Source organism: Tursiops truncatus, chromosome X (assembly GCF_011762595.2).
Source record: "Tursiops truncatus isolate mTurTru1 chromosome X, mTurTru1.mat.Y, whole genome shotgun sequence".
Taxonomy (NCBI): Eukaryota; Metazoa; Chordata; class Mammalia; order Artiodactyla; family Delphinidae; genus Tursiops; species Tursiops truncatus.
The window spans coordinates 41,418,416-41,562,594 of NC_047055.1; the positions used below are offsets into that span (position 1 = coordinate 41,418,416).

General features: G+C 41.1%; 4 protein-coding genes and 1 pseudogene across 33 annotated transcripts; 1 reads left to right on the plus strand and 4 right to left on the minus strand.

The window, feature by feature from the left end:
• The first annotated feature begins 13,502 nt into the window (after positions 1–13,502).
• Positions 13,503–97,045, plus strand: MORF4L2 (mortality factor 4 like 2). 22 transcript variants are annotated; one of them, XR_012329147.1, is made up of 10 exons: positions 14,666–14,866; positions 16,290–16,378; positions 23,032–23,135; positions 92,959–93,005; positions 93,083–93,146; positions 93,773–94,004; positions 94,185–94,420; positions 94,548–94,615; positions 95,436–95,498; positions 96,409–97,045. XR_012329147.1 is itself a non-coding variant. In XM_004330131.3 (4 exons), the coding sequence occupies exon 4, from the start codon at positions 24,513–24,515 to the stop codon at positions 25,377–25,379; it is 867 nt and encodes a 288-aa protein (XP_004330179.1). In that variant the 5' UTR covers positions 13,503–13,549; positions 16,290–16,378; positions 23,032–23,135; positions 24,489–24,512; the 3' UTR covers positions 25,380–26,042. The 22 variants fall into 22 exon arrangements, 5 of the variants coding, with proteins under 5 accessions (XP_004330179.1, XP_004330178.1, XP_019805076.1 ...); XR_012329143.1 differs by having other exon boundaries at positions 95,436–97,045; XR_012329149.1 differs by lacking the exon at positions 95,436–95,498.
• On the minus strand, positions 45,094–53,818 carry LOC117310291 (adenosylhomocysteinase pseudogene; annotated as a pseudogene).
• On the minus strand, positions 62,702–65,140 carry TCEAL1 (transcription elongation factor A like 1). Of its 6 annotated transcripts, none has more exons than XM_019949572.3 (3): positions 64,840–65,140; positions 64,107–64,180; positions 62,702–63,738 (listed from the first exon to the last, which is right to left on the minus strand). In XM_019949572.3, exons 2-3 carry the CDS (start codon positions 64,143–64,145, stop codon positions 63,247–63,249), a joined length of 531 nt encoding a protein of 176 aa, XP_019805131.1. In that variant the 5' UTR covers positions 64,146–64,180; positions 64,840–65,140; the 3' UTR covers positions 62,702–63,246. The 6 variants fall into 6 exon arrangements, with proteins under 6 accessions (XP_019805131.1, XP_019805135.1, XP_019805132.1 ...); XM_019949576.3 differs by having other exon boundaries at positions 64,113–64,180; positions 64,840–65,138; XM_019949573.3 differs by lacking the exon at positions 64,840–65,140 and adding an exon at positions 64,583–64,792.
• On the minus strand, positions 94,441–96,491 carry TCEAL3 (transcription elongation factor A like 3). Its single transcript, XM_073798860.1, is given in 4 exon segments — positions 94,441–94,480; positions 94,482–95,030; positions 95,398–95,467; positions 96,354–96,491. Coding segments are annotated over 4 exon segments (678 nt in total). The 5' UTR covers positions 96,383–96,491; the 3' UTR covers positions 94,441–94,450.
• Positions 97,046–105,175: 8,130 nt separating the features above from the next.
• TCEAL4 (transcription elongation factor A like 4) lies at positions 105,176–107,299 on the minus strand. 4 transcript variants are annotated; one of them, XM_033849167.2, is made up of 3 exons: positions 107,145–107,299; positions 106,494–106,566; positions 105,176–106,126 (listed from the first exon to the last, which is right to left on the minus strand). In XM_033849167.2, the coding sequence occupies exon 3, from the start codon at positions 106,103–106,105 to the stop codon at positions 105,461–105,463; it is 645 nt and encodes a 214-aa protein (XP_033705058.1). In that variant the 5' UTR covers positions 106,106–106,126; positions 106,494–106,566; positions 107,145–107,299; the 3' UTR covers positions 105,176–105,460. The 4 variants fall into 4 exon arrangements, with proteins under 4 accessions (XP_033705058.1, XP_033705057.1, XP_033705056.1 ...); XM_033849166.2 differs by having other exon boundaries at positions 105,176–106,131; XM_033849165.2 differs by having other exon boundaries at positions 107,069–107,260.
• Between the last annotated feature and the right edge of the window lie 36,880 nt (positions 107,300–144,179).

The window sequence follows — 144,179 nt, forward strand, 5'->3', positions numbered from 1 at the left end:
TTCATTTGCTTTCCATTAACCTGTTGACCACAGAAAAATAGACTTGGAAGGGAACTTATAAAATCAAATAAAATTTACACACACGTGTGCATGCACACACACATAACCAAGCTGGTCCTTGGGTATAACAGAACCAAAGTTCAGAAGACATCAAAACCTGGTAAATTGCATTACTGAATAAAGAATGATAGCGATCTGAATAAACATTAATAATATTCTAAATAGGAAGACCAGTATCAAGCTATATTTCAAAACCAATCACCAAATGAAAACTCTGGTAGTGACAAGAGAGTCCAGGAGCAAGGATTCTGGCAGTACAACCATCTGCCTCTCCCTGCTCCATATGCTGTCCCACCAGAGAGCCAGTCATCCCTGAAGGGATAGCAATTAGGCTGTTCTTTCCCACCTCACATTCCTTGCTTCATTATACTTCACATCTAGGATAGCGCTTATTTACAGTCTACAAACTTGGACTGGTGGCATCAGAAGAACTTGTTATCAAATCTTAGGCCAGAAGGAGGAAGGACATCTGAGCCAAGGGCTATCTTGCTCACAGAGCATTCTCTTCATGGAAGAACAAAGTACTACTGCTGTCATAAAGCCACCTGAAAAAGTCACATGAGAACTCAGCTATTGCTGCCCCACCTGAGTAGCTCTGTTTTTCTCAGCCTCTCCTTTCACCATGATGCTTTCTACAAATGCCCTGGCTGCATTATACCGTGTACATTACCAAGGAAGTACATGCTCTCGCTCTCAGCTCCCTGGAATAAGGGCAAGTTTTACTATTACTTAAGTTCAGGGAACATTTTGCCTTACAGAGCTGGATCTAGAAAAATGTGCACGTATTGTCTATTTTAATAGCTACCATTCATGACAGTGTAGTGATTAAGAGAGTGGCTTTGGCACCAGACAGAGCCTGGGCTTACATTACAACTCACTAGATATGGGTTCTTGGACAAATGGCTTCATCTCCTTCAGCATCAGTTTCCTCCTCTAAGGGTTCATTTGAAGGCTCTGAAAGATCCAGCACACAACAACTATGTGGCCTTGAATAAATCATTGAACGTTTCTCTGATTCAATTTTCACATCTGTTCAATGAAGGCGATAACAGTACCTACCTCATAGGGTTGTTGTGGGAATTATATGTGTTAATGTAGATAAAGTGCTTAACTCAGTGTCTGGCATGTAGTAACTGCTCAACGAAGATTAGCTATTATATGACCAGACCAATCATCGTAGTCTGTCAGACTTTTAGCACATGGACCTGGTTGGAACTTCAGATTGCCATTTTGTGTGTCTCATCTTGCTGAGTCCACACTCACAAAAAAGGTCAAGTGAAAATCACCTCTCTTTTATATTTTCAGTCTCTTTGCTGTAACTGGGTTCTTCCTGCTGGCATATAACATGCTTATAAACTATGTAACCACGGCAAGTGGCTGAATCTCTCTGAACCTCAGCTTTTTCAGAGAGAGAGAAGGAGAAGAAGAAGGAGGAGGAGGAGGAGGAGGAAGAGGAGAAGGAGGAGAGGGGGAGAGGGAGGAACAAAAGGGGAGGAGAGGGGAGACAGGGAAAGTCTCTCCCATTCAAAATGAAAAATAAAAGTAAAAACTACCCTCTATTTGACCCTGAAGTTCTCTCTAGCTATTGATTTATTGCCCTCCTTCCATTCATCATCAAATTTCTTAAAGGGATGTCCTTATTAGACATTTACACACCTCACAGCTACCATTTACTCCTTAACACACTGCAGTCTATCCTCTGCCTTCTTCCCCCTCATTCCATCTCATGTTCCTCCCACTGCCTTCCTATTTGCTGTGTGTCAGGTCAACATTTTTCTGTCCTAATCTTTCATAACTTCCTGTAACATCTGTCAGAGCTGTCACACCTTCTTTGAAATTTTCTTCTCCCTTGGCTTTAGTTCTCCAGTTTCCTCTCTCAGCCCTCTGAGAGGGCTGGTCATTGCTTCTTGCTGTTCTCATACTCCAGTATTTCATCTTTGGCTGTTTGCACGCCTACTGCTTGGCTGTTCTCAACTATTTCCGTGGCTGTGATAACCTGTATGCTGATGATTCTCAAATTTCTATCTTCAGTTCTGAATCTCCACAGCTCTAGTCTTATTTTCCAATTCTCTGTTGAACATTCCGACCTGGGTGCCCACAAGGACCTCAAACTCAACATGTCAAGAGCCAAGCAGCTCAGAATCTCCTTCAAGCTTCCTCCTCCATTCTTCCAAATCTTCGTGAGTGGCACTTCCACCTACCCAGTCACCTAAGCCAGAAACCTGGGAGGCAGCCTTGACAACTCCTTCTTCCACGACCCTCAGATCAAATCAATCACCAAGTCCTGTTGAGTCTACCTTTCAAATATTTCTGAAATCTGTCCCTCCTTTTCTATCCTCCCGGATCTCATTTTGTCTCAGCTTTTGATTCCAGTATGATTTCCTATCCTCCACACTAGTGCCAATTTGACCTTTCTAAAACAGAAATCTTTGGGAAACTCTTCCTTGCTTTTCATCCTTCAATAGCTCCCTATTATCTTCAGGAAAGAGGCCACATTCCTTAAACTGACCTCCAAGAGATTTTCTGCTCTGGCCCCAGCCAGCGCCTCCAGCCTCTTCTCTCGTCACTCCCTCGCCCCTCTAAATGCAAGCTGCATTTGACCAAGCTGATCCACCCACAGATCCCTGAACCCAATGACTCATCCTGTCTAATGCTCTGTGCCTTTGCACATGCTGTTCCCTAGCCCTCCTCTGACCTCTTCCACCTGAGGTACCCCTACTCATCCATCAAGACTCTAACCAGATATCACATTTTCACGCAAACTCTAGTGACAACCCCAACGTCCAGATTTGGGTTCTCCAATAATGCCTTGTACATAGCTCTATATTTGTACTTGAGAGATTATATAGAGTTTTTTTTTTCTGTTTCCCTCACACACAAATATGAGTTTTAAGTAAAGAATTAAAATGTATTTATCTTTCAATTCCTCATAACAAGCTCAGAGCATGAAATGAATTAGTTTTTGCTAGCTAATTTTTTAAGTAGTGAGCACTTAAAGTTTTAAAATTAAAAACATTTTAAAAATTTTCAACCACTCGATTTCAGCATTAGTTCTCACCAACTATACTTACTTTGCAAGGGTTGTGTCATGAGGGACTATACTATCAAGGTAAAAAGCATCCTTATAATTTTTTCCTTTTCAAAGCACTTAAGTGGCATGTCATCCTCAGAGCAAATCTTTTAGGTAAAATAACTATGTATTCTTGCAAGAGATGAGGAAATGAGGCTCAAAGATACCAAGTGACTTACCCAAGTCTCTCAACGAGTTAGTGACAAAGCCAAAACCCTATTTCTCAGTTTTCCTATTTCTCAGTTTAATGTCTTATTTACTGGGCCAGGAATTTTTAAAGTCAGCTTCAAGGAGTCCTAGAACAACAGGTAACCACCTCCTCTCCTCCCCTCACATACACACTATTTGCACATTCAGTCAGAGTAACTCTACTTTTAGCTGATATACCTACTTCACCATAATACTTCATTTGGGGTGGGAGTGGGGCAGGAAAGAGAGAGTTTACTGCTGCTTTTATAATTTTGGGGGAAAAAAACTGCATTATCTAAATACAAATTTCAGAGGTAATCCATTTAACAGTCAATGGGTGTTACAACTGTATTATTTGGATACTAGTATAGAAAGACCTTGTGTTTTAAAAATAAGCCAAAATGAAGGGCAGTCATGACAAAGGAATCTAACATTTGGGCATCTTTCTGACTCTAAGCTCCTCCTCAAATTATCAACTTACAGAAGTCCTGAATTCTTATCAGCCTCTCTCCCCTTACACTTACTAACAATGCCTTGTTGACTGATCCGTCTTATCAGTCCTCAATTTAACACTAATCATTTAACACTAATCATTAACTACTTCAGGCAGTGAGAATCACTGTTATAAAGACAGCCTTGACTATCAGGAGGGCAAGAATGCTTGGGAACTTTGGTCACAGCAGCACATTTGCTATCTTGACTGCATTTACCACTATTCCCACACAGAGAAACAAACAATTGGCTCTTTTAGAAAACTAATCTCTCATGGGATTTCCCATAAGGCAACTGGCTCAATGGATCACAATGTCTTAGAATTCTAGATGCTGGCACAATAGAGCTGGAAGGGCCTTCCCAGATCATTTTGTCTTGTCTGCTCATCAGACAACATGGGGACACTGAGGGCCTGATAGGATAAATTCCAGGCCCTAAGTGTAACTCCCTTTTTTTTTGTTTCAAATTAGTTGAAACTGTTAAGGGTAAGGATGGAATAGAAAGTGAGGGACCAAAGTGTGTCATAATTTATTAGTTTCAGAGACTCATTTCTGAGACTGCTCTGACAAGTTGACTACAGCAGATTCAAGGCCAAATGGAATCTGTAGCTGAGGAAAGTGTCCCTGTGATACCATTCAGTCCCCAACCTCTGCCATGTTAGTCTATTTGCTGATACCCACATTAGATGTCCGAAGTCCCCATAGAAAGAGGATAGCACAAATCTTGCCAACACTTAGGATGGTACAGGTGTAAAATGGTGATGCCAAGCTCCAAATTCTACAAACTCAGGGTATCCTTGTCCAAGGTTCTTTTGTGAATTTATTTGTGAAGCCCTTAGTCTTACACTTCTTTTACCCTCTCCCTAATGGAAACATACCTATTATCGCCCATTTGATTAGCCTAAGCTTCAAGCTGTCCTTTAAGGAAGGAAATAATGTGACTTTTCACTAATACATCATTATCCTTCTTTGAAAAATACTCCATTGACTTTGGAGTTAACCTTTCCTGTCCCATCTCTTAGAATTTCAAATTTCAGGTGTATGAACCCTATTCATATAAGGCCACCTAACAGAGTAGAGTAATGAGTCATGGAAATTAATCTCATTTATGTCTATCTGCTACTTATATATTCCTCTCTCTCTGATATCCTTGTGGATTCATTTTCAGGGTAAAGGATTCAAGGGAGAGAGAAAGGGTAAAAACTAATGAATATATCTTCAAAACTTCACTGGCACTATGTTTGATGTTATCTCTCAACCAAGAGATAACCAGTTAGGACTGTATCTGCAAAACAGTGTCTATTGCTTCCCTTTACTCTCCCTTGGGGTGGGGTCAGGGGCAGGAGTGCACTGCCTCTCTGACATCCCCATTTGTTATGTTCCTAACCACCTGGGAACCAAATCTAAGATGAAAAGGAACCATTCCCTGGCACTAACCTCTACCCAAGGGTGAAGGTGGGTGCTTTATGATGATCTTTGGAAGGTTTCTTGGAGCCACATTTTTGTTTCAGCTCACTTCAGGGGGAAGGCCAGGTCCTCAATTTTTATTGGGAAATCTAATGGCTTTTCCTGTGATTCCTTGAGCTCCTTCACTCTGTTTCACTCAAGGGGTGTACACTGGAGGTCCATTTGCCTTACTAGGTACAACCTCATAAGGTTAAAGAATGGCTACTGCCTGACTGCCCTTCCAGACAGTCTTCACCCTGCTACTTAGCCTCCTCCTGGAAGGGTGAAAACCTAGTGTGGATTGGCATCCATTCTTTGTGTCTCACTGAGTCCCCAGTTTCCCAGAGGACCAACGCCTGAGATTCAGCTCCTTTGCAGGCTCTTAGTGCCCTAAAAAATCTCCCAAATTGAACCCAGGTAAGGCAAAGTTCTTCAGTCAGCAATTTGAAGGTAGCGACTGAGTGATCCGTATGAGAGGTTCACTCAACTGTGAACCCCATTAAGGTAGGAATAAGGCCTTCTTCATCTGTAGCTAAGAGCACAGTGTTTGAGACAACCGAGATGGGCAATAAATACCAGCCCAATGAACAACTGCACCTGTGAAAGTAAGTGCATTTGGCCCTACTGCTAAATCTCTCCAGTTGGAAGGACCAATGAGTAAGTTTTCTTGTGTTTTTGGAGGAGGGAGTGGTGTAGGGGAGCAGGTAAGGAGGGAGTATGAGTCCACACGATAATTGGGAGGATAGGGTTCAGGGTAAGCTGAGGTTGGAGTTCTCTGGGTATTGTTAGTTTGAACTGGCTTTTTATTTGTTTTGTTTTCTTCAAAAGTCAGTGTTGGACTTCCCTGGTGGTCCAGTGTTAAGACTCCATGCTCCCAACGCCGGGGGCACAGATTCAATCCCTGGTTGGGGAACTAAGACTCTGCATGCTGCATGGTGCAGCCTTAAAAAAAAAAAGTCAGTGTTGTCTAATGATTTCTTCATCCCATAATCAAAAGCAGAGAAAGTTTTTTAAACTTTGCCCATAGATGTGAGAACAATCTCTTCAGCTGGCTTTTATCTATGAATATTGCCTCATCCCCCTTGGATTCATTCATAAATTTTTGTGGAGCACCCCACAATATGCCAGGCACTGTACTAACTACGAGGGCAACACAGTGAAGAAGAAACATAGCCCCTGCCCTCAGAGGGCTTATATTCTGGTGGAGGAGACAAACTGTAGTAAGTTAGTGGAGAATAGTAAAAGGGAAAAAGTATTATGAAAATATGTAAGAGGGAGAATTGACCTGATTATGGTAGAAGCTGGGGGAAGAGGTGTCATGGAATGCTTCCCTGAGACAGAGACATTTAAGATATGACCTGAGGGGAAAGTGAGAGGGAGGGAAGCAGGAAGGACATAAAAGGAGGGAAAAGAGAACAAAGGGAGTTTTTAAAAGGTAAAAAATGAAACAGATTTGCATTTTGCCAAGAACATTCTGAGTCACAGTGTGGGAAACAAATTGTAGGGAGACAAGAGTAGGACATTACATGAAGATGGCGATGGAAAAAGGGGAATGTAGTGGGTCCAAGGGGAACATAAAGCAAGGGCACTTCACCTGGTCCTGGAGGTCAAAGAAGGCCTCTGTGAAGAAGTGACATTTCAGGTGAGACTTGAAGGCTGGGTTAGGCATGGTGAGGAGCTGGAGGGGGTGAGGAGTTGAATAGAATCTCCATCACAATAATCTTCTGCTTTAGCCAAAGCAGTCCTCCTTTTTGCTAATGCTTTGGTCTCAACCTGGAATGCCAAGTGCCTTTTCTTTCTAGTCAAATCATGTCTATCTTTCTAGGCCCTCTCAAATCCCACCTTTTCTGATCACATCCAAATATGGCTTCTCTTGCTTCTAAACTCCTATTCCATGTTTGTCACTTAGCGTTTAAAGATACACTATTTAGTGTTGTTATTTAACTTTACACATAACCACAAACTCTGTAAGCTCCTTAAACTTATGAACTGTCTTCGATTACTTTGGCATCACCCAGGGTACCTAGGTCAGTGATGGGCACATAAGGTACTCACTGAATGAATGAATGAATGAATGAGGCACTAGAGCCCCTGCAGGCCTCCTTTAGTAATTCACTATTATCTGTGAAGCTGACAAGGAAAAGGTTTTCTTTCCCTACAAGATTTCTGCTACTTGCATCCAAAGACCTAAGATTTGAAATCAACAGCTCCTTCCCACTGGTCACTGCTTCTCACCCCCCTTCCAATCCCACCCCCTCTCCCACCACCATCTTCTATTGTTTCTTCTGTCTTCTGGTTGTCAGCCAGGATGAGAAAATGGTCTAGCTGTCCTCAGAGACTTACACCAGCCTGGACTGCTCTGCAGTGCCATGAAGGGCCAGGACTTTTGTTTACAGCTGGGACTATGGTGAGGCGGTGAGCACAGCTGACAGCCCCACGCTGGAGCAAACATCAATCTTCTTCTGTCCTCTCAGCCAAGTTTCACAGACCAGCTCTATTGAAAACTGGCTGCACCCGCCTGGGTCTCACTGACATCCCACCCACAACTCTGGCCTGGGAGCTGCTGGGTGAATCTTGGCTTTGTACCTTTTAGGCACTGCCCTTGCTCTCTTCTCTGGCCCCAGCCTCTAATCATGCTACCTCAACTTTAGGGCTTTGAAAGAACTTGTCCTCCTAGGTCCCCACACTCCAAACAGTGCCCCATCTCTCCAACCACATCTTCTGACTCCCACCAGTGTACCAAGACCCTCGTTTGCTCAGTCGAAATAAAAACACAACAACAACAACAAAGAACCAAACCACCCAGTTTTCAAAGTGTACTTTTATTGAGCCTGTCTTCCTAAGCTGAGCAGACAAGGTTCCAGGCCCTTGGACACTCGCGTGCGTATATAATCTTTGCCTTCAGACAGCTTTCCCACTTGTTTTAAAACCTGCAAATCAGATGGGGGCCTGTAGCCTTCAAAGCCTAGCCTTTGAGGTCCCAAGTGAGGGCCTCTTTGCCACATATTCTGCTCCCTGGTCTCCTCCTTCCCTAGCACCTTTGCCCTCTCCAGCACTCACCTGGGGTGAGAATGAAGCCCCTTCTCTTGCCCCCAGGTTCTCTTTGCCTGTGTTTCTCTGCCTACTGGCTAACAGTTTTCACCAATTAGCTGAGGCCTGTTTCCTGGTTTTCACCCTCTCCCCACTCCCAAAGGCCCGAGGGAGATGATTCACTTCTCTCACTTGCAGTAGCTCATTATAGCAACACTTCTTCAGGGATCCGGTAGAGAGGGACTGCAGACTGGAGGAGTCTCCCCTTCTAGGAGACCTTCTCAGGATTTCCAGCACAGAGGCTTTTTCAATCTAAAATACCCCCCTCCACATATTTTTACATGGTACCTTCCTACTAAATGTTATCACCCAAGCCCTTCGTTAATAGAAGAGAATCCCATGTGTGTTCTCCTTCCCAGGACTGATGAAGCACTTTTTCCTTTTTTTTTTTTTTGGTCTTTTTTAACTGTTTTATTATGGAAACCTTCAAAAAACACAAAAAAGTAGGAAGACTAGTATAATGAACCCCCATGTGCCCATCATTGGGAGCTGCTGGGTGAATCTTGGCTTTGTACCTTTTAGGCACTGCCCTTGCTCTCTTCTCTGGCCCCAGCCTCTAATCATGCTACCTCAACTTTAGGGCTTTGAAAGAACTTGTCCTCCTAGGTCCCCACACTCCAAACAGTGCCCCATCTCTCCAACCACATCTTCTGACTCCCACCAGTGTACCAAGACCCTCGTTTGCTCAGTCGAAATAAAAACACAACAACAACAACAAAGAACCAAACCACCCAGTTTTCAAAGTGTACTTTTATTGAGCCTGTCTTCCTGTCTTCCTAATTGTGTCTACAATTTAAAGACACAGCACTTTAAGTGCTACTGGTTTGTCCTCTTTAATACGACAGCTGAAATTTTCAAAAGGCATAGCTTTTATCATTCCCAGTAAAATGGGGACTGTGAGTGCAAGTTATAAGCACGAACATAGTTATCTCTGAAAAAGGGCTCAAGGCATCCTCTCGGAGGCAATGCTCAGATTGTAGGAGTCAGTATACACTGGGGGAAATCAGTCCTCATCTCTGTTGGTTGATGTGTACTGCAGATGAGTTGACATGATGATTCCAAGTGAGGTGTGTGGTTCACAAAGCTACACATTTTGGTGAATCGCATGCTAAACTACTGACTCAGGAAGGGGAAACCAAGGGATTGTGTGCAAGTCTGGCATCCCAAGGCCACTCAAGGACTACACTGATTAGATTCAGGTTCTCAGTCATTTGAAGTAACCTCTTTCTGCCACATGGATGGGTCAGTTGGAGCAGGGCAGGGGTTGATTACAGAAGAGGAGAGGAGCTAGAAGAGAACAAATACCCCTAAAAGGATAAAACTTTCCCATGACTAGTTCCATCGTTGGCCCTGTCTGTCATGGGCTAGCAAACTAGACTGATCCAGACTAATTTGCTGAACTGATTTTATGAAATCCCTATAGAACAAGGCAGGTACAAATAGAAAATACATCATTATTAAAGAAATACCATTTTGCTTAGCCTTGAAATATTAGGTTTTTAAAAAACTTTTAAAGTAACCAAGCATTCTTTTAAAAATCATCCAATAAACTAGTCAGAACCAAATGAAAAAATATCAAATTAACCTTAGAATGGAGCAATTTCATCTACTACCCAGAAACCATGGGAAGACACTGGTGTCCCTCTCCACCCTCCAGAAGACACTGACCACTACCTTCCAGACCTAACCACGAGGTAAGACAAGCAAGGCCAGCAGATACTGTTGGGCAGGGCAGGTTGTACCCTGCACAAGGGTACCCAACTGAGAGGGAACAAGTGGAGGCTGAAATTCATTCTTCAACTGCCCTGGTGGAGCTCCAATATCCCTGAGAAAGAAAATATTTTTCTCATTGTTCCACTAGAGTGGACACTTCTCTGCAATTTGTCTGCCCCCAGGTGGCACATGTTTCTAATTAGCACAAAGTCATCATATGAGCAAATGGTGGCCTTGAAAATTAACTTAGAGATCTTAGAGCCATCAGGTGTTCTGTGAAGGCTGCGACCATAGCCTGTTTGGCCTTGGGCCTTGAAACCAAACATTGACCAAAGGTATATTTCCCTTCCAGTTGACACAGATTGTGAAGACACTGATTCAGCTGTAAAATCAAAGGGAAGAAGAGTAACACATTTTCTGAGGATCTAATAAGAGTCAGGAATCTGCTGAAGCTTCATCCCACTAGTAAGTGGAAGGGGCAGGAGAGTATTCACATTTGAGAGGGTTCCATGGCATAATGGGAAAAAACATGGGCTCTGAAGTCACAGAGAAGTCTGAATCTTTGGTCTGTTGTTTACTAGTTGGCAACTTGAGTAAATATTTAACTTCTCTGGGCTTCACTGAGGAGTCACTAAGACAATTGATGTGAAGAGCTGAGCATAGTGCTGCCTGGCACATAGGAGGCATTCAGTTCCTACGTCTTTTTCTGCTACTACCCTGACTCCAAATTTAATTCACATTATTCACACCCGTGGCCTTAGGACCTCACTCAGTAGAGCATAAGGACAGGTCTACCAGACAGAATATTGGAGGGAGAGTCAGGAGATGTGGGTCCCAATGCCAGATATATCCCCTGTTATATAGTATATTGGGTAAGTTACTCCCCTCTCCGGACCCCATCAATAAAACAGGAGAATATACCTAGCTCTGACGTTGAAAGGCAAGAGCAGAAGAAATTACTTTTCTTGGGCACCTGCCATGAAATATACACTAAGCTAGGCCCTTTTACATACCTTATATACACTAAATCAGCACTGTCCCATAAAACTTTCTGATGGTGGGAATGTTCTATATTTGTTGATATCTAATTTGGTACTAACACTAGCCATAAGTAGCTACTGAGCCCTTGAAATGCGGTTAGTGCAACTGAAGAACTAAATTTTTAATTTTACTTAAATTTAACTAATTCAAATTTAAATACCTATGTGTCTAGTGGTTACTGTATTGGATACTGCAGCTCTAAGATTATGAAGCAGGAATATTTGTTCCCATTTACTATATGTTGAAACTGAGGCTCAGAAAAATTAAAGAACTTGCTGAAAGTCACATAAAATAGTAGATAACTAAATCAGATTCAAAACAAGGAGTAGAAAGTTTAGCAGGGTAGTACTGTCAGATACACCAGGAATTACCTAGGCTCTACTACTTACAAGTTACATAACCAAAGAGAAATAATTATAGTCTCTAGAACTCACTTTCATCATCTATAAAATAAGGATAATTATCACCTAATTTATAGGCTTATTGTTGAGACTAATGGGTTAGAGCTGTATAGAGTGTCGCTTTCAACAACTGTCTTTCCTCACCATCCTTTTTCCTCCCCCACACATAGAAGAGGTTTAGACATAAACTAAAAAAGATAACTGTAGGGTAGAGAGCACTTGGGAAATATAAAAGCAAGAAAGGAAACACTTATGAGCTTTCATGTGATATTTTATTATAGAATGGAGATGAGGGAAGGTATGAAATCATCAAAATACTTCCATTTATTTGGTTTGCTTCCCTGCCCTCTTCTTGATGCTCTAGTCAACGTTAGCCAAGGCAGGGAACAAGGTGTCTGTGATGCATTTTGAGGCCCAGAAAGACAAGCTACTGTGGCTGAACAACATAGTACTGTCAAAGGCTTGGGCTCAAAGGACAGGTAAAGTTCAATTCTGGTTCCCAAACTTTTGTATGCACTGAGAAAATAAAAGGCACCTCTTCACAATAGTTTTTAATCTGTGAAACGGGACAGATATCACGCAGGGTGTCTCAATAAAACATATACAGCATTTATTATTTTGCTTTACATTCTGTAGTACCCTCTACTGGAGTGTACAAAAATAAGCATTGTATTTCTGCCCTCCAAAGCAGTGCTTTTAACTTCAGTGTGCATTGGGATCACCATATAACAGATAGCCAAACGCTACCTACTCCTAGAATTTCTGATTAATTAGGTTGGAGGTGAGAATCTAAATTTCTGACAACTTCCCAAAAGGTGATAATGATGCTATTGGTGTGTCTGGGAAACACTTTGAGGACTTCTGCTCTAAATCCTGCCCTTTCCGGGTGTGTGCTTGTATGTGTGTGTTCATGAGCACACACATGCATGCATGCACACATGTGTAAGATCTATAACTGAAAGAGGTATAACTTTTGTTGTTTGATGTTCATTTATTAGTATGCATCTAATAAGGATTTTGTGAAGAATAAAAGAATATCCATGTGAATGATATGACACAGCATCTAAAATATAGAAAGCATGAAAAAAACTGAGGATCACAGAACATTAATCCCAGGTTCTCAGAACTAGTAAGTGTGGAATGGGGTTTAAAATTAGGCCTCTGGGCTTCCCTGGTGGCGCAGTGGTTGAGAGTCTGCCTGCCGATGCAGGGCACACGGGCTTGTGCCCCGGTCCGGGAGGATCCCACGTGCCGCGGAGTGGCTGGGCCAGTGAGCCATGGCCGCTGAGCCTGCGCGTCCGGAGCCTGTGCTCCGCAACAGGAGAGGCCACAACAGTGACAGGCCCGCGTACCGCAAAACAAATACAAAAACAAAAACAAAAAAATAAAATTAGGCCTCTGACTCCAAAAACAATAGTTTAACAGGACCGCTACAGAAAATAGGGTGAAAACACACATATCTAATCGTAATTTCAAAAGTAAAAAGATCACTTTTCAATACCAGGGTCCAAGTCCAATAAAGAGAAACATCTTTACTGACAAAACAGCCATCTATATTTTCCCTTTGTTGGGGGGCAGCATTTGAAGAGAAGATCTTAACCCCACAGAAAGGGTTAGAATCTCATCAGCATTGGTGCCTGGGGTCATTTATCACTTCTGACCACCCCCCCCCACCCGCAAAAGGCAAGTAGGAAAGAAGAGAGAGATGGGGGGAGGATTTTTTTAAGGAGGAAAGAAGGAAAGAAATGAGGTAAAACATTTGAATCAAGGGCCATAGTCCCCTGCCTTGTAGGGCTAGTAACAGAAGTTAATTTGATTTTTCCCTAGCAATGAAAGATACATACGATCTCTATAGATTGGAGAGTTCAACAAATCAGAAAAGGGGGGGATCCCATAATTCCAGGGACCAAACAGCCAATCCTTTGCTGGAATTTGGCGGCATCTAGTGGCAAACTCAAAAGGTATAAACCTCACCCAGAGAACTTTCTGGAAAATTAAGAGTGCGTACTTGCCTGAAGAGCACTCTGCGTGGAGATCAGGACAAAAAGGTAAGAGAACCTCAGCCCCCACAGAAATTCGGAGTCCCTAGTGGAGGGGAAGTCTGTCGTATATAGATATTCTCAGCAGAAAATTGTGCCAGGAGAAATGGAAGCAACTTGAAGAGGGGAGGGCGGAGGGAGCGGGGGTTGGAGGGGAAGGCTATTAGGGAACAGCAAAGAAGCTGCTTCTTGGAATTGCTAATATGAGAATGGGAGGGTTTGGCTCTTCACCGCTGGAGGGCTACGGTTTAGAACAGGATTTTCACGTGGAGAAAGACGTGGGAAGAAAGTGTATTTTTAGGGTCTAAAATTAAATCGATAGGGGACACCGAAATATTTCTAGCTAAGACCCTTTATCTCAGTTACGGTCGCCTTACCTTAATTACTTAATTTTCCTTTTCCTGAGAATAACATACACAAAAGTAGAAAACGATCCGTTGAGCGCGCGCACCTACGCGCGCACACACGCACATGCACCCGCTTCGGGACACACACCGGCCCCAACGCTAGGGGCGCACGCCTGCGCACACCAGCTACCTCCAGCGCCACGAGGCCTGGCGTTCACGCACACGGAAAGCCCAAGGCCACGTGGGCTCGCCTGCGCGCAGACGCCGACACTGCGCGCCCGCAGAGCCCCCCCGCACCCCAACTCGCACACACATCGAAACCCCCACTCTACCTTATTTTTTTTTCCTCCAAGAGTTGTGCAACAGGTTCGGGGGCGTGGCCCCAGATTTGACCTAGCGCTTCCCCACTCGCGGGAACCTTAGCTCATTTCCGCCCATCCTGTTTCCGCAGGCCACGTAGACACTTCCTTTCCCAGTGGAAAAAAAAAAACCCATAATGCCTCCCTGCAGGAAAAAAAAACAAAAAAAAACCCCTCTGGTCTGGGGAACTCTGGGTCGTGAAAGTAGGCCACGTGAACACCCTGCCCTATAGACTTATGACCCAACTCCTGTCGCGCTTTTGGAGGGCGGGCTAAGGACCTAAGAGAGCGAACGTCATTGGCCAGAGCCCGCACTAAAGGAGGAAGGTGACTGGTTTGCTTCAAGCCTTACCCGTGAAGAAGCAGGCTGCTAGCACCCGCCTTTACTGCGGCGAAGTGTCATTGTTGACGTGGTGGGCTTCGTCCAATCATTTGGTTATAGAACATTCTAAAACTTAGACAAGACGATTGTGACTGGCTGGAGGGCATAAACCCGCCTCCAGGGTGACGTGTCTGCCTATGGATATCAGTTGCCAGAGAAACCTGGCTTTACTATGGCGGTTGGAGGGTCGGCAGTGATCACACGTCGGCTGCTGGAAAGAGCTGGATTCTCGTTTCAGGTTTCGGGGTGGGGGTGGGGAGAAAGGGTTGACGATTTCCTCTTATCGTCGCGTATATAGACAAGATTAACTAATGGCTTTACAATCTGGCAGAGCTAGATTCAAATTCCTACTCGCCAACGCCCAGCTTGGGCTGGCTGCTGTTCTTTCTGCGTCTCGGTTTCCATGTTTGTAAAGTGGTGATAATAATAGTATCTACCTCAGAGACGTGTGCCTCCGAGGCGTGTGCTGTATATTAGTGCGTGTAATATACGAAAGCGAGGTAATATAGTACGTATAATAACTTAATACGAAGCCTGGCTCCGGAAGATATTAGCTATTATTGTGGAGAGAAAAACCCGGGTAATAGAATGAGAAAAACCATAAAATTATGTAAAGTCGTTCATTACAGTGCTTTTCCTGCCCATCACCCCCTTCCCTAGTAGAAATTCGAGATATAAGAGAGACGTATCAGTCTTTACCGATGAAATAATTTATTTGGGAATTACCTCAAAATAGCGGGGATTGGAATTTTCCATATTGAAAAGTTTAAAAAAAAAAGCGGCTTGGGGGTGGGGAGAGATGGAGAATGAGAGCGAGCTGGAGGTGAACCGCATGCGAGGAGTAGGCCTTGTTTGGATCCTGATTCGGACACACCAACTATAAAAAAAAAAATGTTTAACACGCATCGGGAAATTTTGAAGACGGATTCGATATTTGATGTTTTTTAAGGAATTAATGACGATGTTTTAGACGTTGTAATGGTATTGTGGTTATGTTTTCAAATTGTCTTTAGCTTGTAGAGATAATATACGAAAATATGCATTAAATAATAAAATGTCTCGGATTGGCTTCAAAATACGTTGATATCTAGGATTTGCTTCAAAATAAGATCAGCGGTAGGGGGAAGTGGGGAGGGGTATAGATGAAACAAAATTGGCCCTAAGTTAATCGTTTAAGCTGAGTGATGGCCATATGGGATTCCTTATATTATTCTGTCTACCTTGGTATATGTTTGAAAATTTCCATAATAAAATACAGAAAGTCAGCTCTTCAGTGAGCTTGAAAAAAACGGAGTGGGGGGGAGCAGTGGGTGGGGTTATAGATAAAACAAGATGGCCTTCAGTTGGTAATTGTTGAAGCTGGGTTATACATTCGCATAGGTTTATAATATTATTCCCCCTACATTTTTATCCATTTGAAATTATCCTTAATAAAAAGTACTTTAAAAAAGCAAAAACAAATTACTTTATCAAAAATCAGGGTAAATGTACAATAAGGTAAATTTGAAAATGTAACCACAAGAAAGGAAAAAAACACTTGTACATTATTTATCAGTTTTGGTGTCCTTTGTGTGTGATAAAATGCATTGATGGAAAAGAAAACGTTCATCTCATATCTTTTTATTTTATGTCCTTTCCTGTCCCCTTGTTTGACCTTCTAGGCTACCATCAGAAAAGCTAAGTTTGCTGAATAGTGAGGATCAGAAGATCTGATCCTGATTGCAGAACATCCCTAATTACAGAGTCTTGGGTAAGTGCCTCCCTTCTCCTGGCCTCAATTTGCAAACAAGATAATTCCACATAACCTTCCTAACTGTCCAGGAATATTTTGAGGATTAATAAGCGCCTGTCTAGGAAAGCACTCTACATTTATAAGAAGGGAAGGATGGAGCTAAGTCCATTTGTTCTTCCAATATAGAAAGTGCCTAAACAACAGAGGGCTGTATAATTTTACATTCCTTGATAAAAGATACTGTAATTGATCCCCTCTAGTTAGCGCCATACATCTTTTTTTTTTTTTTTTTTTTTACTTTGTGGCATCCCATATGCAGCATAATTTAGTGGTTAAGAGCAAATACTGACTTCCTGAATATAAATCCTGGCTCTGCCACTTATTGTGTGATCCTGGGCAAGATACTTACTCGCTTTGGCTCTAAATTTCCTCATATGTAAAATAAAGATAATAACAGTTCCTACTTCATCGGATTGTTGAGGGAATTACATGTAAAATACAGGACATTGTTTGGCACATATAAGTGTTTGATTTAATAATTATGACTCTTAGTCCTTCTGCTTCATCCTGTTTTATACACACGTGCACATGTGCACACACATGTTAATAAAAGCAGTGGATACCTTTTTAGAGTTGTAAAAAATAATAATACTGTTGGTTTCTCTCCTGATTTTCCAGAAGCAGCAGTTACTACTAGAACTGAATTCTGAAATTATAACTTCTGACTTACCCTAACAATCTAGAAAGATATTGAGTATGTTGATCGTATTTATTTATAAGGGAATTTCCAGGAGCTATAATTTTAACTAGCAAATCATAACCATATTCAGTCTGCTAACAACTTTTATATCATTCCTCTTTTGTCTCAGACTCAAAAAATATCTGTTAAAGGAACTGTTCCAAGATCCAGAATTGATGTAATGTAACTGACATGGTGTATATGCATTTAAAGGTTTATTCCAACAAACTGTTGGAGATATTGTTCAAACTCACTTCTGACACATTCATACACAAAAATGTCAGCATTTGGAGTCTGTATTCCTGAATGGCCCATCACTTGCATGAGGAGATGAAGGAAGGTTTTTCAGTCTCTTGACAGCTTTATTTTCCCATGGAGTCACGGTATTTTCCTTCTTACTTTTTGTTCTTCTGAAAGCTAGGTTGCAGAGAAGGGCACTTTCCTGGTGGGAAAGATGCAACAGATGGGTAGGCACAGAACCCCTTTATGGGAGGCCATTTGGAGAATGATTAAAGGTGAAAGGGAGGGAGGTGTACTGTTAGGCCAGTAGCAGCTCAGAGAAGACAAGGGTCAATGTAGCCTGAAATGGAGAAAGCCTCAAGGAGGAAAAGGACCTTGACCAGGGCCTCTGAGGATGGGCAGAACCTAGAAGGGGGTAAGGAAACCAGTTCAAATGGAATGCCTACAAAGTATACGACATACAATGATAATTAACTGAAAAGTCTAGCTGTGTGTTAGAACCATGGATAAGAATACATCAGAAAATCATTATGAATTTTAAATATGTGTATTTTAATATAAATCTTTAGTCACATAATTGATCATGTGAATCAGTCTCCTTGTAACGTAAAAAGCTAAAATATTACGGAGTAGGCCCAGGTCTCCTTTTCTCATACCTCCAATTCTCTTACTCTCCCCAGAGTTAACCACTATTATCAGTTCTATTTCCTTCGAGATCTCTAATTATGTACCTGTTTAAAAAATGTATATGGATACATATAAAATATTGTTTTGTGTTTTCTTTTACATAAATATGGTGTCACATTATAGGTATTGTTTTGCAACTTATTTTTATTCAACAAATTGTCTTGGATGTCTTCACATCCATTCACAGAGTTCTGATTCCATTCACAGTGGCATTCCTTTAACTAGCATTATAGTCCATGTAATGGATAAACCACGTTTTGTTTTGCCAAATCACTATTGATAGTCCTCTAGGTTGACTCCAGTGTTTTGCTGTTTCAAATTATACTGCATCAAACATCCTTGGAACCCATGTACAAATGTTATTCCAGGGCAATATTTATGTCTTTAAACTATGATGATTAAACCAGTGTTGATACTGGTGTGAGAACAGACATCACTGTGACAGAACAGATGACCTAGAAACAGTGATACCTTTAAAAATTGAATAATCAAAAATCATTGGGAAGAGAGTACCTTAAAAGACCCGTAGAACTCTAGGAATTTAGAATGTTATAAATAAGCAATTCAAATCAGTGGGGAAAGGATAGGCTCTAATAATTAATACTAGGAAAAATTAGCTGTATATTTGGAAGAAACTATAAAAATACTGAGAAATAATATAGGAAGTCATTTAGAATACTGATTTGGGAGCATTTTCCCCCGGCATGACATGCCAAAGTTCACAAAGGAAAAGGTTGTTGACACATTTGTGTTTCTTATACACACAGAGAGACCCACTTAGAAGAAAAATGACAATTTGGAAAAAATATTTCCAACATACCAAAAAACCTTAGTATTTAATTATTAGAAGTCAATAAAAGAGGCAAAACAACCTAGTAGAAATGAGGATAAATATTTACATAAGAAAAAGATACATATGAATGTCTGAAGGTATGCTCAGTATCACACAAATGCAAATAAAAACCTCTTACTACATACTAGATTGGACCCCCCAATTTTTTTCCCAAAAAGATGTTTATCCAGTGTTGCTGAAGGTGTGGGTGAATGAACTTTAACGTCTTTGCTGGGAGTACAAATTAAAACAGCTCTTTACAAATTAATTTGCCTCTATGTCATCAAAGTTGTAAATAAGCAGATCCTTTGCGCAGTTCCACTGCTGAGAATGTCCTGAATAATTACCTAACATGCTGATATGTCTGTACACTGATGTCTGTTACACCATTTCTATAGTAATGAAGTATTGGAAACCTAAATGTTCATTTATATGGGGCTGGTTAAATTACATTATGTGGAGATTATAGAATGATGCAGATATTAAAAAGAATGAGCTAGGTATGTGTGGATATAGATGGCCGTGATAAAGTGAGAAAAGGTGGGGAGCAATATGTATCTCACATTTGTCAAGACAAATCAAGTAAATGCATGATACATATTCACAATATGAACAGACACATTTAGTTTTAAAGGTAGGTTTTTGTGTGAATGTGTACATAAAAAGATTTGAAAGCATACACACTCATTCTGGGATTGAGGTGGGGAGGGGAGGTGGTAAGGGGAGAATGCCCACATATTTATATATTCTGGTATTTATAATTACGTAAAGGAACTATTACTCAAATACTACCACAAAATTAATTACTCGGGCGGGAGGAATATAGATTTTCAGTTCACAATTTAAATAATTTCTGGGTGGATTAAGGAATTAAAATATAAACAAATCCATTAAAATGTCATCTTAATCTTTAAGCTTAATGGAAGGAAAAACCACATATTTCATCATACAAATCTTAATCTTATCAGACACTAAACTAGGGGAAATATTTGCCCAATATGACAATTGATAAACAACTGTAAATGTTAAACTCATTAAGAACCAACTCAAAATGACTGGGTAGAGGACAAAATATAACTGGCCAGGGAACACATTTTTTAAATGTCAAAACCACTAATAAGAAATACAAGCCGAGTAGATAAACACCCATTTTCCTTGTCAGATTTACAGTGCTGGATAGCCGGTGCCGACCAGAGTTGTGAGGTTGAAAATTGGTACAACTTGTGGGGAAAGTAATTTGGCAACATATTACCTCTTAACCTACTAAATCTGCATCTGGGAATCTTAAAGGAATAATGAGGGCAAAAGATATTTTACTTACAGGATAGATTGAGAGGGAGGGTCACTTTCCAGAAAGGGGGTGGTTAAGTAAATTAAAGTATGCCCATTTGGTGGATCTCCTACAGCTCTCAAGATGTATGTATATTATAACCTTACTAACATGGGGAAATGATCCGTTGTAATAGCAAGTTTTTTTAAGTGAAAATCTGATTTAATACCAGGATGAGGTTACCTCGGAGTATTTACACAGAAATTGAAGATAGAAAACTAAGGCAAACATACGGATGTGTTTTCTCAATATCTGGCATACCCTAGAGCTGACCTGTAGGGAACAAGTGGAAAAATATTTGATGACTGTCGTCCCTAATTTGTGCTTCCATTTTCCCCATGTGTTGAATCACCTCCTCACTGATTCACTAATATATACCATACCCACCAGGGACCTAAGTGCTACTGCAAAAAGCACAAGATACATATTACACAAGACCTATGGCAAATGGAGGTTAATGATGTAGTTCCATAAGCAAAACTAACACATGAAACATTTAAATACTAAGCTGTGGAGTACTAACGGCTTCATATGATACTGGCGATGGGAGTGAAAGGTGGGCTAGAGTAGTTAGGAAATTTAAAGAGGAAATGGGACTTTCGTGATATTTAGATGAGGGAGATGAAGGGAGGAAGCATGACTGGAGTTAAGAGTGGGTATACAAAGCCAGTAAACGATGTTAATAAAGTCAAAAACTGGCAGATTTGAAGTTTAAAACAGCTCAAAGCAATATATAGTGCTAACGTTTTTAATGAATATGCACAGCACGTGTGCCATCAAGCCATGGAATAATGTAAGCTAGGAAGGGAGGTACAAAGTACAGTGGCCTAATGAAACTCCATAAATTTGTATTACAAGTAGGAGCCAGACATCAAAAGGATGGGTCTTCCCTCCGTTTGATATTTGGCTTCCTACTCCAGGTAGTAATGGTTGCTTGATCTGTAGGATACTCAGATGAAAATAAAGGTACTGAGACAATTCTCAGAAAGGCTGCTTTCCTGGCTTTATTAAGTCTGGGCAAAAATCTTGTGTGGGTATTTTTCTGTACCATGTCAGGTATTTCGTTCAACTTGGGACTTCATATGAAAAATAGAATTTGTAGAGAAAGATGAAACTCACCCACTTAATGAGAGCCAGGTAGAATTCCTTGTTGTAATTTTCTTGTGCATAAATATATGTAATCAATGCCAAGGATATACAGTAGGTTCAGGGATCATTCTCAAGTTCCTCACTAAGGAATTGCTGATGACCAGTGTGACTTCCAAAAGAGTTCCTATGCAGCCTGGCTCTACTTCTGTGTGTTTTACAGTCTGGCTGGCACTGGGTCATCCTGCTTTCTTTAGTTGCTATTTTAACTATACCCTTGTTTTGTGGAAGGTCTGCCCATTATTAGCCCCCAGGTAGGTTTTCTGGATTTCACCTATATAACTTAACTAAATTCTCTGATATCCTCACATACTGCGTCCCATCTGTCCCAGTCACAAATTTTTTTTAGAAACACTTTGTAAGCTTGGTAGCTTACAATATAATGCCATGAAACACCAGCCACTCTCTGATTCTTCACAGGATGTGTCTATATATCCCTCTCAGCCAGAAAGTTTCTGATTCCCAGAGGGTCAGTGTCTGTATTCACAGATCTTGATGCTCTCTGAGGAGCACCTTTGCTCTGATTTCTGCTGAGAGCTTTGTGTTCTGTCAGAGGATATCATTTGCTTAGTGATAGAACCCAGGCCTCTCTGCCAATAACTGGCTTCCCTGATTCACAGCTCTAGTTTTCTGGCATTTCTCACCTCATTTCCTCTTCAGGGATTCCCTGACACCAGCCCACATAATCTTAGGGGCTAGCAATTGGCAAAAGGGCTTTTTTTCTGTGGGTTAAAATTGTTACCAGAGAAACCTGGTTTAAGGCTTGCCCACCATCATATCTCGTTCTTTCCCCGAGGTTACCCTGGCTTTAATGGTGTGTTTATTCATCTAGTTACTTTCCTGTGTATTTTTTTAATATTTATTTGTTTATTTGGCTGCACTGGGTCTTAGTTGCAGCGTGCGGGATCTTTTTAGTTGCGGCCTGCAGGCTCTTAGTTGTGGTATGTGGGATCTAGTTCACTGACCAGGGATCGAACCCGGGCCCCCTGCATTGCAAGCGCGGAGTCTTAACCACTGGAGCACCAGGGAATTCCCAACTTTCCTATGTATTTTTATACATGTCAGTTTAAAACATAGAAATTGGACCTCACTGTTCATAAAAACTGTCTAAAATATTGTTATTTCTCCACTTGTGCTATCTCTGGGATCCTCTTGTACACATTATTATGCAACTTGCCTATGTACCTAATAGTGTATAATTGAACATCTTTCCATGTCAGTACATGGATCTCTGCTTAATTCATTTGAATGTTCTTCCATGGTGTGCATACATAATAATTTCTATTACCATTTCCCTGTTGAAGAATATTTGTTTCCAGTTCTTTAGTATTACAAACACCACTGCAGTGAACATCCTGTATCCATGTTCACATATGCAGGTACTCCTGCACGGTACCGTGCTAGCTTTTCAGCCACATCATATTTATGAAATTCTTAACAAGAACCTGTGAAGGCTAGGGGTAATTTGCTACATTCCATAGATGAAAAAACAGGCTAAGAGAGCTTACATATCTTTCCCAGAGCCTCACAACCCATAAATGGCAGAGCCTTACTGAAGTAGAAGTATGTCTAACAGCAGAACTCATGTGTTTTCTTTGATATCACAATTGTAAACCACATGTTTTTAAATTAGATTTTTTTTCCCCAGTGTTTCAGAAAAGTTTATCTACATTGCTGATGTCTGCTTTCCTTTCTAGGTTGTGTCTCCCACCTCATCTCTCCAGACATCCCAGAAGATCTGTAAGATTCCATCTGGGAACACACTAGGAGTTTTTGGAAGGGAAAGAAGGAAGAGGATTACGTAAGTCAAAGGACTTGTTTAATCTGTCATACCATAAGAATCACAGAACACTTTTTTCATCTTTATCTCACTAACCCTCTCTGCTGCATTTTACAGTGTAGATTATCTCTTTTCCTTCTTGAAACTCTCAACTACTTTGGCTTCCAAAATAACATTCTTCTAATTCTCATATGGCTGCTCTGACCTTTTTGTTTTATTTGTTCTCTCTCTCTCTCTCTCCTCACCCCTTAAATACCATTGTTTCTTAGGTTTTTCCAGAATTCTGTACTTGGTTCAGTTTTTCTTCTACTCCCAGCTATATGATGATTACTCTCAAATCTCCATTTCTGGTTTTGACCTCTCACCTAAGCTTTAAAGTCATTTGTTTAACTCCATACCTCACACTTACTACATCTAGTACTGAACTTCTTTCCTCTCTAATCCATTTCCTCCTCCTCTAGATGCAGTCTCATTTGGTGATAATACTATGACCTAATCACCCATTCTCAAAACCCTGGCAATCATCACTGACTTTATCCCTCACCAATTTATTATCTCCTCCAACAAGCTATTGGTGAAAGTGGTGTTCGGTAGCATTTCTTGTTTGCTCCGAAAATATTCTGTGCCTATAACTATCACTTTAGTAACCTTGTTGTTTTATAATTGTCACTTTAGATATTCGAATCCCTAGCGCCTAGCATAGTACATGTCCAGAAGCAGATAAGCAGTAATGTATGATGACTAACTGAATGGATGAATTACCCTATTTCCTATTATTTTATTGCTGATTCCAAACTAACCATTAAAAATTAGTGCTTTTATTAATTCATTAATTACTCAGGCTTAAAACTGTGGAGGCACCTTTGACTCCTCCCTCTCCTTCATTTACCAAGTTCTATATTCAGTTTCTCTTGACTCTGTCATCGGCTTAGTTCAGGCCTACTGGACTTACAGAAAAACCTTTGCTGTTACTCATTTTGCCTCCAGCCACCTAAGTTAATCTTTCTTGTTTCTTTCATCTTGTCATTTTCCTGTTCAGAAGTCTTGAGTTTCAGTTCCACTGCCTTTTGTAGTTTAATTCATTCTTTTGCTAAAATTATATTCCTGTCTTTTGAGTGGCATTGAAAAGCTAATTTATGGGCAGGTCTGATGAGTGATTGGGTGGGCTGAGAGTAGTGGGTGGGTGGTAGTGAGGATCAAAGAGAGAGAAGAGGTAGTAAGTCACTTACAGTTAATTCGTTGGCCCTGAAATAGGATTTGAAATCCAAATTCTAAGAGAGTAGCGTGTGTTGTGCTTTGATAGGTTTTTAGGAAGTACGGTGTGTTAAAGGTCACCATAGAAAACAACCAAGTAAAATACTTTATATATTACAGTGGTTGGAATAAAAACAGGGTTGAATGAGTTCCAGAAAGCAGGGTTCTCAAACTCGTGGACAACAATCTGCAGACGAAGACAACTTCAAAAAACCAACTAGAAGCAACATGCAGAGAAGTAAGATGAGAGGGGCCTCCTCGGGAAAGAAGACAGCTGGTCCCCAGCAGAAGAATCTGGAAGCAGCACTACCAGGCAGATGGGGGGGTCGCTCTGCAGAGAACCCCCCTTCAGGGTCCGTGAGGAAGACAAGAAAGAACAAACAGAAGACCCCTGGGAACGGAGATGGTGGCAGCACCAGCGAAGCACCTCAGCCACCTCGGAAGAAAAGGGCCCGGGCAGACCCCACTGTTGAAAGTGAGGAGGCATTTAAGAATAGAATGGAAGTTAAAGTGAAGATTCCAGAAGAATTAAAACCATGGCTTGTTGAGGACTGGGACTTAGTTACCAGGCAGAAGCAGCTGTTTCAACTCCCTGCTAAGAAAAATGTAGATGCCATTCTGGAAGAGTATGCTAATTGCAAGAAATCGCAGGGAAATGTTGATAATAAGGAGTATGCAGTTAATGAAGTTGTGGCAGGAATAAAAGAGTATTTCAATGTGATGTTGGGCACTCAGCTGCTCTACAAATTTGAGAGGCCCCAGTATGCCGAAATCCTCTTGGCTCACCCTGATGCACCGATGTCCCAGGTTTATGGGGCGCCACACCTACTGAGATTATTTGTAAGAATTGGAGCGATGTTGGCATACACGCCCCTTGATGAGAAGAGCCTTGCATTATTGTTGGGCTATTTGCATGATTTCCTAAAATATCTGGCAAAGAATGCTGCGTCTCTCTTTACTGCCAGTGATTATAAAGTGGCTTCTGCTGAGTACCACCGCAAAGCCCTGTGAGGGTCTACTGACCACTCACTGTTATGTCTGGTATCTGTAAACACTCTTTTTGTTCTTAGTCTTTTTCTTGTATAATTGATGTTCTTTAAAATTGTTAATGTATAACAGGGCTTATGTTTCAGTTTGTTTTCTGTTTTGTTCTAAACAGAAAATAAAAGGAGTGCAAGCTCCTTTTCTCATTTCAAAGTTGCTACCAGTGTACGCAGTAATTAGACAAAGAAGAAACATTCAGTAGAACATTTTATTGCCTAGTTGACAACATTGCTTGAATGCTGGTGGTTCTATCCCTTTGACACTACACAGTTTTCTAATATGTGTTAATGCTACGTGAAAAAAATGCCCTGATTCCTAGTGCCAAAGGTTCAACTTAATGTATATACCCGAAAACCCATGCATTTGTGCTCTTTTTTTTATGGTGCTTGAAGTAAAACAGCCCATCCTCTGCAAGTCCATCTATGTTGTTCCTTAGGCATTCTATCTTTGCTCAAATTGTTGAAGGATGGTGGTTTGTTTCATGGTTTTTGTATTTGAGTCTAATGCACGTTCTAACATGATAGAGGCAATGCATTATTGTGTAGCCACGGTTTTCTGGAGAAGTTGATATTTTAGGAATTGTATTTCAGATCTTAAATAAAATTTGTTTCTAAATTTCAAAGCAAGAAATTTGCAGTGTGCCTTTAATGTTACTGAGGCTGAGAAGTCAGCAGGCTCAGGAAAGATCTAGGTGGTATTAAAGGAGAGAGTTCTGACCCCTAGTGAAAGAATTCCTTTTATTGGGTGGGGCAGCCAGGTGTGTACCCCACCCGGCCAGTCTCCCTCATCTGCCCTCTGTGGCTTCTCAGGGTGGGATTGCTTCCTAGTGCTGCTTGTAAGAGCCACTTTTGCTCCCATGCTGCTTGCCTCTGTGAGTTGGGCTGCTATAATAGGATATTTAATGGGTACTATAACAGCCCCTTATACTTATGCAGACCTTTGCTCTTTCCCACCAGGGGGAGCATGGGCAGCCACCTTCAGTATTGTATCAGAAATGCTTGTAGATTTGGGGCCAAGGATGGCAGCTTTCCAAGCTCCAGCATTGATGCCATGTTCCCTATGCTTTTATAATCCCTTGGACATAAAGATTGAGAATCCTAGAGTAGGGTATCTGTGGAGAAGAGCAATGGTGTTGGACGCCCATGATTATAAATCCATCTTACATGAAAATTCCCTAGTCAAACCAAGTTTTGCTTCATGACAGTGTTTTTTTACTTCTTTAGTGAAAAAATATTCCATGGTTACTGCAGAAATTTTGGAAAATACACTAAGAACAAATATGAGCATAAGAATCACATAAAATGCCACTGGATCTGTCAGGGTCCCAGCAGGAAATAAATGAGACCCAAAATGGATGATTTGAGGAGTTTAGTAGAGAATTTTTTCCCAAGTTGTCAGCAGAGGAGTCACCCACAGACTGGGTGACTTAAACAACAAAAATTTATTTTCTCATAGTTTCAGAGGCCAGAAGTCTTAAGATCAGGGTGTTGGCAGGGTTGGTTTCTTCTGAGGCCTCTCTCCTTGACTTGTAGATGGCTGCCTCCTCCCTGTGACTTCACATGGTCTTTTCCTCTGTACTTATCTGTGTCCTCCTAATCTCTTCTTATAAGACCAGTCATATTGGATTAGGGCCCACCCTAATGATCTCATTTTAACTTAGTTACCTCTATAAAGACTCTATCTCCAGATACAGTCACATTCTGAGGTACTGGGGGGAAGTGGGTAGGACTTTAACATGAATTTAGAGGTGACTCAATTCAGCCTGTAACAGGGTGTTACTACATCTAGACAAGGAAGAGTAGGAGAGGAGAGAACAGGGTGAGGGAGGGAGCAGGAGGAGGGAGTGTGGGAGACTGTGGAGTAGGAGCTGGGGAGGAGTGGGAGCAGGGGTGAGAGAAGGAGCAGGGTGAGGGGAGAAAATAGGAGCAGTGGGGGGGGGGGGCGGGCAGGGGGAATGACTAGAATGGTAGACAGCTGTGTGGAAAGGGCCACCTGATAGCAGCTGGAATCTTCAGGGTGCAGTTAGCTCATAGAAACCTCAAAGACGGCAGAATCCAGGAAGAGGGGCTGGGGTGGTATACCTGACCTCACGCTTCCCTGCTTTTTATCTCCTGCTGGGTATTTCCCTTTGGCCATATTGGAAACCAAAGGGCAAAGAAGACCTATGATATATCTTTATTGGTAAGCTTGGGGGACACAGCAGGGAGGAAAAGTAGATTGGTGGGGGTAGAGCAAATGAGATTTCTAGCACACACATACCTGAAATAACCATTGTTCACACTTTGCCGTATATTCTTAGAATTATTATGTCCTCTTTGGGACCTAGGGCCTTGGCCAACTAGCGGGATTCTTAACAAGGCCATTTATCCATTGAACTGGAGGCCTAGTAAACAAATGGATGTTAGCTCACATGCTTGAACATGTTAGAAATATCACATTTTAAAACATCACATTTCTAAAAATCACATTGCCTCTAAATGAACATAAATATGACCCTGAGATCCAACCGTAGCATGTTGGTGCGATAGCCACTTCAGTTATTATTGAGGATCCCCCATCTTTATTACTTATACAAACATTTTATGGTCGCCTCAAAGCCTGAAGAGGTTCCCACTGACATCAGATGTCTGTCCACACTGGTTAGGAATGAGGTGCTCCTTTACTGAATTGGCCTGGTATCTTCAGATCCCTTGTCCCTGCTGCTTCCGTCAACCCTCTGGGTAGGGGGATCTTTAGTAAGACTAGGTGCCCAGCTTCTCTGAGCCCACCACAGAGTCTTCCTTGGGGCCTAATATGGAAAAACATGTCTCTGCTACTGGAAGGACCCATAAACCCTGACCTCTTTTCTCTTGCTGCCTTCAAATGCCCTCCATTCCCATCTAGGGAAACCATGCTTGATTTTGTCAAGGCATATAGTCCTTTTCAAAATATAAAAGGCACTGGCTTCAAGCAGCTTTCACCTCCAGCTCTGCTATAAACCTCCCTCTCATGGATCTCTGCGGAAAATGGGAGGAGAGAAAAAACATAAGAACACAATACACAAGTTAATATCTCAATGACTAATAATTCAGTATTTTCCAGTTAGGTTCGTAGGTAGTTTCTTTTTATTTTAGCTGATTTCTTCTTGTGTCATTTTTTTAAAGCAACACCTTAGGAATATTCAGGAGAGGCCTAAAGTGCTATATTAGGACCTAAACCAGGCTATCCTACTGATTAAAAAAAAGAAGGCAATTATAATAAGTATATCCAAATTATTACCCAAATCTCTGTTGATTTAGCAAGTTTCTCTATTCTTAAACTACACAGGTGATGTAGTTTCATCTAGCCATCTAAATGACTAAAGACTTCCCTTCTGAAACTGAAGGGTGGTTTTGAGAATATATTTACCACATCAGATTCAGCACCTAGCTAACATGGTGGTTCCATAATAAATGCTGTTATAATTGTTATTTATTATTTTCAGCAATATCATTAACAAGAAAAATAAGTCGTTTTCCATTCAGGAGGATGTATGTAGATTTAACAACAGAAGCAGGTTGTGAAATAACTCTCATGACACCCATAAAACACCTAGAAAGTAAAGAAGGTAGCCATTAAATATAAGCCTTATCTTGCCTAAGAAAATTTTGTGGTACAGAATAAACTTTCAAAAATGATAATTCTCTCTCCTCTTTCACTTCCCAAAAGAAAAGGGTGAATAATATATTTCTAAGATCCGTGGTTCTCAACCTGAGCTCCCCAGACTTAAGGGTTTTTAAAGATACCATTAAGAATTGAAGAGCTGTTAGGGCTGCCCTGGTGGCGCAGTGGTTGAGAGTCCGCCTGCTGATGCAGGGGACACGGGTTCATGCCCCGGTCCAGGAAAATCCCACATGCCGCGGAGCGGCTGGGCCTGTGAGCCGTGGCCACTGTGCCCCACAACGGGAGAGGCCACAACAGTGAGAGGCCCGCGTGCTGCAAAAAAAAAAAAATGAAGAGCTCTTTTCTCTTCAGGTGTTTCCTCTTCTTTCTTTTCTTCCTAATTCATTATGAAGTAACATATAGCTGAGCTTTTACTAGAATCAAAGGAGATAATATATTTTAAAATACATCATGAATTGTGAACTATAATAATAATAATGGTTAACAGTTTGCTTGCTTATAGAAATGCCAGTTATCAGAAGCTGTATATATATATTTTGAAAGACCTTTTAAAATGTAGAAGTCTAAATAAGGAGGAGCATAGAAGTTGGAGACAGTTTAGATTGTTTAAAAATATAAAGTTAGAATTCCCTGGCAGTCCAGTAGTTGGGACTCTGCACTTTCGCTGCCAAGGGCCTGGGTTCCATCCCTGGTTGGGGAAAAAAGATCCTGCAAGTCGCGCAGCACAGCCAAAATAAATAAATAAAAATTTAAAAAGATAATCAATTTAGAAAAATCTTAGGACAAGCACTAAAAGATTAAAAATGGAGGGGCTTCCCTGGTGATGCAGTGGTTAAGAATCTGCCTGCCAGTGTAGGGGACACAGGTTCGAGCCCTGGTCCGGGGAAGATCCCACATGCCGCGGAGCAACTAAGCCCATGTGCCACAACTATTGAGCCTGTGCTCTAGAGCCCATGAGCCACAACTACTGAAGCCTGTGCACCTAGAGCCCGTGCTCTGCAACAGAAGCCACCACAATGAGAAGCTCACGCACCGCAAGGAAGAGTAGCCCCAGCTCGCTGCAGCTAGAGAAAGCCCACGCGCAGTGACAAAGACCCAACGCAGCCAAAAATAAATTAATTAAAAAAAACAGAATGTGTAAATACCAAAATTCCAAAGAAAACTCCATTGGTCCAGCAGAAGGCAAGAAAGGAGAGGAGGGGAAGGATGCAAAGAACAAACATTATAGGGCTTCCCTGGTGGTGCAGTGGTTGAGAGTCCGCCTGCTGATGCAGGGCACACGGGTTCGTGCCCCAGTCCGGGAAGATCCCACATGCCACGGAGCAGCTGGGTCCGTGAGCCATGGCCGCTGAGCCTGCGCGTCCGGAGCCTGTGCTCCGCAACGGGAGAGGCCACAACAGTGAGAGGCCTGTGTACTGCAAAACAAAAACAAACAAACAAAAAAGAACAAATATTATAAACAGAAAACACAAAGTAGGAAGGTAGAAATAAGTGTAGCTACAGTATGCCAATAATCAAAATAAAGATACACGGATTAAACTTAACAGGAATAAAACCTCAGATTGGATTTATTTTCCAGGCACAGAATCCAGTTCCATGCTTTTTCTCAGAGATACTCTTAAAATTATCCAGAAAAATTCAAAATAAAAAGATGGAAAAATATATACCAGGCAAATACTAGTCAACGAAAGCTAGTGTAGCAAAAGTTTTTCCCAGGCCCCATGGCTTTGTAGCTCACTCCAAAGAGCTCTACAGTCACTTTAAATCACAACTTGAGCCTCATTTCAGTGATTAGAACCCCTAGTCCCAAATAATAAAGGAGCCTTTGAACTCGATTCAGAGTTAAATCTCTCCTCCCTTAGCTAGCACCAACTTCTGGTGGGGCTCCCACTTTGTGGGGAAGGGATGTGCTGGGTTTCTTCTCTTTCCCTATCCTCCCCATTCTCTAGCCCATCAGATTTCTTATGCTGGAGTCAGATCCCATTTCACTGTGCCTCCAAACTCCAGGAGCTACATATCAAGCTTCAAGGGGTCCAGTTAAAGCCTTGGGGTGAAGGGCAAAGCACCGGAACTCTTCCCCCTTGGAAGCCCACTCCAAAGAAATCCTCAAAATAATTCTTTCTCCATATCTCCTCTCTCTTAAACCTTTTAATCCTTTTTAGAGCTGCTTGGTTATTTCCTTTGAAAACCTGGTTTTAGAACTTCATATCTATTATATCTTGGTTGCTTATGAGAAAACTCAAATTTAACATGCTGTCATGCAAATTTAAACCAATAAATCCCCCAGTCCTGGAAGGTCACCATCTAACGTTTAAAAATTTTTAAAAGGTAGGGTATGGGCTTTGCAGTATAACAAAACCTAGGTTAGAATATAAACTCTATAATTTACTAGATTAAGGGCCTTGGAAAATACACCTAACCTCTCGGAGTTGTTTCTTCTTCATGTAAGGGAAATACTGCTACCTACCTCACAGGACTGTTATGGGGATTAAAGAGAGAATCAACCCAAAACACCAAACACTGCATCTGGCCCTTAGTGAGCACTCATGAAAATGTTAGTTCCCTTCCCACTCTGCCTCTTCCCTTCCTTGAAAAATATGCCTGTGACACACTCTACCATAAAGAGTATTTGGTAAATGTAACAACAAGAAGAGGGATCACAGTTATGGTCTTCAGTGCCATTTCTGTATTCCAGAATAAGTTGTCTGATGGATACAATACAGGCAAAGGGACAATATTATCATACCATTCTCACTTTGGGAGTTACTCACCCAATGGAGTTGAAGGTAGGAGTCACAATCATCATGCCATTTAACTGGTCCATGTGTTTTCCTAAACCTTAATTTTAGCTTCTAGGTTAAAAATCAATAAAGCATATGTACTTAGAGCTGTAGAACCTTAAGACTGAGAGTTCCAGACCCAAGCTCATCAATAGCTACAGGACCTGGTAAGATCCTTCCCCTCTTCTGCCTTCATCTACCAAAGATGGTAAAATAGCTGATATTATTTAATATGTGTGAGATACTAAGTGGTCTGTATAAAAATCATTCATATAAACCTCACAACAATCCTAACAGGAAGTAATGTGATTATCTCAGTTTTAGAAAAGGGGCACAGAGGCCAAGGACACACAGCTAAAAGTAATAGACCTGGGACTTGAACCCAGTTAGTCAGGCTCTTAACTACTATACTACTCTGCCTCTCTGAAAAACAGTACAGCTATTGAGAAATGTGAAACGTGAGCTCTCATCTGTGAAAGTACCCTGAGCCTATGTACCAGTTCAGGCCTTCCTAGAAGCAAATGCCAAGACAAGATTAGGCAACATTAGAGATTTATTGGGGGAGCACTTATGAAAAATAAAAGAGGAAGGACCTGGAAGACATGGGGAAAGCCTTCAGACTGTGATGCACATCTCACACCTGTGAAAGAAGAGAGGGAAGGAAGGCAGACTAGGCAGGAAGAGCCTCAGACTGTGGTGCAATAAGAAAGTCTGGGGACTTCTCTGGTGGCAAAGTGGTTAAGAATCTGCCCACCAATGCAGGGGACACGGGTTCGAGCCCTGATCCAGGAAGATCCCACATGCCGCAGAGCAACTAAGCCCATGTGCCACAACTACTGAGCCTGTGCTCTAGAGCCCATGAGCCACAACTACTGAGCCCACATGCCACAACTACTGAAGCCCATGAGCCTAGAGCCTGTGCTCTACAACAAGAGAAGCCACCGCAACAAGAGAAGCTACCACAATGAGAAGCCCACATGCCACAACAAATAGGCCCCATTTGCTGCAACTAGAGAAAGCCCGTGCGCAGCAAGGAAGACCCAACGCAACCATAAATAAATAAATTTATTTTTTACTGTACATGGGCCTCTCACTGTTGTGGCCTCTCCCGTTGCGGAGCACAGAGTCCGGACGCGCAGGCTCAGCGGCCATGGCTCACGGGCCCAGCCGCTCTGTGGCATGTGGGATCTTCCTGGACCAGGGCACGAACCCATGTCCCCGGCATCAGCAGGCGGACTCTCAACCACTGCGCCACCAGGGAAGCCCTTAAATTTATTTTTTAAAAAAGAATGTCTGTACCAGGCCAGTGGGGAGGACAGGCAAAGATTAAGGGAATCCAAAGAGCAGAAACGGCCTGGCTCTGGCTGCCCAACTGTGCTCAGTTAGGCTATGGGAGCAATCTGGGTAAAATGTGGCCTTAGCGTGAATGTCAGGGGAGATCCAAAGGTTCTTTTGAGGAAATATCTGAGCTATGTGACTCCATGGCCACCACAGACCCGGTGACCTTTTCCTGGCAGTCGTCCACATACCTTCTGGCACCTGAGTGTTTTGCAAGAACCCTGAACTTGATCCCTCTACCCTGCCTCACCAGAGGGGCTCCCACTCCCAGGCACTGTCTCCCAAGGGCTTGGGCATCCTGCTTAGCAGACAGCTCTCTCCAGGGTCCTGGACCCTCAACGCTTTCTGCTCTGGAGTTGGCCAGGCAAGTAGCTTCTTGGACACGTGATGGGGATATCAGCCTTCTGTGCGGGCAGGGAAGTGGTGAGGGGGCCAGAGAACCAGGCTCTGGATGTTGCTGACCCTCCAACATCAACGCCTCCAAAACATCTTCACACCAATCCACAGTCTGACTACCCTGACCTCCAAGTCGTGGGCTAGGCCTGCAGTGCATAGGGGTGTTCACACAGGAGGTGCCACCCCGTTTCTCCTGAGCTGTGAGACCACATGCCTTTGAAGCTCCCTTTACCTGGGGGTCCCCGTGCCTCTGAGCCTGGGCTGACGCAGACATCAGAAGCGCCGCACCAGGCACACACAGACCTAAAGTCACCACAGAACCACCCAAACAGGCCAGGGCACATCTGAGGCCCTTCTGGGAATCTGAGCAATGTGAGTGGGAGAGGGATGGGTGAGGTCGTGTCTGAGGTCTAACCCCATTTCAGGGGGGCTACTTCACTGGACTCTGACAGAAGGGCCAGCCCCTTCTGCTTCAGTCCCAAGTTACCTGGTCAGGCCCAGCCAGGTCAGACATCTGTTTGCTCAAAGACTGTTCAGACCAATGTTTCCACTTGGGAATCCTTGGGCTTTATCTCCTCCCCTATAAAAGGTTCCCCAAAAGAGACAGGGAAAAGAAAAGAGAGGCAAAGTGCTCTGACTTGCAATGGGACAGTCGTTGTCCTCCTGGTGTGTATGTCCAGGACAGCCTGGCCTTTAGCCTAGAAGAGTCTGGTGCCTGCTGCAAGCTGGTGCAGAGAAACCAAAGTCAGACCACCCTGGAGAGTGTGCCTTGGGGGAGCCTTTCCACATCCTGCCCCAGTGTCATGCCTCAGAGCACCCAGCGGGCTAGATTCATCCTGTCCTATAGAACTGGCAAGTGAGTTGCTGGAACCCTCATCACTCCAGCCAGAATCCAGCCCAATCAGCATCCATTAGGCTACCATAACCTTAAAGAATGGTCTGAAGATTCCCCCAAAATAACACCACTGAGAAAACAAAAAGCCAAGGGTACATTCATTCTTACTTTGCTCCATAGAAACTTAATTATACTTGTCACTTTTTCTTTACAATTTTCAATTTTTTGTTTTAGTGCTTTAAAAAGGCACTCCCCCTGGAATTTCTATGAATATTTTCTTTTAGTTTATTTTTCTCACTTTATAGTATATACTGCCTCTGCACACACAAAAAAACTATGCTTCCTAGTCCCATAGCACCCTCAGCCCCTTGCCATTAGGTGAGGCTACGTTACTAGTTTTGGCCAGTCAGCTGTGTAGAGCAGTGACTTATGTTACTTCTAGACTACAGTGACTTTAGAAGAATAAGCGATTTCTATGACACTCTCCCTTTGCCACGGTGACCAGCGATGTTCCAGGCTGTGGAGCCTCTGTCAGCTGGGGTCCCTGACAGATAGGAAGCAGAGCCCCCTCACCCCTGACCTTCACCAACACTTGTTGGGCACTTATTGCGTGCTAAAACTAAACCTTTACTATGTTAAGCCGCTGAACTTTGAGGGTTGTTACCCCAGCATAAGCTTAGCCTAACCTGACAAACAGTGATGGCTCTCAAAGTTTAGGATGCAATAGAATCACCTGTGAAACGTTAAAATACATATTTTGTGACAAAAATATATTGGGGGACAGACGGATTAGTGATGATAGGAGAGAACTACTCAATTATCAGCTGATTTGACAAATCCTTTTGAATTTTATACTTTTTAATTTTTTTAACCTTATAATAGTATTTGTTACCCAGGTGCTTGGAAAAACAGAAGACGCAAACAAAAAGGAAAAATTAAAAATCCAGAACTCCACACAGATATTGCTAAACTTCTAGTGTGGCATGTTAGGAATTTTCTTTTGAAAAAAGTCCATGTTTTCCCTACAAGAGAGGAATGGAAAAAAGAATGCACAGCACTCCTTTCGAGAGCTCCGTCAACTCCCCTAATCACACACACACACACGCACACGCACACGCACACGCACACGCACACGCACACGCACACGCACACACACGTGAGCGCGCGCGCGCGCGCGCGCGGCAGGGCAAAAGTATGGAGAATGCAGTCCCGAAAAGGATTCGCTTCCATGTCTGCCCGCCCCGGCCCCTGAGGGCTACAGGCACCAGCCACTCTCACACCCATCTGCAGGGATCCGGGGTGCTTACCTCTCTCCATCTTTCCCTCGACCCGCCCACATCCTCCGCAATAGGATGCTTGCACCCACGCAGGGTTCCCGCCCACCTCCCCAGCATTCCCATTGCCCACCATTTACTGAATCAAAATGGATAGAAGGCGTGGATGTGGGGTGAAAACTGCAATACGGGGTCCGCTTCCCACCCCAACCCCCACACCCCTTTCCTTTCCAGTGGTTTGCAGGTGGCTCCCACCTGCACTTCCACTTCCAGGGAACCCTGGTGTTTTCCTCCTCCTCCTCTTTTTCTGGGCCAGAGCCCAGCCTGCTTTCAATGCAATAGGGAGCTGGTACTCAAACATGACCGCCGCCCCCTTCCCAGATCCCTCCCCCAAGCCCACCATTTTTTTTGCCCCAAAATGGACCGGAGCAGGGGCAGGAAAGGAGCATAGGCAATGCAGTCCTGGACTCGCAATGGTGTTCGCTCTCGCCTTCGGATAGCCTCTGCTCTTTCAAACCTGCTCAGATCCCCGGCAGGTGGTAGTCACTTCCTCTGGTCTAGTGTCCAGAAGAGCGCCCGCCTGCCTCCAAGGTAAGAGGGAGATGGTGCTCAGGCGGGGGAAAGAGGACTCAGACTATACAGTGACTGAAGTTCACGTCAGCCCTTTGTCCAGCGAGGCCCATGTTAACAGTGAGTTCAGGTCCCCAATTAACTCTCCCAACAGCACTGCAGCAGGAGCCGGGTTGTTCCTCCCCGCCCCACTTGACAATCTTTTCAGCCTTGGCCAGAAACTGGAAAAGTGTATCATCTCCTTGGAATTTCTATGCGCCTTTCTCAGATTATCAGAGAGGATCAGCCTCTGGCGGTTAGTCGATCTGTGTCTCCTTCCTCCGCCCCCGCTGCTCTCTAGATTCTCCACCTCCCCTCCCCCAAGACCCGAAGGTCTACCATTTCCCTTGCAGTCCTGTCCAGGCAGTGAAATGGGGTTCAGGAAATAAGGATGGGAGAGAGAGATTTTTACTGGTTCTTTTTAACATTTGTCAGTTCTGTGCCTTGTAGTTATTATTATCATTACCGTTATTACTATCAGCCTATGTCCTGTTTACCATTAGAAAATAGAAAAGAGCTATCTATTGTCATTTGGGAAGCAAGAGGTAGATTCAAGTGTGTGGGGGAATAAGCAAACAACCCAGCCACCTGTTTTCCCTGCTCAGTGTTAATACAAATATAGATCCTTTAGGCAGCTATGTTTTTGGAAGTTTGAAATGTACAGAGCAGCTGGAGGCTCCTCTTGGAAGGGGCCCCTGTGTGTGTGTTTGGGGGGCTGGTCCATGAAGTCAGCCTCTGAGGTCACATAATTTCATAATACCAACTTGGAATTTCAGATTTTAAAAGCTGGTCACATGTCCTGGTCTTCAAGATTATTATTAATTTAACCTCCACAATTGCTCTGTTTCCTAGTTCTCTACCACATCCACATCCCTATTAACCCTTTCCAATTGCAACCAAAATTTCATACTACTTCTTACCATCTCAGGGACAGATCTAGGTTGTGAGGCCTGAAACTTAAGATTCAGGGGACCCTCTTTAAGTAAAAGGACATTAAAAATTTATGGGCAATGCAGGCAATTAGGTGCCAAAGTTAATATTTATTTATATTGAGAAATTACAAGAAATTATGAAATTTGAACAGCTGGCATATACAAAACATCCCAATTTCCATACAAACAATATTTTTATTAATTACTGCCTGGCACACCTCTATGATATTTTCCCTACAATTTTTTTTATTATAAACTCTTTGATCCTCTCTTCATATGTCTGTGTAATATTTTTCCTAGAGAAAATGTAAAGATAATTCAATCTTTCCTTTGCATGGTTAATCAATTTATTATTTTTATTATTGTTGTTGATAAAAGTTTCAGCTTTACAACTCATTATCAGTGATGGGTGAATTTTTAGTATTATCAAATTTGAGTAAACTGCTGTCTAACTCTGTCAAGTTTCTTTCTTATATGGGCTTATGATTTAAGTTTTCTTGTGCAGATTCTTATCTTAAATAGTCTTAATAATGACACTTACAAACCAGTTTGATGTCAGTGTTCTGAAGAGGAGCAGAATTTGCCACCCCAAAATATGCCTCCTGGGCATAAAGATTATTTTAGGCTGATTATTTTTAAGAAACCCAGACCTAGTGAAACAGGAGGGAAGGGGGCAGGGCACAACCTTTAAAAGAATGACATAGACACGACATAAATGGTTAGAACCAGCTAGGTCCAAGATGGCAGACGAGATTTCCACTAGACCTTGAGCCTCAGTATACGCTTATTGTAGCACATCAGCATGCTAAATGACACACCCACAGGCGCCATGACAATTCCAAGGCCAACCATAAATGTTAAAAAGTGGACAGTGGCCCAACTCCTGGAAATCCCTACCTCTTCCCCAAAATACCCGGAGTACTCCTCCCACTCATTAGTCTATGAAATTACCAACCCCTATAAAAACCAACAACCCCATACTCTGGGGCCGTTTTTGCCTCTGAGATGGCCCACACTGTCTGTGGAGTGTGTTTCTCTCTAAATAAATCCATTTCTTACTTATCACTTTGTCTCTCACTGAATTCTTTCTGCGATGAGACATCAAGAACCTGAGCTTCATTAAGTCCTGAGACCAGGTGTGTGATCTCAGTTAAAAGACCATGGGTTCAAGTTCCAATCTGGGTTTTGGCTGGGTTCAAGTCCCAATCTGGGGTTTAGCTGGGTTCAAGTCCCAGCAGGGGGATCAAGTCCCAATCTGAGATGCACGGTTTCACTAGCAGAAACTCAGAAAACCGGTAAATTACGCTTTTGTAAGAGAGATTTACATTTATAAGGGAAATCTCCATTTGTAGGGGTGTCTCCCTCTCAGTGCCTGGAAGAGAAGGATGACTGAATCTCTAGAAACTCTTATCAATGGAGAAGGCAACGACTCAAATTTGCATAACAACCTTACTCTTGTTTACTGTGCTTTTCCTGGTCACCTCCCATAACTGGCCACCCACCCACCCCCCAGCAACATCCTTTGTCTTTAGAAGAAGATGATATTTAAAGTGGTGTCTTGGGCTATTTTGGGGAGTTACTCAGTTTTGCTGGGTCTCTCCTCTGTATACATGTTATTTTTAAAAAATATATGTATTTATTTATTTGGCTGCACCCAGTCTTAGTTGCAGCACGCAGGATCTTCATTGCCGTGTGCAAGATCTTCGTTGCAGCATGCGGGATCTTTACTTGTGGCACGCGGGCTTTTAGTTACAGCACGCGGGATCTAGATCCCTGACCAGGGATCAAACCCAGGCCCCTTGCATTGGGAGTGCAGAGTCTTAACCACTGCACCACAAGGGAAGTCCCTATATGTGTTATTAAATATGTTTGTTTTTCTCTTATTAATCTGTTCTTTATTACAGGAGGGTCTCAGCCAAGAACCTAGAAGGGTAGAAGGAAAATTATTTGTCATCCCCCACAGTCCTCATTGTAGTACTGATTTTGAGTTTTAAGGTATCTTAGTCAATGTCAGTATTTCATGCCACATCACCAAGAAATTAATATGAACCTGTGTGGATGTGATTGGTCAAAACCATACATGTGGTCGGTGTAGCAAAAGTCCAGGAGTGCATTTTTGATAAATCATATCGTATGTACTTATAGGGCAGCAATGGGAGCCAAGACTAAAAGAAGTATCTTGGAATCAGGTAATGAAGTGGGAAATAGCATCAAATGCTGGCAAGTAGCTGGTGTTAAACCACCATGGTATTAATTTGAGCTGTAAAATTTGTTCATGGTTCCCTAAACATATGAAAGGCAATAGAGTGTAGCATTAGTTCATTAGCATTAGAATCAGACAACCCTAGTTTGAATCCTAGAGTTTCTACTCACTACACTGTGAAATCTTACTAGTAACTACTTAATCATACATGGAAGTGACTAAGAAACACATGAACAAATTATCCAATTAAACCCAAACTAAATGTAATTCCAAGTCAGCTTCCCCTTAGCTTGATCCCGGACATGCCCACCTCCATCTCACTGTTGCAGGAAGGGGGATGCCTTCCAGGGCCCAAGAGTGGGCTCTTATCTAACACTCGGAAAAGAATTGTCCTAGGAGACACACGTGCTGACAAAGCAAGAGACTTTTATTGGGAAGGGGCGCCTGGGTGGAGAACAGGAGGGTAAGGGAACCCAGGAGGACTTCTCTGCCACATGGCTCGCAGTCTTGGGTTTTATGGTGACGAGATTAGTTTCCCGGTTGTCTCTGGCCAATCATTCTGACTCAGGGTCCTTCCTGGTGGCGTTTGCATCGCTCAGCCAAGATGGACCCCAGGGCGAATGATTCCGGGAGAACATATGGACTGGCGTCTCCTGTCTCCTTTTGACCTTTCCCGAATTCTTCCAGTTGGTGGTGCCTTGTTAATTCCGTGCTCCTTACCAGGACCTCCTGTTTAAGATAACTCATGCAAGTGGTTATTATTGGGCCTGGCCAGAGCAGGCAGTTTCAGTCAGTGGTTCCCCTAACAACTCCCCCCTGAGAGACTTTCATACTCAAGATACTTCTTGGGAATTGGGGCAGAGGTCTCTTTCTTCTGTAACTATTTCCTGCTGAGAGTGGCCATAGTCCTGCCTAGTAGAGTAGAAGTCTCTCTTTACCTGATCTAAATCGAGGTATTCTGTGCCCAAAACCAGTATTCACCCTCATGGTAACAACAATTTAGCCTGAAACTGTTGAACCCTGTCGGAGATGAAACAGACAGGGGCCAAACAGGAGGTCTAACTGGATGGTCATCACTGGACCCAGAAAAGGAAGGCAAAATCTGCAGGATGTGTGACTTTCTTCTGATTGGTTGGTGGCAAAGTAACAGGACATTGCTCCAGGAATCTTGCACTCAGCTTGAAGTTACCATCCTCCACCTGGGTGGGGGCCTTAGTTCCTGCAGAAGAACTCAACGGTATTGCTATGCATACTCCTTAGGAGGAGCCAGAAGCCTACCCCAAGGCTGTACCAACACTTGACTCCCCTGTTTCTGTATCCCCTCCCTTCTCTGTTTAGCAACTGTTTGAATCTGCCCTTTGGAATTCAGGGATGGTCAAGGAGGCTGAATGAAGTCTAAATCCTACAAAAAAGAAACAGGAGACACAGAAAGGATTTGTACTCCAGAGCCCCACAGAGTACTGCTCAGTTTCAATTCAGGGAACTGGATGATGATGGCTCTGGCCACTTCCTGCTAAAATGGGGCATAGTCCTACCTCAATTTGGAAAATAGACACTGAATCAGAAATATTTCTGAGTTCCGAGTTCTGGATCTGAGTCTTGTATGATTAAAATCTCACTCCCTTGGTCTGCCATTTTAGTGTAACAGACCCAATTAGAAGTAGTTGGAGGAGTGACAACTGGAATTTTTTTTTTTTTTTTTTTTTTTTTGCTTTACGCGGGCCTCTCACTGTTGTGGCCTCTCCCGTTGTGGAGCGCAGGCTCAGCAGCCATGGCTCACGGGCCCAGTCACTCCGCGGCATGTGGGATCTTCCGGACCGGGAGCACAAACCTGCGTCCCCTGCATCGGCAGGCGGACTCTCAACCACTGCGCCACCAGGGAAGCCCAGACAACTGGAATTTTAATAGGAAAAATAAATCTCATTTCATTTCAGGAAAATAAGCCTGAAATCCAATCTGGACCAGCACTTTGGGGAGACTTGTAGCCAGGTAGCCAGTTGTCTAATTTTATCTAAGCAGGTTTTAACTTTTAATGTGGTATTAACACATAGATAACAGGTGCTATTGGTCATCATACATGTCTCTTCTGTTTGTTAATGTATGATCTAAAGCAATTTCATTGTCTAAAAATGTAATAGTTACAAGAGGAGACATTTAAAAAGTAAGGTTGCAGTTACCAGCTGCCAGCTGACATTGTTTTGAGAATGGCTGGTGGCATCAAATTCTGACACAGCTCAGAAAACTCAAGTTCTTAGCAATACAAGGACTTGTCTGAAAGCACACCCATAATGTTACCTAGTTATTTCATTGGGTGTCTAAACCATAGCTACTCCATTTTGACTTTTAATTGTAATATTCCCCTTAATATTCAAAGCAGATGTCATCGTTAATGATGTTAGTGTTTCTCTAGGTATGAGAAGATAAAAGAATTTGGGCTCATAAGATCTTCTCCTGAAAACATCTAACTAGCTAAAGGCCTGTTCTGCCAGGTTTTCTCAGAGCACAGAGTGCCTCATCCTGATCTACACCCTGAATTCCTTTCAGGGGATGTTGAAGGTCAGTGGCTGCAGTGGCCATTGATTTAACCCTTGCAGAGGCAGATGGCAATTTTCAGTTGGCAGAGCCCCTTCAGGGTCATAAATTTGACCATGGTTTGGGGGGCATTTCATGACCATTTCGTCCCACGGTGCTAGGAATACCTATTCCCAGGTCTGGCGAAGATTTCACTGATAGGCCACTCAGTGTCCTGCTATTATTGGACTAGGCTTCATTAACAGTGCCACTAGTCTCCAGACCACCCATCTCACTAGTCTCTTATGGTCCAGGAAAATATTCCCTCTTGTTTTCCCATATCTAGAATTACACCATTAAATCATTGATCTTATATGGAACTATATATCATCATTTTATCAGAGGCTCAGTCACACATTTGGTAATGCAAGAAACAACAATTTTGTAAAACAGGCAGTATAAAAAAACAATATAGCTAGCAGATTAGTAAGGTCATAAGCAAGAACATAAGTCAAGAACTTCCATTAGGTGCAGCCCAGTATATCCTAGGTCATCTGACTTAGTCTGTTCTGTACCAATGCTTATCTTTAAGGGAAGTTATATATTGGCATTGTCCATAAGGCACCCAGCCCAGTTTCCTAGTGTTACTAGACTGATTATCCTTAGTATGATTTAATTGTTCCCAACACATAGGAGCCTTAATTACCATAGTCTGGTGTTACATAATTACATAAATCCATCCCATAATTGTGGGAGGTCTTATTCCTTGGCTGAAATTTTGCATGTTGCTCTGATTGAGCCTGAGTAATAGATGAAAACTCATATTTATAGCCAGGGTCAGAGCAGGCATTGTTAATTGGCCAGGTGAGGGGATTCCATCTAGTAATATCAGTAGTGACCTGAACATGACTATAATTTTGCTTTTAAAGTAAACTTCCTCAGAGCCAACCAGTTAGAGCCTTGAAGTGGAGAAATTCACCAAGGTAACCCAGAAGTACTAGATACATGTAATTGGCCACAAACCCAACAATTGGATTGATTTTTAAAACTAGCATAGGATCGTGCTCATGATAGGAAAACATTTGATTCATATGCAAGGGTCCAAGAAGTCAAGAAAACATTATAAATGATCGTACAAGTCAGGTTGAGGATCTTGAGCAAGCTGTCTACTTCTGATGTGGTCTTCTTCTCACCCTAGCATGAGTGTAGTTTCTTCTCTGTTTGAGCACTGTTTCAAGGTTATTTTGAGATAAACCGTCCTCTCTACAGGCCAGTCCAGTGCGGGGGGGGCCCTTTGTGAGTGGAAATTAATCCAAGAGTCAATTCCCTTCAGTTTCACTGTGCTTGAGCTAGTTAAAGAGCACCTGATAAGGGTCCTTCTGCCCAGGGTAGAGAAAGTCCTTTAAATTATGTCTTTTCCAGCATGCATAATCCCCTAGTTGCAGGTCGTGGGGCATCTGATCTTCATCCAAAGATAGATTATTGAGATAAGCTTCAGAAACAAACTTAGCGTGTCCTTCAATTAAACTTTACCTTAATATAACGTAACAGCAAGGAACTATCTGGGAGGTGAGTCTTAGTAAATACAGACCTCCATAAACAAAACTGGAATTTAATATTCACTGAAATGTAATTTTTCTCTCTAAAATTACCCTCGTTTTTACAAAATATAGCCAAATTAAGACTAGTTAGTTTGCAAAATAACTCTGGTCTTACTCAACTTGGCCTGATGACTTATATAACTATAACTGATCATATAGGCATTTTGCTTGCTGAAACTTTTTTTTTTTTTTTTTTTTGCAGTACGTGGGCCTCTCACTCTTGTGGCCTCTCCCGTTGCGGAGCACAGGCTCTGGACGCGCAGGCTCAGCAGCCATGGCTCACGGGCCTAGCCGTTCCGCGGCATGTGGGATCTTCCCGGACCGGGGCACGAACCCGTGTCCCCTGCATCGGCAGGCGGACTCTCAACCACTGCGCCACCAGGGAAGCCCTGAAACTTTTATAAGGAGTCTCAGACTGGATTTTTAAAAGACCTCTCAGGGCTAGGAAATTCCCACCAAGAGCTTATCACAGATTTTGCCTAATAGATCTAGGTGAATTCCTCCCTTTTCAAGGTTCTCAAAATACTTTGAGATTTCTGTACCTGTTAGTGAGGTAGCCTTCCTAATTTATCTGATAAAGCTGCTGGGAACCTAAGAGTTTTCAATCTCTGGAGGAAGCAGATAGAGAGACAATATAAATGTTTCAATTCTGCTTACAAAGGTATAATTTACCAAATTATTGTAAGTCATAATTAGTTTAAGGGGAAGGTTTTCTTTATACCTGGAAAACACAGATTTAAACCAGTAATTTTTCAGATAGAAACCATAAAAATTGTAACCATATTCACCAGTTCACTCAGTCCTATGTAACTAATCCTTTTTGTTGACAGCTTTATGAAGCCATCAGGTTTCCCATTAGAATTCTTCAATTTCTTACCCAGTTCAGCATTATGGTCTGAAAGTCAGAAACTTGTATTTATCCAAAAGTCCTTTCTATAAATCTTCTTGAAGAGGAAGCATTTTTGCAAAGGCATCAGAGTGAAATCATAACTGTCTATAATGACAAAAGACTTAAGGGACGTTTAAATCTGATTACAATGCAATTGACAAAGTAACTTGGTTACTGCTGTGACATACAACACTTTCAGATAATAACTAGAGTTATGACTGATAACATTTTACCAGGACATATCAGATTTTTAGGAACTCCATATAACCTCTAGAATATCTATATTAGTAACATTTACCATACAATATAACCTAAGGTTTATTACTTATTTGATAATACTTCCCATGTAACTTAACCTACCAAATGAACCTAATTAGTTTAATATCTCTCATTAGGATGTTTCAGGGGCCCTCTGAAGCATCCCAAAGTTAGCTAGAGGTCAAAAGAACTTCATTAGAATTTGATTTAGGAAGTTTTGTCAAAAAATATCAAAAGAGTTTAGAACACTCAATCAGATAGGATCATAGGTCACTGTGAAACAACAGTTATTCACTTAGCCAAAGTAACAATAAAAGACTTCAAAGGCAAATATAGAACAGATCACTTAAAAGGTAAAGAAACTCAAAATCTGTTTTCAAAGGCAGTTCAACATCTTAAGAAAACTTGTCCTCTTAACAGAGAGAAAAGCCAAATTCAAGTTTTGTACCAGCTTACCTTTAAAATTCACTTACTTGGGACTTCCCTGGTGGCACAGTGGTTAAGAATCTGCCTGCCAATGCAGAGGACACAGGTTTGAGCCCTGGTCTGGGAAGATCCCACATGCTGCACAGCAACTAAGCCCGTGCACCACAGCTACTAAGCCTGTGCTTTAGGGTCTGCGAGCCACAACTACTGAGCCCACGTGCCACAACTACTGAAGCCTATGTGTCCTAGGGCCTGTGCTCCTCAACAAGAGAAGCCACCGCACTGAGAAGCCTGCGCACTGCAACAAAGAGTAGCCCCCGCTCACCGCAACTAGAGAAAGCCCACGTGCAGCAACGAAGACCCAACGCAGCCAAAAAAGAAAAACAGTTCATTTACTCAATCAAATTTATTTTAAACTCAGTCAGTCCTGACCATGCACAAAGCTCTTCTCAGGATCCACTTTCCACAAACCTTTTCATCACTTTCTGTATCCATCACTTTATTTTTCCATTCAGAAACAGCCAGCCCTAAGTCAAACCTACTTCCTTTTCCCTTAATAAAATGCAACTCCATTCCTCATACCTTCTTTACTGAAAACATACATCCTACTTTCCTATTGTATACTGAAATGTTGTCATTATTTCTATTATCTTTTTTTTTAGGCACCAAAATTTTTATTAACCCACCTTCTTGCTCTCTTTTAACATTATAAACCAAATTAATCTCTTTTTGACCCAGAGTTGTGATGGGAACATCAAGTTACAATGCACTTTTATGTTTCTCTGGCCCCTCTCAACCTCTGGCTGTCACTTCTCTCGTCCTTTCTTGGCTATCCCTTGACAATATATTCCAACCCCTGTAAAATAAGGACTAAAAGTACCAACCTCATTGTTCTGAGGTTTAAGAGAATGTCAAGCACTAAGCCGGGCTCTCAGGAGCATTTAAACTCCAACAGTTCCTCCACACCCTTTGACATAGCTCCTTCTCATCTTTCATGGGCTGAGGAACCAATGAACCTGTAAACCAAGAACATGGGTATAAAGTCCATAGGCCAAGTGAGGGCCTGGATGGTAAAGTGCATGGGCTTTGTGAACATCACTGCCAACTTCCAGCCTAAGGAAGGACTGACTGAGTGAGCAGTTCCAAAACCCCTGAGCTCATGGTTCCCTGTGGGTAACTCCCATGTATCTCTATCATGACCAGGGCTTGAGGAGGGACTTCTCAATTCCCCCTGCCACACTTGGAACAGTATGAGGGATGCAGCAGAGGCCAAAGACTGACTAGCCCCAGGGAGTTGACGGGGAACATTATCAAACCAGTCTCAAAGGTGGTGCCATTTGCTCTTGGGGAGGAGAGGTGGGACCCAGGCAAGGACAGCAGCTGGAAGGCAAAGGGCGGGCCTGGTTCTCAATAGCGGTAGTGATCAGGTTTGAAGGGGCCATCGCAGGACATGCCCAAGTACTGGGCCTGCTTCTCAGTCAGCTTGGTCAGCTTCACATTCAGCTTTCCCAGGTGGGCTTCAGCCACTGCTTCATCCAGCTTCTTGGGCAGGAAGTGGACCCCAATGGGATACTTGTCTGGGTGGGTCCACAGCTCAATCTGCGCCAGCACCTGGTTGGTGAAAGAGTTGCTCATCACGAAGCTGGGGTGGCCCATGGCGCAGCCCAGGTTGACCACCCGGCCCTCAGCCAGAATGATGGTGCGGCACCCATTCTTCAACAAGTAGCGGTCCACCTGGGGCTTGATGTTCACCTCCACAGTGTTCTCGTTCAGCCACTTGACATCAATCTCCATGTCAAAGTGTCCGATGTTACACACAATGGCGTCATCTTTCATCTGTTCAAAGTGCCGGCTGAGGATGATGTCAATACAGCCCGTGGTGGTGACAAAGATGTTGCCCTCCTGACAGGCCTCATCCATGATGGTCACCTCATAGCCCTCCATGGCAGCCTGAAGCGCGTTGATGGGGTCGATCTCCGTGATGATGACGCAGGCCCCAAAGCCCCTCAGGGCCTGGGCACAGCCCTTGCCCACGTCGCCGTAGCCCACTACCACCGCCACCTTGCCCGCAATCATCATGTCTGTGGCCCGCTGGATGCCATCTATGAGGGACTCCCGTCAGCCATAGAGGTTGTCAAACTTGCTCTTGGTGACGAGTCATTGACGTTGATGGCAGGCACCTTCAGGATCCCGTTGGCCATCATCTTGTACAGGTTGTGGACCCCCGTTGTGGTCTCTTCAGAGATGCCTCGGATGCCTGACAGGAGCTGTGGGTACTTGGTGTGGATGAGGTTGGTGAGGTCACCACCATCGTCCAGAATCATGTTGAGGGGCCCGTCCTTGAAGTACAGCGTCTGCTCAATGCACCACAGATATTCCTCGTCCATTTCGCCCTTCCAGGCGTACACTGGAATGCCAGCCTTGACAATGGCAGCTGCTGCATGGTCCTGGGTGGAGAAGATATTGCAGCTGGACCACTGCACCTCAGCGCCCAGGGCAGCGAGGGTCTCAGTGAGGACAGCTGTCTCCACGGTCATGTGCAGGCAGCCGGCAATGCGGGCACCCTTCGGTGGTTTGGAGGCCGAGTACATCTCCCTCATGCGCATCAGGCCCGGCATCTCATTCTCTGCGAGGTCCAGGGCCTTGTGTCCCCAGGCGGCCAGGCTGATGTCAGCGACTTTGTAAGGCAGCTTGTCCGACATGCCGGTGGCGGTTCCGCACGGAGTGATGGACACAGGCAAAGGGTCCCGAGCCGCGGGCTGGGGACAGGCGCGGGGCTGGCAGCGCCGGGGAGGGCTATTTCTGTTATCTTTAATTACATGTTTAAATTAGAATCCTCTGCTCTTAAAACCTTAATTTCTTGTGAAAACTAAGAAGCAAGCAATTATGAACTGTCTTTTACATTAGCATTCTGTAGATTGGTGAACATAAATACCAGTGATAATTTCTTTTTTTTTTTTTTTGGCTGTGTTGGGTCTTCATTGCTGACCAGTGATAATTTCTCAAAACATTTGCTTTCTTATAGAGAACATCTCAGGGTTGCACCAAACATATTCATTAATAGTCCTAAATACATTTAGTTTCTCTGTTTAGTAACTGATGTCTCAGTATCTTACTTTATTTGGGAAATACGCAGCTATTCAACAAACTCCCATCATTTAACTTAATTTAACTCAACTCTAAAATTTCACATTACCAAATATCTGGAGAGATCATCCCCAAGTAGACATTCCTAAAAGTTCACCCAAAACTCTTTTCTCATTTGCATTTTCTTTCCTTAAAAGTTTCTTCACATCGAGTTACTTTCCTTGCTGACAAATTTGTAACAGATATAACAAGATTTTATTTAGCTTATATTAAACCTAGGCACAATAAAGGTATTACACTTAATGTTGGTGACTCTAAAGACATGTTTATATTAATTAGATCAACAAACTTAAACATTAATACCAGGTATTAATTTAATACTGAATATTTCCCAGTTCACGTGAACCTGAAATTCATTTAGCTTAATCTCTCTCGTATTTAGAATTGTTTGATTTGTAAGTGCTTACTTTTCTTTAAGCCAATTAAATAGAGCTCATTTACAAATTAACCTATTATCCAAAGACAAAGACACATACTGAGACATATATATATATATAGACAGACACAACGAGACATGTCGCTTCATTTTCTAAACTTAGTCATGAATCAGATATCACAATATAAAATTCACTAGTTTATAAATAACAGTTGGAATAAGTAAAATTTTTAAAGGCTTCTTCCCATTTGTCCCTCAGTCTCAGGAATTAGAGGTAGTCTAGAGAAGTGTTCCTGCGATCCCTGGTCTTGAAGGCACAGGGAGAGAAAATCAAGTTCTCCTAGTAGGACTTGTTCCCGCAGGGTCAGAATTCTGAAAAGACGTTTGATCAAGCTTGCTTTTACTAACTGTATATGCAAAGAGAACCAGTTTTGGAACCAGTTTTCAAGAGTTTTACCTAAACCAGCTTTCTCTGGAGTCTAAACAATATGGTGGCCACACAATGTTATCCCATTTCACAAGGCAGAATGGCCATCACAAATCATAACACAGAACACAAAGTATAAAACACACACAGGCCTGGCTGTACTAATCAGACACTCCCTTAAATACAAGATTGCAGTCTCTCAGAAAAGCTCCTACAGAGACACAGAACTTCAGATCCGAGTACTAACAGAGTAATGGGAAGTATCTCAGGTCTTCAAAGATTTCAATGGTAGGAAAGGAGGCCAGGAAAGGGGGAACAAAAGGGGTGGCCTTACGGACGTCTCCTGCCAACTGCAGGCACCCAGGCATTACGGGACTTTTCCCTGTGCTTCCAGGAAGAGAGGACAGGAACTCAGCCCTAGCAGAAACCAGAGACCAGAACCAGAATTTGAGTTCTCTGCCCACCGTAGGTGATCAGGCTCCGACCCTCAGATCAGGCTGAGGCCCTTAAGCCAGACTCCTGCGTCCAGGACGGGGACAGAAGAAAAAAGAGTAGGATAGGAGGGGTTGAAAAGAGGAAAGAGAGAGAAAAGGGGAAAGAGGTCAATAACGTCTCTTGTTCCTTACCCGGTCAGGGCACTCTGGCCAGTCATCCGCATCAGGAGGAGACCAGGAAAAAAAGGGTCCCAGTTGCAGCTGCTGGGTCTGGTCCATCACTGGGCGAGCCAGTTCCCGAGTACCCCAAGTGGTGAGAATGTCAGTCGTAGTGAAGAAGAGGCCCCACCAGAGTCGCCATTTGTTGCAGGAGGGGGGACCCCTTCCAGGGCCGAGAGTGGGCTCTTGTCTAACGCTTGGAAATGAATTGCCCAAGGAGACACACGTGCTGACAAAGCAAGAGAATTTATTGGGAAGGGGCAGCTGTGTGGAGAGCAGCAGGGTAAGGGAACCCAGGAGGACTGCTGTGCCACATGTCTCGCAGTGTTGAGTTTTATGATGATGGGGTTAGTTTCCAGGTTGTCTCTGGCCAATCACTCTTCCTGAATTCAGACCAGACTGAAAATTTATAAATCTATATTTATAAATACTATATGGACACAATTTTATAAATCTGCTTTTAATCTCATTTACAGATGAAAAAATAGAGACAGAGAAAGATTAAATATATTGCTAAGTTCATCTAGCAAGCCAAGAAAGAGACTGGCCCTGGAACACACATCTGTGGACTTCCGGTTATTCTTACTAGATTCCTTGACTGGCATATATGATTCAGGAGGGACTTGCTCCCCACATCTCACCTTCTAGAGGTTTTCAGAATATGTTACAGGGATCTTCCCTTAGTGAAAGCTGCTTACAGAGAAATAGGCTCCAGCGACGTTTACATGCAGCCAGGGTGGGCAGCACAGGCCTTTTCAGGGAACAGGAGCCGAAGGTCTCAGAAGGCAGGCAGGGCAGCCATACAGGAAAAGGGGAAGGCAGTCAGCCCTGGCAGCTGCTGCCATGACAACAGTCTTCAGGGGTGTGGCCTTTCTCTGGGGGATCTGAGGAAGCCCAGGGTGGGTTTCTGGTTCAGGGATTCCTGCTCCCTGGTGAGGCTGTACTTCTGTGGCAGATACAGAGTCCCCCTGCCCTCTGAGCACCTCTCCAGCACCGCCCCCCAGACCCCATGGAGGTCTGGTTTCCCTTTGCAGGGCCCGTCTGTCTGGACTTGGAGTTGCGGAGTTCTGCCCTCTCCAGCCCAGAGGTTGCCCCTGCTGCTACTGCCTCTGCATTATTTCCTAATGACACCCATGGCAGTACTTTGGTCTCAAGACTTGCTGCCTGGGACTGCAGCAGGCTCTGTCCAGCCTGGGGCTCTCAGGCTCACCTCCCCCAACCCCACCCTGGGGGAAATAGCCAAGTGGGAAATGCAATGACAAGAGCCCCTCTTTTCTGCTTCTGGCCTCATCCTAACTGAGCCTAGACAGACAGACAGACAGACAGACAGACACACACACACACACACACACACACACACACAAATACACACACATCCTGCATATGCCCAGAGAAACAAGCAAGGGACTCTGAAGAAAGGTGGGGTGGCAACTCAGGCTTCTGGGAAACACTCAGGGACAGAGAAGCCTGGTCCAGACCTGGGCTGAAGGGAGGCAGTACCTGGCTCTGGGCTGGGCAGGACTCAGGCTGTCACTGGCTGGAGGGCTCTGGAGGCTGGGAGCCTTCTACCCCTCTCCATGCCTCTCTTTGTGTCCTCCTCCTTCGCCCTAAAAGATGGGGTCAGGGGCTGTGGTGAACGAGGTCCCTTGCAGCTCTAGGATGCTCTGACTCCACACTGCCCACCACGGTGAGGTGAGAAGGGGCTTCTCTTAGGAACACCATTTGGCCTGAGTGGTGTTCCTAAGAGAACACCACTGAGTGGGCCCCAGCATACTCAGAGCCTTACTCACTCTTGGCCTCAGGGACTCTCAAAAGGGTCCAAAACGACCCTAGTTGTTGAAGTCAGGGTGATAGAGGTTGGAATAGAGGACACAGAGTCACAATCTTGTATATATGGTCCACTGAACTGTTATTTAATGAGTGTTTGTTCTATCCTGTGTCCTATATAGGCCGACAAATAAGACACGAATGTCCCCAAGTAGATCACTGATTTATATGGGAGATAGACATCTAAACATAGTTTTAACACATGACGATAATAAAGTGTCATCACCTGGTGATTTAGGGACACCGGGAAAGAACACCTAACTCAGCATGCTCTGATGAATGTCAGGGAAGTCTTCCAGGATTAAGTGATGCTTCAGTTGAATTTTAATGATTGAATAGGATTTTGCTTAACAGAGAAGGGGAGGGCAGTCTAGACAGAAGGGGCAGCAGGAGAAAGCTTGAGGCAAAGGCATGGAGGTTTGGCCTCAAAGATCTGACTGGACCAGACCAGTCAAGTCTAGCAAGAATTCAGATGACAGATGTCCATTACAGAGGCCAGTTTAACAGTATACCCCATGACTCCACAATTCCACTTCTAGTCACCAATCCTAGAGAAATATTTACACACATGCACAAGGAAGCAGGCACGAAAAAGGTAATTGCAGCATGTTTGTAATAGCAAAGCATTGGAAACCACCTAAATCTCTATCATCAAGGAATAAACTATAGTATATTCACACTGCAATATATGCAGCAGTTACATATGAACTAGATATAGATCTAATGTGTGCTTTTTTCAACACACCAAGCAATTAACAACTCTGACACTGAGGGAGTGTCAGATCCCATGGGTTAAGGGCTCAGTCCCATAAAAGTGTGCCCTCCCGCTCTTCAGATGCCAACCTTAAGTCCAGGTTGTCACCTGTGCTTCCGACCGACCAGTTATAGATCAGAGGTTCCCATGACCCCCCTCCTCCTCGGGTTCAATGCACTTGCTAGACTGGCTCACAGAACTCAGAGAAACATTTACTTAATGTTTTCCAGTTTATTTTAAAGAAATGAGATGAATAGCCAGATGAAGAGGTACAAAGGGCGAAGTCCCGAAGGGTCCTGAATGCATGAACTTCTGTTCCCAAGGAAGTGGGGTGTGCCACCCTCCCAGCACGTGGATGCATTCACCAGCCTGGAAGCTCATCAAATCTTGTTCCCCTTCCCAGAGGTCCTTGGGGCTGAAAGTTCCAATTTCTGGTGACTAGCCCCATCTTGAGGCTATCTAGGGGCCCCACCCCCTTAAGCATAAGCTCAAAAGTGTCTGTCTCCTTATGAATGACAAAAGACACTACTATCATTAAGGAAATTCCAAAGCTTTGAAGACCTCTGTGCAAGGAACTGGGGACAAAGATCAAACATATTGCTTATTATACCACAGAAGGTAATAACCTAGATAGATTTCCAAGACATGCTGGAATGAAAAAAAAGAATCTTTTGTTGAATGAAATGTAGGGTATAACGCCATTTGTGTAATGTCATTCAAATTCTATGAATATGTGTGTTTATATGTGTGTGAATTGTTCCTTCTCGTGTGAATTATTTCTCCATATACTTTGCTCATTTTCTATTGGTGAGTGGAGATTTATATTTTTCAAAGATATCTCAAATCTGTAATATATGTTTTAAATATTTCATCCCCGTTTCTCATGTGCCCATTAATATTCTTTGAGACTTTTCTAACTTTAAAGATTTTAAAAGAGATAATTCTTTATTAATTTATTAATTTTTCTGACTGTGGTTAAAAAAAATTTCAAACTTAACAAGAGTGGGGCATGAGAGTGGGGTAGTGTTCACAACTTTTCTGAATTCCAAAAGGTGAATGCCCCTAGACTCAGCAGTAAGACAGAAGGTGTGAAATTTTGGAGCAAGCAAGGCATATGGTTAGGAGGCCTGATTTAAGAGTCAGACAAATTTAAGTTCAAATACAGGTTTCTCCACTTATTGGTTGTGTGACCCTATATAAGTCACCCAAACTTTCTGAGTTTCAGTTTCCTCATCTATAATAAGGATGAATGCCTTCCTCAAAAAGTTGTAAGGATTAAAGATCCCACAGTTAAAGTATCTGGCCCAAAGTAGGTTCTTGCTCATTTTGAATTCTTTCCCTAACTCCAAACAAAGCTAGTGCTCTTATACTTTTTGGGGGGACCTGTCCATTCATGTGGCCTTCAGACATAAGCCTCTGAAATCAGAGAACAATTTTATCTTCACTATAGACATTACTGTCAAGGGGTGTGGTTGATGGAATGCCCATGTGGATGAATGTCAAGGCACATGTGCAAAGAAAAATAAAGGAATAAATAAAATATATGCTATATAAGATATAACAACAAACAGGGACTTCTCTGGTGGTGCAGTGGTTAAGAATCTGCGTGCCAATGCAGGGGACATGGGTTCGAGCCCTGGTCGGGGAAGATGCCACGTGCCGTGGAGCAACTAAGCCCGTGCGCCACAACTACTGAGCCTGTGCTCTAGAGCCTGCAAGCCAAAACTACTGAGCCCATGTGCCACAACTACTGAAGCCTGCACGCCTAGAGCCCATGCTCCTCAACAAGAGAAGCCACTGCAATGAGAAGCCCGTGCAGCAACGAAGACCCAATGCAGCCATAAATAATAAATTTAGGTATTAAAAAAAGATATAACAACAAACATATAAATGAATACATAAAGGCATCTGAATGTATAAAGTAATATACATATATACTATATAAAAAAGTAAATTGACAAATTATATAAAAGGAGATATATGTACACATACAACATAAGTACATGCATGTTGTAGGGGAGGAAAAATAATTTTCCCTCTACCCTTCTAGGGCCTTGGCTGAGACACCACTCTGTCATAAAAGATTAACAGGAGAAAAGCAAACAGAAGTTTGATACCATGTATACCTCCTGTATACATAAGAGATACCCAGGAAAACTGAGTAACTCCCTGAAATGGCCCAAACCACCGCCTTAAATACCATCTTCAGCTAAAGACAAAAGAAAGTGTTTGGGGGGAGGGGCAGTTATGGGAGGCTATCAAGTAGAATACAAAACCTCAAAGACATTTAACAGGACTAGAATCTGAAATCCACACAGGTGCATTATAGTTTCCGCTGAAAACATAATTTTACTCTCTACAGACACCCCCATTTCTATCAGAGATAATCAACATAAGACTAATTTGTTTGCAAAATAAGTCTAGTAAGGGAAATCTTTGTAAGAGTGTCTCCCTCTTGGTACCAGGAAGAGGAGGATGACAAAATCTCTAGAAATTCATGGAGAAGGAGCAAACAAAGCTACATAACAACCACGCTCTTGTTTACTGTGCTTTGCCTGATAACGCAACCATGCCCCATAGGGTTAACAGAAGCTGGCGCCTTAACAGAAATCCTTGAGTGTGTCTTACAGAACAGCAGATAAGGGAACAGCTTGTTAAAAAACCCTCTGCTTGTAATCTGCCTGTACTGATTAAGCTTGCTTTAGATATTTTTTTCTCTTTCTTTTCCCCTTCTTTAATTGCATACCCTCCAAGCTTAGGTAATATATCATAAGACTTCTTAACCACCCCTACAGATAAAGCCTCTGACGTATGGGTCACTATAGTAACGAGACTTAAGTTGTTTTCCAGGAACTTGGAGTAGGTCCTGTCCAGTTCAAGCTGGCTAAAACTGGTTGGGACCACCAGTCCTAAAACTAGGCCTGCGCCGGTATCTGATGAAGGACCTTTTAACATCAGAGGGCTGAAAACTCCACCCTTAGATCATGCTAAACACCTCCATTTTTTTTTTTTTCTCATGAGGCATTCCACCAAGCTTTACTAAAGGAAAAGCAAGGATGAACATCTCTCTCCAGGTACATTTTATTGGTGTTTGATACCCCTGATGCCATGGTCAACTTTCCACTTTAACCCTTCCTTGACCTAGATTTTCTACTCAGTTCATCTATTTTCAGATTTTTGCCTAAAAGGAAAACATTTCTAGTACATACCATCCTCAGTAAGAAGGTAGAATTCGATATACACTGTTTTCCTTTACAAAATCTTTCAGAAACTCACTGACTTTCTAAGTTTTGGGATATTGCTTTAAAAGTACTTAGGCATTTTGTTTTGGTCTTATTCATCACACTCATATAAAGCTATAGAATCATGCTTGTTAGTGTCATCTGATAATATGAAGATTGATAGAAGTCAGGAGGGAAGCTACCTGTCATTTTGTACAGGCTTAGATGGACCATGGCCTGTCCTATTCTGACATAAAACATTCCCAGAGGACTGTCTTTCAGGACCCAGAAGAAAAACTATTTACTATTTATTATTACCCACCAAACTGGGAAAAGCCTTGACTTTTATTTTTTACTTATTTATTTTTAACATCTTTATTGGAGTATTGCTTTACAATTGTGTGTTAGTTTCTGCTTTATAACAAAGTGAATCAGCTATACATATACATATATCCCCATATCTCCTCCCTCTTGCATCTCCCTCCCTCCCACCCTCCCTATTCCACCCCTCTAGGTGGTAACAAAGCACCAAGCTGATCTCCCTAGCACCTCCATTTTTTAACATACATCCCATGAAGAAGCACATAACTCAGATATGCCTGCACAGAACACTAATTACCTAACATTTTCCCTACCTCCAATCACCTTTCCCCATGCCTAAGACCACCCTTCTTCTTTATCCCATAAATATCTCAAGCCCCTCGACATTGGGAAGGTAGATCTGAGACTTGTTCTCCTGTCTCCTCACATGGCTGCCTTGTGAATAATCCTGTCCTCTGCTATAAAACCTCAGCATCTCATCATTTGGCTTGCTGAACATCAGGCAAACGAACCCGGTTCAGTAACAGTAACTGCCAGAGACTGCCCCCACCCCCACCAACATCTTTTGTCTTTAGCTGAAGATAGTATTTAAGGTGATGGCTTGGGCCATTTTGGGGAGCTACTCAGTTTTCCTGGGTATCTCCTATTTATACAGGAGGTATACATGGTATTAAACTTCTGCTTGTTTTTCTCCTGTTAATCTGTCTTTTATTAACAGCAGATCTCAGCCAAGGCCTTAGAAGGGTAGAGTGAATTATTTTTCTTCCCCTACACAGTTAAAGTCTTGTTAATATAACCAATGTTTCTAACTGTGTCCTGTTACAAGAACGGATTCTTATTGAACCAATGCGAACAACTACATTGCCATGAAAGCTACCCAGTAAAACAAACAAACAAACAAACAAACAAAAAAACTACCCAGTAAGTTTCCGAACTCTGGAGGGATCAGACAGGGAGAAAAAGTAACTGTTTCACCTTTGTTCATAAGGGTATACTTTACCAACTAGCTGTAAATCGTAGATAGCTTAAGAGAAAATAAAAAGAGGTTTCCTTAACTTTGGCAAACAAAACGTTAGAGAACCAAGATGTTTCAAAGTCATAAAAAATTATAATCATCCTCGTTAGTTGATTCAATCCCACGTAAATTAACTCTTGTTGATCTTGATCTTTTGTTAGCAGTCTTATGAATCCAGTTGTTTTTTTTTCACACACACACACTGTATTTTATTTTTACAAGAGATAAATAAACTGACACCAAGCATTGTAAATGGATGACCACAACAAAAGCAACAATGATTGCAATTACCAAACACAAAACACACTCATACTAGGTCATAATATTGACAGTGAATCCAGTTTTTTCATTAGAGTTCTATAGATTCTTACCCAGTTCAGTGGTATGATGTGAAAGTTATCAGAAATCTGTACTTCTCAGAGTCCTTTTCAAGAATCTCCTTGAAGTTGAAGCACTTTTGCAAAATCATCAGAATAAAACAGTAACTATCTATAAATGACAAGAGGCTTAAAAATGGCCATCGTTGGGCTTCCCTGGTGGCGCAGTGGTTGAGAGTCCGCCTGCCGATGCAGGGGACACGGGTTCGTGCCCCGGTCCGGGAGGATCCCACATGCCGCGGAGCGGCTGGGCCCGTGAGCCATAGCCGCTGAGCCTGCGCGTCTGGAGCCTGTGCTCCGCAACGAGAGAGGCCACAACAGTGGGAGGCCCACGTACCACAAAAAAAAAAAAAAAATGGCCATCGTTAAAGATCTGATGAGAGTACATTATAATTCAATTGATAAGGAAATTCGGTTATTTCTGTGGCACAATATTTTAAGATAATAACTAGCATTATGACTTATAACATTATACCCGGACATATCAGAAGTCTAGAATTTTCATGCAATTTCTGGAACACTTATATTAATAACGTATACAAATATAACCCAAAGAAAGTTTAAAATATCAAATAAGCCTAATTAGTTTAATATCTCATTTTTTTTAAAGGAGAGAGAACAAATCTTTTGAGATTTTCCAGGGCCCCTTTAGAAAATTCCAAAATTAGTTTGAGGTCAAAAAGACTTCATTTAGAATTTGATTTTGGGAAGTTAGTCAAAAATAAGAACGTGGACGCTTGACTAAAAAGGATCACAGATCATTATGAAGCTACTTAATTTCCATCTAACCAAAGTGAAAAAAGATTTTAAAGGAAATATTGAGAAGACTTGGTTTTAAGTAATCAAAGACCTGATGATAAAGACAATATGAAGCATAGGAAACTACCTTGATAAGACACAAAATCTTTGCTTTCTAGGCAGATTATTTAAAAGGTAAAGAAAAACCTTTCACAATCTCTTATCATGAGCAGACTAATAGTCCATAAAACTTTTTCCTTATACCAGAGAAAAAGAAAATTAAGTTTCAGTTTTACATAAGTACACTATTGATATTAAAGCTTATTTTTTTAAAACCCTTATAATAAATTCATTCAGTTTTAGCCAGCTTAACTACACAAGGTAAGATTATCTTCTTCACCAAGCAGTGTGGTTGATAGAATGAATACCCATATGAATGTCATGGCACGTGTACAAGGAAAAAATAAAGGACTAAAAAAATATACGCTATATAAGATATAAGTACAAATATACATATGAATACATAAAAGTATTTAAATGTATAATATATAAATATATAAAGTAATATACATATATACTATATAAAAAGTAAATTGATGAGTATATAAAACGAGATATATATACACACAGTGTAAGTACATGCATGTTAATATTAATTATTTTCTCTGGGTAGAGAAACTATAAGTAATTCATATCTTCTTTTATACTTGTCTACATTTGCAGATATTTTCTAGTAGAAACATGTAACTTCCACAATCAGAGAAAAAGTGAAAATAGTGTAAGATCACTCAGTTTAAACACACATACTTGCACAAACACACTTATCTTGACTTGAGACAGAGAAAAACCATCTAACTATAGGTTGCTTCTTGTGCCACCTCACTCCCAGGAAGAGGCTGATACTGTGTCAGTCCAGTGTGAGTCAGGATTGAGGTCTTCTGCCCTATCACCCAATAGTTTCTCTCTTTCCGTCTCTCGTTAGCTGTTTTCTGCTCGCAGTCCGGCTAAGGCCACCAGATGGCGCGCTTACCTCTAGTTTCTAAATACTCTTCAAAACATATTATCTTGGCAGAGGTCTAAAGAAAAAGTTCATTTTCTACACACAGACTATGATTCAGTGAATTCAGTAGAATCGCACTTCTGTTTGAAAAATATATATTTATAGGAAAGGACAGAAGGATATACAATTGGATTCTTGCTTACTATGCACTAGGTACCACCAACCAAAATCCGTATTTCCATGCCAATCTCTTTTCCGAATTCTAGACACATATCTAACTGCCTACTGGACGGTTCCACCTGGAAAAAGATAATAGTGTGGAAGCTCACCCAAATGCACAAACCAACAAGGATACCATACTTAGCAAGTCTAAATCAATTATTCCCTAAGCCCCAGAAAGCTACAATCTAAATTGGAGGCAGTGTGGCACAGTGGGCAGAACACAGAACTTTATTCAGACAAATCTGAGTTAGAACACAGGGTCTACTTCTTATTTATCTGTATAATCTTCCTCATTTGTAAAAATAATTGAGTTTATATTTCTGAATGGGAGAGGGAGGAGTCTCTGGGCATTTTGCAAGGACCCTGGACCCAATCCCTCTACCCTACCTCACCAGACGGGCTCCCACTCCCAGGCACTGTCTCCCAAGGGCTTGGGCATCCTGCTTAGCAGACAGCTCTCTCCAGGGTCCTGGACCCTCAACGCTTTCTGCTCTGGAGTTGGCCAGGCAAGTAGCTTCTTGGACACGTGATGGGGATATCAGCCTTCTGTGCGGGCAGGGAAGTGGTGAGGGGGCCAGAGAACCAGGCTCTGGATGTTGCTGACCCTCCAACATCAACGCCTCCAAAACATCTTCACACCAATCCACAGTCTGACTACCCTGACCTCCAAGTCGTGGGCTAGGCCTGCAGTGCATAGGGGTGTTCACACAGGAGGTGCCACCCTGTTTCTCCTGAGCTGTGAGACCACATGCCTTTGAAGCTCCCTTTACCTGGGGGCTCCCGTGCCTCTGGGCCTGGGCTGATGCAGACATCAGAAGCGCCGCACCAGGCACACACAGACCTAAAGTCACCACAGAACCACCCAAACAGGCCAGGGCACATCTGAGGCCCTTCTGGGAATCTGAGCAACGTGAGTGGGAGAGGGATGGGTGAGGTCGTGTCTGAGGTCTAACCCCATTTCAGGGGGGCTACTTCACTGGACTCTGACAGAAGGGCCAGCCCCTTCTGCTTCAGCCCCAAGTTACCTGGTCAGGCCCAGCCAGGTCAGACATCTGTTTGCTCAAAGACTGTTCAGACCAATGTTTCCACTTGGGAATCCTTGGGCTTTATCTCCTCCCCTATAAAAGGTTCCCCAAAAGAGACAGGGAAAAGGAAAGAGAGGCAAAGTGCTCTGACCTGCAATGGGACAGTCGTTGTCCTCCTGGTGTGTATGTCCAGGACAGCCTGGCCTTTAGCCTAGAAGAGTCTGGTGCCTGCTGCAAGCTGGTGCAGAGAAACCGAAGTCAGACCACCCTGGAGAGGAGTATGGCTTGGCGGAGCCTTTCCACATCCTGCCCCGGCACCACCCCTCAGTGTCAGGGGGCTGGATTCATTCCATCCTATAAAGCTGGCAAGTGAGTTGCTGGCCCCTCAACTCACTCCAGCCAGAATCCAACCCAATCAGCATCCATCAGGCTACCATAACCTTGAGAAATGGTCTGGAGACATGAAGATCCCCCCTAATGGCATCACACAGTGAAAAAATTAAAGCAAAAGCAAAATTAAGGGCACAGGACTGGCTTACCATTTTGAGATCTGATTACCAAAGGAGAACTTTGAATTTATTTAGTTCAGATGTACCTTACTCATATTGTAAGGAAGTAATGCAAGGCATTACATAATGTCAACCATAGAAAATACATCTTGCTGTTTTGTCATCTCTCTTAGGTTTTTATTCTGTGTATGGTCTTGCTTTGTTGCAAAAAAAATCTAAATTTTATGTAGTAAAGTTGATGAGGTTGTTTCTAATTCCTTATTTAAATATATGGTTGGACAAGCCTTTCACCTCTCTAATTCTGATATAATCATCTGTACTTTCTTCTATTTATGTCATAGTTTATTCTTACTAAAACCAGGAGTATATTGTATATAGATAGCAGTGTCTCTCCACCTTGTGTGCTCATATACAGAAAAGCAGATTTAGTGGGTCTGGGGTAGAGCCCAGGTCTCTGCTTACTTTATAGGAGAAACACTGATAACTGAAATATTTGAATAATTTTAATGTTGAATTTGGGGAAATTCACCCCTAACGTGATCCCTTTGGAATTGCAATTCATGCTTTCTAGAGATGTGAACACACTGAAACTAACACAGTCCATCAGACAGACTGGGTTCAGGACTGGGTCATAATTCAAAAATTATTAGCCACTATCTATGTTTCTAGAATTAACATGATCAATAAAACAAAATCTTAGAAATCATAATATCTGATACAGACACATATATATGTATATGCATATATATTAGTACTTTAATTACTTACAAATCTTAGATTTTTAAAAAGGAGTTTAACAGAAATCATAACACCTGATACAGACACACACACACACACACACACACACACAAACACACACACACAGCGCTTTAATGACTTTTGCATGTTTCTTGTTGATGTGGGGTGGGGCAGAAGGGAAATGTCTTAGTTTGAGCTTGTCTTTTTTAAAAATATTTGTTTATTTTGGCTGCGCCAGGTGTTAGGTGCCGCACGCGGGATCTTTAGTTTTGGCATGTGTGCGGGATCTAGTTCCCCAACCAGGGTTCAAACCCAGGCCCCCTGCATTGGGAGCAAGGGGTCTTACCCAGCGGACCACCAGGGAAGTCCCTGAGCTTAGGTCTTAATTTCCTCTTTAACTTATACATATTGAGTAAGTCAGATGAATTGGTAAGGCAAGCCTGCCAAAAGCCCCTGGGAGAGAACTCACCCTAAGCAAATGTTGGGCAATTAAAACCATAGTTATCCTTGGAGATTATTTGGGAGGGGATTCCAATTCTGAGCACAAAGCATTGTGTCTGGCTCACATATTCATCTCCAAGCCCAGGTCCCAGTGAACTCATGTTTGCGCTCAATGGAGAAAAGGGGAGGCTTTTGGGAAAAAAATAAATAGGAAAGATTATTCTGCTAAGAATTCTTTATGACATAGAGGTCTAAGCAGCACTGGGATGGTATCCACCTGGACAGGTGTAATATTAAAGCTAGAGGAGGGGCATCCTTCATATATCTGTTAAGAGACACAGTTCAGCTTTGGCCCAGCAGGGACTCCAGAGCAATCAGTAAAGCTTTGCACCTTGAGGACTCTGGCACCTCAGCTGTGATGGGGGCCATGAAAGGAGCAGGACCCAGGAGAAGGGGCAGCGGTACCCAGCAGACATGGTGGTATCTAAGGGAAGAGAATAGCAGGACAGGAATAGAATGTGGCACTCACCTGGAATTGCACAGGATTTGTGAGTGCAAACGAGACCTCCTTTGGGTACTATCCCCAGTATCTGAAGGGAATCTATAGGGGATGGGGTCCAGCATGTGCAAGTAGGGGGAAAAAGTACAGCTCACATGACCTTTACCTCATTTGGTTCTGCAGCAGCCCTGTAAATTCTCCTATTCCTATTTAAATGGGAAAAGAATGACCCTTGAACAAATATGAGTACAGTACCTGGTTTACATCTCTGCCTAAGAGATTCAGAAAAAAACATGGGATTTAAGTTCTGTCAAGTATTTATTAAGTGCCACATTATCTTTATAAGCTGATTGACATTATTTTTAAATTGCTTTACAATTTTTCTATTATATTGGGTTTTTTTTGCAACACATGTAAAATGTGTTCATCTTGAAAAAATGAGAAATTCAGATGCAGCAAAAATGAAAAACAAACAAGTCACCTGTTATCTTACCACAGATAGCCACTGTTAAGCCTTTGAAGTATATACTTTCAGTTTTTTCATTTCATATTAATATATAAATATACTTTTTTACAAAAAGGGGATACTACATACACTTTCTGAAAATTGCTTTTTTCACTTCATAATATATAATGTACATCTTTTCCATGCAAATGGAGAAGACTTATGATTGAAAGAGGGGGACTTGCAGATGGGGGGGCAATTTTATGCCAGTTACAAGCGAAACACCTCAAATAAAGCCATGCAAAGTTAAGATTAGGAAGACGGGGTAAGGTATATGTGAAAAAGCAAACAAAGGTCAGGTGATAATACTCATACCAGGCAAAACAGAATTAAAGGCCGAACACATTAAATAGGATAAGGACGGTTCCGCCTTGCCTTCCAATGCATGATCATCAATTTGTTTCGTACTCGCTTCATCTCTTCCATCTCCTCTGCTACCTTTATCATCTCCTCATTGCTTAAATTTCTGCCGTGTATGTCCCCTCTAAATTGCGGGCGGGAGCGAGCCAGCCTCTCTTTAAAGCTTCCCTCTTCTAGCTTATGTTTGCCCACTCCGCAAGGAGGCTGCTCCATGGGAGGGCGCTCCTCAAAAAGGTCCTTCCTAGACAGGCGTTCCTGAGGAGGGCGCTCCTCGGACACGAGCATCTCAGGAAGGAGCTCAGGAAGGAGTTCCTCAGGAAAGAACTCCTCCTCCGAGGATTGCTCCTCCGAAGACGGCTCCTCCGGAGACGACTTTTCGGGAGAGTGTTCCACAGGAGGCCGCTCCTCCTCCGCCTTGGGCGAGCTCTGTGGCTGCTCCTCAGGCTCTTGGCAGGCTTTTTCCATGTTCAGGATGGTCTTTTTTAAGCACGGTTATTCACAGGAGACAGGAAAGGCAAAGGCGAGTCAGAATACTCGCTGTCTGGCCCAAAACCCCGCCCATGGGTTCCAGTACCTGCCTCTTCCCGAGTCTGGGCCCGGGTACTCCAACCTACGCTGGCCGAGGGTCTCTTCGGCCCCCGGGACCCCGCTGCGTCTGGTCGTTCCCCCCGGCCTCCCCACACCTTGTCACCCCCTCCTTCCGAAAGCCCACCATTTTCCCGGCAGGCCTTGCCACAGAGGCCTCTCCCGCTGGGGCCGGGGCGGGGCGGGCTGGCAGTGCCGCGGACCCGGCTCCCTCAAGCGCCCTCCCTCTCACCCCATCCCGGCCCGCTGCCCAACCCTACCCCGACCTGGACCTCTCCCGGCGGCTGGCTCCTAGGCATCCTCTCTTCCAGGTGCCCCGCTGTGACCTGCGGAGCTGCAGACAGACAAGACAGGGTAGGGGGCGGGGAGAGGGGATGAGGGAGGGACTGACTCACACGTCCCTTTTACAGGCACCAGCGGCCTCACCCCGTGTTCCCCTCCCCCTCGCCCCATCTCAAAGCTTCGTTCTCCCCCTGACCCCCGCCAACCCCGCAATGCTCGCCATTTGTTTCCAGGCGGGAAGTGAAAGCGAAGGACTACTTAGAAGCTGTTTCTAAGTGTCCGTGTTTCCTTCCCGTGGGGGGGGGGGCCCACTCACCTCCCCACCCCACCCCCTAGACCACCATTTTCTGCACCGAAATATGGGCGCGGGGGCGGGGCGAGGCTGGGCACAGGGGAAGGCCTGAACTCTGTGCCATCCCAATCCCAGGGGTTACTGGGCAGCACCGACACTTACACCGATTTAAGAGGGCGGAGGGGACTTACTTCCTTCTGTTTTTCCCCTCGACCAAAGGGCAATAGGAAGATGGTGTCTGGACAGGGAAAAAGGACCACGACGAGAGGGACTTGGGCAGACACAGGCTCTGGTCACGTGATGGCCGCGCGTCACCGCCAAGCTCAGATCCCCAGTTACCACTTTGACCGGCGGCGGTGCTGCCGCAACCAGCCGATATTTCCTGACCCCCTAACACACCATACATCGTCGTCACTCACCTCTCTGTTTATATTTGCCTTTTCCTGTTTACTAGAGGCGGTCAGCATCCAGTCTTGAGGGTTATTGCCTCTTCACCTGATAACACCTCTCTCCCTCATTCTCCTGTCATCAGCTACCAAGGCCCATTATTTCCCCTACAGTTCAGATCCTGTACTGAAATTTGACTGTTTCTCCTTAATGAGTCACTATCATATGCCACTTCTTCCAGGTTTAATCCACATCCATAACTCCATCATGTCCGTTTAGGCTCTATCAACATGGTTTTCATCTCTTGTCACTTTCATCGGAGATAAACTTTCACTTTTCCATGACTTAAGGATTTTTTCTTGAGTCTCCAGACCTAAATCACAAGTAGAAGCTCCAGTCTAAATTGGTAATCATTCAGTTCTAGAGCTCTAGAAAGAGTAAAGTTTGTGAAGTATCAATACATAAATCTAAAAAGACTGAGTACTTTGATTTTCATAAATCAAAATACACATTTGTGCATCTATGTACAAATAGTTTGAAAACTTATTTACTATCTGAAATGGGAGCACTTTTGGTGGAGAGCATGGCATTATTATATATATATATGTATGTATGTATTTATATTACATATGTACCATATATATACTATTGAGTAATTATTATTTATAATAGAAGAAATAGATTTTGCTGTGGGTCTAAATCTTTAACCAGCAACCTACTGGTGTTGCTGGTTGACGAAATTTATATCAATTCATTAAATGTGCAAATATTTGGGTCCTGGGACTGCTATACCCAAAAAGATAGATTCAGCACAGAGGACATTCATATTAAACTATGTAATAATTCTTGGGAGCACACACAAAGTAGCAGGATTAAAATCATGCTAACACAGTTGTTATTATAAGCATGTACTTTTGGATCTAATGGTGTTTTATGATCTTCGACTTCATGCCTGCATCTCACATCAGCCTGGATGCTACTTTATCATGCAGATGGCCTTTCTTCCAGAGAGCAGACTATACCTCTCCTTATAATTTAAACTTTCAGGGTAGGTGACCATCAGATCTGTGAGGATCCTGGCCTGTCTAGTAAGTTTCCAAACAGAAATTCATACGTGGAATTTCCCATTTTAAGAGCTTTTTGTCACTTTTCTCCAACATCTAGTTTACTTTGTGTTGAGATAGCAGCAAGACAGATAGATATTAGTTCACCTTTATATATTTTCCATAACTGTTTTACCTTTCAATTTTTCAATGATATGTGTCTTTTAAACCAAGTTTCACTCTACCTTCTTTATTCTTTTCACCAAGGGTTGGCTTCATCATTTGTATGGTTTCTTTCCGAGAGGAGCCCCCTTTATTCATTCTTCATTTTTATCCTTTTTTTCCTCACATCCTGTGATGGAGGACTCACTACCTTAAGAGATACTCCAGGGAAATTTCAGACAGTTCTAATCATTCAGTGTTTTTTTTTCCCCCTTTGAGCTGAAATCTGCCTCCCTGTAGTTTATGCACATTGGTCCTGGTTCTGCCCTCTGGAGTGTTACAAAACAAGTTTAAAATAACAAAAGTGCCTTTTACCCTTGACAACCTGACACTGCCAAAGTTAATGTTCTTGTTCTTTCCCCTGCCCACCTGTGAGATACACTGGGCAATATACTTGACCTTTCTGTGACTCTACTTCCCATCTGCAAAATTGGAGACAAAATAGTACCTACCTCATAGGATTGGTAAAAAGAATAAATGAGTCAGTATGTGTAAAGGACCTGGAGTAGCGCTAGTAACAATAATAATAGTATGACAGTACTGATAATACTACTAATTATCATTCTTTTATTATTAACATTAATTGAGCCCGTGTGCCAGGCATTGCACTAAGCACTATCTCATATACTATCTCATTTAATCCTTCAACAGTTATGTTCTCACCAAGACTGTTTTTTTTAGGTTTAACCTCCCCAGTTGTTTCAGCTCCTTCTGACGTGATATATTTGTTCAAAGTCACTCACCATCCTACATGCTCCTGAATTTGTAAATGTCTGAAAATACTGGATATTCTTCCTGGTGTAGCATGGAGTGATCTTACCACACCCTTCATTCTAGAATAGCCACGATACATCTACAGATGCATCCTAAGATCTTAGTAGATTTTGTGGATGCCATATAACACAGTTGAATCCACTTTAAGTTGCAGTCAACTGAGATCCCCAAGCCCCTGTTAATGCACTTCTGTATATCAGTTTACTTTTAACCCAAGTGCAGAAGCTTGTATTTTTCTGGGTTAAATGTTGTCAGTTAGATTCACTCCCTCATTCTTTGTATTCAGATTCTGTCATTCAGTACATTAGCTACAAAATATTAATTTACATCACACCATTAGTACTAAATGGGATGATAAATTCAGCAAGCTCAGGAAAGATCTAGAGGAGATCTTCAGCAAAGAGCTCTGACTCCAAATGAAAAAATTCCTTTTCCCTTTGGGTGTGGCAGCCAGGAGTACGCTCCGCCAGGCCAGCTCCCCTCCTTTCCTTTCTCAGGGTGGAATTACCTTCTGCTGCTGCTGATAGAAGACATAGTTGCCTCTGAAAGCTCCCAAATTAACCCTCGATGAGCACTTGGTAAACATGGGGGTCAGACAAGGGAGGTATGAGGAACTAGAACCTGAAAGAAGGAATGAAGGCAATATCTTCGTATTGGCTCTAAGTCTCTGCCTGACAATAGCTGATTTGAGATTCCCTTGAGAGAAAGGGCTCTCCAGAGAGCATAAGGTGAAGGAGGTTCTGCCACGGTGACAACCATTTGGTACAAAGGGAATGTCAGGGAACAGGAGCCGAAGGTCCCAGAAGGCAGGCAGGGCAGCCATACAGGAAAAGGGGAAGGCAGTCAGCCCTGGCAGCTGCTGCCATGACAACAGTCTTCAGGGGTGTGGCCTTTCTCTGGGGGATCTGAGGAAGCCCAGGGTGGGTTTCTGGTTCAGGGATTCCTGCTCCCTGGTGAGGCTGTACTTCTGTGGCAGATACAGAGTCCCCCTGCCCTCTGAGCGCCTCTCCAGCACTGCCCCCCAGACCCCATGGAGGTCTGGTTTCCCTTTGCAGGGCCCGTCTGTCTGGACTTGGAGTTGCGGAGTTCTGCCCTCTCCAGCCCAGAGGTTGCCCCTGCTGCTACTGCCTCTGCATTCTTTCCTAATGACACCCATGGCAGTACTTTGGTCTCAAGACTTGCTGCCTGGGACTGCAGCAGGCTCTGTCCAGCCTGGGGCTCTCAGGCTCACCTCCCCCAACCCCACCCTGGGGGAAATAGCCAAGTGGGAAATGCAATGACAAGAGCCCCTCTTTTCTGCTTCTGGCCTCATCCTAACTGAGCCTAGACAGACAGACAGACAGACACACACACACACACACACACACACACACACACACACAAATACACACACATCCTGCATATGCCCAGAGAAACAAGCAAGGGACTCTGAAGAAAGGTGGGGTGGCAACTCAGGCTTCTGGGAAACACTCAGGGACAGGGAAGGCTGGTCCAGACCTGGGCTGAAGGGAGGCAGTACCTGGCTCTGGGCTGGGCAGGACTCAGGCTGTCACTGGCTGGAGGGCTCTGGAGGCTGGGAGCCTTCTACCCCTCTCCATGCCTCTCTTTGTGTCCTCCTCCTTCGCCCTAAAAGATGGGGTCAGGGGCTGTGGTGAACGAGGTCCCTTGCAGCTCTAGGATGCTCTGACTCCACACTGCCCACCGCGGTGAGGTGAGAAAGGGCTCCTCTTAGGAACACCATTTGGCCTGAGTGGGGGCCTCTCCAGACTGGCTGCTGCTGCCTTTCCCAGAATCCAGATGAGTTCAGAGCACAGAACTCTTCCCTCCTGGGCCCCAGCATACTCAGAGCCTTACTCACTCTTGGCCTCAGGGACTCTCAAAAGGGTCCAAAACAACACTAGTCTGAAGTCTGGGTGACAGAGGTAGGGACAGAGGCAGGGTAGGCTACATAATTTGCGGGGCCCAGTGTAAAATGACAATGCAAAGCCCTTTGTTCAAAAAGCAAGGAAAAAAGTGCTATTAAAGGTACTAACATATAAAGCTTTTCTTTTTTCTGTGGTCTCCCTTTTGACTTTTTCTTTTAGTCGACTTCATTTTTTAGAACAGTTTTTGATTTACAAAGAAACTGAGAAGGTATTATAGAGGATTCCCATATACTCTGTACCCCGGAGCATCTTATTAGTATGGTACATTTGTTGTAGGTAATGAACCAGTATTGACACATTGTCATTAACTAAAGTCTACTTTATTCAAATTTCCTTTTTTTTACGTAATGCCCTTTTTCTACTCCTGGATCCTATCCAGAATACCACATATTTTTAGTTGTCATTTCTCCTTAGGCTCCTCTTGGCTGTGACAGTTTCTCAGACTTTTACTGATTTTGATGATCTTTATAATTATGAGTACTAGGCAGGTATTTGTAGAATGCCTGTCCACTGAGATTTGTCTGATGTTTTTCTCTTTGTTAAACTGGGGTTATGGGTGTGGGGGAGGAAGATCACAGGATAAAGTGCAATTTCATCACATCATATCACGGCTGCATGCTATCAATGTGATTTATGACCACTGATGTTGACCTTGACATGGTGCTTTCTATTTATTATTTAATGTTGTTCTAAGTAAAGGACAGTTGAAAATTTTAACTATTAGCATAAATGATATAGTCCATCTTTATATTGTACAATGTCAGTTTTAAATGCATATAAGAGCATTTGACTCATGTGCAGAAGCACCAAAGTTGCATAATTCATATTTTGTATATGTATTCACTTCTTACCAGAACAGTGGAATGCTGCACAAAACTGACTCAACTGTTTTTATTTTACTTCTTGGTACGTGCACACATGCACATTCTGCACGCATAGAATGGAACTGGAACTGTGGGTTGTTCTATCTTTTCTTCTTTGTCATCATTTTCAACAGTAAGTGGTTGGCAAATTCAAGGAAGTAATACATGTCAATAAGGATATGATTGGGTTTCTTGGTCATTTGGGGTTCTTGGAATATGACTATGTGTTGGAAGTAAGTTTTTTTTTTAATATTTATTTTTGACTGTGTTGGGTCTCAGTTGCGGCACGCGGGATCTTCTTTGCAGTGCACGGGCTTCTCTCTAGTTGTGGCATGCGGGCTCAGTAGTTGTGGCGTGCAGGCTCCAGAGCATGTGGGCTCTGTAGCTGTGGCACGTGGGTTCTCCACTTGTGGCCTGCGTGCTCAGTAGTTGTGGTGCACAGGCTTAGTTGCCCTGTGGCATGTGGGATCTTAGTTCCCCACCAGGGATTGAATTTGTGTCCCCTTCATTGGAAGGCAGATTCTCAACCACTGGACCACCAGGGAAGTCCCTGGAAGTAAGTTCTGAGTGGAACCAAAAAGGTGGCCTCTCCTGGCTATCAGCAATCATAGACGTAAGGACATTGCCATTTTCTTGCTTTGAGTCTTGCTAAGCACCCATTCATCAAGGGTCCACTTGAATTTGGTGCTCATGGGGCACGGGAAATGCAACATGCAAACCGGACAACAAAAATGGCAGGCACACATACCGTGTATCTTCACTCCCATCCTTTTGCCAATGCTATGCTGTCTTGGTTACTACAGCTTTATAGGAAGGCTCAAAGTCAGTTATTGTCAGTCCTCTGATACTCTTTTTAAAGATTGTTTTGACTGCTACAGATTCTGTGCATTTCCTTACAGATTTTAGGATCAGCCTGTAGATTTTCATACACAAATAAAAGCCAGCTGGGATCTTAATTGGAATTATACTGAGTATTCAGATCTGGGGAGAATTGCCACTTTGACAGTATTGAGTCCTCTGATACATGAACATGGTATACTTTGTAATTTTTCAGGTCTTCCATGATTACTCACAGCAAAATACTGTTAGTTTTCAGTGTATAAGTCTTCAGGTATTTCCTATAATTTACCCCTATTTACTTCACTCATTTTGATGCCATTGCAAATGGCATTTAAATTTTTCATTTTCTAATTGTTTATTTCCAGTACATAAGATATATACTTGATTTTTGTTTTTTGTGTTTTTGTTGTTGTTGTTTTTTAACATCTTTCTTGGAGTATAATTGCTTTACAATGGTGTGTTAGTTTCTGCTTTATAACAAAGTGAATCAGCTATACATATATAGCTGATTACATATATCCCCATATCTCTTCCCTCTTGCATCTCCCTCCCTCCCAGCTCCCTATCCCACCCCTCTAAGTGGTCACAAAGCACGGAGCTGATCTCCCTGTGCTATGCAGCTGCTTCCCACTAGCTATCGATTTTACATTTGGTAGTCCATGCCACTCTCTCACTTTTTCCCAGATTACCCTTCCCCCTCCCCGTGTCCTCAAGTCCATTCTCTAGTTTGCATCTTTATTCCTGTCCTGCCCCTAGGTTCTTCAGAACCTTTTTTTTTTTAGATTCCATATATATGTGTTAGTATACGGTATTTATTTTTCTCTTTCTGACTTACTTCACTCTGTATGACAGTCTCTAGGTCCATCCACCTCACTACAAATAACTCAATTTTGTTTCTTTTTATGGCTGAGTAATATTCCATTGTACATATGTGCCACATCTTCTTTTTTTTTGCGGTACGTGGGCCTCTTACCACTGTGGCCCCTCCCGTTGCAGAGCACAGGCTCCAGACACACAGGCCCAGCGGCCATGGCCCACGGAACCAACCGCTTCGAGGCATGTGGGATCCTCCCGGACCAGGGCATGAACCCGTATCCCCTGCATCAGCAGGCAGACTCTTAACCACTGCGCCACCAGGGAAACCCCCACATCTTCTTTATCCATTCATCTGTCGATGGACACTTAGGTTGCTTCCATGTCCTGGCTATTGTAAATAGAGCAGCAATGAACATTGTGGTACATGACTTTTTGAATTATGGTTTTCTCAGGGTATATGCCCAGTAGTGGGATTGCTGTGTTGTATGGTAGTTCTATTTTTAGTTTTTTAAGGAACCTCCATAATGTTCTCCATAGTGGCTGTATCATATACTTGATTTTTTAAATAAATTTATTTATTTTATTTTTGGCTGCATTGTGTCTTCACAGCTGCTCACGGGCTTTCTCTAGTTGCGGCGAGCAGGGGCTACTCTTTGTTGCGGCGAGTAGGGGCTACTCTTCGTTGCGGTGCACAGGTTTCTCACTGCGGTGGCCTCTCCTGTTGTGGAGCACAGGCTTCAGGCACGCGGGCCTCAGTAGTTGTGGCACGTGGACTCAGCATTTTAGGCTCGCGGGCTCCAGAGTGCAGCCCCCAGCAGCCATGGCGCACGGGCTCAGCCGCTCCGCGGCACGTGGGATCCCCCTGAACCAGGGCCCGAACCCATGTCCCCCACACTGGCAGGCGGACTCCCAACCACTGCACCACTAGGGAAGCCCCCATATACTTGGTTTTTGTATAGTGACATTTTATCCTGAGAGCATGCTAAATTCACTTATCAGTTCTAATAACTTTGTATAGATTCTTAGGGCATTCTATGTACATGCTTGTAATATTCCTGCAAATAAAGATAGTTTTACTTCTTTTCCCATCTGCACACTTTTTTTCCCCTTGCCTTACTGCACTAATTAAGATTTCCAGTACATTGTTGGATAGCAGTGGTGAGAACAGACATCCTTGAATTGTTCCTTTCATAGGAGGAAAGTGTTCAGTCTTTCACTATTAAGTATGATGTCAGCTGTAGTTTTTTCATAGATGCCTTATTTCAGGCTGAGGAACTTCCTTTCTATTCATAATTTCCTAAGAAATTTTATCATAAGTAGGTATTGTCTTTTATCAAATGCCTTTTATGTATCTATTTAAATGGTTATAATTTTTCTCCTTTATCATGTTAGTATGATGAATTACATTGACTTTTTTTAACATTTTTATTGGAGTATAATTTGCTTTACAATTGTGTGTTAGTTTCTGCTTTATAACAAAGTGAATAGTTATACATATACATATGTTGGCATATCTCTTCCCTCTTGCGTCTCCCTCCCTCCCACCCCTCTAGGTGGTCACAAGCCACCGAGCTGATCTCCCTGGGCTATGCGGCTGCTTCCCACTAGCTATCTATTACATTGACTCTTGAGTGCTCAACCAACTTCATTCCTAGGATAAACCTCACTTGGTCATGATATATTTATTATACTTCTTACATATAGATGGATTCAATTTCCCAAAATTTTTAAGAGAATTTTTGCTTTTATGTTCATGAAGTATATTGGTCTTAGATTTCTTGTAATGTTTTTGTTTAGTATCAGAGTAATTCTGGCCTCATTATATAAGAGGAGACCTGTTCCTCTACTTTCTGAAAGAGTCTATTTAAAATTGGTATTATTTCATCCTTGAATGTTCGATAGAATTCACTAGTGAAGACATCTGGGCCTGGGGTTTTCCTGGAAGGTTTTTAATAACAAATTAATTTTCTTTTATAGATAACAGACAGTGTCATGCTGGAGCTGGCTTGTACCAGCTAATGAGAGCTGATTGTTTTCATCTCTTAACAAATCTTCATTCAGTGATGTCGCTTCGATAGCTTGAAATTGGCCATGGTTTACACCATGGAAGTTAGATATGCTTACGAATTAGGGTCCTTATTTTCTTCTAGAGACATGATGGTTAAAAACCATTCTTCTGTTCAGGTTTTCGATTTATTTTTTGAGTGAGTTTGGCAATTTGTATCTTTCAGAGAATTTGACAATTTTATCTATGTTATTGAGTTTATTGATGTAACGTTACTCATAATATTCCCATTACTATCCTTTAAATGTTTGGAGTATCTATAATGATGGCTTCTTTCATTCTCTTTTTAAACAGTTTTATTGAGATATTGTTCACATATCATACAGTTTACCCATTGAAAGTGTACATTTCAGTGTTTCGCAGTATATCCTCAAATATGTGCAACCATCACCACAGTCAATATTAGAACTTTTTCATCATCTCAGAACAAAAGCCCATACCCTTTAGCTATCACCCATCATCCCCCCTCATTCTCCCCAACCCAGGGAAACCACTCTTCTACTTCCTGTTTCTATGGATTTGCCTATTGTAGACTTTTCATGTAAATAGAATCATGTAATATGTGTCTTTTGTGATTGACTTCTTTCACTCAGCAAAATGTTTTCAAGGTCCATAAATGTTGCAGCATGTATCAGTACTTTATTTTTTTATAGCCAAATAATATTCCATCATCTAGATATACCATATTTTAAAATCCATTCATCAGTTAATGGACATTTGGATTGTTTCACCTTTTAGCTATTATGAATAATTCTGCTATAAACATTCATATTCAAGTTTTTGTGTGGACATATGTTTTTGTTTCTCTTGGGTATATAACTAGGCGTGGAATTACTATGTCCTATGGTAGCTCTATTTCGAATATTTAGTGTGATCCTGTCAGTTTCTACAGAGATGTTCAAATAGATTCTGATAGGGATTGCATTTAATCTGTAGATCAGTTTGGGATTATTGTCATTTTAACAATATTAAGTCTTCTGATCCATGGACATAAGATGTTTTTCCTTTTTTAGATCTTTAATTTCTTTCAACAACATTCTTAATTTTTTAATGTACAATTCTTACACTTCTTTTGTTAAATTGATCACCAAGTATTTTATTTTGTTGATGCTATTGTAAATGGAATCGCTTTCTTAATTTCATTTTTTGGATTGCTCATTGCAAGTATATAGAAATACAATTGATTTTTGTATATTGAAATTTTATCCTGCCACCTTGCTGGACACATGTATTAGTTGTAATAGTTTTTTAGTGGATCCTTCAGGATTTTCCATATAAAATCATGTCATCTCTGAATAAACATAATTTTACTTCTATCCTTTCCAATCTGGATGCCTTTTCTTTCTTTTTCTTGCCTAACTGCCATGGCTAGAACCTCTAGCACAATGATGAATAGAAATGGAAAGAGCAAACATCCTTGTATTGTTCCTAATCTTAAGGGGAAAACATCCAGTCTTTCACCATTAAGTATGTTAGCTGTGCATTTTTCCTAGATGTCATTTGCCAGGTTGAGGAAGTTGTCTTCTATTTATAGTGTGTTGTGTGTTTTTATCATGAAAAGGTGTTCGATTTTTTAAAATGCTTTTTCTGCACCTTTTCAGATTGTCACGTGGTTTTTGTGTTTTATTCTATTGATATGGTGTTTTACATTGATTGAATTTTGGATGTTAAACCGACCTCACACTCCTGGAATAAATCCCACTTGCTCCTGGTGTATAATTCTTTTTATATGTTGCTGGATTCAGTTTTTAGTATTTTTGTGATGGGTTTTTGCATCCATATTTATACAAGATATTAATCTGTAGTTTTCTTTTCATATGATGTCTTTGTATGGTTTTGGTAACAGGATAATACTGACCTTATAGGATGAGTGAGGAAGTATTCTCTCCTCTTGTATTTTTTAGAAAAATTTGTGAAGAAGTAGTATTAATTCTTCTTTATATGTTTGGCAGATTTCACCAGTGAAGCCATCTGGGCCTGGACTTTTCCTTCTTGGTAGCTTTTTGTTTACTAATTAATTCTCTTATTATAGGTATGTTCATATTTGCCATTTTGTCTGGAGTCAGTTTTGGTAGTTTGTGTCTTTCTAGGAATTTGTTCATTTCATCTAAGTTATCTAATGTATTGGCATACAATTATTCTTAGTATTCCTTCATAATTCTTTTATTTCTGTGAAGTCAGTTGTAATGTCCTCTGTTTCATTTCTGGCTCTAGTAGTTTAAGTTTTCTTTCTTTTCAATCTATAGGTTTGTCGATTTTATTGATATTTACAGAGAATCAGCTTTTAGCTTTATTTTCTTTGTTGTTTTTCTGTTCTTTGTTTCATTAGCTGCTGTCTAGTCTTTATTACTTCCGTCCTTCTGTTTGCTTTAGGTTTAGTTTGCTCTGTTTTCTGAGGTCTTATGTTAAAAGGTTAGGTTATTGATTTGAGATCTTTCTTCTTTTTTAATATAGGTATTTACAGCAATACATGTCCTTCTAAGCCTTGCTTTAGCTGCCTCTCATAAGTTTTGGTATGTTGTATCTTCAATTTCATTCATCTCAATATAGTTTAATTTCCCTTTTGATTTCTTCTTTGATCTATTGGTTATTTAGGAGCATGTTGTTTAATTTCCATGTATTTGTGATTTTCCCAAATTTCTTTCTGTTTTTGTTCTCTACTTTCATTCCATATTATCAGAAAACATACTTAATATTATTTCTAATCTTTCAAATTTATCATGGTTTGTTTTATTACCTAGCATATGGTCTATCCTGGAGAATGTTCCATGTGTACTTGAGAATAATCCTGTTATTATTGGGTGGAGTATTCTATAGATGTCTATTAGGTCTAGTTGGTTTATAGTGTTGTTCAAGTCTTCTATTTTCTTTTATTCTTTCTTTTTTTTTTTTTTTTTGCGGTACGTGGGCCTCTCACTGTTGTGGCCTGTCCTGTTGCGGAGCACAGGCTCCGGACGCGCAGACTCAGCAGCCATGGCTCACGGGCCTAGCCACTTCATGGCATGTGGGATCTTCCCAGACCGGGGCACGAACCCGTGTCCCCTGCATCGGCAGGCGGACTCTCAACCACTGTGCCACCAGGGAAGCCCCAAGTCTTCTATTTTCTTGTTGATCTTCTGCTTAGTTGTTCTATCCATTATTAAATATTGAAAATCTCCAACTATTGTTGTTGAATTGTCTACTTTTCCCTTTATTTTTGTCAATTTTTCTTCATGTATTTTGAAGCTTTATTAGTAGGTGCATATATGTTTATAACTGTTATATCTTCCTGATAGATTGACCCTTTTATCATTATAAAATGTCTGTCTTTACTAACATTTTTGTTTTAAAGTCTACTTTGTCTGATATTACTATAGCCACTTCAACTTTCTTGTGGTTGCTGTTTGTATATCTTTTTTATCCTCTTACTTTAAATATATTTGTATCTTTGAATTTGAAGTGTGTCTCTTGTAGATAGCATATTACTAGACTTTACAACTCTGCCTTTTATTGGATAGTTTAATCTATTCACACTTTCTGTTAATACTGATACAGTTGGATTTACTTCTGCCATTTTACTTTTTGTTTTCTATGTCTCATGTATTTTTTGTTCCTCTATTCTTTTGCATTAAGTGAATATTTTCTAATGTTGCATTCTAATTTCATTAATGTTTTTGCTATATTTTTAGTTACCATATACATATTAACTTACCAGAGTCAGCTTCAGATTTATAACTAACTTAATTCTAATGAGATACAGAAAAATTACTCCTGTGTAACTCTATTCCCTTTCCCCCTTTCTGTGATCTTATTGTTATAGTGGGTTGGCCAAAAAGTTTGTTTGGGTTTTTCCATAAGATGTTATGGAAAGACCCGAACAAAACTTTTGGCCAACCCAATATATATATATATATATATATATATATATATATATATATATATATATATATATATGTATATATATATATGACACCCATACATCTTCAAACCCAACAATACACTGTTATAATTATTACTTTATGTAACTTTGGAGAGAAGAAAGGAAAGCTAGTATATGTTCATAGCTTTTGTTATATTAACCTTCTAATGTATCATTTTGTTCCCAGTGAATTTAAGGTTCTTTCTTCATCACGAAAGAATTCAGAGATGAAGCAGAGAGGTTAAGAAAGTAAAGTGAGGGCTTCCCTGGTGGCGCAGTGGTTGAGAGTCCGCCTGCCGATGCGGGGGACGCGGGTTCATGCCCCGGTCCGGGGGGATCCCACATGCCGTGGAGTGGTTGGGCCCGTGAGCCATGGCCGCTGAGCCCGTCCGGAGCCTGTGCTCCGCAGCGGGAGAGGCCACAACAGTGAGGGGCCCGTGTACCGCAAGAAAAAAAAAAAAGAAAGTAAAGTGAGAGTTTATTTAAGCAAGGATAGGCCCTCAGAGGGAGAGTGGGCAGACAGGTAAGGAGCTGCTGCCCTGGATTTCTTTGGCAAGCCAGTTATGAGGGGCATACAAATGAAGGGGTGGAATATTCACTGGAGGAGGAGGAGTTTGGAGGTTGTATTCCCTGATTTTTCATCCCAGCTCCATCTTCCCGAGGGGAGGAGGGATTATTGTACTTATTTAGCTTAGATCAGGAGCGTCATGGCATCGGTGCATGATGGGTACTTCTTAACTGTAAGGCTAATTTTATTGTAATGAGAGCATAATGAGCAACAGGTTACATTCTGATGTAGGAGATTCCCTTCTTTCCTCACCTTTCTTTGTCTGCTACCCGGACACTTATCACCTGAAATGTGTGGTTTCCTGTCAGTCTGGAGGTTCCTGCTTTCCTTTGTCTGCCTATGGACCCCCACTGTTTACAAGGTGCATGATTTCCTGCCACCTGGCACCTGCCCCCATTTCTCTGCTCATACCTAGCTACTTGCCTGCTGTAATAATTTCTGGATCTCTTCACTTGGCTCCTCTGGATTCGAATTACCATTGGGAGTCATTTCCTTAACCAATATAGTACTTAATAGTGTCGCACATTTCTCTGAGGCTCTGTACATTTTTCTTCAGCTTCTTTCTCTCTGTTGTTCAGATTGATTAATATCTATCAGTTTATTTTCAAGTTCACTAGTTAGTCTGCCAGTTTAAATCCACTGTTGAATTTCTCATTTCAGTTACTGTACTTTTCAATTCCTGAATTTCCATTTGTTCTTTTTTTTTTCGTTACGCGGGCCTCTTACTGTTGTGGCCTCTCCCATTGTGGAGCACAGGCTCTGGACGTGCAGGCTCAGCGGCCACGGCTCACGGGCCCAGCCGCTCCGCGGCATGCGGGATCTTCGCGGACCGGGGCACAAACCCGTGTCCCCGCATCGGCAGGCGGACTCTCAACCACTGCGCCACCAGGGAAGCCCTCCATTTGTTCTTTTTTAAAAAAATAATTTCTCTTTATTGGTTTCACATTGTCATCATATCTTCCTTTACCTCTTTAATCATGGTTCCTTTTAGTTCTGTGATTACATGTATAGCAGCTACTTTGAAGTCTTTGTTAAATCTGACATCTGTTCATTCTCATAGGCAATTTCTGTTGCCTGCTTTTACTCTGATATATGTCATACTTTCCTGTTTCTTTGCATGTCTCATAATATTTTGTTGGAAACCGGACATTTTAGGTAATATATTGTAGCAACTCCCCCTCCCCATCTGGGGCTTGTTATTGTTATTTTCATGTTTATTTGTTTAGTGACTAGCTAGATAATTTTAGAGAATTTAGATTATTTTTGATGATCCAGCTGGTTTCTAAATAAATAATGCCTGGGCCCACATGCATGAGGTGTGAAACCTCTTGTGTTACTCCTCAGTGGGCACAGCTTTAGGTATGCCCACAGTCACCTTGGGATGACAGTGGTTTTGACAGGGCTCTCTACGTCCCTGACCATACACAGCTGTAAAACGCCACTAATTGCCTGCTGACTGCTCTCTTGTTTTCAACAAGGCCCTGAGGCATAAATTGTTCTGCAGACTGAGATTAATTCTGCCCCCAGGTCTCCTGCTAGCTCTCTCTTTCCCAGTTTCTCTCTGTTAAATGAGCTGACCTACAGTTTAGTCTATACCTCCAATGAATCTACCAATGTCCTCTCAATTGCTTTTCACCATGCGTGGTGTTGTCTGACACCATTTCTGTTACCAAAGGCAGTGTGTTTTTCAACACCAACCAATTTTCTGATTCTTCAACTGGGTGTCCTGCAATTCAATTCAATTCTGACACTAACTCATCACAGGTTAAAGGCTCAGTCCTACAAGAATATCCCCACTTCATACACCAGCCACAAATGGGGCGCCCTGGCTACCTACACTTCTGCCTAGCTGATTACAAATTTGGGGGTTCCCATGACCTCCTCCTCAGTTTCAATAATTTACCGGAACAACTCACAAAACTTGGGAAAATGCTTTAGTTACTAGTATTGGTTTATTTTAAATAATACAACTCAGGAACAGCTAAATGGAAGAGAGGCATAGGGCAAGGTATTGGGGGGAAGTAGAAGTGCAGGGTTTCCTTGTCCTCTTTAGGCACACCACTTTCCCAGCACATTCATGTGTTCTCCAACCCAGAAGCTCCCCAAACCCTGTCATTTAGGGTGGTTTATGGACGTTTCATTACATAGGAATGATTGATTAAATCATTGACCAACGGTGATTGAACTCAATCTCCAGCCTTTCTTCCCTCTCCAGAGCTCAGGGAAGAGGGGCAGGGTGTTAGGACTGAACGTTTTAGCTGTTGATTGAAAAACAATGCACAACCTAAAAGCTGAGAATTGTGTTTTATTCAGTGGCCTTACGGAGGTCTATAGCCCGGGATACAGCCTCTCAGATAGCTCTGAGGAACTGTTCCAAAGAGATAAGGGAGGAGGCAGGATATCTAGGAGTTTTTGCTGAAAAAAACCAAAAATAAACCCATGTACTCGAGCGTCAAAAAGTTATTGCTAATCACAAAAACAGACATCTCAAGTTAATGATTTTAGTGCTTTTCTATATATGGGAAGATGCAAGAGTCTTGGCTCATTGAAATTTTTCCTTTGATATGAATCTTAACTACCTAGGGCCAATGTCCTGTTTTTCTTCATCCTGAATTCCCCTCAGGGTGCACTGTTGGGGGTGGCTGCAGTGGCTGATGGCTTGATAGTGGGCAACATCTTGTTTACCAGAATGGCAAGAAACTTGTTTTCTGTCCACACACCCCTCTAATAATTTATTTGGTCTTTGTGGTGGCCAGCCCCCATCCTGAAACTATCTGGGGCCCCACCATGAGTCACCTCATTAGTATAAACTCAGATGTAATTAAAAGGGGCTCATAATGAATAAAAAAAGACACTCCTATAAGTTAGGGAATCCCAAGAGTTTTAGGAGCTCTATGCCAGGAGCTCTATACAAGACCCAATGTATATTTTTATTATACCACACAATACAGCCTCCACTGTTTTCAAGAGCTCTTTTAGGCTTGATCTTCTTCACACTGTTAAATGAAGTCATTTCCTTTGGGATGAGATTTAGAGCTCTCTGTTTTACAGTCTGCTTCTCCCTCCAGGTAAAATATCTGAGCCATGCCTCTGGAGTTTGCAGTATTTATTTTATATTATTGTAACAGGGAAGAACAAAATCTGACTCCATGTTGGACCTGTTTCTTTTACTTTGACCTTAGCTTTCCATTGCTTTTGTTCGGTCTATAGCTATAGGCATACATGATGGCCTGCCTCGGGGAACCCTGCCCCTCTGCCTGAATGTTAAACTAAAGTACCTTTGTTCAGCTTACAGGGAAACAGCCTAACCCTGCCCACCTGTGAATGGCTGCAGAAAAGAACAAACTAACACATCCCCTCCCTGAGACTGGCCAAAACCAGGAAATATTTTGCAAGACTTATGGCCTTTTTACTTAACTTCCTCACCTCCTCCCCATCTCTGTTCTATAAAAGAAACTAGCATCCAACCCCCGAAAAGGACACTAGTCCACCATCTTCTTGGATACCCGGCTTTCCAAATAAAGTCATATTCGTTGCCTCAACACCTAGTCTCCCGATTTATTGGCCTGTCGTGTGGCGAGCAGACTGAGCTTGGACTCAGTAACATTATCACATGGTATCTTCAAATAATATTATATGACTTTGTGGATAATGGAAGAACTTTACACCTGTGTATCCCCCTTCTGATCCTTTTTTCTATTGTTGTCTTACATTTTACTTCTACATGTGTTATAAACCCACAGTGCATTATTATATTTATTATATAATAATTTCTCTTCAACAGTGTTATTGAGTTATAATTTATATTCCATAAAATTCACCCATGTACAGTGTACAAATCAATGGTTTTTAGTATATTTATAGGGTTGGGCAACCATCACACAATCTAATTTTAGAACATTTTTCATAATCCCGAAAAGAAACCTGGTATCCATTACCAATCATACCCACCCTGCTGCCAGCCCCAAGCGACCACTAATCAAATTTCTGTCTCTATAGCTTTCCTGATATGACAATATCTTGTAAATTAAGTAATAAAATATGGAGTCTTTTGTGACTTCTTTCACTTAGCATATTGCTTTCAAGGTTCATCCATGTTCTAGCATATATCGGTACTTCTTCCTTTTTATTGCCAAATATATTCTATTATGTGATATACCACATATTATTTATTTGGTTGATAGACATTTGGGGTTTTCTTCCACTTCTTTATTGGCTATTATAAACAATGCTGCTATGACATTTTCCCTCAGGTATATACCAAGGAATGGAATTGCTGGGTCATATGAGAAGTCTGTTTAACATTTTGAAGTACTGCCAATCTATTTTCCAAGTTGGGTTCAACATTTTAGATTCCCACCAGTAATGTTTGAGGGCTCCAGTTTCTCATTATCCTCACCAAAACGTGTTATTTTCCATCCTTTTCATTTTAACCATCATACTGTATATGAAGAGTTTTCTCCTTTTGGTTCTGATTTGCATTTCCCCAACAACTAATGATGTTGAGCTTCTTTTCATGTGTCTATTGGTTATCTATATGTCTTTCATAAATACCTATTCAAATCATTTGCCCATTTTTAATTGGGCTATTTGTCTTTTTATAGTTGAATTTCCAGAGTTCTTTATATATTCTGGAAATTAGTTCCTTATTGAATAAACGATTCACAAGTATTTTTTCCCACTCTGTGGGTTGTCTTTTCACTTTCTTTTCTTTCTTTCTTTCTTTATTTTGGCTGTGTTGGGTCTTCATTGCTGCGTGCGGGCTTTCTCTAGCTGCAGCAAGTGGTGGGGGCTACTCTTCATTGCAGTGTGCGGGCTTCTCATTGCGGTGGCTTCTCTTGTTGTGGAGCACAGGTTCTAGGCACGTGGGCTTCAGTAGTTGCAGCACACAGGCTCAGTAGTTGTGGCTCACAGGCTTAGTTGCTCTACGGCATGTGGGATCTTCCTGGACAAGGAATTGAACCCATGTCTCCTGCACTGGCAGGCAGATTCCTAACCACTGTGCCACCAGTGGTATCATTTGATGCACAAAATTTTTTTATTTTGATAACTTCTAATATATCTTACCTTTTGTCACATATGCTTTTGTTGTCATATCTAAGAAAACATTGTGAAACCTAAGGTCAGGAAGATTTACTCCTATGTTTTCTTCTAAGAGTTTTTATAATTTTAGCTCTTGCATTAATACTTATAATCCATGTTGAGCTAATTTTGTTGTATGGTATGATGTAGTGGTCTAAATGAAATCTTTGGCATCTGGATATCCAATTGTTCTGTCACTATTAGTTTTAAAACAACTCTTTCCCCCTTTGAATTGTCTTGTTACATTTGTCAAAAATTCATTGACCCTAAATGTGAGGGTTTACTTTTGGACTCTTAATTCTTTTCCATTGATCTATATATCTATCCTTATGGCAGTACCACCCTGTCTTTTTTTAATTTATTTTTTATTGAAGTATAGTTGAATTACAGTGTTGTGTTAATTACTGCTGTACAGCACAGTGACTGAGTTATACATATATAAATATATTCTTTTTCATATTCTTTTCCGTTATGGTTTATCACAGGATACTGAATATAGTTCCCTCTGCTATACAGTAAGACCTTGTTGTTTATCCATTCTATATATACCAGTTTACATCTGCTAATCCCAAACTCCCAATCCAACCCTCTCCCACCCCCCTCCCCATTGGCAACCACCAGTCTATTCTCTATGTCCCTGATTCTATTTCTTTTTCACAGATAGGTTCATTTGTGTCATATTTTAGATTCCACATATAAGTGATATCATATGGTATTGTCTTTCTCTTTCTGACTTACTTTGCTTAGTATGATAATCTCTAGTTGCATCCATGTTGCTGCAAATGGCATTATTTCATTCCTTTTTATGGTCGAATAGTATTCCATTGTATATATGTGCCACATCTTCTTTATCCATTCATCTGTCAGTGGACATTTAGGTTGTTTCCATGTCTTGGCTATTGTGAATAGTGCTGCTATGAACATAGGGGTGCATGTATCTTTTTGAATTATAGTTTTGTTTCCAATGTCTTGATCTTTTACAATATCTGTAAGCATTTTTGAGATGAATAGAGCAGGTTTAGGATTTGGTAAAAAGGATAGGTGAACTTTAAATTGCTTCTAGAGTCACATTTCTGTTCTCTGAAAGACTCAGTCTGTAAGACAAGTACAATTGTTATTAATTTGTCAGAGAATTGGGTTGAAACCTGAGTGATATCAAGAGGTTAACCCACCAATCCAACTACAATACAATTTGCTTCTTTATATCAGGGAGAAGATATCCAACTAAGACGGAAATCAAAAGAGTTCTATGTCCTAGATTTAGAGCTGTGTATCTTTGGAATTTTTTTTTAAATAAATAAATTTATTTATTTATTTATTTATATTTTGTTTTTGGCTGCACTGGGTCTTTGCTGCTGTGCATGGGCTTTCTCTAGTTGTGGCGAGCGGGGGCTGCTCTTCATTGCGGCACGTGGGCTTCTCATTGCAGTGGCTTCTCTTGTTGTGGAGCACAGGCTCTAGGTGCATGGGCTTCAGTAGTTGTGGCACATGGGCTTAGTTGCTCCACTGCATGTGGGATCTTCCTGGACAACCAGGGCTCGAACCCACATGTCCCCTGCATTGGCAGGAGGATTCTTTTATTTATTTATTTATTTTTGGCTGCATTGTGTCTTCGGTGCTGCACACAGGCTTTCTATAGTTGTGGCGAGCAGGGGCTACTCTTTGTTGCAGTACGCAGGCTTCTCATTGTGGTGGCTTCTCTTGTTGCGAAGCATGGGCTCTAGGCATGCGGGCTTCAGTAGTTGCAGCATGCAGGCTCAGTAGTTGTTGTTTGCAGGCTCTAGAGCGCAGGCTCAGCCGTTGTGGCGCATGGGCTTAGTTGCTCTGCAGAATGTGGGATCTTCCCAGACCAGGGCTCGAACCCATGTCCCCTACATTGGTGGGTGGAAGGGAAGTCCTGGTGTTTTAATAAATCTTTTACTAAATCTGTCTGTTTTAGTAAATCTTTCCACAAAGACTTCAGAACGTTTCATTTTGTTTTTTCCACTCTGGGTACATAGTTCCATTTTAGCTTAGGGGAGAAGGCCTAAAAATGTTCCTGTCAGGCTATGAATATCAGCTTCCAATTTGGCAAACTTCTGACCAGAGTTCCTTTTAAAGAAAAATTTTCTCAAATATCGTGTAAGGTTTTTAGAAACAGTAAATATTCCTGGCAGTATTGAACTCTTTTTAAATTTATTTTTTCCTTATACCTTTAAGCCAAGTGTATTCCTATCTAGTTACTTCCAACCAAAATCAGTAAGCCTTTTATGGCTTAACTGTGGACACATGAAGCTTCCCCAAAGATGGTGAAAAGGTATAGTTCTCCCATGGTCCAGGCCCACTTGCAAAGATAACCAAAAGAAAGAAAGACTTGGACAAGTCCCCTGAGAGCTGGCAACAGTCAGTAGGACACTAGCCATAAATAGAGTGCAACCCACATTTCTGTCTGGTCATATTCTTCGGGGCCCAAACCTGACGGTTGAGCTGCCTGTACATGTAAGCAATGACTTGTGTACCCTAACAGGAAGAAAGCCAAGCCAAGTCCTCAGTACACAAAATGAGAGACAGACAGGAAAGTAATAGTTGTTCCTGGGATGGAAAGGATTGATAACAAATGGGTACCCCAAAACCAAACTCACAGGAGTCCAAATTTAGAAAAAAAGGGACACCATGAAATTTTACCTTCCTCTCTTACCTGGACACTACAGACTGAGATCCAGGAGAGCTGACTTTGGTCAGAATTCTTACCTTTCACTGGCTTCTGTCAGTTTTCCTGCGGTCCCATCTATAGGCTCCAGAGCAAGTGAGGTGTCCCAGAGGGTCCCATCTGTGTTATCAGAAATTGTAGGGGAGGAAAAATAATTTTCTCTCTACTCTTCTGAGTACTTGGCTGAGAATCCTTTTTCTTTAGGACACCTTGTAAATGGATGAGCTCATCTAGGTTAAAAGTTTCTCACTGTGGCCACTGTAATTAAAGATTATCTTTGGTAAGGTTAAACCATTTTTTCAGACAAACACAAGTTCTGGGCCCATAATTTTTATACATATAGTTAGCTGGAATCCCAGATGGAGTAGTCCCTGACTCCTTGGACTCGAATGAACCAATTTTTTTCTTTTTTCCTCTTAAAACAAAATTTATTTACCTGAGGCCTCACACTGGCCCAGTCCAGTTTAAGTCAGACCAGTCCAACTGCAGACCCAGTCTGGAAAAATAAATGCTCAAGTAAAGTTAGATCCTCATGATGCAAAAGCTGTAGAGCATGGATATCCATGAGGGACTTATTCACGACCTCCAGACACAGAAAGAAAGCAGTGAGCACAATGGGATCAGCAGGTATCTACTCTTGCTTATTTCTCCTTAGGGCCATTGGTGATCTATTTTGGATCCCACTTCTGACACCAGGACAATTAAAAGATCTGAAGAATATTAAAAATTTTAAGAGTTTATCTGAGCAAACATTGATTCAAATTGGGCTATAAACAACCAGAAGTTGTTAAAAGCACTCCACCAACAGGACCTAGGGGCAAGGATTTTATAGAGAAGACACAGAAGCAAAGCAAAAAAGTTATCTAATTTGCTATAGCTTAAGTGGTTTCATTACTTGGGAAAGCCTAGTTGGCTGCTTGTGATTAGTTCTTATTTTATTTTATTTTAATTTTTGAATTTTATTTTATTTATTTTTTTACACAGCAGGTTCTTATTAGTCATCAGTTTTATACACATCAGTGTATACATGTCAATCCCAATCACCTAATTCATCACACCACCACCACCACCACTCCGCCGCTTCCCGCTTGGTGTCCATGTTTGTTCTCTACATCTGTGTTCTTCTTAACCTTGAGAAACTTATAGAAACTGACCCTGCCTTAGGTTTTTATTTGCTTACATAGACTACCAAGTCATTAGAGCCACCTCAGCTTAATGGTCTTGTTTCAATACCATAACAGTATAGATGAGGAAAACTTCCCAATTGATTCTATGAAAGCAGTATCACTCTGATATCATAACAAGACTAGGTACAACAACAACAAAAATACAGACCAATATTTTTTCATGAATATAAATGCAATCCTCAATAAATTACCATCAAGTTGAATCCAGCAATATATAAAAAGGATTATACACAATGACCAAGTGGAATTTATCCCATGAATGCAAGTTTGGTATAACACAAAATCAGTCAATATAAACCACCATATTAACATAATGAAGGCCCCAAACCACATGAGCATCTCAACAGATACAGAAGAAACATTTGACAAGAATCAGCACTTTTTCATGATAAAAATATTCAACAAACTAGGAATACAAGGAACTTCCTCAACTTGATAGAGGAAACCTACAAAAACATGCAACTGACATCATACATAAGGGTGAAACACTAAAAAATTTCCTTCTAAGAACTGAAACAAGACAAGGATGTCTTCTATTGCCATTTCTAGAGGTTGTACTAGAGGTTCTGGCCAAGGTAATTAGGCAAAAATAAATAAATAAGTAGGCATCCAGTTAACAAAGGAAGAAGTAAAATGATCTCAATTTGAAGATAACATAACCTTGTACATAGCAAATCCTAAGGAATCCATTATAAAACTATAAGAACTAATACATGAGTGGAACATTGTGGCAGGATACAGTATCAATATACAAAAATCAATTGTATTTCTTTATAATAGAAATTAACAATCTGAAAATGAACTGAAGAAAATGATTCCATTTATGATGACATCAAAAAGAAAAATATTTTTAGGGATATGTTTAACAAAAGAAAGTCCAGGCTTATAAATTGAAAATACAGAATGTTGTTGAAAAGAAATTAAAGAAGACCTAAATAAATGGAAATAAATCCCATGTTCATGGATTGAAAGACAGTATTGTTCTAATGGTAAATATTACCTAATTGATGTACAGATTCAATGCAATCCCTATTAAAATCACATCTGGCTTTTATGTAGAAAATGACAAGGTGATTTCAAAATCAAAGGATCCAGAATAGAGAAAACAATCTTAGTATAGAAAGAATAAAATAGGATATCCTGTACTTCTTAATTTCAAAACTTACTACAAAACGACAGTAATCAAGGCAGGGTGGTACAGCAACTAGAGATTATCATACTAAGTGAAACAAGTCAGAAAGAGAAAGACAAATACCATGTGATATCACTTATATGTGGAATCTAAAATATGACACAAATGAACCTATCTATGAAAAAGAAACAGAATCAAGGACATAGAGAATAGACTGGTGGTTGCCAAGGGGGAGGGGGGTGGGAGAGGGTTGGATTGGGAATTTGGGATTAGCAGATACAAACTGGTATATATAGAATGGATAAACAACAAGGTCTTACTGTATAGCAGAGGGAACTATATTCAGTATCCTGTGATAAACCATAATGGAAAAGAATATGAAAAAGAATGTATATATATGTATAACTGAGTCACTGTGCTGTACAGCAGTCATTAACACATTGTAACTCAACTATACTTCAATACAAAATAAATTTTAAAAATTTAGTTATAGAATTTCTATTTCATGTTTTTTATAATTTCCAGTTACCTGCTGAAATTTTCAATCATGTCTTTTATCTCCTATTTAGTAAGAAAAATTATTATTATTATTATTTAATTTTTTTGTTTGGCTGTTCCGCAGAGCATGTGGGATCTTAGTTCCCCAACCAGGGATGGAACCTGCACCCCCTGCAGTGGAAGTGTTGAGTGTTAACCTCTGGACTGCCAGGGAAGTCCCAGAAAATTTATTTTTAAATTGAGTCTTATAATTCCAGTGTCTGGAACTCCTATAGATCTGTATTTGTTGTGTGTTGTTTCTGCTGAGTTTTTTTTTTCATGTTATTTGGCCTCATTTTGTACCTGTCTACCTTCTACTGTGTAGACAGACTGTTGATCAAATTGACTGTAGACTTAGGATGATGTAAACTTGTTGCAGAGAAAATTTACTCTTGTTTATGCCAGGTGGCTGTAATCATGGAATTCAGAATCCCCTGAATCTTAATATAGGAATTTGGATAATTAAAAGTTGAGCTGTTGAGCTGTTGATCCAGTAAAAAAAAAAAAGGATTCTCTCAGAAATATAGAAACTAGCCCCAAAGTTTTTCAAGTTCATGTGGTCTAGGGTAATCTTTGGTAAATAAAAGCTAGTTTAACTTTGTTGGTTTAATTAAAACAGGCATGTCTTCAGAGTTATCAGCCTTAAATATAATGCAGACATACAGCTTTTATTCTAGCCAGGTTTACTAAAAGTCATGTTATTTCTGTTACAGGATTTGTTAGCAAGAAAAATAACTTAAGTTGATGGTTAGCTGTTTAATGCCTCATGAAATTTTCATGAGTAACCTAAACAGATGAATTACATAGCTGTAATTAAAAGTTTATATGTGAATTTTTCAACAGTAATTATATTTTATGGTATGTCTACTTAAAAATAGTTTCAAAAATCTTTTTGATAACTCGAAACCTTTAAGTTACACTAACTAATGATGGATATGCATTGAATATCTAGATCATTTTCAAATAAAATAATACTGAAACTACTGAGCATAGGTTTATCTACTTTGGCATCTTCTTATAAAGGAGCTGAAGATATTTCTGTCTATCAGCAAACATGTGTTGTGCCATACTGGAAATTTTACTATCAGGAAGGATATACTTTTAGAAATTATGAAATATATTTTTAACTTTACCGATCTGTAGAATGGTTGTGTAACAGGCAGTCCACAATTGCTTACTTTTTAGTTTCACTAGAAATTAAGGTTTCTAAGGGTTAAGAAAGCTAATCAATATATGTAATTAAAAATACTAGAAATAATGAGGGTGAAAGGAAACAACTGTGTACGAAAAGTAGGTAAGGAAAATAGGATGTGTGTTTTGGATAAGAAGAGGTATGAAAGACATGTTTTTGTTAAGGGAAAAAGAGTAATTTTGTTCTAAAGTAGAATTACTGGGTGTTCCAGAATGAGAAAGAGGAAAATACAGGGAAGAAAACCTGAGTGGGTAGAACGTTTGAGGAAAAGGAATCTTGGGAAAGGGATTTTATGTGTGGTCAAGCTGTCTAAGATTAGAATGAATTTATTTGTAAATTTTTAAAGAATGAGCCTTAATATCAAAAGTACACTTGTGCGGGGACTTCCCTGGAGGTCCAGTGGTTAAGACTCCGCACTTCCACTGCAGGGGGCACAGGTTCGATCCCTGGTTGGGGAATTAAGATCGCACACGCCACGCAGTGCAGCCAAAAAGGAAAAAAAAAAAGGACACTGGTGCAAAATTAGAGTTTGGTTTTCTCTCTGTTAAAAAGAAAAAGTGTTTGGACTATTGGTCTTCTCTTGATAAGAGATTGTGAAATGCTTCTCTTTACCTTTTGGGTAATCTGCCTGGAAAGCAACGATTTTGTCTTACCAAAATAATTTTTTGTGTTTCATATTATCTTTATCAGGTCTTTGATTACATGGGAGAATTGAGTCTTCTCAATGTGAAAAGAGCTATATTTTTTCACGGTTTTGTAACCTTCTGTATTTACCTTAAAAATCTTTTATTGTCACTTTGGTTAAATGGTTAAATAGATAATTAAGTATTGTTTCATATTGATCTGTGATACTGTTTAATCAAATGTTCAAACTTTTGGAATTTTTTTTTTTTTTTTTTTGCTACGCGGGCCTCTCACTGTTGTGGCCTCTCCCGTTGCGGAGCACAGGCTCCGGACACGCAGGCTCAGCGGCCATGGCTCACGGGCCCAGCCAATCCGCGGCATGTGGGATCTTCCCGGACCGGGGCATGAACTCGCATCCCCTGCATCGGCAGGCGGACTCTCAACCACTGCGCCACCAGGGAAGCCCCAAACTTTTGGAATTTTTGACAACTTCCCAAAATCAGATTCTAAATGGAGTCTTTTTGACCTCAAACTATTTTTGAGATTTCCCAGTGGGTACTTAGAAAATCTAAAAAAAATAGTCTCTCACCTTATAAAAGAGATATTAAAACAATTAGGTTTATTTGGTATGTTAAATTACATGGAAAACATTGTCAAATAAGTATTAAGCCATCTTAGATTATATATGTATGGTTATATGTTATTAGTATAGATATTCCAGACTTGTTTGAAGTTCACAGAAATTTGTCAATACCCTCATTGTCCCGTTATTATCTTAAATTGTCATATGGCACAGATTCATGTCATATGCTAATCCAGGATTACCCTTTTTTCCCTAATTTTTTAATGATATCTTAAATTTTATTGTCCACATGTAAATGTTTTATCATTAGCATTTGCCTTTTCCCCTTTCTTAGTAGGAGAAACCTCTGGAGCCTATTAAGCAGATAGTGGCAGAAAGTTAATTTCAAAAAATCTTTAAACCACTTCAGAATTAATAAGCAATAATATTTTACTCTGAACCTACAAACTATTCCATATTTTTCCTTTTTTTTTTTTTTTTTTTTTGCGGTACGCGGGCCTCTCACGGTTGCGGCCTCTCCTGCTGTGGAGCACAGGCTCCGGACGCGCAGGCCCAGCGGCCGTGGCTCACGGGCCCAGCCGATCCGCGGCATGCGGGATCCTCCCAGACTGGGGCATGAACCCACGTCCCTTGCATCGGCAGGCGGACTCCCAACCACTGCGCCACCAGGGAAGCCCTATTTTTCCTATTTTTAAATGAAGTTTTTATTTTTATTTTATTTTATTTTTCTGGCCACACCACATGGCTTATGGGATTTTAGTTCCCCTGACCAGGGATCAAACCTGGGCCCTTGGCAGGAGAACACAGAGTTCTAACCACTGGACCACCAGGGAATTCGCTAAATGAAGTTTTTATAATTTTGGGTTTCACATTTTGTTCTGTAAGCCATTTTGAATTCATGTTTTGTATTTGGTGTGAGGTAAGGGTACTTTTTTTGTATATTGATGTCTGCTATAGACTGAATGTTTGTGTAACCCTGAAATTCATCCAATTGGATGGTATTTGGAATTACCAAATAATTGGATGGTAATTGGCAATTAGGCCATGAAGGTGGAGCCCTCATGAATGGGATTAGTTTCATTATAAAAGAGGCCCAGAGAGCTTCCTTGCCCCTTCTGCCATGTGAAGACATCTGGTTATGAACCAGGAATCTGACCCTCACTAGACACCAGATCTGCCAGCATCCTGATCGTGGGCTTCCCAGACTCCAGAACTATGAGAAATTCCAGTTTGTGGTATTTTTGTTATAGCAGCCCAAACTGACCAAGACAACATTTAATTGTTCCAGCATCATCTCTTGAAAAGTCTCCACTGAATTCCTTTGGGTCCTTTTTAAAAAATGAATTGACCATATATATGTGGGTCTACTTTTGGACTGTGTTTTATTCCATCAATCTATATGTTTGTCCTTATGCAAATACTACATAGTCTTGATTAATGTAGCTTTATAGTTAGCCCTGAAATCAGGTAGTGAGTCCTCTAACTTTGTTCCTTTGCTTTTCCATAAAACCTTTAGAATCGCAGTTTGCTGAGATTTCTAATGGGATGGCATTGAATTTATAGATCACTTTTGGAGAGAATTACCATATTAACACATTGAGTCTTCTGATCCATGAACACTGTATCTTTTTTAACTCAGGGCTCCTGATTCAATGAAAATTTATTAAGTATATGTGTCAAGTACAGTGTAAGGGATGTTAGGATGAATAAAAAAGTCTTTGGGGGCTTCCCTGGTGGCGCAGTGGTTGAGAGTCCGCCTGCCGATGTGGGGGACACGGGTTCATGCCCCGGTCCGGGAGGATCCCACATGCCGTGGAGCGGCTGGGCCCGTGGGCCATGGCTGCTGAGCCTGCGCGTCCGGAGCCGGTGCTCCGCAAATGGGAGAGGCCACAACAGTGAGAGGCCCACATACCGCAAAAAAAAAAAAGTCTTTGGAAAAAGCAACATACTAGTGGGTTAAATAAAAATGCCTAACACTGAGAGTTTTTAATATTTTTAAGAGCACTGTTACACTTCTCAGTTGGAATTGGTTTGGAATGGGAAGGGATATTTTCAGCTTGAAACTCACTTGTGTAACCCTCTCTGATTACAAGTCCTTTGATTTTGTGTAGGAAGCCAACCAGGAGACTTTTTAGAGCGAAAACTCACACTAAGAAAGGTATGTAAATTTACATGTGGCTTCCCTGAGGTACTGTGGTGTGTAGTTCAAATAATCATCCACTGTCTCGTCCACAGATTTGTCTCAGGATACAACCCCTGGTGGACCCAAAATATATGAGTCAAGAGATAAGAAACTACTGTAAGCAAATATAAAATTAACTAAAAATATTAATGACTACTTTAAGAACTATGCAATATAGTGGAGCCCAAACAGCCCTGGGGCACTACCACCAGGGTAGGTACAACTCTGAAGCTGGAAGAGGGGGTTAACCTACATTCCTATAGGAGTCAAATAGGGGCTTTGGCCCTTTGGGAACTATAGGGAATCAGAGGGGCTTTGTCACCATGAGGACTCCATCATATCAGTAGCTGTCAGCAGAGGGTACAGGGCACAACAGGAGTGCCCAACAGATACGGTAGTATCCAGATAAGAGTGGCAGTCTCTTCTCAGCTACTTGGACTTGTTCCTGGGCATAGATGAGACCTACTCTCAGCCCTCCCCTGAGTGTCTGACAAGGTCCAGGGTCCTACTGCTACAAAGGAGCCCACCCAACACAGGCAAGTTTTATTCCCATTTCACAGATGACAAGACTGACCTTTAGAGCACTGGATCTGTTACAACTGTCAGGTTGATTCCTCTAGCTGAGTCCCACAGGCAATGTTTTACTTATCATTTTACATTCTGACAACAGGAATTTTAAGTGTCTTCATTGCCCTCATAAGCTTACTGAACATTTCAATTGTTTATCATGTGTTGATTTCTAGATTTTTTATTATGACAAACATAATCCATATCATTTAAGAAAAAGTGGAGATGAGTGAGCAAAGAAAAAAAGAATCATACATGTTGGGAGCCATAGGACGGTAGAGGACCCAGGAGAAGGTGTAGCAGCGCCCACTGACATGGTTACAACTAGGGAAAGACAGGGGATGGGCACACCTTCAGGCGAACGGCATGGAGGTACCATCAGGCGATTGGATTCATTTTTGAGTGCAGGTGAGACCTATTTTCTGGCTACCATGCAGGAAAAAACCGTTGCCTCCTTTTTAGTGCAAACATTTTCAGAGTTTTCTCTGTGCACAAATGTATTGTGCAAACGTTTATATTTTTACAAAATTGGGCTGATACTATATATTCGGTTCTGAAAACTGTTTTTTCTTTATTGTTGTTTTACAGTATACCATGAACATCTCCTCCATGCATGTGGGTGAAAATCCCCTACTGAAACACAGAGAGCACTGTAGTTGGATCAAAAGGCTGCTGGTAATGAGAGTGACACCTAAAGCAAAGAATCAGCTTAAGGTTAAAGCACATAGCCTGGCAAATGCCTGCCAGGGAAAGCAGGGTCAGCGATATTCTCATCAGAGGAGTCAGAATTGAAGGCCAAAGGCATTAAAGATATGGGATATCATGTAAGCGCCTCTGGCCCCTACCTCCGCCCCTCATTCCCCTGACACCCCGTTGGCCCCTTGGGGTGAATGGATCCTGTACATCTCTTTGCATCCAATGAAAGTCACCCATTTTCTGTCTTTTCCTTAGCTCTTCCTGAGCCCTTGACATAGCTGCACATTCTGTCATCATCTCCTCACTGCCCAGATGCCTTTCCTGTAAGTTGTTCTGATAGTCCTTGGGGGAATCGTCCGTCCCCCTGTCCGTTTTTCTTTTTGCTTTCCGGGGCACATAGTCTTCAGAGGTGCACTTTTCGGCAGCCCGCGGCTGACTCTCTGGCTTTGCCTGGGATTCCAGCTTGCCCTCACCGTGTGGTTTTCCCTCAGCTTCGGACTTGTCCTGCTTTTCTCTCTTCCTCTCATCTTCTGGTTGTCCCTGGTCTTCTGGCCGTCCCTCATTCTGGAGCTCTCCCTTGTGTTCTGACTTCCCCTCCACTTCTGGCTTTTCTTCCTCATCTGACTTTCCTTGATTTTCAGGCTTTACTTCATTTTCTGGCTTTCCTTCGCTTTCCAGCTTTCCTTCATTTTCATTGCAGAGTTTTTCCATGTTGAGATGTCCCCTCGTTTTCCTGTCCTGGGGGATGGGATGTGGTGGGGTGGGGGGAGAGAGACAAGAGGAAACAAGGGAGACTGAGGCCTTGGGGGTGGAATGCAGGTCCGGATAGTACTGGCATCTCACCCTTGTCAGCGTTCCCCTGACCTGGCCCAGCCTAGTGTGCCTTCTGGCCACCCTTTACCCCACCATTCCTCCTGCACTGAGAGCCAACCATTTCCCTGGCAGGCCCTGCCACCTTGTACCATCCTTCAGCGTGGCAGAAAGTGTGTATATTATATATGGGGGGGGATGGGCAGTGGGGCCCTCAAATTCTGCCCAAGCTGTGCCCTCCACACCCAGCCCCCAGCTCTGTGCCTGTCCAGTGCCTCTCCCTCCTTCCGCTGACCTGCAGGGATTCTGGAAAGGTTCCTCCTCCTTTTCTAGCCTTGCAGAGTGCTGAGAACAGACACGCAGACCTGCAGACAGGAGACAGAGAGGGGCTGCACGGTCAGTGGACTGAAGTCCCTTTCCTGAATTTGGGCCCTCCTCATCCAACGTTTCCTCCCCCACCTCCCCTGCATCCAAGCCGCCATTACTTTTCAGGCCTCAGGCACCAGACCAGGATGCTTTACAAACTATTTTGGATCTCTGGGTCTTCCTCCCGTGCAAGCAACCTGCCCCACCCCCAACCCTTTACGCTGAGGTCAATATTTCCTCCTGGGTGGAGAGGGTGAAAGGGAGTTATTTTCAGAATTTGTCTACGTTTCACTGTCGCACTGCGGGGGCGCACTCCCCCGCCCCCCATTTCAGGCTAGAAAATGGATGGAGGGCGCAGAGGAGGGGAGTCGAAGAGGCGGCAGGGCCAGTTGCAGGGTCCTTCCTCCCCACCTGCCCACACCACGCCCCGTGCCCCTCCTCACCCATCTCGGGACCCCTTCCCCTCTCCCCGCTGCTCCCGGATCCTAGTCCCATCTGCTTCCACCCCCACCCCGGGCCGCCAGCAGCGCCCACCTTCACACTGACCTGCAGCGCCCGAGCCGGGCCTGCGCCTCCTCTGGCTCGCCTAAGCCCGCTTGCCCCTCGCTCGCCACCCGGGCAGCTCTGGGAGCTGGTTCCGCGCGGGCGACAGGACCAGACCTCGGGGCTGGGGGGGTGGGACGCGGGGGCTGCTGCCCACGTTGGCGCCCTGCCGGTCACGTGAGCGCCGCGTCACCCGAGCCCGGTTTCCCCCCGCCCCGCCCCCTCACCTACATCCCACAGGGACCGGACAGCTGCGGACGGGCTGCGGGGTGGTGTGTGTGGAAAAGGCGGAGTTACCAACAGTGCAGGTGGGGGGAGGCTTCCTGACTGCAGGTGCTTTACCTGGTGCCTCTCAGGTCCTCGCTCAGCATCCCTCTGAGATGCCCTTTATCCCCAGTTGTGCCAGCTGATTGCAGGGAGGGTACCCGACTTCTCCAGGAGCGCTCCACACGGAGCCTCACAACCCGTTTTCAAGACCAGCTCCGTCTGACTCCAGAGCCCTGGTGGTGGTGCCCGCCAGGTAGCTGCGCTGCCTCCTTGAGTAGCAGCTATGTCCAGAGCCTCTGCTCTCCTCAGTCCATGTGTCCTCGCTCCCTGGCTGATCTCTGTTCATTTCCCTCTAAACACAGATGATTTCCTAATCTACATATCCAGGTTATTCCATCCCTTGAGTCTCAGACCCATTTTGCTTTCCCACCAGCAATATAGGAGAGTGCTTATTTCCCCACACACTTTTCAACATAGCGTGTGACATACTTTCTACTTTTCACTAATATGATAGGTGAGAAGTATTATATCGATGGCATTCCTGTTTAACAACAGTTTAAATATCATTGTGAATTGTCTGTTCATGTCTTTTCCACATTTTTCTATTGGGTTGTTGGTCCTTCACACTTTTCAAGTGTTCTTTACACATTAACTATATTAGGCCTTTATCTGTTATATAAGTTGCAAATATTTACTTCCAGTTTGTTAGTTGCCTTTTGACTTTATGATGTATTTCTGCCATGCATTAAAAAAAGTAGTCACATTTATTAGACTTTTCTTTTATTGCATCTAGATTTTGATTCATAGTTAAGAACGCTTTTCCTATATGAGGTGAAAGAAGAATTCACCATGTCTTCTTTTAATACTCATAAGGTTAGCTGTATTTGTCTTGAGGTCATCTGTGGTTAAGGAATAAAGGTTAAGGAATAAACCAGTGTCAAAGTGAGTTGAATATTCAGCAGACTCAAAGCACTAGAGTAACAAAAATCAAAGCCCAAGGCTTATTAAAAGGGGAGGGGTTTCTTAGGAACTTCAAATGTTTCACTTTAAGGGTAACTGTAAACTGAAAATAAACTAGCCCTCACAAAGTTTTTTCGCTTGGCTTTGCAACATCTAGGTGGACTAGTAAAGTTTAAGTTTTGAGTATAGATTGAGGTGGTTTTAGACAGGAAGCATCCTTACAGACCTGACCAATGCAAACAAAATCTCTGGAGGAAGATTCCATCATCCTAGGCCTCAAATTATTTCAACAAACAGTTGTTTAAATACAATGCCCATACACAAAGATAAGCAGCAACACGAAGATAAAACCCATCATAGGTAAAAAGCACCAGAGAGAATAGACAACACTAACAGATCCATTAGCTTTGAATTATTTGAGTTATCAGGTACAGACTACTAAACCACAATGCTTACTGTATTCAGATAAATAAAATCCAATCTTGAAAATTTCAACAGGGAACAAGAAATCAGAAAAAGTAGGGGAAAAAAACCCTCCAAAACTAAAAAGTAACTAAGCTGAAATTAGAAACTCAGTGGATGCCCTTAACAGCATATTAGATGCAGCCCAAGAGAGAATTAAAGAACTAGAAATTCTATTCAGATGAAATTATCCATAAGGCTGCATGGGTAGTCAAAAAGATGGAAAATACAGACAAGAGGGTACGATAAGGTCTGATGCATGTTTAATTGGAGTTCCAGAAGGAGAAGAGAAATGGAATTGTTCAGAGGCAATCTAAAGAATTAATGGCTGAGGATTATTCAAAATTGATGAAAGACATTGATCCATAGGATCCAAGGAGTCCAACAAATCCCAAACAGCATAAATAAAAAGAAACCCACATATAGAATGCATAATAGTGAACTTGCAGAGAATTCAAGACAAAGAGAAAAATCAAAAAGGTAGCCAAAAAAAAATAGAGTATGCCTCAAAAGGAACAAGTTAGGCTAATTACTAGCTTTGCAACAGCAATGATGAAAGCATGAATACGGTGAAATGACATCTTTAGTATCTTGAAAGAAAATCAATGCCAACCAAGAAATTAATAACCAGCAAAAATACCCTTCAAAAATGAAGGTGAAATAAAAGCTTTACAAATAAAAACAGAGAGAGTTTCCAGCAGCAGGCATAAACCAAAGTAAGTACTGAATTCTACAGGGCATTTTTCAGATAACAGGAAAATGATCTCAGATGGAAGACTGGGGATGAAGAAAGGAATAAAAAGCAATTAAAAGGCTAAATATCTATATAAATTTAAGTCAATATTATATAAAATAATATTATCTTGTTAATTTATATTGACAACATAAGAGTCAAGAGAGCTAAAGTATTTAAAGTTTGGGCATTATCTAGGGAGTGTGTAGAAGTATAAATTAATATTGGTCAAGACTTTAATAAGTCAAGACTGTATGCTATAATTGCCAGATAACTATTAAGGAAGAGTAAGAGTGTAAAACTTCTAAGCTAATAGAGGGGTAAAAATAAGAAAATAACCAATCCTAAAGAAGAAAAAACTAACATAAATCAGGTGGGACATAGAGACAGAACTTGGTACAATGGTTATATCCAGTATTAATATCAGTAAGTATATTAAATGTAAATGGTGTACTTGAAACAATTAAAAAACAAGATTTTCAGACTGGAAAAAACCCAACTATGTACTATTTACAAAAGACTATCTGAAATATAAAGATACATAAGGACTGAAAGTAAAAGTACAGGGAAAAAAAACCATGAAAACACTAACCAAAAGAAAGACATTATAGTTAAATTAATAACAAAATAGGTAAGGAGTGTCACCTCATGATATTTAAAATTTGTATGCATTTATTAAATTGACCTCAAAATAAATAAAATAAAATTTAACAGAAATACAGGAGAATAAATAAATCCTCCATTTCAGTGTTAACACTCCTATCTAACTGTGTAAATAAAGTGTTGAAAGAAAAAAACACTAACTTAAAATTCTATACCCAGTGAAATAATCCTTCAAATGTGGAGGAGAAATAAAATACTTTCTCAGACAACAAAAAGTGATGGGATTCAGCATCAGCAAACCTTTCCTTCAGGAAATGTTAAAAGATTTTCTTCAGGCAGCAGAAAAATGATAGAGGCCAACAACTCAGATCTACATAAAGGAAGAGCTATGGAAACGCAATAAATGAAAGTAAAATGAATTTTTTTTTCTTTTTTCTCTCTCTCTTTTTTTTTTTGCGGTATGCGGGCCTCTCACTGTTGTGGCCTCTCCCGTTGCGGAGCACAGGCTCCGGACGTGCAGGTTCAGCGGCCACGGCCCACGGGCCCAGCCGCTCCGCAGCATGTGGGATCTTCCCGGACCAGGGCACAAACCCGTGTCCCCTGCATCGGCAGGCGGACTCTCAACCACTGCGCCACCAGGGAAGCCCTTGTCTTATTCTTAATTGATATAAAAATAACTCTTTATCTAAAGTAATAATGTATTAAGTGACTGTAAAAAATGGATGAATGAAATGAATGAACATTCTGTAATAAGGTATCTGTACTACATATAAGTGAAGCAAAAGAGTGTTATTTGAAAGTGATCTTAGTTAAAAATGTAAACTCGAGGAAAATCATTGAAAATTCTTTTAAAGACATATAGCTGATACACTAATAAGACAAGTGGAATCATGTAAAATACTCAATTAAAACTAGAGAAGGCAGGGGGGCTTCACTGGTGGCGTAATGGTTGAGAATCCGCCTACCAATTCAGGGGCCACGGGTTTGAGCCCTGGTCCGGAAGATCCCACATGCCGCAGAGCAACTAAGCCCATGCGCCACAACTACTGTGCCTGACCTCTAGAGCCTGCAAGCCACAGCTATTGAAGCCCATGCACCTAGAGCCCGTGCTCCTCAACAAGAGAAGCCACTGCAATGAGAAGCCCATGCACCGCAATGAAGAGTAGCCCCGACTCACCGCAACTAGAGAAAGCCCACGTGCAGCAATGAAGACTCAATGCAGTCAAAAATAAAAATAAATAAATAAATAAATGTATTAAAAAAAAAACTAGAGAAGGCAGAAGAAGCCTCTGGCAACAAATAGAAAACAGTTATAAACATGGTTGATATTAAATCCAAATATATCAAGAATCATTTTAAATGTGAATGGTCTAAATACACCAATTAAAGATAGAAATTATCAGAGTGTATTAAAAAAACCCAACTATATATTGTGTACAAGAAGCCCACTTTAAATTTAAAGAGTGAGAGGTTAAAAGTAAAGCAACAGAGAAAGATCTTCACTAATCAGAAGAAACCTGGACAAAAAAAGAAAGCTGGGGTAGTTACATACATTCAGACAAAGCAGAACAAGGAAAATTATCAGAGATCAGAAGAGGCACTACATAATGATAAAGGGATCAATTCTGAGAAAAACACATAATAATCCTAAACGTGTATATGCACCTAACAAAAGTGTCATAATATATGAGGTAAAAACTGATAGAACTGAAAGGAGAAACTGACAAATCCATTATTAGAGTTGAAGACTTCAATGCCGCCATCCAGTAATTGACAGATTAAGCAGGCAGAATATCAATAAGGATATAGTCGAAGAGTATTATCAATCAACTTGATTTAATTGACATTTATAGAACATTCCATCCAACATCAGAACATATTTATTTTCAAGCTCATATAGAACATTCACCAAGAGAGTCCTATTCTAGGTCATAAAACACACCTTAACAAATTTGAAAGAATAGAAATCATAAAAGTATGCTCTCAGTAGAATTAAACTAGAAATCAATAACAGGATAGATGGAAAACCCAAATATTTGGAAATTAAACAACACACTTCTAAATAACACATGAATCCAAGAAGAATTCTCAAGAAAAATGTAAAAATGCTTTGAACTAAATGAAAATACAACATATCAAAATCTTTGGGATGAATCAACAGTAGTGCTTAAAGGGAAATTTCTAGCTTAAATGCATATATGGAAAAGAAGAAGGTTCTAACATCAATAACCTACACTTTCTCTTCAGGAGACTAAAGAAAGAAGAGTAATTTAAGCCTAGAGCAAACAGGAAAAAAGAAATATTAGAGACAAAATCAAGGAAAGTGAAAACAGGAAAACAACAGAGGAAATCAACAAAACCAAAAGCTGGTTCTTTGAAAAGATAAATAAAACTGTTAAATCTCTTACCAGGGTAACCAAGAAAAAAAGAAAGGCGGCTCATATTAAAATATCAGAAGTGAAAGTGGGGTTATCACTCCTAATTCCATGGACATTATCTTCTTAATGAAGGAATACTATTAACAACTCTATGCCTACAAATTTGATAACTTAGATGAAATGGACTAATTACTCAAAAGGTACAAACTACTAAAACTCACACAAGGGGAAAAAGATAACCTGAATAATTCTGTACCTACTAAAGAAATTGAATCAATAATTAATAACCTTCCAAAGATAGAAATCACTAGGACCAAATTCTACCAAACATTTAAGGATCACCAGTAAACATTTAGAAATCACCAGTGAATTTTACCAAACATTTAAGTTAGAAATAATACCAATTCTCCACAATCCCTTCCATAAAACTGAAGTAGAGAACACTTGACTCATTCTGTGAAACCAATTATTACCCTAATTCCAAAACCAGATAAAATATACTACAAGAAAGCAAAACTAAAGACCAATATTTCTAATGAACGCATACAGAAAATCCTCAACAAAATATTATGAAATTGAATCCAATAACGTATAAAAAGTTAGGCACCAAACAAGTGAAATTTATTCTAGGTATTCAAGGCTGACTCAACATTTGAAAATCAATCAATATAATCCACCACATGTTAACAGACTAAAGAAGAAAAATCATATGATCTTTATTATTTGATGCAGAAAAAGCATTTGACAGAATCCAACACCCAATCATGATAAAAGCTCTCAAACTAGGATTAGAGGGGAACTTCCTCAATTTGATAAAGAATACAAGAAACTAACATTATACTTAGTGGTGAGAAAGTAGACACTTAACCCTAAGGTCAGGAACAGGCCAAGGGTGTCCCTTCTCATTGTTCCTATTAAACATCATACTGGAAGTCCTAGCTAGTGCAGTAAGACAAAAAAGGAAATAAAAAGTATACAGATTGGAATGGAGGAAATAAAACTATATTTGCAGATGACATGATGGTCTATGTAGAAAATGCCAAAGCATTGACAAACTCCTGGCCACAAGATCGCAGGATGTAAGTTAATATATAAAAGTTACTTGCTGGGACTTCCCTGCTGGCGCAGTGGTTGAGAGTCCGCCTGCCGATGCAGGGGACACGGGTTTGTGCCTCGGTCCGGGAAGATCCCACATGCCGCGGAGCGGCTGGGCCCGTGAGCCATGGCCACTGAGCTTGTGTGTCCGGAGCCTGTGCTCCGCAATGGGAGAGGCCACAACAGTGAGAGGCCCACGTACCGCAAAAAAAAAAAAAAAAGTTACTTGCTTTCCTATATACCAGTAATGAACAATTGGAATTTGATTATTTAAAAGTGCCATTTATAATAGCATTCCCACAACACAGGATGTGACAAAAGACTCTAAGTGTATCACAAATGCATGAAACAACTTCACTGAAAGGGATGGAAAAATTAGGCACTGGCATAGGTAACTTTGGAAATGAGTGGAGTCTGTAAGACTAAAGACAAAATTTTCTCTCTATATATTTAAAAATATATAAAGACACATATATATACACATACATACATATATATGGAGAGACAGAGATGCATATATATGCATGGGTTATTATATACCCATATATCTTCTTTCTCTGTCTACCGAGAGGGCCTATAAACAATGATATCCCAATAGTAACGAGTACACCTAACACCCAAATCTTGGTTTTTAATACCATTCTCCAACCAAAGGTACCAGGGTTCCTTGGAGAAATGGCTGATTCTAGGACTTGGGCAGGAAATATGCAAGGTAAGACTAGAGCATCTTGTAGTGCCAGAAAGAGTTTTTTTAAAAAAGCACACACATACACAATGATGGAAGTATGTCAAATAGATCCAAGAGCCAACTGAAAGAGCTTCCAATGGCCAAAAGTGGAACAATTTGAGCAATGAAAGTATATAAAATAGTATTAGATTATAGTCCAAAGAATAAAATTAATGAGCCCAACTTACATAAATAAATTGAATATATTAATAAACGGGGGAGAAATCAAATATCCTATGCAGAATTCCAAATAAATGTTGGAGATACTCCATCCTCAAGGCGTTAACTTTGGAAATGAGGTAACTTTGAAATAACACCACATTCTTTAAGTGTGGACTGTGCAGAGTGACTTTCTTCCAGAGTACAGTCTGGAAAGGGAGAAATAAAAGGGTAACTTTACCATGGAGAATCCTGACAAACACTACCTCAGCCAGGTGATCAACGTTAACATCAACAGGAATAATATTGATAGCATATATCCTTTATATGATGCCACTTTACCTGTGCGATCTTCTTCCCAGAAGCACTTAACACCTGTCTAACCACAAGAAAAAAATCAAGCAAACTGATATTGTGGTACATTATACAAAGTACCTGACCAGTACTTCTCAAGAACGTCAAGGCATAAGAAACAGGGCAAGTGTGAGAAACTGTCACAACCAAGAGGAGCCTAAGGAGACATAATGACTAAATGTAAGGTGGTAACCTGGATAGGATCTTGGAACAGTAAAAGGACATTAGGGAAAAACTGAGAAAATATGAATAAAGTATGTACTTTGGTAAATAATAATGTATCAACATTGGTTCATTGTGACAAACACTTCAAACTAAAGTAAGCTGTTAATAATAGGCGATATTAGGTATGGGGTAAACGGAATCTATATATCTTTGCAATAATTCTGTAAATTTACAACTGTCCTAAAATAAAAGTTTATTTAAAGAAACACTATAAGCAAATAAAAGGCTAATGAAGAGCCAGAGGAAAAAAATCACATAGGTAGATGGGTCTGCTGAAATGATAAGCCAGGGCTTAACAGGAATTTCCTAGGGGACAGCTCCTTCTAAGAAGAAAATGTCAGCAGACAAGAGATTAACAGGTGAGAATAGCACAGCATCTGGTCACTCAGATTTTTCTCCTGGCTCAATCTCCTGTATCTAAATCCAGTGGAGAGGGCTGTATGCAAAAACACAAACAAACCAACAAAAAACTTGGAAAGGTGTGTTTTATAAGACCTTCATAAATATCAAGGCCCAAGCGACAACTGGGTGCTACCCACCGGAGTTAGGGAAACTCTACTGTAGGTAGAGAATTCTCCGCCCTTCTGTTGTGACACTGTTTCTTTAGTCCATCACGATCTCCAGCACATCAGCAGCAGTGGGGGCCTTAGGAGGGTACAGGACAAACTAGAAGAGGCACAGCGCCCAAGAGTCATGGCATTACACAGGGGAGAGTGACACCCACCTCTCAGCTGTCTGGATTTATTTATGGACACATGTGAGAGCTCCCTCAGCCCTCTCCCAAACATTTCATGGGGTTCTGGTCCTGCTAGTGCAGGAGAGAGGATAGGAGCCAGCCTAACACAGTTCACACACTCAACATCTCATCGGATATTCTCCACAGGCCTGGAAGGCAAGTTTTATCCCCAATTCACTGATGCTAAGACTCTCCCTTACAATAATGGACCTATAATAATTGCCAGGTTGATTCTTCCAGCTTTGAGTCCCAGAGGTAATGTGACTTTTACTTATCATTTCATGTCCTGACAACAGAAATTTTATGTGTCTCCACTGCCTTCGTAAGCTGAACAGTACTTTTGATTGCTTGGTATTGCTTTCCTATATTTTTTATCTTTCTTATTGTTATGATAAAAGTAATGTGTTTTTTAAAGAGAATATAAACAGATGAACAAAAAACAGAAAAAAATCACCCACAGATAACCACTGTTAATCTTTTAGTAGACACAGCTTTCCGAGTTTTTTCTGTACATGAATCACTAGGTATCTTTGTAGTTTTACAAAAATGGACTGATGCCGTATATATGGTTCTGAAAACTGGTTTTTTAAACATTTTACAATGCACCATAAACATTTTTCCATGCAATGGATGAAAATCTGCTACTGAAACACACAGGGCTGCAGTTGGATAAAGAGAGTGACACCTAAAGCATAGTATTAGCATAAGGTTAAATAAAGCATAGGGCCTTGCAAATGCCTGCCAGGGGCACTACACAAAAGGAATGTCTTCAAAGCCCCTTTGTGGGGCCCTGCAGCCACCCCTGAGTTCCCTTGGGCCCCTCGGGTGGAAGGGGTCCTGTAAACTTTTTTGCATCCACATAAACCCCCCCAATTTCTGTCTGGTTTTCTTCACCTCATCCTCCACCCTGGCCATCTCGTCAAATTCTCTTATCATCTCTTCATTGCTCAAATGCATATCGTGTATGGCCTCCTTGTATTCCTTGAGACACTGAGCCAGCCCCTTGTTGGTTTTTCTTTTGGCCTTCCTGGGTACATCATCCCCAGCTGGGCGCTTTCCTGCAGCCCTTGGTTCGCTGGCTGGCTTTTCTTCTTTTGGCTTTCCCTCGCTCACTGGCTTTCCCTCACTCTCTGGTTTTCCTTCTTTTGGTTTTCCCTCACTCACTGGCTTTCCTTCTTTTGGCTTTGCCTCACTGTCTGGCTTTTCTTTATCCTTTAGTACTTCCTCATCTTCTGTCTTTCCCTTGAGATCTATCCTTCCCTTGTTTTCTAACTTTTCCTTGTCTTCCACAGTACAAGCTACTCCCGGCTTTCCCGCATCCGGTGGCTGTCCTTTGTTTTCCATCTTGCCTTGGTTCTCAGGCTTTCCTTCATTTTCACTGCAGAGTTTTTCCATGTTGAGTGTCCCTTCCTTTTCCTGTCCTGGGGATGGGGCAGGGGGAAGAGAAGACAAAGAGGAAACAAGGGAGACTGAGGGCTTGGGGACGGAATGCAGGTCCGGATAGTAGCAGTCGCTTCTCGTCCCTTGTCAGGGATCCCCTGACCTGGCCCGGCCTTCCTAGTGTGCCTTCTGCCCACCCTTTACCCCACCATTCCTCGTGCACACGTGAGCCAACCATTTCCCAGACAGACCCTGCCATTTTTCCCTACGCTTGCTCAGCATGGCAGAGTGTGTGTAAATGTGTTGGGAAGTGGGCAGTGGGGCCCCCAATTCTGCCCGAGCCGTGCCCTCCACACTCCCCACCCCTCTGGGTCCCTGTCCAGTGCCCTCCTCCTTCACTGACCTGCGGGTATTCTGGACAGGTTCCTCCTCCTTCTCTAGCCCAGTAGAGCACTGGGAACAACAGACACGTACACCTTAAGACAGACAGGAGACCGGGAATGAGGCATCGGTGGATGCACAGGGACTCGGGTCTTTTTTCCGAATCCCGGTCCTCCTCATCCAACGTTTCCCTCCCCCACCTCCTCCGCCCCCACAGCACCCCAGCCGCCATTTCTGTTCACTCCTCCGGCGCCAGACCAGGATGTTTTCCAAACTAATTTTGGATCTCTGCGTCCTTCTCCCCCAGAGGAAACTCGCCCCCCCACCCTTGAGGTCAACTTTTACTCTGCGCACAGAGTGCCAGAAGGGGTTTATTTCCACTGTCTCACTGCTGGGGCACCCCCCAACTCATCATCTCCGGCTCCAAAATGGACGGAGGGTAGAGAAGAAGTGTGCAGAAAGGCGAATGGGTACTTGGGGTGTCCGCCTTCCCCACCCTCTGCCCAATGGCCGCTTGCTCCCCCTTAGCCGTTTTTCCCACCGCCATCTCTGTTTACACTCTGGCCAGCTCCCCTCGACCCGGACCCCATCCCCAACCTTTTTCCTTTCCGCGCCCGTTCCTCCTTCCCCATTCCGATGTCACGCAGGCAGCGACGAGAGCTCTCACACTGACCTGAAAGAACCTGGAGCAACAATTAGGGGCGCCCAGACGGCTCCCGGTCCGACAGCAGGGAGGGAGAGCTGGCACCCGGACCGGTGCCCACTTCGGAGCCCGGCGGTCACGTGAGCGCTGCGTCACCCGAGCTCCGCCCTCGCACCCCGCCCACCAGCCGGAGTCTGCAAGCCGCCCACCGCCTCCCTCCGGCAGGTCCCCCAGCCAACCTCTCCCGGCCCTTTTGTCCTTTTCCTCTTCTTGGGAAGTTGGTCACAGAAAGAATTTTAATAAAAAACACAGAAGCTTTTATTAATGGGCTGGGCGGTCCGGGGGAGGAGTCTATAACGTTGCTCTTAAATTCCGTTGAGAGAACGTAGACTCACCAATGAAATCTTACGCATGTGAACTTTAATATTGTACAAAGGGTAGAATATTGCACTTTAGAAAAAAATTAAGAAAAATGTTCCCGTCAAAATGAAGCTGTCCCTTTTTCCTAGTATGCTCAAACATAAATTTTCTAATGAATTAAATATTTAGATCTGAAAATGAAATTATATTTGAAGCAGAATGAAAGAATGAGTTTTTTAAGTGAGAGACTGAATACACAACGGACGATGACCAGACCATATATGACAATAGAATTGTGACCCACAACCTCTGTAGCAAGCAGCCCCGCAAGCCAAATCACAGCCTCTACAGCAATCTTCAGGACTTGATCAATGACTGCCAGCCTCCCTATTTTTGCCCAGCCCCAATTAGAGAAACCTAAATATGCTACCCAAACCAGTAACAAAATGCCGCTGCTTCTAGTTACCTGGCTTCCAGCTTTTCCCTGACAACAACTTCCAATTAGAGAAAACCTGGTCTTCCTTTTTTTCACTCTAAAGCTTTCCCATTCCCTTGCCTGTCTTTAAGTCTCTGCCAAACACAAGTTAGGGGAGCTAACTCCCTTGTTATAACACGCTGTGAATAACTAGCCTCTGCTTTTACATAAGCTTTCTGTGTAGAAGGTCTTTAAAAATATAATAACTGAAAGTTAAACAATTAAGAACAGCGTTGATGGATTTGATTACATTAAAATGTGTAACAGATTTGTTAAGGGATTGGGGACACATGCATTTCTCCCTGCTCTTGCTTTTTTTAAATTTATTTTTTATTGAAATATACTTGAATTACAATGTTGTGTTAATTACTGCTGTACAGCAAAGTGACTCAGTTATACATATATATATATATATATATACATTCTTTTTCATATTCTTTTCCATTATGGTTTATCAAAACATATTGAATATAGTTCCCTGTGCGCTACAGTAGGACATTGTTGTTTATCCATTCTATAAATACCAGTTTGCATCTGCTAATCCCAAACTCCTGCTCCTACCCTCTCCCACCCCCCTACCCTGCCTGCTCTTGTTGAGTGTACTGGTAAAATTTTCTGAAGGGCAACTTTGTAAATTTTTTAAAAATAAAAATATTTTATATTTTGGCCCAGCAATTCCACCTTTAATATTTATCCATGGAGATAATTAGTAAGGTGCTAAAATAGAATCTTATGTTTTAAAACGTTTTATGGTTTTAAATTCCCATAACAATTATTTGTTATGCATTTATCCTTTGCTGGAACTGGGGCTCCAGTAGTGATTCTGTAGGCTTTGTTTATAAAGGGAAAAAAATGGAGCATCACAATTGTCCATCGGTACAGATTTAGTTACATAATCTTCTTAGTACATTTGTTTACCCTAGTTATCTTTGGACATTTGGTTAGAAAAATAATCCTTTTATGTTGGGTGCTCAATATGCAGTAAAATTAATTATTAACTATCCATAACCCCAAATTACTGTGGATGGTGGGACACAAAGGATAACCAGAGGATGTGGTTTTGACCTCTAGAGAATACCACCTATCTGCCAGGCATTATGCTAGCTACCTTATCTGGTGTAGATTTCATTTATATCTGATTGAAGAACTCATACTTCAATGAAGCGGAATGATTTATAAAGCTACAGTCTTAACTCACTGTAGTACTGGAATAAAGATAGAAAGAGGAATAAAACAGAGAGCCCACTAACATCTCCAGGTATAAAAGTTTTTAGTATATGATAAGGAAGCATTTCTGATCAGTAGTAAGATATAGGTTATTATGGAAATTAAACTTGTATAATTACTTTAATAGTTAAAGGAAAATGAAGAGCCATATTTTCTGACATACACTTAAATGCTTTTCAGAGTAGGCAAGAAAAATGAAACAAAAGGTATCCAGAATGGAAGGAAAGAAGTAAAACTATCTCTGTTTGCAAATGACATGATCATGCATATAGAAAATCCCAAGGAATCCACTAAAGAACTATGAGAAAGAAAGAGTTCAGCAATGTGGTAGAATACAAGATCAACATACGAAAATCAACTGTGTTTCTATATGCTAGCAAAAAACAATTCAAAGAGGAAAGTAAGGAAACATTTCCATTCAAAATATCATCAAAAAGAGGGGACTTCCCTGGTGTCCAGTGGTTAAGACTCCACACTCCCAATGCAGGGGGCCTGGGCTCAATCCCTGCTCAGGGAACTAGATCCCACATGCATGCCACAACTAAGAGTCCACATGCTGCAACTAAGAGTCTGCATACTACAACTAAAAGATCCTGCACACAGCAACGAAGATCCTACGTGCCGCAACTAAGACCCAGGGCAGCCAAATAAATAAATAAAAATTTAAAAACTTGCTTAGATTTAAAAAAAAATCATCAAAAATGATAAACCATTTAGAAATAAATTTATTTTGAAAATCCAAGACTTGTATACTGAAAACTATAAAGTATTGTTGAACAAAATTAAAGAATACCTAAATAAATGGAAAGATAGCCTATGTTTATAGATTGGAAGACTTCATATTGTTAAGATGGGCAATACTTCCTAAGCTGATCTACAGACTCGACACAACCTCTATCAAAATATCAGATGGTTTCTTTGCAGATTTTGATAAGCTGATCCCAAAATTCATATGGAAATGCAAGGAACTCAGAATAGACAAAAACAATCTTGAAAGGGAAGGATAAATTTTGAGATCTCATACTTCCGTATTTCAAAACTTATTATATAGCTACAGGAATAAAGACAATGTGGTACTGGCATAAGGATATATAGACCAATGGAATAGAATTGAGAGTACAGAAATAAACCCTCAGATTTACAGTCAGTTGGTTTTCAACCAGAGTGCCAAGAAAATTTAGTGGTGAAAGAAGAGTCTTTTCAACAAATGATGGTGAGACAACTAGATATCCACATGCAAAAAATGAATTTGGACTCCCACATCACACCACATACAGAACTTAACTCAAAAAAAATAAAGTCCTAAATATAAGAGCTAAAACCATTAAACTCTTAGAAGAAAATAAAGGTGTAATTCTTCATGATCTTGGATTAGGCAATGGTTTCTTAGATATGACACTAAAAGCTTAAGCAATAAAAGAAATATAGAAAAATGGGACTTCACCAAAATGTAAAACTTTTCATTTAAACAACACAATTAAGAAAGTGAAAAGACAACTCACAGAAAGGGAGAAAAATTTTGAAAGTAATATGTCTGATAAGGGACTTATATCTAGAATATACAAAGAGCACTTACAACTCAATAAAAAAAATAAACAATTTAAAAATGGGCAGGGAATTCCCTGGCAGTCCAGTGGTTAGGACTCTGCCCATCACGGCCAAGGGTGTGGGTTCAATCCCTGGTCGGGGAACTCAGATCCTGCAAGCCAAGCAGTGTGGCCAATAAATAAATAAAATAAAAATGGGCAAAGGATCTGAATAGATATTTCAGCAAAGGAAATATACAAATGACCTATAAGCACGATGTTCAACATCATTAGCTGTCAGGGAAATGCAAATTAAAACCACATTGAGATACCACTTCATACTCACTAGAATGGATATAATAAAAAAAGGCAGATAATAACAAGTGTTTGCAAATATGTAGAGAAATTAGAACCATCACACAGTGATGGTGGGAATGGGAAATGATGCAGCCACTGTGGAAAACAGGCTGTCTGGCAGTTTCTCAAAATGTTAAACCTTAAGTTATCATGTGACTTGACAATTTCACTTCTAAGTAAAGATCCAAGAGAAATGAAAAACTACGTTCACACAAAAACTTGTATGCAAAAGTCCTTGGCATCATTATTCATAATAATTAAAAAGTGGAAATATCCCTAATGTCCATCATCTGATGAATGGATAAATAAAGTGTGGTATAATAATGGAATACTATTTTTCAATAAAAATGGGATGAAGAGCTGATACATGCCAACAGGCACATGAAAAAATGCTCAGCATCGCTAATCATCAGAGAAATGCAAATCAAAACCACAATGAGATATCACCTCACACCTGTCAGAATGGCTATTATTGAAAAGACAACAAATAATAAGTGTTGGCGAGGATGTGGAGAAAAGGGAGCCCTCATGCACTGTTGGTGGGAATGTAAATTGGTGCAGCCACTATGGAAAACAGTATGGAGTTTCCTTAAAAAACTAAAAACAGAGCTACCATATGATTCAGCAGTTCCACTCCTGGGTATTTATCTGAAGAAAACAAAAACACTAATTACAAAAGATGTGTACCCTTATGTTCACTGCAGCATTATTTACAATAGCCCAGATATGGAAGCAACCCAAGTGCCCATCAATAGATGAATGGATAAAGAAGATGTGATATATAATGGAATACTACTCAGCCATAAAAAGAATGAAATATTGCCATTTATGACAACATGAATGAACCTAGATGGTATTATGCTAAATTAAATGTCAGACAAAGACAAATACTGTATGATTTCACTTATATGTGGATTCTAAAAATCAAAACAAATATAACAAAACAGAAACAGGGGCTTCCCTGGTGGCGCAGTGGTTGAGAGTCCGCCTGCCGATGCAGGGGACACGGGTTCGTGCCCTGGTCTGGGAAGATCCCACATGCCGCGGAGCGGCTGGGCTCGTGAGCCATGGCTACTGAGCCTGCGCGTCCGGAGCCTGTGCTCCGCAACGGGAGAGGCCACAACAGTGAGAGGCCCGCGTACGGCAAAAAAAAAAAAAAAAAAAAAAAAAAAAAACAGAAACAGTTATAGATACAGAGGACAAACAGGTGGTTGCCGGAGAGGAGGGTGTTGGGGGGAGGAAAGAAATAGATGAGAGAGATTAAGAGGTACAAACTTCCTGTTGCAAAATAAATGAGTCACAGGTATGAAATGTGCAGTGCAGAATATAGTCAATAGCGATGTAATATATTGGTATGGTGACATATTGTGACTTGACTTATTGTAGTGATCATTTTGAAATGTATAGAAATTCCAAATCACTATGTTGTGTAACAGGAGCTAACTTAGTGTTGTAGGTCAATTATACTTCAAAAACAAATAAGCAAACTGATAGAAAAAGAGATCAGATTTGTAGTTGCTAGAGTGGGGGGAGGGGGGAATTGGATGAAGGCAGACAAAAGGTACAAAGTTCCAAATATAAGATAAATAATTTTTAAAAAAAGATAAATAATTACTAGGGATGTAATGTACAACATAAATATAATTAACACTGCTGTATGTTATATATGAAAAAGAGAGTAAATCCTGAGTTCTCATCACAAAAAAATTTTTTTCTATTTCTTTAATTTTGTATGTACATAAGATGATGGATGTCCACTAAACTTATTGTGATAATCATTTCATGATGTATGTAAATCATCAAATCATTATGCTGTACACCTTAAATTTATACAGTGCTGTATGTCAATTATATCTCAAGAAAACTGGAAGAAAATAGTGGTAATAATAATAATAATAAAGAACCTAGCAGCTGAATATTCCTGAATATAAGTGATCATTTTAAGCTGCTAATTTTTGGAGTAATTTGTTATGCAGGAATAGTAACCAGAACAACCTAAAGAAAGGATATGATAATACCAAATATGATAATAGATAGTGCACATAGCGTAAAATATTTACTACCTGGTCCTTTACAGAAAATTTTGTCAGTCCATGTCTTAGACCAAAGGGAACAACTAAACCTCCACCACCACCACAACCATCATCATTAAGATATGATGCTGAGTAAGTACTAATATAGATACATATCAGGGTACAGGTAACATTTCATTCTTTTAAGGGGAGTAACTTTATTTAATACAATTTTAAACTTACAAAAAATTATTCTGTGTATTTTTGAAACAACTAATTCTTGAGTACTGGAAACCCATAAAGTAAAAGTTGATGGCCTAATGGAAAGAGTCTAGAATTCAGACTTTGCACTTTAAAAAAGTATTTAACCTCTTTTAGGCCCAGTTGGTTTGCCCATCTATGAAACGGGAGAATGGATAACTATCAAAAGACTGACAGTATTGAGTGTTGGCAAGGATATAGAGTAACTGGAACCCACATACCTACTCTAGGAAGTGTAAATTGATAGCCACTTTGGAAAACTGTCAATATCTACTAAGGCCAAACACTCAAATATGTTTTGACTCAGCAGTTGCACTCTTGGTATATTTCAACAGAAATATGTCCTTGTGTACACCAAAAGACATGAACAAGACTGATTATTAAGCTCAAAACTTAAAGCAATGCAAATGTCCATTAACAGAAAAAGAGTGTTATAGTCCTATAATGCATTACAGTACAGACATGAAAATGAACAAACTACAACCACAAACAACAACATGGGATAAATATCACAAATATAACACTGATACTTCCATTGTAATCCCTCCATCTCTCTCCTCCCTACAAAAATACATACCTGTGAAGTCACAAATGGGGGCAGATTTGAGGCCACAAGAAAGAATTTAGGGAGAGGGAAAAGCAGAACAGCCCCTAGAACTCAACCTGATGTCTGACATCCCCAGCTGTTGGAGTTTAAGGGAAAAACATTATGCATTTTATGCTTATGAATTTTAATTTGAATTAATTCTCCAAATGGAGATTAAGATGGGTCAAACAAATTAACACTGTATTAGCTTTTATTTTAAAGTATTTCCTGTCAAGCAGATTGATGCAGAGAAGCACAGTTTCTATACACTTCTAATAGGTTCAAACACTCAAAGGCTAATACCATGTCTGATAGACCAGACAGTAAAGTGAGATTCAGGAGATCACCTGGGTCCTGGTGTCAGTTCTGACCCAATAGCTGTGTGACCTTGGGTAATGCCCTTCACCTCTCTGTGAAGATCCCATCTGGGAAAAGACACTGTGTTCCTAGAAGGGATAGAATTCACTATGCCAGTCCCATTATTTTAATAAGAACAATAACTATGAACCTTACGCTTTCTTAAAACAAAATTCCCAGTGGTGTACGACAAAATACCTGGTCAAACATCATGTCCACCCAAAGTCATACGGTCACCACCTAACTTTAACTCCCAAGAGCTGACATTGTTCACACGTACCTCTGTATAAGGACCTTTTGAAGGAATACTTAGTGACATCATGGTCAGGTTTCAGGATTTCACAAGAACTTTAGGGCAACAGCAGATCAGTGAGGGGCAGGACTGAGCATGTCACAACCCCCAGATGGACGCTAGGACACATGGCAAGGACTGGACTGACAACCTGCTAGAGGGGAGTACAGAGCTCCCACGCTCCACTCATGCCCACAAGTAATCCTAGATTTGCTTTTAAACTCCCTCATATTAAGGAGAAAGCACAAATGGCCATTTTTTCAAACTTCCTCCTCCCCAACACCACACTCATTCCATTCTCTTCTTATCCAGGAGTAACCAGTCATAATCAAAGAGGAGGAGGGCAATGATGGGTTAGGAATCACGACCAACACCATTTTGTTGACCCCTGTCCTGGAGAAAATTTTAGTGAGATTTTCATCCTGCCAAGTTAATGTGGTGGGTTTTATTTTGCCAGGCATATATGCTGGAAGGTGAAAAAATAAAATCAACTTAATATTCAGATAGCTTGAGGAAAAATATAGTGGGGGAGAGTCAGTTTTCTCTTGATCTATTACTATGGTTCATTTTTTTTACATCTTTATTGGAGTATAATTGCTTTACAATGGTGTGTTAGTTTCTGCTTTATAACAAAGTGAACCAGCTATACATATATATATGTTCCCATATCTCCTCCCTCTTGCATCTCCCTCCGTCCCACTCTCCCTATCCCACCCATCCAGGTGGTCACAAAGCACCGAGCTGATCTCCCTGTGCTATGCGGCTGCTTCCCACTAGCTATCTATTTTACGTTTGGTAGTGTATATATGTCCATGCCACTCTCTCACTTTGTCACAGCTTACCCTTCCCCCTCCCCATATCTTCAAGTCCATTCTCTAGTAGGTCTGTGTCTATATTCCTGTCTTACTCCTAAGTTTTTCATGACATTTTTTTTCTTAGGTTCCATATATATGTGTTACCATACGGTATTTGTCTTTCTCTTTCTGACTTACTTCAATCTGTATGACAGACTCTAGGTCTATCCACCTCACTACAAATAACTCAATTTCGTTTCTTTTTATGGCTCAGTAATTCCTTTGTATATATGTGCCAAATCTTCTTTACCCATTCATCCAATGATGGACACTTAGGTTGTTTCCATCTCCTGGCTATTGTAAATAGAGCTGCAATGAACATTTTGGTACATGACTCTTTTTGAATTATGGATTTCTCAGGGTATATGCCCAGTAGTGCGATTGCTGGGTCATATGGTAATTCTATTTGTATTTTTTTAAGGAACCTCCATACTGTTCTCCATAGTGGCTGTAACAATTCACATTCCCACCAGCAGTGCAAGAGTGTTCCCTTTTCTCCACACCCTCTCCAGCATTTATGGTTTCTAGATTTTTTGATTATGGCCATTCTGACTGGTGTGAGATGATATCTCATTGTAGTTTTGATTTCCATTTCTCTAATGATTAATGATGTTGAGCATTGTTTCATGTGTTTGTTGGCAACCTGTATATCTTTGGAGAAATGTCTATTTAGGTCTTCTGCCCAGTTTTGGATTGGGTTGTTTCTTTTTCTGATAATGAGCTGCATGAGCTGCTTTTAAATTTTGGAGATTAATCCTTTGTCAGTTGCTTCATTTGCAAATACTTTCTCCCATTCTGAGGGTTGTCTTTTGGTCTTGTTTATGGTTTCATTTGCTGTGCAAACGCTTTGAAGTTTCATTAGGTCCCATTTGTTCATTTTTGTTTTTATGTCCATTTCTCTAGGAGGTGGGTCAAAAAGGATCTTGCTGTGATTTATGTCATAGAGTGTTCTGCCTATGTTTTCCTCTAAGAGTTTGATAGTTTCTGGCCTTACATTTAGGTCTTTAATCGATTTTGAGCTTATTTTTGTGTATGGTGTTAGGGAGTGATCTAATCTCATACTTTTACATGTACCTGTCCAGTTTTCCCAGCACCACTTATTGAAGAGGCTGTCCTTTCTCCACTGTACATTCCTGCCTCCTTTATCAAAGATAAGGTGATCATATGTGCGTGGGTTTATCTCTGGGCTTTCTATCCTGTTCCATTGATCTATCTTTCTGTTTTTGTGCCAGTACCATACTGTCTTGATTACTGTAGCTTTGTAGTATAGCCTGAAGTCAGGGAGCCTGATTCCTCCAGCTCCGTTTTTCGTTCTCAAGATTGCTTTGGCTATTCGGGGTCTTTTGTGTTTTCATACAAATTGTGAAATTTTTTGTTCTAGCTCCGTGAAAAATGCAAGTGGTAGCTTGATAGGGATTGCATTGAATCTGTAGATTGCTTTGGGTAGTTAGAATCATTTTCACAATGTTGATTCTTCCGATCCAAGAACATGGTATATCTCTCCATCTATTTGTATCATCTTTAATTTCTTTCATCAGTGTCTTATAATTTTCTGCATACAGGTCTTTTGTCTCCTTAGGTAGGTTTATTCCTAGATATTTTATTCTTTTTGTTGCAATGGTAGATGGGAGTGTTTTCTTGATTTCACTTTCAGATTTTTCATCATTAGTGTATAGGAATGCCAGAGATTTCTGTGCATTAATTTTGTATCCTGCAACTTTACCAAATTCATTGATTAGCTCTAGTAGTTTTCTGGTATCATCTTTAGGATTCTCTATGTATAATATCATGTCATCTGCAAACAGTGACAGCTTTACTTCTTCTTTTCCGATTTGGATTCCTTTAATTTCCTTTTCTTCTCTGATTGCTGTGGCTAAAACTTCCAAAACTATGTTGAATAAGAGTGGTGAGAGTGGGCAACCTTGTCTTGTTCCTGATCTTAGTGGAAATGCTTTCAGTTTTTCACCATTGAGGATGATGTTGGCTGTGGGTTTGTCATATATACCATGGTTCATTTAATATGATTAAGAGGCAGGTCCTTCATTGGCTGAGCCAGTGGAGAATGGGGCATGAACTGCTCTCATTGGACTCTCCCATCATCAGAATGATGCATAACTGCAGGTCATTAAGTTTAGGTTTTTTTAAATGAAAGATTACAGTTCAGAAAGGAATAAAACCAAATAAATCTGAATGTAATAGAATAGTAATTTCAGAGTCTTGGAAGCTGGACAAAGATACTGTTTTTTTGAAAATTTTGATTTATCTGCTTCTGGGCTTTTAGTTTGTTTCTTTTATTTATTAAAATCAATTCAAAAGAAGTTTGTGGTATTTTTATTCTATTAACACTCTTTCTCCCTGATTCATGCTTACAATATGTTATTTACTGTAGTTAAAGCCATTTCCCTTATTTAGCCTTTTTCAAAAAACAGAGCATTAGAACATGATTGCTCCTCATTCGCCTACCAGGTAAAAAATCAGATGTACTCATTGTCCCTTCTAGTCTTTAACACCAAGCGAGGTTTTTCTCTCTACTTACCAGATCCATCTGTCTCAATCACCCCTGCACTCTCAGCCAAATTATAGTGCATTTTATTTTTTATTTTTATTTTATTTTATTTTTGACTGCATTGGGTCTTCATGCAGTAGCAAGAGGGGGCTACTCTTGGTTGCGGTGCATGGGCTTCTCATTGCAGTGGCTTCTCTTGTTGCAGAGCACAGGCTCTAGGCATGCAGGCTGCTTCAGTATTTTTGGCGCACGGACTTTGTTGCTCTATGGCATGTGGGATCTTCCTGGACCAGGGATCGAACCCATGTGCCCTGCATTGGCAGGCGGATTCTTAACCTCTGTGCCAACAGGGAAGTCCTATAGGTGCATTTTAGATGTTCTTTTATTAATCCTTCTGTTTATTTTCTGAATTTACAAGTACCAAACAGCCAAAGCACGCAACTGTCCTAATGGATTCAATACATCAAAATGCCTTCCAATACAATATGTATGAGACAAATGTGCTAGAATAACTTTGGTAAAAACATTTGTATGGTATAATGACAAACACTGGTGTTTTGAAGCAACAACAATTAGCATGATATAATTGACTTAGTGAATTGTTTTTTCTGAACATGTCCACAGCTTTCTCTGAACACGCAACTCTAAAAAGAACCTTTGCTTTCCCCAAATTTTATTTTGATGTGTAAGACAATAATGTGGCATTCTGTTCCCCCACAGGGGATTTACTTGCAGGTTATTTTGTGATAGTTTGTCTACGTCTTTGCCATAAAATCCTTTTTCAAGTCCTTTTATAAAATTTTTCTAATATACCAGATAATGATAAATAATAGTCCTGATGAGAAGGCTCAGCTTTTGTGCACCCTGTCTCTAATGATGGTAATTTTAGTATTTCACCATGAAACAAACATCATATTAGCAAAGGGATTTAAAGCATATATGGAGATTAATTGAAGGTTTTTTTCCCCTTTACATTATAAAGTGAAACATATTTGTATTTTACTCAATCTGAAACATTTTGTCTGCTATGTCTTTTTTTGTTCATCTTTTACTATACCAGATATAGTTGTTAATCATTTATGTAGAATTTTTATATCCTTGTTTATAAATATGACCACTCAACTCTTTTTAGCATGCTCTTTCATATATTTCCTTTAAATAAAAATGTAATTTTCTTCATAATCTATTGTTTTCATTAACAACAACAACAACAAAAATACCTCTTCTTAATGGTCTGACATTAAGTACTTTTGGAAGCCTGGCCATTTGGGATGGTAGCTCTTTGATGACCTCAATTTCTTCCATTTTCTTAATCCTTAAGTCTTTTTTGGGGGGAGGTTTAATTTCTGTAATTTATACTTTCCACAAATCCACACATTTTATCAATATTTTCAATTGTATCACATAGATATTTGAAAGAGCTATCTTTTTCATAGAATAATATTTTCTATATTATTCCTTTTTTTCCCTAAGGAGGTTACTTAGATGTGTAATCTATTATTTTTTTCCCCAGGCAACAGCTCTCATATTTATTCACCAACTATATGGTTAAGGGTGGTTTTCTTGCATTTATGTATTGTCAAGACAAACAGTTTTGGGACATCCCTGGTGGCGCAGTGGTTAAGAATCCGCCTGCCAATGCAGGGGACATAGGTTCTATCCCTGGTCCAGGAAGATCCCACATGCCGCAGAGCAACTAATCCCGTGTGCCACAACTACTGAGCCTGCACTCTAGAGCCCGTGTGCCGCAACTACTGAGCCTGCATGCTACAACTACTGAAGCCTGTGCACCTAGAGCCTGTGCTCCACAAGCAGAGAAGCCACTGCAACAAGAAGCCCGCACACTGCAACGAAGAGTAGCCCCCGCTTGCCACAACTAGAGAAAGCCCGCATGCAGCAAAAGACCCAACGCAGCCAAAAATAAATAAAATAAAAAAGTAAAGACAAACAATTTTAATCTTGGTTAACTTTTAAGGATATTTTACATTTTTCATAAATATACTTATTTTTGTTTGTGTTCTGTATTTGGAGACTGGTTTTGCCATTTTTCCCTTTTTGGCAATTCACTGAGGCTTTTGGTCAGAATTGGAGCAGTGGCTTTCCAGGCAGGTCCCTTGTTTTCCAGGAGCTCATCCCCTAAGTTGGAGAGTTCCTGTTCAAGCCAGGGTGGCTTAGCCCAGGATATCAGATTCTGGGTTGGTGGACAAATGGCCCAAACGTGGCCAGCGTCATTGCTCTGGCATTATGTACCTGGGTTACAGAAGTCATAGTCTCAAAGACCTGAAGCTGAATTTTCTACAACTTAGGCGCTGTAGATGGCGCCTGTAAAGCGGTTTGTCAGTGGAGGCTACAGGAAGCTTTTAGATAGTCAGGTTATTCGATGCCTTCTAATTGGCTTTTGCCAGGTAGAACTACCCAATCACATTTAACCACGTGGGGCCTCATTGATAGGGTTTCCTGCATTACATTTCATCTAGTCAGATGTTGCCGGTACTCAATACCTCATCTGCATACACGGTATATAAATAGCTCGCGGTCACTACCACATTTCTCTTTCATTCTAAGGTATTGGAAAACTATGTCCATCATGGCTGAGCATTCTTCTAAATCTATCTTTGCCAAGAAGGGCTTCAATAAAGCCACTTCCAAAACAGAGAAGGGGGAGATGGATAGAGATACTCTAGTAGCTATTACTCCACCCCTGTCTACAAGGCTCTGAAGCAGGTCCACTCTAACATTGGTATTTCATTAAATGTCATGCACAGCATGAATTATTTTCTTAACAATATCACTGGGAGTATTTCAGACTATGCCTTCCTCCTGGCCCGCTCCACCAAGTGCTCCATCATCACCTCCAGAGAGATCCTCATCTCCTTGTGCCTGCTGCTGCCTGGGAATATCGGAAAGCACGTCGTGTCTGAGGCCACCAAGGTAGTCATCAGAAACACCACCCGCAAATGAGCTGCCTCCAGACCAGCTGAGCATCGCAAACCAAAGGCTCTTTTCAGAGCCACCTCAGTTTTCTTAATAAGAACTGTATTCTAATAAAGTTTGATCTACTTTATTTTTTAAAGTGTGGCATCCTGCTAATTTTTAAACATCTTTTTTACAAAGAACTAAATATTATCAGCTACATTTTAATATACCTATGGTCTAATTTGCTCAAAATGAAATAGTGAGTTTTGTTCAATAATGTTGCATTATACCACTTTACTAAAGAGTCAGTTCTTTTATTTTTCTAGGTCAACCTTTCACAGGGTCTGTAAGGTAAAGTTATTTACCTTTTTCACTCTCATTTTCTCATGAATGTATGGCAAAATTTTCCAGAGATTCATTATGTACCATAATGACAACAAATTAAATGCAGGAACATGTATAAGAATTCAACAGACATATTAGAACAGATATTAAGGAGATTTTCTTTTTCTTTTTTTAAATTGAAGTATAGTTGATTTACAATGTTGTATTAGTTTCTGGTGTACAGCAAAGTGATTCAGTTATACATATATATAATCTTTTCATATTCTTTTTCATTACAGTTATTACAAGATATTGAATATAGTTCCCTGTGCTATATAGTAGGACCTTGTTGTTTATCTGTTTTATACATAGTAGTTTGTGTCTGCTAATCCCAAACTCTTAATTTACTTCTTCCCCCTCCTTTCCCCTTTGGTAACCATAAGTGTGTTTTCTATGTTTGTGAGTCTGTTTGTTTTGTAAACAAGTACATTTGTATCATATTTTAGATTACACATATAAGTGATATCATATGGTATTAATCTTTCTTTGACTTACTTCACTTAGTATGATGATCTCTAGGTCCATCCAAGTTGCTGTAAATGGCATTATTTTATTCTTTTTCATGGCTGAGTAGTATTCCATTGTATATATTCCACATCTTTATCCATTCGTGTCAATGGGCATTTAGGTTGCTTCCATGTCTTGGCTATTGTAAATAGTGCTGCTATGAACATTGGGGTGCATGTATCTTTTCACATTAGAGTTTTCTCCAGTTATATGCTGAGGAGTGGGATTGCTGGATCACATGGTAACTTTATTTTTATTTATTTATTTGCGGTACGCGGGCCTCTCACTGCTTTGGCTTCTCCCATTGCAGAGTAGAGGCTCCGGACACGCAGACTCAGCGGCCATGGCTCACGGGCCCAGCTGCTCCGCGGCATGTGGGATCTTCCTGGACCGGGGCATGAACCCGTGTCGCCTGCATCGGCAGGCGGACTCTCAACCACTGCACCACCAGGGAAGCCCTATTTTTATTGTTTTAAAGAACTTCCATACTGTTTTCCATAGTGGCTGCACCAATTTACATTCCCACCAACTGTGTAGGAGGGTTCCCTTTTCTCCACACCCTCTCCAGCATTTATTATTTGTAGACTTTTTGATGATGGCCATTCTGACTGGAGTGAGGTGATACCTCATTGTAGTTTTGATTTGCATTTCTTTGATAATTAGTGATGTTGAGCATCTTTTTATGTGCCTATTGGCCACCTGTATGTCTTCTCTGGAGAAATGTCTACTTAGGTCTTCTGCCCATTTTTTTGGTTGGGTTTTATTGTTATTGAGTTGTATTCAAATATTTTTTTAAAATTCCTATCTCCTCATGACTCTTTTAGGAAATACATTTTGTGTGAGAATTTATAATTTAAGTTTATATGATGTAATAGTTACTTTATTGTAAGCTTTAAATGAATTTAAAAATCTATTAAAATTCTTCATGTTAATATTTAATACAGTAGATGTTGACAGATATAACCCACATAAAAAATTTAAAACTGCATATTTTTTAAATCTGTAAAATGCTCTGAGACCAAAACTGTTCCAGGTATTGTTTGCAGGTAATCAGATCAACTGAAAATTCCTGGCCTCCTTTTCAGCGGTTTTTCTCCAGGAGGGGATGGCCTTTCCTTCCCAGTCTTGCCAAAGTCTATTTGCATATTTCTAGACAAGAGTTATTTCCATTGCTCTAAGTTGCCTAAAGCTCTCAGTTATAAATAGCTCCCATAGAATGAGAATCAAATAAACCAGAAGGTTTTATACATAACTTTCCTTTGAAGAAAAAATTTTCCCTGTAGTTCTCCCATTTTTGATAAACAATAATCTCAGAGAAAGAGTTTTTATTGAGGTATAATTAACATACTTTATATTTTAGTTTCAAGTATACAACATAATGACTCGATATTTGTATATATTTTGAAATGATCACCACAGTAAGTCTAGTTAACATCTGTCAACATACATAGTTACAGAATTTTTTTGTAACTGGAAGTTTGTACCTTTTGACTCCCTTCACACATTTCACCCACCTCCTACCCACCACCTGTGGCAACCACCAATCTGTTCCTTATAACTGTGAGCTTGGTTTTTTGAGATTCCATATAAAAGTGCGATCATACAGTGTTTGTCTTTCTCTGACCTATTTTACTTAGCATAATGCCCTCAAGGCCCATCCATGTTGTTGCAAAAGACAATATTTCTTTTTTTTGTGGCTGAATAATATTCTATTGTAAACTTTTTTTTTAGGCTGCGCTGCACGGCTTGTGGGATCTTAGTTCCCGGACCAGAGATTGAACCCACACCCTTGACAGTGAAAGCATGGAGTCCTAACCACTGGACTGCCAGGGAATTTCCCACACTGTTTTGATTATTGTAGTTTTGTAGTAAGCTTTGAAATCAGGGAGTTTGAGACCTCCAACTTTGTTATTCCTTTCCTAGATTGTTTTGGTTCTTCAGGGTCCCTTGGTATTCCATTATGAATTTTAGGATGGATTTTTCTATTTCTGCAAAAAATATCATTGGGATTTTGATAGGAATTACTTTGAATCTATAGATCACTTCGGGCAGTATTGCCATCTTAACAATATTAAGTCTTCCAATTCATGAACACAGGATGTCTTTCCATTTCTTTCTGTCTTTAATTTCTTTCAGCAACATTTTGCAGGTTTTTAAAAATTGAAGTATAGTTTATTTACAATATTGTGTTGGTTTTAGCTGTAGAGCAAAGTGATTAAGTTATATATATGTATATATTTTCAGATTCTTTTCCATTATAGGTTATTACAAGATACTAAATATAGTTCCCTGTGCTATACAGTAAATCCTTGTTGTTTATCTATTTTATATATAGTAGTGTGTATCTGTTAATCACATACTCCTAATTTATCCCTCTCTTCCTTTCCCCTTTGGTAACCATAAGTTTGTTTTCTGTGTTTGTGAGTCTGTTTCTGTTTCGTCAATAAATTTATCTGTATTATTTTTTTACATTCCACATATAAGTGATATATAATATTTGTCTTTCTCTGTCTGACTTCATTTAGTATGATATTCTCTAGGTCCATCCATGTTGCTGCAAATGACAATATTTCATTATTTTTTACGGCTGAGTAATATTCCATTATAAATACGTACTACGTCTTCTTAAGCCAGTCATCTGTTGATGGGCACTTGGTTTGTTTCCATGTCTTGGCTATTGTAAATAGTATTGCTATGAACATTGGGGTGCATGCATCTTTTTGAATTAAAATTTTTGTCTTTTCCAGATATATGCCCAGGAGTGGGATTGCTGGATCTTATGATATCTCCATTTTTATTTTAGTTTTGTTTTTCTTTTGTGGTACGCAGGCCTCTCACTGTTGTGGCCTCTCCCATTGTGGAGCACAGGCTCTGGACGCGCAGGCTCAGTGGCATGGCTCACAGGCCCAGCCGCTCCGCGGTATGTGGGATATTCCTGGACTGGGGCATGAACCCATGTCCCCTAGCATCGGCAGGCAGACTCTCAACCACTGCGCCACCAGGGAAGCCCCATTTTTAGTTTTTTGCGGAACCTGCATACTGTTTTCCATAGTGGCTGCACCAATTTACATTCCCACCAACAGCGTAGGAGGGTTCCCTTTTCTCTACACACTTTCCTGCATTTATTATTTGCAGACTTTTTGATAATAGACTTTTTGATAATAGCCATTCTGACAATGAGGTGATACCTCATTGTAGTTTTTGAAACCATGCACCTCAGATTGGGACTTGAACCCAATCTTACCTCAGATGAGACTTGAACCCACCTGACTTGTACCTCAGATGGGACTTGAACCCACAATCTATGGCTTAGGAAGGTACTCAAGTCCACAGTCTCCCAGCTAAAACTGTACACCTGGTCTCAGGACTTAATGAAGTTCAGGTTCTTTATGTCTCACTGCAGAAGGAATTCAGTGAGAGGAAAAGTGATAGGTAAGAAGTAGATTTATTGAGAGAGATACACTCCACAGACAGAGTGGGGGCCATCTCAGATGGTGAGAATGGGCCCCCAAATATGGAGTGGTTAGTTTTTTATGTGCTGGGTAATTTCATAGGCTAATAAGTGGGAGAATTATTCCAACTATTTTGGAGAAGGGGTGGGGATTCCAGGACTTGGGCCACTGCCCACTTTTTGGCCTTTTATGGCCTGGGATCTGTCATGGCGCAGGTGGCTGTGTCATTTGGCATATGCTAATATATTACAATGAGCATATAATGAGGCTCAGGGTCTACTGGAAGTCAAACCTTCCACCTTCTTGGGCCTAGCCTAGTAGGTTCTAACTGAGACAGGAAGGAAGGAGGCAGGGCACAACCATTAAAAGAATGACAGCCATTGGGAAGAACAGGATACCAAAAAAAACTGGTTAGAACCTACCTGGAAATTGTTCATGACAAGAGGCCCATATTCCCCTATAACATTTTCCCTATTATAATCATACCCAGTCACAGTTCCTGATCATTTGATGTTCTTAAAAGATACCATTATTATTCACCAAGGGCATAACATCTTCCCTTAATGAACTATAATTCTGAAGGAACATAGTTCATATTTATTTAAATTTTTAGGTGTATCCACTGAACTTGATTTTATGTTTTGCATTTTTAACTCATAAACCATATGGAGTTAATTATCATTCCTGCATTAATTTTAGTGAAAGGAAGAATTAGACAAATGTGTTTTAAGTGTATAATGAATATTATTTTTATTCTCCTCAGTACCCTCACCGTCTATCAGAATATCTCCCATATATATTGTTTCATAATGGATTATAAATATAAATAATTTATGTGTGGTTTAAAATGCTTCACAGCTGGACAAAGTGAGTCTCTTTTCTAATCAATATTCCTGCATCTCACTCCCCAAAGGTAACCACTGCTATTGTTTGATTTGTATTTGGCATGCATTTTTCTGTGCATATTTAAATGCACATACATAAATAGATACAGTGGTTTACACATAAAATGATTTATTTGTTAGATATGAAATTAGAATCACAGAATAACACTGATCTGCTACTTATGTTCTTCATTTAACAAGATATGTGCTTTTTAAATTGTTTTCATTAAGGTATGATTTAGAGAAAATAAAATTCACTCCTTTCAGTGTCCAGTTCTATGTCTTGAAAAGTACATACACTTGTATATGTACACTTGAATACAGTTGTATAACCACACCACAATCAGGATATACGAGTTCCATTATGCCAAAAAATTCTCCTGTGTCTTTTTGTAGTCAGCCCATTCTCCCCACCTCAACCCTGACAACCACTTATTTGTTTTCTGACTCTCAAATTTTGATAGCTGTAGGTTTTCACTTTTATTTTCATTTTAATTCTGTTCTATGTATTTTTAATTGAAGTATAGTTGACTTCTGTTCTACATATTTTTGATTTCCCTTGAGACTTCCTCTTTATGCATGAATTAATTTCATATGTTTTGCTCAGTTTCCAAGTTCTTAGAGATTTTCCTGTTATCTTTCTACTATTAATTTCTAGAATTTTATTCCATTATTGTCAGATAACACATTCTGTTTGGTTTCAATTTTTTTAATTTGTTAAGGTTTGTTTTATGGCTCAGGATATAGTCTATCTTGCTGAATGTTCCATGTGCATTTGAAAAGAGTGTGTATTCTGCTGTTTTTGGGTGGACTGTTCTATAAATGTCAGTTAGATCTATTTGGTTGATGGTGGTGTTCAGTTCATCTATAACCTTGCTGATTTTTTGTCTACTAATTCTATCTATTACTGAGAGAGGCGTATTGAAGACCCCAATTATAATTGTGGATTTGTCTATTCCCCTTTCAGTTCTGTCAGTTTTGCCTCTTGTATTTTAAGACTCCATTGTTAGATATAATACATATTTTAAATTGTTGTATCTTCTGGGTGAATTGACTGACTCTCTTTATCCCTGGTAACTGTGTTTGCTTTCAAGTCGACATTGTCTGATAATGTAAAGAATCTATAGATTCTCCTGCTTTCTTCTGATCAGTGTTTGTATGGTGTATTTTTATTCATTGTTTTACTCTTAAGCTACCTGTATCATTATATTTGAAGGGAGTTTCTTGTAGACAACATATAGCTGGGCCATTTTTTGTTTTTTGTTGTTTTATAAATCCAGTCTGGTGATCTAAGTCATTTAGTTATGTATTTAGACCATTGACAATTAATTATTGATATGTTTCTATTTAGATCTACCACTTTATTTTTCATGTTTTGTTTGTCCTCTCTGTTTTTCATTACCCTGTTTCCCATTTCTTTGGCTTATCTGAATGCCTTTTAGTATTTCATTTTAATTTTCTATTCTGAATTTGAATATATCTCTTTGTATAATATTTTTGTGGTTGCTCTGTGGATTACAAACTACCTACTTAACTTTTCACAGTCTATTCAGAATCAATACTCAGAATCATTATGTCACCACTTCAATTGATATGTAGAAACTTCACCTTAATAGATCCCCTTACCCTCTCCCCTTTACATTACATTTGCCTTATGCATTATATCTATACTGAAATCTACATAGATAACTACTATAGCTACTTTATTGAAAACTCCATCTGTCAATGTTATATTTTGCTGTGATTTTCCACTATTTAACATGCTTTTGGAAACCCATTCAGTTGCATCTTCATATTCACTTTCTCCCTAGATCTCCATGAATCCTAAATTGGTGGAAATGTAAATTGGTACAACCACTATGAAAAACAGTATGGAGGTTCCTTAAAAAACTAAAAATAGAGTTGCCGTATGATCTAGCAATCCCACTCTCTGGGCATATATCCAGAGAAAACTCTAATTCAAGATACATGCACCGCACTGTTCGTAACAACATTCTTTACAATAGCCAAGACGTGGAAACAATCTAAATGTCCATCGACAGATGAGTGGATAAAGAAGATGTGGTATGTATATACAATGGAATACTACTCAGCCACAAAAAAAGAATGAAATAATGCCATTTGCAGCAACATGGATGGACCTAGAGATTATCATACTACATGAACTCAGAAAGAGAAAGACAAATACCATATGATATCACTTATATGTGGAATCTAAAATATGAAACAAATTAACTTATTTACAAAACAGAAACAGACTCACAGACATAGAAAACAAACTTATGGTAACCAAAGGGGAAGGGGGGGGGAGGGAGTGATAAATTAGGAGTTTGGGATTAACATATACACACTACTATATGTAAAACAAACAACAAGAACCTACTGTATGGCACAGGGAACTATGTTCAATATCCTGTAATAAACTATAATGGAAAAGAACATGAAAAAGAATATATGTATATATATATCTATAACTGAATCACTTTGCTGTACACCAGAAATTAATACAACATTGGAAATCAACTATACTTCAGTAAAAAAAACAGTAATATAGGTCATTATTAATAAATTAAGCAATACCTTGGACAACATTGAATGCCAGTGTCCAGAGAAATTAGAGTATTTAGAGCCCTGGTGGCTTCAGGATACAATGGGAAAAGCTTTAGAGTAATTTCAAGCTCACGTACTGAGCAGGTGTCCAAAGCAGTTCCCCTGATTTACTTCACGTCTCCTAACTTCTTACCCTTATCTAAATTATAGGATTAAATAAGGACTTCCCTGGTGGTGCAGTGGTTAGGAATCTGCCTGCTAGTGCAGGGGACATGGGTTCGAGCCCTGGCCCAGGAAGATCCCACATGCCTTGGAACAGCTAAGCCCGTTAGCCACAACTACTGAGCCTGCATGCCACAACTACTGAAGCCCACGTGCCTAGAGCCAGTGCTCCACAACAAGAGAAGCCATTGCAATGAGAAGCCCACACACCACAACGAAGAGTAGCCCCCACTCACCGCAACTAGAGAAAGCCCGCGCGCAGCAATGAAGACCAAATACAGCCAAAAATTAAATAAATAAATACATAAATAAATAAATTAAAAGAAATGTTTAAATTATAGGATTAAATAGGTAACTGAATAAGTGTTAAGAGTAAAGGAGATACAATTTAGAGTACCACTTGTTTACATTAATTTCCTACCCTCCATATCATCTTTCTCAGAGGAAACATCTGTTCTGACTGATCCCTTTTTACCCACCATCTTAGAAAGCAGTCATTCACATAATCCCCATACTTAATTCTCATCATCATCAATCATCATCACCAACACCAACATCTACATAGGAGGTCACTGTGTATATGAAGAGTTTGTCAGTCTTCTTTCATTATCACCCTCCAGGAGCCCTTTCAGACATTTTTTGCCTAATTACCCCCAACTCCACTCCCCAGTGGAATGTGAAATTTTTAATACTCCAGATGTAGTTTATCTGTTTATGTACTGTGGTCCTTTGGAAGCTCACAGACCGTTGTAATATCTATGAAAACCCTAACCTCAAGAACCAATCTCTGACCTCTTGGGGATGATGTCATCTGTTGAGAATGCATGGTATATTGTGATTAGGGCAAAATCTGGAATCCCATTCCTGCTCCATACATCCCTAGATCCACACTAGAAAATCTGTCATGATTAGATGCTCAGGCTTGATAGACTATCCATGGAACCACCCTCATCCCTCTCTGGGAGAAATCTCACTTCCCTCTCTGTGTCCTCAGATGCCCTTTCCTCCCTACCAGGTACAAGCAGCCTAATCATTTCCATAAGTTTTCACAAAGGACAGAAGAAACACTGGCTTCAGACAGCTTCTGCTTCCAGCCTGGTTACAAACCTCTCATGCAGCAGGGGGAAGGAACACCAGGCTTGGCTTCCTGCTGCAGGGAGGGTTAACACAGGGAGAACAGAGATTAACCACCTCAGCAGTACATGTCCTAATACCTTTTCTAAAGCTCTGCCACCAGCAACTAAAGGTGACCAGGCTGCCATGTCCCACCCCTGGCTCTGGCAGTTGGCGTGGGGAACAACCTCTTTGCCATTTGTCTCTGTGCTTAAGAGCACTTGCTTTGGAGTCACACACATCCATGAAGAGAGGATAGTGATACATCACTAGTGGGACTGTTGCGAGATTAAATCCAGTCACTAACATGAAGAACCTAGATCTGGGCCCCTCTAAACAACCTGCTTCATAAATAGTAGCTCTTTCCTCCATCAATCAGAGAGCTCATGTGGTCCTCACCCCCCTTCGGTTGGGACCCCTTAACCAGACTGCAGGTCAGAATCACCTTGGGGATCTTTTTCTAAACCCTCATATGAATTTCCCTTGTTGGTGGAAAGAGGGCTTCTGTATCAAAAGCCATTCAAGTTATTCAGCCATGATACTATGGGCCTTAAAAAACAGATATGCCCATTTGGCACCAATAGTGTGTGGCAGTGTCCATTTCTCCTTCATTCCACCAGCATCAGTTATTAACAGCTTTTGTCTTTATTGCCATATATGAACTCTTCTTTTTTCCAGACCAGTCCCAGTGGAAGGGTCACCTCAGAAGGTCTGTCCTTAATGTTATAGATTCACAGGCTCCTCCCCTAAGGTTGCCAGATTTAGCAAATAAACATACTGGATGCCCAGCTGAACTTAAATTTCAGATGAACAAAGTAATATTACATGTGACAACTTTACACAAAAAAGGATTTTTTGTTTATTTTAAATTCAAATTTAAATGGTTTAAATATAATCTGGTAACCCTACACATGGAGGGATCTGGAGGGGAACCAAGGTGCTCCAGTCAACAACCGCAGCTGAGCCCCTAGTAGAAGTCAGAACCAATGCTCATCCATGTGAGTGAGCTCTCTCAGATGTACCAGCCTAATGGAGCCTCCAGCTGATGGCAGCCCCAGGTGAGACTCCACATGGAGCAGAAAACCATCCAGCCGAACCCAGTCAACCCACATTATCCTGAGAAATTTAAAAATTGCTATTGTTTTGGTGGTGTTTGTTAAACAGAAATGGATATCTGAACCATGTAGTTTTGGTGAACTCTCTCTTTTTTTTTTTTGGTACGCGAGCCTCTCACTGTTGTGGCCTCTCCCTCAGCGGCCATGGCTCACGGGCCCAGCCACTCCGCGGCATGTGGGATCTTCCTGGACCGGGGCACGAACCCGTGTCCCCTGCATTGACAGGTGGACTCTCAACAACTGCACCACCAGGGAAACCCGAACTCTCTTTTTCTATAGTCTGTAATCTTTGGATAGGATAGGGATTTGCTGATCTTTGAAGGTTTGATAGGATGTCATTATAATTTTGGCTATAGTCTGTGTGTGGGTTTATATGTGGGTATAGTTTTTGAAATTTCCTCAATTCCTTCTTGGATTCCCAAGATAAATTTTCATGATGTATGATTTTCATCATACTCTTGGAATTTTAGAAATCTACTCCTAAATTCCTTTCCACAGATGAGGCTCCACTGCAGTCATGCTTGTGAAGGGATGGAGAGGTATTGCTACAAACTGCTCCCTGAGACACGTGGAAAACCGTATCCTCAGAAGGTGCCTTGGTGAGTACGCTGTCAGAACAAGGGGTGTTTACTCATTTTAAGAAGTGTTTCTCAAAGAAGGTGTCCTGAAACACTTTCTCCTGCTACAAGGATAGACTTGCAAGGAAGCCACTCTTCTTGAGTACACATAGGATGCCTTCACCAGATCGCAGAGACATATGCATTGCAGTCCTGGTCCTTTCTGACTGTCCCAATGCAGCAGTGCTGGGTGGATAAGTCTGTGCAGTTCTGGGGTTCATTAATACGAAAACCACTTCCCTTGTGGAAATATGAGCCACATTCTACAATATCACCTTTAGAAGGAATAAAGTTGATGTATTTTCACCTTATTTTTCATATTTCTTAGTTGGTTTAGAGTCAAGATATGGAGAACGGGTGTATTTTCAAGGCCCCTTAAAGACTCAATCATTCTAGAGCAAGACCATAGGAATAGTTTGGGACCCAGCAAGACACAGAAAAGGGAAAGGAGCTGTGGATCTATTTGTAGACCCACTCCTGAGGGCAGAGTAAACATGTGCTCCATAAGGGCAGGTTGGTTCAAGAACTTTGAAGGGAGAGGGCCTGGGCTGTGCAACCTGTTTGTTCATCCAACCTCACTAATCAGGTAAGTGATTCTCTAGATAGAGGAATGAGTGTATAGAGAGGTTACATGTGTTTGGTCATGGCTGTTCTTCCACATGGAAGAAAATATTGGGAATGGAGGATAAGAATTCCCCAGGAAAAAAACCATGTATTGTTCAATTGACTTAGGTTTCTGCCTTCTAAATGACTGATGCTTTAGGTTTGCCTCCATGAAATCACTCTGAGATTTCTTCAATGACATTTTTGTACATGTATCTAAATCATTCAGTCACATGACTATAGACAGTCTTTTATTTCTCTGCAGATGGCTAACTGCTTAGCATAGACTGTGATAATACACATTCACCCTTAGTGGGAGGGCTAACTCATCTCCAAGAGCCCTACCATACTTCCCTGGGTTTCTGTGTTCTGATAATACACCCCTACTGTCTCTTTAAAGCAAACACAATTCCTGACGACAAGCACATGTTTTGTCCGACGAAACTGGACAGAGATTTTTGCCAGTTGCCGGGGTCCCAGTCTAGTGCTTCTAATTAGTATGTTTTCCAAGTGGAAGCCTGAAGAGCTAAGATGTTTTGCTTTCAGCTAAGGAGGAGGGGGTGGAGGAGGGTGGGGAGGTACTTAAGGTGGTGGAAGATCTGCCTGCACCTGGCGGTTACTATAGAAACGTGACGTCAATAAGGCGACCTTGACGACTTTTTAATGGAGACAGAAGCGGCCTGGCAAGGAGAGTAGGTTTCTCCTTCAGGTGTTTGGAACTGAGTTGGGAGAGTAGGTACCCGCGGTGGGGGCTGGACCATGCTGCAGTGTGGGGAGACAAAGGGATCCACATCCAGGTCACTTCTTTCCCGCTTTGGGGGCTCGGTGCCCGGGCTGTCTCGTAGGCAAAGCCATTGGGGTCCTGCCCGGCCCCAGTGGGTGCGGTGTCCTGCTCCTGGGGTGTCCTCTTGCCACTTTCCTTCTAAAGGTAGGAGCGCGATAGGTGAGACAGGTAACGACTCTCTCTGAGCTTCAGCTTCCTCCTCTGTAAAATGGGAATAAGGATGCTTTTCTTAAAGGGTCTCTGTGAACATTTAGTGATTACACGTGAATAAGCTGATGGTCCTGTGGTTATCACAGGATCATGGATGTTTGTATGAATTCAGGCCACTTCTTATTCCTTTTCCACTTTGTTCTCAGGGGACATACGAGGAAAGGAGAAGTAAAAGGCCCTGGTGGGAAGCTCATTGTACCTTCTGGTGGTTAGGATCACTACCCAGTTGTTTCAGTGTCATTGTCTCTAACGCAGTGCCTAGCACAGTGTAGGGCACACAGTTACACTAGTAAAGCATGCTGATTGCTGGATCTGTCTCTCCCTGTGCAGCTCCTCATACTGGTGGCCGAGCTCATATCAGGTGTCTGAAGGAGGCAGGTTCTGAGCATCTGTGTCCTGATGGCTGCTGGAGCTTCTACTCCAAGTTCAAGGGCAGGAGAGCTCAACACTTGACATCTTTCTTTGGATATGCCGCCTGGCTCAAGTGAGTTCATAGATATGATAAAAGCATGTTGTGGAATAGCTCCTGTGAGGTTCACAAAATGTACAGAAGCTATTTTGATTTAATCATGGGAAAGAGGTTTGGCACGTGGGATTTCCATCAGCAGCTACATGCTTTGTAGTAGCCCTTGTTTCCCTAACAGAATGATACTCAGCTACATTCCCTGAAATAACCAGTTCCTCTTTAATATCATTATGATTTTCCTGAGATATAATATTTTTATTTCTGTACTTCAGAAGGAAATGAACATCAACTCTCCCTAAATATTTGGGTATACTTTATTGCATATGATTATTTTGGTTATTTGATGACATAGTATGGATCTGTTAATGTACAAGAGCATAATTGTAAGAATTTTTCACCTGATTAATTTAATTGCATCAGAGAATTATGAATATATACATATATTTCAAATACTATATTGTGGTATGGTTAACATACAAGGTACTGAGCATATGTAAAGTATATGCTCTAAGGACTTCCCTGGTGGTCCAGTGGCTAAGACTCTGCACTCCCGATGCAGGGGGCCGGGTTGATCCCTGGTTGGGGAACTAGATCCCACATGCCGTAACTAAGAGTTCGCATGCCACAACTAAAGATCTCGCACACTGAAACTAAAGATCCCACATGCCACAGCGAAGATTCCACACACTGCAGCGAAGATTCCGCATGCAGCAACGAAAATCCTGTGTGCTGCAACTAAGACCCAGCACAGCCAAATAAATAAAATAAAATAAAAAAGTATATGCTCTAAGTTTTGATATATGTATGCACCTGTGAATCTAATACTACACTCAAGATAATGAACGTATCCATCACCTCAAAAAGCTTCCTTGTGCTCCTTGGTAATCTGCCCACCTAGCTCTCTCCTGCCTCTGTCTCTACTTCAACCTACCTCATTCACATATAACTACTGACTTTTGTCACTTTAGATTAGTTTTCCTTTCCTATAATGTGGAAACATTCCATTATATGGATATACCACAATTTGTTCTATCCATTCACCTGTTAATGGATATTTGGGTTGTTTCCAGCTTGGGGCTCTTGTAAATAAACTTTCTATGAATATTTGTATATAATTCTTTGCTGAGACATATGTTTTCTCTTTCTAAGTAAATACTTAGAAGAGCAACACCTGGGTCATATGGTGGTTATAAAATTAACTTTGTTAGAAACTGCTAAATTTTTTTCCTAAGTAGTCAAATCATTTTTCATTGTCACTAGCAGTGTATGAGATATGAGAGTTTCATCCTCCACAGCCTTGCCAATACTTGGTATGGTCAGTCCTTTTAATTTTGGACTTTCTCAGAGGGGTGTAGTGTTTTCTCATCGTTTTCATTTTCGTAATGACTAATGATGATGAACATCTTTTCATGTGCTTATTTGACATTTGTATATCTTAGTTGAAGTATCTGTTCAAATCTTTTGTCCACTTATTTATTGGAGTATCTGTTTTCCTCTTATTGACCTTTGTGAGATTTTAAATTCTGGATAGCAGATCTATGAATTGCAAACATTTTCTCTCATTCATTCAATGGCTTGTCTTTTTATTCTCTCAACAGTGTTTTTGGAAGAACGGAAGTTTTAATTTTGTGGAAATTTAGTGCATCGATTTGTTCATTTATGGTTTAGATTTTGCTTTTGATTTCATATCTAAGAAATCTTCACCAAATCTAAGGTCACAAGAATTTTCTACTGTAATTTTTCTAGAATTTTTAAATAGTTTTAGCTTTTATGTTTACGTCAGTGATTCTTTTTGAGTTAACTTTTGTATGTGGTGCATTATATGGATCACAGTTTATGTTTGTGCATATGGCTATCCACTTGTTCCAGTACTATTTGTTGAAAAGACTCCTTTTTCCACTGAATTGCCTTTGTAGCTTTGTTGAAAATCAGTTGTCCATATATGTGTGGGTCTATTTCTGGACTTTTTAATTTTGATATACATTTCTACCTTCATCCCAATACCACATTGCCTTGATTACTGTAAATTTATGAGTTTCGAAAAAGTGCTTAACCTCCAACTTTTTTCTTTTCAAAGTTGTTTTTTGTAGACTAGACCCTTTACATTTCACATGAGTTTTTGAATAATTCTGTCAATTTTTAAAAAAAATATGCACACTAGGATTTTTTTTTTTGCCTGCATTGGGTCTTCGTTGCTGCATGCAGGCTTTCTGTAGTTGCGGCGAGTGGGGGCTACTCTTTGTTGCGGTGCACGGGCTTCTCATTGCATGGCTTCTCTTGTTGCGGAGCACGGGCTCTAGGTGCATGAGCTTCAGTAGTTGCAGCACGCAGGCTCAGTAGTTGCGGTATGCAGGCCCTAGAGCACGTGGGCTCAGTAGTTGTGGCTCGTGGGCTCTAGAGTGCAGGCTCAGTAGTTGTAGCACACAGGCTTAGTTGCTCTGCAGCACATGGGATCTTCCCGGACCAGGGATCGAACCCATGTCCCCTGCATTGGCAGGTGGATTCTTAGCCATTGCACCACCAGGGAAGTCCCACACTAGGATTTTTTTTTTTTTTGCGGTACGCGGGCCTCTCACTGTTGTGGCCTCTCCTGTTGCAGAGCAGAGGCTCCGGACACGCAGGCTCAGCGGCCATAGCTCACAGGCCTAGCTGCTCCGCGGCATGCGGGATCTTCCCGGACGGGGGCGTGAACCCGTGTCCCCTGCATCGGCAGGCAGACTCTCAACCACTGCACCACCAGGGAAGCCCCCACACTAGGATTTTTATTGGGATTGCAAGGAATCTATAGATCAGTTTGGGGAGAATAGACATCTTAACAATACTGAGTCTTCTGACCTAGGAGGATGGTATATCCCTTCATTTATTTAGTCCTGATTTAATTTTTCTCAGCAATGTTTTGCAGCGTTCAGAGTTTAGGCCTTTCACATTTGTGGACATGGATGTGCAACATACGTTATCTCTAGGTAGTTCATACTTTTTGATGTTATTGTCATGGGAATATTTTTATTACAGTTTCTAGGTATTATATTTTCACTGAACTGTCAGTAGTCAAATGTTGCTGGGGAATCTTTTTGGTTGAAAGCACAGGTTACTCTAAGATGGAAAAGATACTTGATTCTTTTTTTTTTAAATTTATTTATTTATTTTTGACTGTGTTGGGTCTTCGCTTCTGTGCGAGGGCTTTCTCCAGTTGCGGCGAGTGGGGGCCACTCTTCATCGCGGTGCTCAGGCCTCTCACTGTCACGGCCTCTCCACAAGGCTCCACAGCCTTGTGGAGCACAGGCTCCAGACGCACAGGCTCAGTAGTTGTGGCTCACGGGCTTAGTTGCTCCGCGGCGTGTGGGATCTTCCCAGACCAGGGCTCGAACCCGTGTCCCCTGCATTGGCAGGCAGATTCTTAACCACTGCACCACCGGGGAAGCCCCAGACCATATTTATTTAACAAAAATGTGAAGATACTAATTATAAAAATTAAAAGATAATCATCACAGTTACTATGCATTAGACAATTTGATATTTTTCATCTTTCTCATTTTTGTTGTTCTTATATGCATGTGGTAGTATCTCATTGAGGTTTTAAGTTTAATTTCTCTGAAATCTTAGTCTCTTTTCATCCAAATGTCCTCTTTTTTTAATCTCCATTTATTTACTTAACAAACTGGATCTTTTTCCTGTGAAGTTTGCATTCTGGCTTATGCTGATTGTATCTCTATTGTGCTGTTTGTTCTATTCCTCTGGCCCATCCTATTTCCTTTAAATTGGTAATTACTGTATATATAGAGGCTTGCTCAGATTCGGATTTGTGGAAAGAGTACCTGAGATGTGGAGTTGTACTTCCTGTAGCCCTACATCAGGAGCCTCATCATATCTGGTTGTCTTTCCTACTGTGTCTTTGAGACTGACCACTGGGTCCAGGTGTTGTCAGTCTGATCCACCCATTATGAAATTTCCCATAGACATTTTAACTCATGATTTTTTAGCCTCTTAAAGATTATGGCCTAGATCTATATTTCATTAATGGCTGCAAATGGTAATGTTTTAATTCTTTTTTTTTTTTTTTTTGGCCGCACCACACGGCTTATGGGATCTTAGTTCCCTGACCGGGGATCGAACCCATGCCCTCAGTAGTGAAAGTGTGGAGTTCTAACCACTGGACTGCCAGGGAATTCCCAGTAATGCTTTAATTCTATAATTTCTTTTGCGTTTATTAGTTGGAATTCTTCTATAAAACAAACTTCCAGGGGCTTCCCTGGTGGCGCAGTGGTTGAGAGTCCGCCTGCCGATGCAGGGGACATGGGTTTGTGCCCCGGTCCGGGAAGATCCCACATGCCGCGGAGCGGCTAGGCCTGTGAGCCATGGCCACTGAGCCTGCGTGTCCGGAGCCTGTGCTCCGCAACAGGAGAGGCCACAAGAGTGAGAGGCCTGTGTACCACAAAACAAACAAACAAACAAACAACAAAAAAAACTTCCCCTTGTCAGCTAGGAGGTTACACTGAGGTCTGGTTGACACAGAAGATAAGGATTAATGCTTAATTCTTTTGCAGTATTTCTACTTTTCAAAATAGTGAGTTGTTGGGAGTTCCCTGGTGGCCTAGTGATTAGGATTCTGGGCTTTCACTGCCATGGCCCAGGTTCAATCCCTGGTCAGGGAACTGAGATCCTGTAAGCTGCCCAGTGCAGCCAAAACAAAACAAAAAAAAGTTGTTTCCCTGGGATCCTGCAAAGGTGGAGGTTTTGTTTGTTTGGTTTTTCTTTTAGAGGGTCATCATAGGCTCTAGACGTTTATATACTTGATGTTTTAATCTGTTGCAGTCATTGATATTTTCGATGTTCAAATTGTTCTATTATTGGACCATGTGAGAGCCTTTGGGTTGGCCTCTGAGTCTTTGGGTTGGCTGTTGTGTCTTTGACATGTGTGCCGGTATGAGAGTTTGGTTGAGACTCATCTGCTACAATCCCTGCTTAGTCCCAGAATCAGCCTTTTCTCCAAGGAAGCCTGGTTCCTTTTAGTGGGAAATGTGTTTAAGTCAATCTGAGCAACTAGAGTTGCTCATTGCTACTGGATTGGTCACTGTTTCTTGTCCTTTTCAGTACCTGGAGTCAGTAATTATGTATTATATATATATATATATATTTTAACATCTTTATTGGAGTATAATTGCTTTACATTGGTGTGTTAGTTTCTGCTTTCTAACAAAGTGAATCAGTTATACATATACATATATCCCCATATCTCTTCCCTCTTGCGTCTCCCTCTCTCCCACCCTCCCTATCCCACCCCTCTAGGTGGTCACAAAGCACCCAGCTGATGTCCCTGTGCTATGCGGCTGCTTCCCACTAGCTATCTATTTTACGTTTGGTAGTGTATATATGTCCATACCACTCTCTCACTTCGTCCCAGCTTACCCTTCCCCCTCCCTGTATCCTCAAGTCCATTCTCTGGTAGGTCTGTGTCTTTATTCCCATCTTGCCCCTAGGTTATTCATGACCATTTTTTCTAAAAATAGAACTACCATATGACCCAGCAATCCCACTACTGGGCATAAACCCTGAGAAAAACATAATTCAAAAAGAGTCATGTACCAAAATATTCATTGCAGCTCTATTTACAATAGCCAGGACATGGAAGCAACCTAAGTGTCCATCAACAGATGAATGGATAAAGAAGATGTGGCACATTTATACAATGGAATATTACTCAGCCATAAAAAGAAACAAAATTGAGTTATTTGTAGTGAGGTGGGTGGACCTAGAGTCTGTCATACAGAGTGAAGTAAGTCAGAAAGAGAAAAACAAATACCGTATGCTAACACATACATATGGAATCAAAAGAAAAAAGAAAAAATGTATTATATTTTTAATGAGACTATCTATCATGTTCCATCCTGAGCTGCTCCTCTGTCATCTTATAGGTAATCATTTTTGTTAGTTTGAGTTTTAACCTTCCATTTAAAAAAATATAATCAATTACAATACATATATTAGTTTTCTCCCCGTTCATAGATAAAAGGTGTCATATTCTACACCAGTGCTGTGCAATAGAAGTTTCTGCAGAAACAAAAATGCTATGTATCTGTCTGTTCAGCATGGTAGCCACAGGTTACCTGCGGGTGTTGAGCACCTAAATTGTGGCTGTTGTGACTAAGGAACCGAATTTTTAATTTCATTAATATAACTAATATAAATTCAAATAGCCATGTGTGTCTAGTGGCTACTGTATTGGACGGAAGCTCTACACATTTCTCTGCACCGGGCTTTTTTAACTGAACAGTATATCCTGGAGATGACTCCACAGAGTCACATCACAGAGAGGGAGTCCTCATTGCTTCCATAGCTGCATAGTCTGCTAGGATGTAGATGGACCATTGGTGATCATCCAGCTCCCTGCTGGTGGACTCTGTCTTGTTTCTAATTTTTTCCTGTTACAAATTTTTCTGAAAGGAATGACCTTGTGCTTATGCCCTTTTATCTTTTGCATTGTTTCTTTGGGTTAGTTACTTAGAAGAGTGATTACTGGTTCCAAGGGGAAACTCATTTTACTAGTAATTTTACTAGATAGCATTAAACCCTATCCATGGGGGTTGGACCATTTCACATATGCTCCAGTAATGCCTGGGAAGCCTGTTTCCTCACAGACTATATATTTAGTGAGAAGAGGTAGTTATTTTTTTTTCCTTGTATCTCTTATCATGAGTTAGATTGAACAATTTTTACATGTTTAAGGACTTTTTTTTGGTGACATACCTGTTAGTATCTATTGCCCCTTTTTCTTTCTTGGTGTTTTTCATGTTTTTTGGTTCCCCCCCTCACTTTTTCATGAGTTCTCTACGTATTACGGATCTAACCCTTTGTTGTATGCAAGTTCTAGATATTTTTCCCAATTTGTAATTTTTCATTTTGCTTTGCTTATGTGTTTTTCTTTTGCAATGTATTTTTTTAATGAATATATAATCTTTTCCCTAATTCCTCCTGGATATTTAGTCATAGTTGGAAATGGTTTCTCACCAGCAAGTTTATAGAGGAACTTCACTGTGGGTGTACTTCTGTGGACAGGAGAGGGAAGAGAGAACGATGGATCATAAGGGGTGTTGGGCATTACAGGAACCCTGAGAGGAGGTCTCATCTTGGGAGAAATCTGTGAAAACTATCCACTAAATCAGGAGACTTAGATGTGCAGATCAGGGTCCCAGTCTGGGCTTGTCTTTGAGAACGTGGTCTCTGTGCTTTCTGTCTCCTGTGGATCTGGGTCCAGGCCCCCACCACTGGGAGACAAGGCCCTAAATGAAGCAGAAACTCCATGTCACCTCTGATGGACCCCTCAGATAACTAAATGGGAGGGACCACCCTCCTAGAGATAAGACAGACACAAAATCACTCTCGAAATCTATCATGCAACCCAGCCAAGAACTAAGAGAAAGTAACGCTCTAGCTTGCACCCATGACAGAACCAAGACTGAAACCACACAGTGTTATTACCTTGACATTCACTGTCCTTCTGGGAGGGAAATCTTGTCAGGAGAATGTAGTAGCCTCTTAGGGCTCTTCAAGAGAACAAAGGTGTGGGTTATGAGTTGCCTCGGTTTCCCAAGTACAACCTCTCTCCTCTCAACAGCATTATTCCCTGTTTAGATGCCAGGTTTCCTGGACTCAGGGTGAAGCTTGGACTAAACTTGTTTGGAATGGAGTCCCTTTGAGGTCATACCTCACCACCGCATGGTGTGCGCACTAGCATCCACCTTGCTGCCTGTGGATGTCTCCAGTTACCCAGGTCTACTGATCAGGAGGGGGAAGGTATGGGATGCAGATGTGGAATTGGACTGACCATGCCTGGTACACAGTAGACACCTAATTCACATTTAATAAAGAAATGAGATGCAGATGCAGGAGTAAGCAGGAAGTGAAAGCTACCTACATGTCCTTTCATTCTTTTTATACACATGAATTCTTTAACGGGCATTGGGATCATACAACAGTTAATTTTCGTAATCTGCTTTAAAGGAAACTTTTTGTTTCTATTCCTAAAAATTATATCTTTTCATTGGGAAAAAAATAACCCATGGAAAATGAAGAAAGATGCCTCTAAGTAGATGTGTGTGACAGTATAGTGGGTCATCTATGAAATGGCATGTTGATACCTACCTCAGATCTGTTGTGAGGAAAAATGAACAAACCGATAGAAGATATCTGATCTATAATATCATAAAACTTCAATAAATATATGTATGGTTTCTCCTCTGTTCTCCCCTAAGAAAACAGATGACTTAAATAAAAAGAGCTCATAGAGATCATTTGGATTTGAAGGAGCAGAAAGGAAATGTATATGTTATGAATGTTATGCCATATATATTCTCTTTCAGAGCTTCTAAAATGGACACACCTGTTTTCTCAGTTTCTTTGCTAACAGAATCAGGAGACACTAATTTTAGTCGCTTTTTATCTGCTGTGTTCAAAGTCTTAGAGTTGCCATGTCTCAGCTAGCTCTAAACAGTGTCTCAGTGCCTCCTGAATATGACACTTCTTCCCTTTGTCCAGGCCTAATTTTTCTGTCTTTCATTCACACTGTTGCTCAGTTAGGTCTGTACATCCGAAACCTAATCTGGGTCATCCTGGTGAAAGAAGATGTGATTGCAGTCAGTTAGTTTTCCTGTGTTCAGACTAACACCCAAATCCTTCAGTTGGTTTGGGCATGTATCCCATTTTGAGCTTGAGCTGATATTGTATTGCAACTGATGGGCATGTGTGTATTTTCCTTTTCTTATTTTTAGTTGCATAAGGAAGGTACTTTAAAGTTGATTTCATTCTCACATGTTGATTGTTCCTGGGGACTTTGTCTGATTTATCCTGTGACTAAACTTTTCCTCTGAATCCTGCTGTTTAAGCATTCTCCCCTCTGGATGCTGTAGGGCTGGGTGCTAGGTGATCTCATGCAGACCCTCACCCTTTCCCTTCCCTGTGGAGTTCACTGCTTGGCTAACTGGTGGTTAAATACATGGCTTGCTCTTAGCTCAAGGGGCTTTATTTGGGAGAGAACAGAAAGAAGCATGTTGTGAAACTACTTTCATCTCATGACCTTCACTAAAATCCTGGGAAGTGGAGATGTCGTCTGACTGCTGAATGTAAGGTTTATTAGAGAGACATGCTTGCTGGCATCTCTGATTTTCTCCTAGCCCAACTAGGCATGTCATGTGGTAGATTCATGAATTAGTTCTGAGACCACCCATTACTTAATTCCCGTGGCTTAAGGATTCCCCATGTTGATGCTGACCTACTTTCCTATGGGAAGGGCTAGGGATATTTATTCTTATTATATTTTACACTTCCAAAACCAAGACACTTTTGTTGTAGATAAAAATGGATAGACAATGCATGAAAGGAAAAAAAATCATTAAAAGTCTGTTTCCCGTAGATAAGAACTGTCCACATTTGACTACATATTTTTTTCAGAAATTGTACTATGCAAGTATAATTATGCATTTTGAAGAATAGCAATGAGGTGAAATCCTACTTACAGTTTTATAAACTACTTTTTATGATAAACACCATATTTTGAAAGTCAAGCCAGTCAATATAAGCTCACATACTAATAAAAATGATCCTATAATTTCTAATGATCCATTTAGGTACGATAATAATAAGAATCATTAATATTTGTTCCTGATCTCTTCACTGCCCAGCACTGAGGTAGGTGTTAACCCTATGCTTACTCATTTTATCCTCCTCACAGCCTATGAGGAGGAGCTACTGTTGCCCCACTTTAACCATCAGTCACCGTGAGGGCAGGGCTAGCCAGTCACAAGACTAAGATGTGAACAGATTCTGTGTGGCTGCTGAGCCCCACAGCTATTCCCGTGTATGCTAACTAGTGCTTCTCATCTGATAAGACCCTCAGCCTCACTGTTTATTAGGGCACAATAAAACAAACCAAACCGAGGTACAACATTTTCCCCCAGTTTAATAACAGTGAATTTAAAATATTGATAGTAAGCAATATGGTTTGGAATTGGGGGAATTGTGTCCTGTTACACTGTGGAATGGGCTCCCCAACATCTTGTTCTCCCTTCCAGTGCCTCAGGCATGTTCCTCTTCTAAATTTATGGCTCTCCTGTAGGTGAGCAGAGATTGCTTATGTTTCCCAGTGATTTTATTATTTTGTGTATTTACAAGAGTAATACATATTTGTTATAGGTAAAAATACAACACATAGAAAAGGAAATAATACAATAATACCCTAAACACAGCACTCAAAGGTAATCCCTGCTAATGTTTTCATCTGGGTTATGTTTTCCCCAAAGCTTTCTTATATGGGAATTTGGGTATTTATGCATGTACTGATGCATTCATATGCTTCTGTACAAAAGGTAAGATCTCATTTTAGTTTTTTAACCTGCTTATATCACTGTAGTGGGTTGAATTATATCCCCCAACAAGG

Excerpts from the sequence above, each read along its gene's own strand:
- TCEAL1 (XM_019949572.3), bottom strand. The coding sequence starts at position 64,145 with ATGCCTAGGAGCCAGCCGCCGGGAGAGGTCCAGGTCGGG. Across the intron at positions 63,739-64,106 it reads CGGGAGAGGTCCAGGTCGGG|ACCATCCTGAACATGGAAAA; the intron begins GTAGGGTTGGGC and ends TGCTTAAAAAAG.
- TCEAL4 (XM_033849165.2), bottom strand. The coding sequence starts at position 107,103 with ATGGGGAAGGAGGAACGGGCGCGGAAAGGAAAAAG. Across the intron at positions 106,567-107,068 it reads CGGGCGCGGAAAGGAAAAAG|GTGTACGTGTCTGTTGTTCC; the intron begins GTTGGGGATGGG and ends GTCTGTCTTAAG. Across the intron at positions 106,127-106,493 it reads CCTGTCCAGAATACCCGCAG|GAAAAGGAAGGGACACTCAA; the intron begins GTCAGTGAAGGA and ends TCCCCAGGACAG.
- MORF4L2 (XM_004330131.3), top strand. The coding sequence starts at position 24,513 with ATGAGTTCCAGAAAGCAGGGTTCTCAAACTCGTGGACAACAATCTGCA.